General features: G+C 42.9%; 3 protein-coding genes across 3 annotated transcripts; 2 read left to right on the top strand and 1 right to left on the bottom strand.

The window, feature by feature from the left end:
• Positions 1 to 27,238: 27,238 nt before the first annotated feature.
• Positions 27,239 to 97,041, bottom strand: kdm6a (lysine (K)-specific demethylase 6A). The gene is made up of 30 exons (XM_083997036.1): positions 96,565 to 97,041; positions 96,315 to 96,378; positions 89,310 to 89,418; positions 88,987 to 89,036; positions 84,739 to 84,797; positions 77,415 to 77,535; positions 73,161 to 73,215; positions 72,595 to 72,629; positions 67,174 to 67,267; positions 63,364 to 63,490; positions 61,110 to 61,208; positions 59,938 to 60,157; positions 59,407 to 59,550; positions 55,667 to 55,756; positions 55,366 to 55,443; positions 54,240 to 54,350; positions 52,950 to 53,378; positions 51,181 to 52,079; positions 44,383 to 44,512; positions 43,579 to 43,684; positions 41,800 to 42,005; positions 39,828 to 39,880; positions 39,644 to 39,718; positions 38,932 to 39,080; positions 37,012 to 37,126; positions 36,157 to 36,344; positions 31,787 to 31,928; positions 31,530 to 31,656; positions 29,930 to 30,103; positions 27,239 to 27,681 (listed from the first exon to the last, which is right to left on the bottom strand). Exons 1-30 carry the CDS (start codon positions 96,750 to 96,752, stop codon positions 27,646 to 27,648), a joined length of 4,473 nt encoding a protein of 1,490 aa, XP_083853162.1. The 5' UTR covers positions 96,753 to 97,041; the 3' UTR covers positions 27,239 to 27,645.
• A 2,104-nt stretch (positions 97,042 to 99,145) lies between these two features.
• On the top strand, positions 99,146 to 102,332 carry fundc1 (FUN14 domain containing 1). The gene is made up of 5 exons (XM_083997071.1): positions 99,146 to 99,210; positions 99,718 to 99,871; positions 100,246 to 100,321; positions 100,426 to 100,554; positions 101,500 to 102,332. Exons 1-5 carry the CDS (start codon positions 99,192 to 99,194, stop codon positions 101,575 to 101,577), a joined length of 456 nt encoding a protein of 151 aa, XP_083853197.1. The 5' UTR covers positions 99,146 to 99,191; the 3' UTR covers positions 101,578 to 102,332.
• Positions 102,333 to 103,197: 865 nt separating this feature from the next.
• Positions 103,198 to 120,472, top strand: efhc2 (EF-hand domain (C-terminal) containing 2; the record flags this gene model as incomplete). Its single annotated transcript, XM_083996054.1, has 15 exons — positions 103,198 to 103,239; positions 104,606 to 104,794; positions 105,465 to 105,615; positions 105,824 to 106,047; positions 106,401 to 106,652; positions 107,728 to 107,835; positions 108,883 to 109,021; positions 110,712 to 110,877; positions 111,000 to 111,142; positions 111,606 to 111,802; positions 111,926 to 112,059; positions 113,775 to 113,972; positions 117,378 to 117,470; positions 117,696 to 117,795; positions 120,341 to 120,472. 15 exons carry the CDS (start codon positions 103,198 to 103,200, stop codon positions 120,470 to 120,472), a joined length of 2,268 nt encoding a protein of 755 aa, XP_083852180.1.
• Between the last annotated feature and the right edge of the window lie 23,707 nt (positions 120,473 to 144,179).

Below are 144,179 nucleotides of genomic sequence, written 5' to 3'. Positions count from 1 at the left end.
TGTGTTTGTGTGTGTGTGTGTAGGCTATGCATGCGCTCTTTGAGTTTGTTTGCAGTGTTTACACATAACACGGTGCAATCGTTAAGAGTGTGTGCATCACGCATCAGGGGGAATGCGCGCTAAAGAGGAGCCGGTGATGTCACTCAGTCATAACCAAGGAAAATGTTGCGCAATACCTGCGTCATCCTGCAGCCGGGACAACAGCAGGTCGAAGCCGCTCGACCTCTAAACAACATCTGTCATGTGGAGGTAAGAGCTGATGCTGCTGCTGCTGGTTTAGTCAAGTCAAGTCAAGGGCCAGTGAGTGACGCTACGTAGCTGCATCAGTTACTGTAGGTGGAAAGCACCGGACTATCCAGCAGAGCCAGATAATCTGATGACTGTTATAGTAGAGCCACTTCAGATGACCAAATATTGTGGTATGTTTGTAGAGGGAAGTAACACAACCCCAAATTCAGCTGGCTTTCCTGTATCTGCTTGTCACACTAACACACACTCACACACTCGTCCTACAGTACTTAGACGGAGACAATGCTCAGTCAGTTCTGTCCGGTCCAGTTGGAGTGGAAACAGTTCGGTGTCTCGTGAGTGAGTCACCGTCAGGACGACGAGGTGGAGACGGGGAGCGGACCGACCGACCTCAGGGTGTTGGACAGGTGACACCACGATGAGGACACTGCAAAAACTCAAAATCTGTCCAAGAATATTTGTCTTATTTCTTGTCAAAATGTCTCATTTCTAGTCAAAACTAAACTCTTTTCACTTAAAATAAGACTCTTCACCTAAAAATGAACTTGTTTACAGATAATTTTCATTTGTTTTAAACTAATTTTCACTTGAAATAAGTAGAAAAATCTGCCAGTGAAAGCAGGTTTTTGTGCTTGTAATAAGAAAGAAAAACTTGATCCACTGTCAGATTTTCTACTTATTTCAAGCTAAAATTAGCTTGAAAGAAGTAAAAAAAAAAAGTGTCTAAAAACAAGCTACTTTTAATGTGATGAGTCTTATTTTAAGTAGAATGAGACTTGTTTTGAATAGAAATTACATTTTTGACTAGAAATAAGACAAATATTCTCGGCAAGATTTTGAGTTTTTGCAGTGCAGGTCGTGTCAACACAAAGAGGTCTCACCTTGGAGTTCCCCCCCGGTTCACAGCAGCACCTGTCAGGAAGAACGTACGCCGCTTTACAACTTCAACAAACACAACTTCACCTGTTCATAAAACATAGGGGAGACCAGGGATGGTTGTTACACTTCTAACTTCTCCAATCAGGAAGGAAGTTCATCTGATTGACTCTGTATAGGCTCAGTTTAGTCCTTCACTGCAAAAACTCAAATATCTTACCAAGAACATTTGTCTTATTTCTAGTCAAAACAAATCTCATTACTTAAAATAACTCGTCACATTAAAAAGTAGCTTGTTTCTAGACACTTTTTAATTCTTTCAAGCATATATAAAAATCTGATAGTGGAGCAAGTTTTTCTTTTTTATTATAAGCACAAAAAACTTGCTTTCACTGGCAAATTTTTCTACTTATTTCAAGTGAAAATTAGTTTGAAATAAGTGAAAATGATCTAAAAACAAGTTCATTTTTAGGTGATGAGTCTTATTTTAAGTGGAAAGAGATTAGTTTTGACTAGAAATGAGACATTTTGACAAGAAATAAGACAAATATTCTTGGAAAGATTTTGAGTTTTTGCAGTGTTCTTCCATATGACAGTTTTAGAAGGAAAAAACAAATTTTGAGGCATGAAAGTATTTTATTCCCCTCCATTTCGCCTGCTTTGTCGTTAAACTCATCAAACTTACATCACGTTATTGTGTGTCCATGTCGATATCTTTCATGCAATTTGTTAGTGCTAATGTTTTAGTTTTTAGCTGCAAGGTAGGCAGGTTCATGGCTACTTTAGTATGTTAATCTACTCCAACCAAAATTTTAATTGCATTTATGTTTTAAGAAAAAAAGGAAAAAATCCAGAGTGCTCAGAAGGTTCAAAACATATGACGAAGGTGCTCTTTGGTGGGAACATTGGTCAAAAAAAGAAAATCCAAGGCACTCTTCTTCAATGAATATAAAAAGCCTTTATTTATACAATGGCTATATCGAATAAAAACATTTGAGTGGGTTGTTACAGCCCACGCCTTTCGGCAGAAGCCTTCTACTGGGTGTGCATTTATGTTTTCTTTGAATTTCAGTTTGTCTCGGTCTTGAAAGACAAAGACGAAAGGGTCAATCAATCAAGTTTACTTATAGAGCACATTAAAAACAACCCAAGTTGACCAAAGTGCTGTACAGTTAAAATAAAGGGATAATACAAAGAATTGTAGTGATTAGACAAAAGCAGCAACCAACAAAAAGATCAAAACAGTAAAAAAAAAAAAAAGATCAAGAGGACTTAAAAGCAAAGTAAAAAGGTGAGTTTTTAGCCTGGATTTAAAAGAGTCGATCGACAATAGGGTGAATTGTAACATTTCACTCCTTGTGTTTGAGACTAAACCATGCATTTTCTGGTTGTGCTGCAGAAATAACAGCTACAACGTTTAATAGAAGACACATGGAACTAGTTTGTCTCACATTTTGAACTTAAAAGATCTCCAAGATACAGACAGAAATGTCAAAAATGTTACGACCGTTTCTCTGAAGTGGTCATGACTCATCATGCATCACTTTCTTATGTGTTCAGTTTCCGTCACATATCCTCATGCCAACAAAATGTGACAGAAACCAGAGGAAGCCCGTCGTCGGTGGCCGTCGGTGGGTTCGACCTCTGAGCTGATGGATGGTCGACTCGTCAGAGGAGTCGCTCAGCAGAGACTCAAACACAACACCAGGAAGAATTTAAAGATTTTTTGGACGGTCGCCCAGAGTGCCAGTTGGGCGACCATCTGCATTTTGCAGAGACTTCTGGCGACATGAGAACAAATTCACAGCACTCACACACACACACACAGTCCTGTTAGTTGGGGAGGAGGGGGGAGGGGAGGTGAGGATAGAGAGAGGGAGGGGAGGGAGGGGGAGGGGGGTGAGTTACCTTGGATGTGGCAGCAGCGTCTTGTCATGTGGATGTGGAGGAGACGCTCTGACAGGATTTGTGGACACTGCCACCATGTGGCTCCACTCCAGCCTCAGCAGAGCAGGCTGCTTCTCACCATCACCTGATCAATAATCAATTAAACTGTATCTGGTGGAATTTAAATTAAAAAAAAAAATAAAAATCACAAATGATGAACTGAGATTAAGGTTTTAAATCAATCAAATATAAAACTGCATATATAGATGAGTCAGAGCTGTGACAGAAAACACACGGTGGATAAATTATGTTATGGCCAAAAACATGATATGGTTTCCTATGTGGCTCTACTATGGTATATACTATACTATGCTACTCTAGTATTAATACTATTGGATATTGTAGCTTGTTATGCAATGCTCTGTGATAGGCTACCATAGGACATGTTATGGTAAAGAATGATATCCTATCTTATAATATGACATGTAACAGTAAACTGTGGTAAACTGGTTTATGTTATGTTATGCTATTGGTATTTATGTTATGCTATGCTCTACTATGCTATACCGGACACTATACTATGCTACGATACACTATACCAGCTGTTCCCAACCTTTTCGGAGCAGTGGTCCGCCTGCATATATTTTTTAGCAACCCTGAGGACCCCCCCCCCCCCCCCCAAAAATAAAAAGTCCCAAACCCAATTTGGCAGGAATAGAAATAGCCTTTTTAATTGCATCATTGCATATTCATCAACGGTTCTGAAGGCAAATATGCAATTTCAAAAGCCGCTGCACCCTGAACATTGCACTTTTGTGAGTAATCTTCCTGTGCGATATTTCACAATAAAATTTCCCAATTAAGTCATTGATGGAGACCGTCCTGAAATGCTAGGGTAGGGATGTTTTATGACTTAAAAAGAACACAGGAAGTATGGCATAATGCAGTAAATTTGGCAAATGAGAGTGAATCAAAACCATCAAAATGTGACTTCCTTTTAAAATATGAGCAATATGACCCATTAAAATGTTTGGGATTGGGGAAAAACACCTGAACTTAGCTTCTGCAGTTTAAGGCAAAAGCTAATGATGGCGTCCGTCACTGTTTTAGTAAAATGATAAAATGTCTGTAAAGGTCACTCAGTAAAATGATATTTTATCGTTTTAATGTCTTGCAATTACACCAAATACTGTACCACTAGGGCTCCGAGTGCCCTGGTTGAGAAACACTGCGCTATAGGCTACTTTTCTATACTGTACTACGTTATGCTATGCTATACCACACTATACTATACTTTATTATATACTACAGTTTACTACACTTCACTATACTATTATATATTATACCATGCTAAGCTATGCCATGCTGCTCTCTATGGTAACACAAACCACATCTGTGTGTGAAGGAGCTGTTTCATAATTTCCCTCTGTACATTTTGTAGCTATGATTCAGCGCTGAGCTCCACACCCACTGATTCAACCTCCTGTTCTAATGGTTATTAATTTATAACAGGAAAAAACATCTTTTTTAAATAAAAGCACCATGCAGTAACATGATGAGGCGGAGTGGCACCGTCATGTCTGCCACCCAGCAGGATGACAAATCCTCTTCACTTCCTCTTCCTCTTATAAAAACACATGAATAATTAGTCTGTGTGAAACAAGTCGGAGGTGAAGCTGACATGGACAGGACGGGGTTAATAGTGCGAGTTTGTCTTCACGCCAGCACGACTGCAGCCGCCGTCTCACAGTAAAACATGAATTCATGTTTCAACTGGAATTGTTTGGATTTTTGAAGTAGGTGTTTCCCTGTCGGCAGATTAGAGGAAGCTCAGATCATCATATCGGTCTTTATTAACTATTAAACAACCTCAACTTCTTTGACATGGAGCGAGCTGCACCTTATTTTACATTTATAGTTTTATCGTTGAACTGTATGTTTGTATTTATGAATTAAAATATAAAGAAACTGTACAAAACTTTGTTGCTTCTGCTTCATTTTCTGCAGAAACGAATCAAAGACAAAAACTTGGATTTAAAGGTAATGATGATGTATGAACTAAAACACGAGACGCTCCTTTAAAATAAGCAAAGAAATGACAGTTTGTTTGCACCTTTGTATGGAGTAATGTCTGGATGCAGGTGATTAATCTCACATGCGTTTTTTAAAGGACACATTCACAGTTTTTCTGAGCGGTGAATAAACAGGTTCTTGTTTTTTTTCTAATGATTCACCTCGGAAAAGATTTATCCATCTTGTGTTTTCAGTGGAAGTGAGGAAACGTGTCATCTCCCTTCAATATCATTTTTATAACATGGACCTTTTCCTGTCGGGTCAGAGAGAAGCTCCGCTGATAAAACACAGTTCATCTACATCAGAAAAGTTGTGATTTAAAGGAACTTTTCTGTGATGATGAAGTTGATTTTTATGAATAAAATGTTCATATATCTCAGTACAGAGCATCTAGTGTGATGAAGCAGCACCTCAGGGTATGTGGAGCATATGATGCTTCATAACGAGCACTTGAATTTAACCCGATGCTTCCTGTGACTCACGGCTCCAGATCCCAGACACTCATCCCGGAGGAATGCAGGGGACTTCTGCACACCGAGACCTGAGAGGAGAGCTGCTCACACACACACACACACACACACCATGTGGATCAGTTGTTCACCTGTTGGTCTCCATGTGTGTGTGTGTGTGAGTGTGTTGTGCATGTGCTGCTGCTGCTCCACACGTTCACTCTGCAGCTTCTGCACGTTAACAACCAAACAATGTGACCGACTATGTGTCAGAATGAAACATGAAGATGCTGCTTTCACCAAATATTAACAACATGAATGAAGAGACTGATTTATATGAAGTTCATTCTGCAGATCATAGTTTTATATTCTGGTTCTCACAGAGGAACACTCTTCAGGACTCTGAGCGAGGTCCAGGTTCAGGTTTATTTAGCACAAAAAAAGCGTATAACGCTGCGCAAGGAGGGAACGAAGTCCTAGACGGACATGTTTCTGAGATGAATTTTGAATTTTGCACAAAGTTTGGGCTCCATCGTCTGATAGATGAGATATTACACTGATGTTAAGACCCACAGTGGGCTCAAATTCAATTTTCTTTTCTGTACGTCAGCTTTAAAGAAAGAGAGAAAATTTCTGCTGTGACAAAATGATTCAACTTGTTTATAATTGGTCACACACATACACATTAGATTTGGTTGGTTCTCTGCTCTGGTCTCAGGGTCACGGACAGTGGTTCTCTGTTTTCCCATCATGCACCACAGTTCTGTACTCCATCATGTCTCCCTAGTGTCAGTAGAGTGTGCATGTGGGTGTGTGTGTGTGTGTGTGTGTGTCTGTGTGTATGTGAGCGTGTGTGTGCGTATGCGTGTGTGTGCACGTGTGTAGTATGGAGGGGGTTTATTTGTAATTGTTTTTTCTATGTTTCTTCTTTCTCTTTTTCCTTTTTTTGCTGTGTGTAAAGCACTTTGTGTTACATGGCTATGTAGGAAAAGTGCTCTATAAATAAAGTTTTGATTTGATTTGATTTGATCATCCTTTGCTCTCATGGTTCTCGTCTCAGACCTTGGTCCTCTTCTCTTCTCTTATCTCTCTTCTTTCTCTGCAGGCTTCCTGTTCTCAGCCGCTCTCCTGGATTTAACTTTTAACTCTTGTTTCTTTCTCTCTTTCTCTCCATCTCTTTCTCTTTCTCTTTCTCTTTCTCTTTCTCTTTCCTCCACAGGATGTTACTCATTATTTTGGTTTGCTGGTAATGTGGGGACTTTTTCTTCCTCACTTTAATAATTTTATGAATGGAGCTTTGGACGTGAACACACACACACACACACACACAGGCATCCCTCTGTTTACATCAGCACTCCTTGTTTACGGTTACGTTTCCGCTGAACGTTTTTGCGGTTTTTTGATTCATTCATCCACCGACAATAAACTGCTGCAGACTGTTCTGTTCCCCTCGCGCCCCTCGCGATACGCACGCGACCCGCTGCTGAGTCGCGTCTGAGTCACCTGCTGCTGCTGCTGCTGCTGCTGCTGCTCGGACTATTATGGGCTGTGTATAAAAGCTGCGGAACAGAAGCAGAAAGTCGGAGGAGCGATGGTGCTGCTGCAGCTGCACGAGAAGGAGCATCAAAATAAAAACATTTATTCAGATTGTTCAATGATAATATGATGATATGCGAACTGGTCCATGTGCTGACACATTATGTTATGTAATAGGTTATGATTAAAAAATTACTTTATTAGAGAATTAAATGGAAATTAAAACAACATTTAATTGTTTCTTGCAACAAATCTCTTAAAGGCAGAGAAATGAAATTTGTAAAAGAATAAGGTGAATAAAATCTACAAAAGATAAGAAATTCACTGTAAGAATTTAAGATAACAACACAACTGTAGCATCATAAAAACAAAAACTTCAATAAAAAAGGAACTTAAATATTAAATAAAATACCTGTAAATGAAATATTGAAATGAATAAAGCCATGAAACTTAAAATACACGAGATGCCTTTTCATTATATTTACATTTTTATTCACAACTTTATTCTCTTCTCTTGATCTCAACAGTTTCATATCTTTTTTATTTCTTCTTTTCCCTTTCTTTAATAAAAAAAAAATGCCATCATGATTTCATTGACTGTTCCATTAATTTAACTAAATAACTTTTAACTGAATGCACAACTAGTGCATACTGTACTGTACACGCTGGTATGAATGGGTTCATGAACTGAATCAATGACTCGGTAGCTGCAAACTGAATTCCCCTCTGGGATAAATAAAGTTCTATTCTATTCTATTCTATTCTATTCTGTTCTGTTCTGTTCTGTTCTGTTCTGTTCTATTCTATTCTATTTCCCTTGTTTTAGTTAATTAAATCTGTGTTGTGATTTTGATTCATTTACTTTTTGATAAATATAAATAACCAAGTTTCTATTCAGGAGTTTAGGAGATAATATTCTGAACATGTGGAGATTTTGGGATGCAAACTAGAAATTTGCATTTTTTCTTTTAAATCAATAAATCAACAAATAGAAGAAAAAAAATCACAGAGTGAGGAAGCTGAACCTGAACCTGTAGGTCTGTCACTCGGCTCTGTGCATTAACTCTCACAGACACACATTCCTCTCAAACCCAGCACTTTACACAAATGACTATGATTTCCTCTTGGCCGCTGAAAGCACTCGAGCCTCGGCGGCGGCGGTGGTGCGCACGGTCCAAGAAATATAGTTCCTACCTCTTCTCTTCTGTACGTCGACTTCCTGCTCTAAAACACTTGCATATGTTTTGTGTGTCAGTTCTCAGCGGTGACTCACTGGGGTTAAGAGTAAAAACAAATAGGAGCGGAACAAATACAAGCTGAGTCACCAGTGACTAAGACATCTGGAATACACCTTCAGGATTTAGGAGCAGCTTTGATCCCATTTAATAGTGTGTGTGTGTGTGTCAGTCTGTGTGTGTGTGTGTGTGTGTGTGTCAGTGTGTGTGTGTGTTACAGATATAAGTTTGCATCCATCTCTTTCATAACTACAGTGACATCTGCTGGCTCCGAGGTTTCACTGTCTGTGTCAGTGTCTGTGAACGGAAACTTCTCAGACCGAGGTTTCGTGTTGTCGTTATTGAGCATGCATTGAACACACACACACACACACACACACACACACACACACTCATAGAGTCAGTGTAGGTCAGAGGTCAAAGGACACGAACTCTTGTCGCTGCTTCAGGTGAATAGACACTCACCAGTTTGTCTTGACACAGAGCTGCAGGTCAAAGCTTTAAATGTCTTCACACATGGCTCTGCAGAGAGAGGACACGAGGATGCTACGGTGGCCCTGAAGGCTCAAACCACTGCAGCTGAAGAAAAAAACATGAGCTGCAAAAACACTCTACACAACAGGAAGTGTTTCCAGGGACACAATAAAGCGAAGGACCAGTCACAATAAAGCAAGGGACCAGTCACAATAAAGCGAGGGACCAGTCTGGGGACACAATAAAGCGAGGGACCAGTCACAATAAAGCGAGGGACCAGTCACGATAAAGCGAGGGACCAGTCACGATAAAGTGAGGGACCGATCACGATAAAGTGAGGGGCCAGTCTGGGGACACAATAAAGTGAGGGACCGGTCACAATAAAGCAAAGGACCAGTCAGGGGACACAATAAAGTGAGGGACCAGTCACAATAAAGCGAGGGACCAGTCACAATAAAGCAAAGGACCAGTCAGGGGACACAATAAAGTGAGGGACCGGTCACAATAAAGCAAAGGACCAGTCAGGGGACACAATAAAGTGAGGGACCAGTCACAATAAAGCGAGGGACCAGTCTGGGGACACAATAAAGCGAGGGACCAGTCACAATAAAGCGAGGGACCAGTCTGGGGACACAATAAAGCGAGGGACCAGTCACAATAAAGCGAGGGACCGGTCACAATAAAGCGAGGGACCAGTCTGGGGACACAATAAAGCGAGGGACCAGTCACAATAAAGCGAGGGACCAGTCTGGGGACACAATAAAGCGAGGGACCAGTCTGGGGACACAATAAAGCGAGGGACCGGTCACAATAAAGCGAGGGACCAGTCACAATAAAGCGAAGGACCAGTCACAATAAAGCGAGGGACCAGTCACAATAAAGCGAAGGACCAGTCACAATAAAGCGAGGGACCAGTCACAATAAAGCGAGGGACCAGTCTGGGGACACAATAAAGTGAGGGACCGGTCACAATAAAGCGAGGGACCAGTCTGGGGACACAATAAAGCGAGGGTCCAGTCACAATAAAGCGAGGGACCAGTCTGGGGACACAATAAAGTGAGGGACCGGTCACAATAAAGCGAGGGACCAGTCTGGGGACACAATAAAGCGAGGGACCAGACCAGTCACAATAAAGCGAGGGACCAGTCACAATAAAGCGAAGGACCAGTCACAATAAAGCGAAGGACCAGTCACAATAAAGCAAGGGACCAGTCACAATAAAGCGAAGGACCAGTCACAATAAAGCGAAGGACCAGTCACAATAAAGCGAAGGACCAGTCACAATAAAGCGAGGGACCAGTCACAATAAAGCGAGGGACCAGTCACAATAAAGCGAGGGACCAGTCTGGGGACACAATAAAGCGAGGGTCCAGTCACAATAAAGCGAGGGACCAGTCACAATAAAGCGAGGGACCAGTCTGGGGACACAATAAAGCGAGGGACCAGACCAGTCACAATAAAGCGAGGGACCAGTCACAATAAAGCGAAGGACCAGTCACAATAAAGCGAGGGACCAGTCACGATAAAGCGAGGGACTGGGGACACAATAAAGTGAGGGACCAGTCACAATAAAGCGAGGGACCAGTCACAATAAAGTGAGGGACCAGGACACAATAAAGCGAGGGACCAGTCACAATAAAGCGAGGGACCAGTCACAATAAAGCGAGGGACCAGTCACAATAAAGCGAAGGACCGGTCACAATAAAGCGAAGGACCTGTCACAATAAAGCAAGGGACCAGTCACAATAAAGCGAAGGACCGGTCACAATAAAGCGAAGGACCAGTCACAATAAAGCAAGGGACCAGTCACAATAAAGCAAGGGACCAGTCACAATAAAGCAAGGGACCAGTCACAATAAAGCGAAGGACCGGTCACAATAAAGCGAAGGACCTGTCACAATAAAGCAAGGGACCAGTCACAATAAAGCAAGGGACCAGACACGATAAAGCGAGGGATCAGTCACAATAAAGCGAGGGACCAGTCACAATAAAGCGAGGGACCAGTCACAATAAAGCAAAGGACCAGTCACAATAAAGGGAGGGACCAGTCACAATAAGGGACCAGTCCAGGGACACAATAATGTGAGGGACCAGTCACGATTAAGCAAAGGACCGGTCACGATAAAGCGAGGGACTGGTCACAATAAAGCGAGGGACCGGTCACGATAAAGCGAGGGACCAGTCACAATAAAGCGAGGGACCGGTCACAATAAATTGAGTGTATTGGTCATATTGATCATGTTAGCTTAGCATTAGCTTTTTGCCTGGTCCCTCACTTTATTGTGTCCTCCAGAAACACTTCCTGTTGTGTTGGGAGTTTCTTTTGTATGCAGCTCCTGTTTTGTTGAACTGATCTGAATCTGTAGCATTTTTGTGTCTTTGTGTGTGTTTTCTCTTTAGCTGCAGTGCTTTGACCCTTTAGGGCCACCGTAGAAAAGCATATAATATATTAAACACATCGCAATTTGTTGTGTTGCACCTCACCTGTGTCAGGTGTTTCAACCTCTGGATACAGGAGGACAGATGTTTTCTATCCAGGACAACCTTCATCACGAACACTTAGCGAACAAAGTGTGAATATGTGAAAACTGAGCGGCTCTAACAATGGATCTCTCACCTAAACCTGAAGTGCAGGTGCGACGGCCAACGTTCATTGTTCTCTCTGGATGACATTCATTGTGCGACTGTAAAAAATAAACTGTGGGATCATTCGTCTGCAGCGAGGCCTGTGGGCTCTGAGCCTGACAGTTCATTCATTATCACAACCACAGGTGGCTGCGTTGGACCAATGGACTGACACCACTTCAATCACTGCACCTTTAATTTATTCATGATCCGGCCTCAATTTTGTATGTTTTTCTTTTTCCTTATTATATATTTTTTTCTTAACCGTGCTGACAGCCTGCATTTTTTTTTTCATTTTCCACTTAGCTTCAAAAGTGAGAACAGGGAGGTGGTGGTTGACATTTAGAAATTATCAAAGCTGAAACTAAAGCTTTCACTTTCTTTATTGTTTCCCCCCCTTTTTGACACGAGACAGTGATTTCTGTACAGTAAATTACAGGTGGACAAAGTCACATGATCCACCTCAACATTTACATATAATATATTCAGTATAAAGGTAGATGTTTGTATTAAAGCTCCATACGGTATAAAGGTAGATGTTTGTATTAAAGCTCCATACAGTATAAAGGTAGATGTTTGTGTTAAAGCTCCATACAGTATAAAGGTAGATGTTTGTGTTAAAGCTCCATACAGTATAAAGGTAGATGTTTGTATTAAAGCTCCATACAGTATAAAGGTAGATGTTTGTATTAAAGCTCCATACAGTATAAAGGTAGATGTAGTGTGATTATAAAGCAGCTCTAGGTTCTATATTAATACTGTGAAAGTATCAAAGCCTCAGTCCACAGAGAAATGCACACAGCCTGTATTCAGAAACTGAGCCTTAAAACCAGCCGTCAGGACTTCCTGTCACTTTGTGATGTCACAACTAAGCCCCGCCCCCTCACCACGTGGACCCAAACATCCAACAAGGATGCAGGATTTGGTTTCTCTGAGTGTTTTATTCTGAAATATGCTCTTTTTTTAAAAATGGGATCACTTTAGAAAACAATCAGACAATCAGAAGAGAGGCTCAGAGCCTCCTCCTCTCTTCTGATTGGCTGACACCGACCTGTTGTTACTAGAGCTCCAGAGAGAAGCTGAGAGAGGAGATGGAAAACTACACTGAGATGGTTTTTAGATCTTCTCATAGATCAACCCTTCAAAATAAAACAAAGGAAGAGAAGGGAATATGGAAATAAAAAATAAAATAAAACGCAGCTGCGATGGGATTAAATAAAATTACCTCTTGTTACTTGGATCAGTTAATTGTTTTAGCTCAAATGGAGCTGAATAAAAAAACTTAAAAAAGAAAAAAAAAGAAAAAGAAAAGAAAAAGAAAAAAGTGAAACTTCATCTGTAGAAAAAAAAAAACCTGTGGATGAAAAAACAAATAAATCAAGTTGACAGACGAGTGAGAATCAACATGTGAATACAAATGAACAGTCTGAGGTAAAAAACATCGACTTCCTGCTGTCAGGTGCTGGTTGATTGACAGCTGAGACACATTAATGGCTCTAATGGAAAAAACACAGACTTTACACATGTGGAGATAAATATGAGTCATTTAAATACTTTTCTCTGAGCTCAGTGTTTTAATGTTGAACAGGTGGAGAACATGTCGACACACCGAACCAAAACCTCCACAGGTACCAGACATTGTGGACGCAACTTCCTGTGTAAATCTCACCAAAATAAAAGTCTCAACAGGCTCAATAACGAAGCAGAAGGCTGAACGAGCTTTTACATTGTGATTTATTGTGCAGCTTTGTTAATTAGTAAACGCTAAACTGTGATTGGTGGCGTGGTGAACGCTGCTCGGCGTCTTACAGTGCACAGACATTTGGAAGATATTATTATTATATCAGGAATACGAGCTAAATCTTTATAAGGACAGAGAATCAGACAGGTCGGAAAACATTTTTAATCGAAGTAAGATATGTTTTTGAAATTCTTAATAACGTTTTTCTTGCACTTGTCTTTCTATGACTGAAAATAGATCTGTCCACTACACCATGCACCAAAGGATACACTCTACTAATTACACCTACGATGTATTGAGCCGACCTTTTTAGTGTGTTTTCTTTACATTTTGATAAAAATTTCAAGGGAATAGTTTAGTTAAACATCAATATTAAATAGTTTTAGTTAAATTTAACAATATATTTAGATGCTCATGACCTAAATAAAGACAGGTTGCTCTCGTGCTTGCTTCAGATTTAGTATTACATGTTTTTCTCTATTGTTGTTGTAATTAATAATAATAATACATTTTATTTGTAAGCGCTTTTACAAATGCTCAAAGACACTTTACACTTTAAAAATCATATTGACACTTTAAAAATCTTAAAATAAAGCAAAGTCAGAATGAAATACAATTAAAAACAGCAATAAAACTGTATAAAACACACAAAATTATATATTAAAAGCTAATTTAAAAAGGTTTTGAGCATGGTCTTGAATGTTGTGTTCATGTTGCACTATATTGAGTTTCATTAAAGTAACCTTTATGCCGTAAGTGCATGACAGATACACAACTCCTTCAAAACGACGTGTATTGAAAAAGAAAAAGAAATTGCCATGATGTTTTACTTGTTTTAAAGTAAGAACAAACATTTAAAAAGAAAAATATGACTTTGTTATTTCATTGACAAGACTTTTACCGAGTAGGTTTCTGTTTGAACTGTGTGATATATTTTATTTCCTTTCTTCTGGTTTCATTCACACATTTCCCGGCTGCTCCTGCTGTGAGGCGAGTTGTGCCGTTATGTAAAGTGCAGGTTACATCGGGGCAGCGTTGAGGAGTATTAGCAGTGATTAGAGACCAATCAGCAGAGCGCACACTGAGTCACCGTCGTTATATCAGTGCATTAGCACATCACGACGGGTGGGAGGTAAAGAACTGCAGGGCGCTGATAGAGCTGTTAAAATAACCTGTTTCAATTTGCATTAAGAGAAACGAGCTCCGGTCCCGCCGTCGTCTCTGAGGAACATGATTTATGTGACGCATGACACAGATAAAGCATCAAGAATGACAAAAAGTATATTTATATTTATAAAAAAAAAAACATCTGCACACTGACCAGAAAATGATCCAAAAAGATGTTTGGCTCTTCATCATCAGGATCAGTACAGACCAGTTATTATAAATGTGTTAATTTTATGGGAAAAATAAATGACTAATCTTTCCGTTAGAGATGTAAATGTATTGTACAAAAAAAAAAAGGACACATGGAAAAATCTAATTTTAAATGCAATATGGGACCTTTAAAGGAATCGTTTAACATTTTTGGGACACATGTAAGTAGCTGTTGGTCTGATGAGGAGTTTATCAGTGAAGTGAAACTGTAAAAACATTGGTGGTAATAAAATCTGAATATGGTGCAGAGAATAATAATGATGATCTAACTCAGTGGTTCCCAACCTTTTTCTTAAGGGACCCATATTTTTACCATTGTAAACGTTGGGGACCCCCCCACCCCCACCCCGATGAAAAATAAAATAAGGAACGTCATAACTTTTACTTGTACTTTTAAAAACACAATTGTGTAAAACACAATTGTGTTTTTAAAAGTACAAGTTCTGAAGAATATGTTGTCATTTTACACAGGTTTTTCTCATTGTTCCACACACGCTCTGTTCCTCGTGATATAGGCCTATAATTTATTTATCTATTTAAATACACGAATAAATGTTTAATGTGGCCCTTGAATTTAGTTGATTTTGTCACATATATGAATTAAATGCTTAGCCTACTCATTTATTTAACATTTTAATTACATTCAAATTATGAAACCCCTTAAAATCAAGAGGGCTTCGCGACCCCCCCTGGATCTTTGGCGCCCCCCTTGGGGGGTCGGGCCCCCCAGGTTGGGAACCACTGATCTAACTGATAACGATGATCTAACTATGATTTATAATTTATAATTTAATATCAGGTGTTTTTAACATTTATGGTAGAAACTGGCAGTGTTGGGCAAATTAAATTACTGATTACTCCTTTCAAAAGTAATCACATTACAGTTCTGATTACTTATGCTGAGACACTACAGGTGAATAGGGTAAAAAAAAAATTAACAGATATCACCATGAAACTTCCCAACTTTATCACTTACATTAAAACAAATATTTTTTGTATTACAAGTTTTGTCAAATTTTAGGTTTAAATATAAATGAGGCAATATCTAATGAAATATGCGCTAATTTTCATACATTTCCAGAACTGAAATCTGAACGATGGATAAAGCTACTTTCAAAATTTGTGTTTTATTTTGTTGACATATTAGAGTCAGAAGTTTTTACAGAGGAGGATTTTGGATATCTCTTTTTATCACTCTGCAAATGAGAAAATACTGTCACCAGCCCTAAAAAAAAAATCAAGTTTCTCCACGTTTTTAGGAATAAAATGTTGTATAAATCAGGCTGTGGATGATATATCAACAATCCCCTCTGTAAAAACCTTCAGAATATAGAAAGGGATCAAACTGGAAGGTTTGGTGTCTGTAAGTGCTGCTGAAGTGGAGATTTCTAGCTCAGAGTCTGAGAAAAAACTCATTTTGAGAAAACGGCCTTTAAAGACTTGTACTGTAAAATTCCATAGATTGTTAATGTAAATCATACTTTTACGATTGGTTGCGGATACGGAGGAAATGATAATTTTAGAGCCTACATCATTGTTCAGGAGAGAGAGAGCTTTACAATGATACCTGACATGACATGGGTCAGATAACAGGCACAGCACAGTAGCATGTTAAAGGGATAGTTCAACATTTTGGCAAACTGGCCCATATTGCCATAATCCCTATAGTCATAGCAGTAGGTTCGTTACCTTTAATTGTCGGTGCAAGCTATTTTTTAGAACGGCGGAGCAGAGCCGCGAGCTGCTCAGAGCTACGCTACGGAGGCCCATGGGATTTCTTGGTTTCCCTCATCAAACTCATCAAATACACAATCCAACAACTCCACAACGCTCTGGTGGACAAGTTGTGACCTGCACATTCACCACGCTATGAGATAATAACACAACGTTACCAGACAGAGTTGTTTTAGAGGGAAATACAGAGACTGCTCGATGAAAAACTGTCCCTGAAGGCAACGTGCATCAGCGGTTTTACATGAATTTACCTCTAAAACAACTCTGTCTGGTAACGTTGTGTTATTATCTCATAGCGTGGTGAATGTGCATCACCGTCATCCATCCATCCATGGAGGAAGAAAACAGCTTCACTTCCTCTTTTACAAACCAACGACTGTCGGACTTCCTCTTCTCGCCTCCTGTGAACCAGCTTCTTCTTTAGGAGGCAAACGATTTAATTACCACAACCTACTGGGGTCAGACGGGGGGAGACAGAAGAGAAACATCAGAGGACCTTTTGATTTCTCTACTGCTGCTTTGTTCACTTTCATTATTTTCTCCCTCTCAGATAAAAACCCAGTTCCCCGCCGTCGCCAGGCCGACTGGACGCGCCGCGGGGACATTTAATGAGGCTGCACGGCCCTGTGATGCTGCAGCGACGGCGGCCGAGGCCTGTGATTCGGTGCTGGGCTCAGGATGGACGCCAGAGGAAGAAGGAAGGAAGGAGACACCACCCAGAGTCTCAGCGTCCTTTGAATTCAAAACTACTCCTTAAAAGGGATAGTTCACCCAAAATTCAAATTTCAATTCTCATTATCTACTCACCCTCATGTCGACTAATATAAGAGCTGTGAGAATTTTCAGAGTCCTCCGTGGCTTCTCTGAGTTACGGGGGAGGGGTCCGCGCAGCAGTATTCGTCCATATAATGGTTGTGAATGGATACCAACTGTCTTTGTAACAAAAAGACACACCAAAAAACATCCAAATACCTCCATGCTGCTCGTATGTAATGTCCCTCTTGTATTGAAGCCCCGACATGAGAAATTGTTCTGCGGAAGAGCAGTGAACTGAGACACTGGGAGCTTCCGCTACAGACAAGCTTAAAATATAGACTTGTTTAATTTTTTTCGAAACAAATTTTCTCATGTCGGGGCTTCAATACCAGAGGGACATTACAGACGAGCACTATGATGTTTTTTTGGTGTGTCTTTTTGTTACGAAGAAAGTTGGTATCCATTGACAGCCATTATATGGACAAATACTGCTGCACGGAGCCCCGCTGTAACTCAGAGAAGGCACGGAGGACTCTGAAACTTCTCACAGCTCTTATATTAGTCGACATGAGGGTGAGTATAGATAATGAGTGAAATTTGAATTTTGGGTGAACTATCCCTTTAATATTCCTAACTAACACTGCTGCACATCCATGACAACGCTGTGTTTCTGCTGTTTATTATTAACTCCAAACCGGTCTCCAGCGACCACGTCTCTCTGCTTTGGACCTTGTATCGACCATCTGCATCGTTCTCACTCGCTCCGTCGCCCAGAACTGTTCTTCCATCAGCTGCTGGTTCTGCTCCAAAGCAGAGCAGCTTTCATTTTACACTTCTTTTTCTTTTTTTCTCCCCCTCCTTCTTTCTTTTTCTTCTTTGGCTTCAATCAAACAAACTCGCCTCGTTCTGGACCTGTCGTACAGTATGTGTCGTATGTTTAAGCTTCTACTTTACACTTTAGATATACAGTATATGTTGGCCAAGGCGTTCACTGTGGTTTAAGTGTTAATGGTTCTCCTGGTGATCCACTTGGCACAGTCTGACTCTTCTCCTGGCAGAACAAATGGCAGCTGTCGACTCGCCAGTGTCTCTAGCTCTGAATCTACTGTTGTAAATACACTAGAAATAAAAAAAAATGAAGAAACAAGTTTGTTTGATTCCTCTGGAACAAAATTTCATCACAATACATCCTGTGTTCTTTTTTTTTTTGGCATCTTAAAGAGCCAGTGAAATGATTTTTTCCCCCTGTACTATATATAATTAAACAAATTCATGTAAGAAAATTATAATTTGAGTATTTTTCTTTTAAATTTGATGCATTTTGTTTTGTGTTTGTTTCTTTCTCTTTCTTTCTTTTTGTAGTTGTCTTGAGATTTTTGTGGATTATTCTGTTATATGTATTTTAGTGATTATGTATGGGTTGGTAGATTTGTGTTTAATTTTTGTAATGTTGTTATTTATTTGAGTCTGATGTAAAGGATTTATATCCTGTATCAGATGTTTTTCATTAAATTTTCATTAAATACATTTTTCATTAAAAAAAATTCTGTTGCTGTAAAATGAATTCAGATGTGCACTGGTCCTAAATTTGCATCCTAATCATGGTTTGTTCCAGTTATGTTGAAGATCCGAGCTCAGAATGACGACACCTCCGAGTTGAGAGATTTCCAGTTGAAAAACAAACACGGAAGTCGGAAAACTGGACGAGTAATATGTAACAAAATGAAAATATAACGATTTCATATGTGTAGATATTTAGATTTCAATGCAAACAGTAAGAAGATCAATCAGAAATCAATCGTTCCTACTTGCCTCACTTTAGCGGCTGTTAAAAGCTGCAACATCCAACTTCCTGATCCGCTCGCTCTCATTGGCTGTTTCACGTGTTCTCCATGTGGAGACGGTCCGACCTGGACACCAGAACGAAGCGCGTTAGTAGTTGTACTTTATCTTTACAGAGAGATTATTCACCATCAGTCGTCATTTGTGTTTAATGGAACAGGTCTGACTCTTCTCCTGGCAGAACAAATGGCAGCTGTCGACTCGCCAGTGTCTCTAGCTCTAAATCTACTGTTGTTAATACACAAGAAATATATATAAAAAAAAATGAAGAAACAAGTTTGTTTGATTCCTCTGGAACAAAATTTCATCACAATACATCCTGTGTTCTTTTTTATTTTGGCATCTTAAAGAGCCAGCGAAATGATTTTTTTCTTCTCTGTACTATATATAATTAAAGGAGTATTATCGCAAAATTCGGCCACTAGATGGAGCCAGGCGGAGCTTATCAGATATAAACAAGTGGGCAGCTGTCAGAGAGAGAGAGCAGCCTCGTTTAGTCCCCCCCCCCGCCCCCCTCCTTCTCCCTCCCCCCTCCTCCTCCCTCACCAGGCCGAATGAACGTGCAATCGCGGGAAAAAGAAAACTCGCTAGTGGAAGCGGCAGCTCTACGTCGCGCACAACCACAACAACGACAACAACAGCAACTGAAACGTCCTCCTCCTTAAAACGCTGAGAGGACAGCTGAAGAAAGACACAGGGACGTGGAGACAAAGTGTTCTACCAGCGATTCAGTGACTGTAAGCAGCCTAACACTGCTACATTACTTACTGTTGCATATTTGTCCGGTTCGGAGGTCGGATTTGCGAGTTCCGAGTGCATTTTAACGCAGCAAGCGCCGGGCCGGCTTGGATCATAACAAAGACAAATGCTGCATTTGCCCCACGGACACTATACTGTTGGCGATTTTTTTTGTAAATTTAGTTATGGCTCCCCCCGACCCATCTTTTGCATATTTCAGCTTATTTTATGCTATTACTGCTGTATTTGCGATAATGCTCCTTTAAACAAATTCATGTAAGAAAATTATTATTTGTGTATTTTTCTTTTAAATTTGATGCATTTTGTTTTGTGTTTGTTTGTTTCTCTTTCTTGTTTTTCTTTTTCTTTTTCTTTCTTTCTTTTTGTAGTTTTCTTGAGATTTTTGGGGATTATTCTGTTATATGTATTTTAGTGATTATGTATGGGTTGGTAGATTTGTGTTTAATTTTTGTAATGTTGTTATTTATTTGAGTCTGATGTAAAGGATTTATATCCTGTATCAGATGTTTTTCATTCAATTTTCATTAAATAAATGTTTCATAAAAATAAAATTTCTGTTGCTGTAAAATGAATTCAGACGTGCACTCATCCTAAATTTGCATCCTAATCATGGTTTGTTCCAGTTATGTTGAAGATCCGAGCTCAGAATGACGACACCTCCGAGTTGAGAGATTTCCAGTTGGAAAACAAACACGGAAGTCGGAAAACTGGACGAGTTATATGTAACAAAATGAAAATATAACGATTTCATATATGTAGATAGATATTTAGATTCCAATGCAAACAGTAAGAAGATCGATCAGAAATCAATCGTTCCTACTTGCCTCACTTTAGCGGCTGTAAAAGCTGCAACATCCAACTTCCTGATCCGCTCGCTCTCATTGGCTGTTTCACGTGTTCTCCATGTGGAGACGGTCCGACCTGGACAACAAAGAGCGTTAGTAGTTGTACTTTATCTTTACAGAGAGATTATTCACCATCTGTCATCATTTGTGTTTAATAGAACAGGTCTTGGTGACTTTAATTAAAGGAATAGTTCACCAAAAAATGAAATTCAGTCATTATAGTGACTCACCCTCATGCTGATGAATACTCCGGAGTAGTTTTTTTATTCCTCAAAGTGCATCTGGAGACCTGGAAGGCCGGTTCAGCGTAGTCCAACCAAAACTTTATATGAGAGTAATAGGGCCTGACACAAAAACGTCCATAAAACTACACAAAAACCATTTAATATTCCTCCACACTGCTCGTCCACTGCAATCCAAGTGTCCTGAAGGGAGATAGTCCAGAGTTTACTGGAAACAACCTCATTTAGGCAAGTCCGGTCACATCCGCGTGCATCGCGTCAATGCGAGAGCTCGCCCCAGGTAAATTTAATCCAGGACTGTTTAAGCTGTAAAAATGTCCTAAATGAGGTAGTTTCCAGTAAACTCTGGACTATCTCCCTTCAGGACACTTGGATTGCAGTGGACGAGCAGTGTGGAGGAATTTTAAATGTTTTTTGTGTAGTTTTATGGACCAATTTGTGTCTGGCCCTATTACTCTCATATAAAGTTTTCGTTGGACTACGAACCGGAGTATCCATCAGCATGAGGGTGAGTCACTAATGACTGAATTTCATTAACTATTCCTTTAATGTTCATCGTTAAGTTTGTTCCGACTCTGACCCTGGATCCACATGAAGATCTGAAGCGTGAGAGGTTGAAAAAATGAAATGAAAGGAAGGAAAGTAAAGGGTTAATCCAGCTCTTACTTTAGCCTGTCGCGCTAATAGACGTGATTATAGAAAATTAAAACACATTTCCAATTAGGAGCAGGATGAAAAACAGTGAGATGATGATGATGATGATGATGATTGTGTCTGGTCCCAGCGTCGCAGCATCTGTGTTACTAAGCAACAGCATGAAGAGGCAGAGCAGAGCAGCTGCACCTGGATGAAGAGTCATCCACCAACCTGGGACAAAGTCAAGACGACACTTCAGGGCTGCAGACTGACCCAAAATGGAGGCTTTTCTTCCCTGAAAAGTGAGACAGAGCAAGTCATTTTTTTATCTACCTTGATGTGCAACCTGTAGATTAACTGTTTTTCTTTTCTTCTCTTTTTTTTTAACACTGGTGAACTGTGTCAGTGACTCAAAGAATAAGTGGTATCTGTCATTACATTACAGGTGACAGGTCAATGTTTCTGAGGATCAATGCATGAAAAGGAAATATGAATATTTGCTTTTCAACCCTCCTGTTGTCCTCCTGGGATGTTCAGGGACAGTCAGGACAGTCTGAGGTCAGACAGCTCTGAGGTTGAAGTTTATATTAATGCACCATGACACTGTGGCAGGTCTCTGTACTAGGGATGTGAATCTTTGGGTGGCTCACGATTTGATTCGATTCCGACTTTTAGGGTCACGATTCGATTCAAAATCGATTTTCGATTCAACCGATTCTTGATTTTCTTTTTGCGATTTTTAGTTTGCTTTATTAACACCAGACCATGTGAAAAAGTTGAATGATGATGATGTCTACAGACTATTATATCAGAAGCCATATTTCCCCCCAAAAAATGCACATCACATTTTTCAGATTTATTCAGCAGTAATATATTTGAACCATTTTAAAGTAAACTGCTACATGAAGCTGATTTTATAGGCTACTCTCTTTTCAAAAGCCTGGACTGAAGGATGTGAATATTTGGGTGTCTCTTTGATTCAAAGTCAGTTCTCATGTACATGCACATGGACATGTAGCCTATCACCTGTAACAAAGGCTGCTAAAAAAAAAACTAAAAAAAAAGATGGCACTCTGCTCTCATGCCAGCTCACCTGCAGCGCCACAGAGGAGCTGTCAGAGCTGCTGCTGCTGCTGGTCCTCTCTCTTCAGCCTGCTGTTTGGCTGCACTTTGTATGAGTTTAAAAAAGTGAAGATCTAACGTCACCTGAGCACCGATCAGCTGATCCAGAGCGCAGTGGATGTGGCTGCTCACACCGTGTCCTAACTGGATGTCCTCGCTGGATGAGCGTCCGAGCGTCCGACTCTCTGTCCACACTGAATCCGTGCGTCTGTTGGAGTGGAAGCACATCAGCTGTGCGCTCGCCCGCTCGACAAACTGGAGACGTAACTACCCGGTTAAAAGATGGGTGAATTGTGCCTTTTAAACAGAAAACAAGTTTCTTGAAATATAGAGCCAACAGCAAGTTGTCTCTATAGTGTAGGAACACGAGTTGTAAAAAACATAATGCAGGGTTTTCTGTAACATTATAAGACGGCGCACCGCCCCCCGCCCAAGATGAATGAAGGCTATGAGGCTATTAAAAAAAATAAAAGTCCGCTAGTCTCCTTGAAGCGGCACTTTTTTTTTCGAGACAACACTCATTCTCTCTCTCTCTTTTACCGGCGGTGTCAGCTGATGTGCACATCTGCAGCAACCCAAACAAATGCACATGTTACTGTTGACTGGCTCTATTCCAGCCACATGATTGGTTCGGCGCGGTGGAAATCTCATTATCATTGGTTATTTGTATTGTCTGCAAAAACATGGATGAATGAATGAAACCTATCGACCACGTGACGTCTCATATTTCTATCGAGGAAAAGTTATTTCACAATTTATAGACACAACACCGACAAGCACTGAGAGCCGCATGTTGCAGTGACGTTATATAGGCTATAAAAAAAATAATCCGCAAATAATAAGCCCACGAAAAGGTGCAACTTGCCACTTAACTTCTTGTCGATGTATTATTTGCGGGGGCTTTCGGGGGATCTGGTGACGGTGGAGGATCTGGGACTGATTGACTGTGGACCACCACCAGTCTGATCAGGTCCATCACAGCACAGCAGCTGCAGCACTGCCCCGCTGTCACATGACGCATATCAGCGCAATCTGTTTACATTAAACCGACATCAGGAGAATAATGAGAATTATGATTAAAAATATATATATTTGTTTCGAATTTTGGCCCCTGGATCATGATTTTTTTTGGGCGCATTCTTGGTTAAAAAAAAAAAAAAAAACTCTAAAAAAAAAGACAGTTGGGATGCATAATGTGTCTCATAACAGTATACTGTGCGTCACGTTATCGTCCCCCCCCTTCTGTACTGAGCTGGTCGGTACTGGGTATAGCGTCCTGCTGATCACCGCGCTGAGGCACCGGCCGGTCTGAGCTGCGTTCATGTGCCGACTTTAAAACTCTCCAGTCAGTGACCTGGTGGCGGCTGTTTTGGTCGTCAGCATTTTATCCACGCAGCGACCGTCCACGGCTTAGTGGTGTTTTATTCTAGGGGTCGGTGGTGTTTTATTCTAGGGGTCAGTGGTGTTTTATTCTATGGGTCAGTGGTGTTTTATTCTAGGGGTCGGTGGTGTTTTATTCTAGGGGTCAGTGGTGTTTTATTCTAGGGGTCGGTGGTGACTGTGAGACAGCAGCGGCTCCACGGTGAGGGAGGGGGGGCAGCTTCTGCTCACCTGACTCTGTGCAGCTTCTTCATTAAATCCAAACAGTCCGACACAGCGACGCTCTGCTCCTCTTTGACTAAAGTCTCTGTAGCTCATCAGCCCGGAACTCGCCGTCATTGACCAGAAACGACGGCGGCGTTTGGCCTCAGACGTGTCTCGGACTTCCAGAGCAGCTACAGCAGCGTTGTGACCTCAACCATGGTTGGTGAGAGCAGAAATGTTGTTGTAGGCCTGTGCATATTCTCATTTGTCCAGGTCATAGTATTTCAAAGGAGCTCAAATCGAAAGCAACTGGACTTATACTGAGTCTCCAGACCAGTTAGTTGGACCAGTCCCAGCCTGGTCAGATGCTACATGAACTGATGAAGCCTCTTGGATGAGAGGTGAAACGTCTTCCTAGACAAATAACTAAGTCCAGTTGAACCTCCTTTGAAAAAAAAAAAAAAAGTTGTTGGCGGGCTGGTGAATTTTTTTTTTGACGCGAGTCAGAAGGAGCGATAAATCGCGTATCTCGCGTATCTCGCGTTTGGTCGCGCGTATAAACTCGAGCGAAAAAAAATCGTTCCTCGTGTTTGGTGGGAAGCCCCTTGTGGGTCTTCCCACCAAACACGATGAAAAGGACGAAGACGCGAAGGTCCCGTCGCACAAAAAGAATCGCGTGTAGCGTCGCAAAAAAAAAAAAGTCGCGTATACCGCGTCTCGCGCCTAATCGCGTCTCGCGCCTAATCGCGTCTTTGCGTCACGGCCTTTTACACCGCGGACGTAACGAATAAACGGTGACGGTGTGAACGAACAACATAGAACAGGACCAGACGTGGCGTTGTTTCCTCTTTTCACCTACAGCTCCACTCTCCCTTACTTACACAAACTACTGTTATTGTTGAGGCCAGAGGATTGTGGGATTTGTAGTTTCTGACCAATCCCAGGTTGTGCTCTTTCTTTTTTGTGATTTTCCTGGTTCACACATGTATTTTTTTTTAGGGGCAAATGCAAGTGAAAGGAAGGAAAGATAGGAGGAGGGAGGGAACAGATTGGGTCAAAAAGGAAGGAAGAAGTAAGGACGAAGGGAAGGAAGGAATGGTGGGAAAAGGATTGTGGGAAAAAGGAAGGACAGAAAAATGGATGGAGGGAACAGATTCATTCAAGGAAGGAAGAAGGGAAAGAAGGGAGGAAAGAAGGAAGGGAAAAGGATGGAAATAAAGATGGAGGGAGCAGGTCAATTGGATCAAAAGAGGAAGGAAGAAGAAGTAAGGACAAAGGGAGGAAAGGAAGACCCAGAAGGACGACAGGAGGGTTAAGTCAATTTACTGTGTGTGCGCAACCAAAGTTTCTGCTTGCACTGCTAAAATTTAAAGTTCAGGATCATTGAGGATAGATAGATAGATAGATAGATATAGATAGATAGATAGATAGATAGATAGATAGATAGACATCTTTATTGGCAACATATAAAGATGTCTATAATGATGCTACAAAGCTTGAAAAATCACTTCCTGTCCGAAAAGTCATCAGGGAAGAACTGAAACATCTGGATCGATCAGCAGCTGAGGAAAAGAACATGTAACTTAGAAAAAGTTATGATCCGAAGCATCTGTCTGAACGTCACTGCTGCTGGGTCCATGACTTTTATTTTGAAGGTCCTTGTTGCCTAAGAGACAGTGAAGAGTGAGGATGAGACCTTGTTGTTGTTGCTGTCGAGTGTTTTCAGCTCCTGTTGTTAAACCGATGAAGATGTTTTTCTACATATCTTGTGTGTTTTTGCCTCATTTGCATGTGTGTTATTCAGCTGCAGTGTGTTGAGCCCTCAGGGCCACCGTACCGTAGCAGCCGCCCGGGTCTATGTGCACAAATAACAAATGATAGATAGATAAATACATAAATAAAAGCAGTGCAGAGGCTGCAGATGTAAATAAAGACAGTTTTTGTTTATTGACGCATAAAACATCCTTCAAACAATAAACCCATCTCAAGGTCTCTGTACAACGCTTACTAAGCAGTTTTTATTTATATAGAAAACGTATGAGGGGCCGAGTTTAAAATCACACGGCTCCTTCAAATTTAATGGCAGGTACTCTGGAAAAAAAAATTACAGCATTCCATCAACAAATATTTTCAAGCAATAAATATGCGTTTTTATAAATAGTGTAAATTTACATCAAAATAATAAAAAAGAAAGAAAAAAAAAAACACAAATTAAAGTTCACTCTTTTCGTCTATGTGCAACCCTTTTTCTCTGCGACTTGGCTGTTTGTCTACTACATTACTTCCTCCCTCAAAACGAACCAAAAAGACTCGTTGTTAAACATTAAATTGATTTAGAGAAAAAAAAGGAAAAAGGGGGAGAGTGGGGGGAGTCTTTCAAAAAAAAAAAAAAGAAAAGTGTCACTCAACTTTTTCACATTACAAAAAAACCAAAAACAAAACAGGTTTTCTGTGGTTTTTCCTGACTGAGGAGGAGGAAGAGGAGGCTAACGTACAAAAAGACGGGCTGGGCTAATGACTCATCGCATCTCATGGAGGAGGAGGAGGGAGGAAAGAGGGAGGTAAGGGTGAGGAAGAGGAGGAAGGTGAAGGTGTCAACCTACAAACAATAAAAAATAAAAAATAAAGGAAAAGAAAACCATCAAATCAGTAGTCTCTCTCTCTCGTACTCTCTCTGTGACGATGTCTGTTAAAACTTAGTATGTACAAAACTTTATTTCACCATTTCAATGTGTGGGAGGGAGGAGAGAGAGGGTGAAGGAGGGGGGGGGGGGGGGGGGATCTGTGCACACTGCAAAAACTCAAAATCTTTCCAAGAATATTTGTCTTATTTCTTGTCAAAATGTCTCATTTCTAGTCAAAACTAATCTCTTTCCACTTTAAATAAGACTCGTCACCTTAAAAATTAACTTGTTTTTAGATCATTTTCACTTGTTTCAAACTAATTTTCACTTGAAATAAGTAGAAAAATCTGCCAGTGGAAGGAAGTTTTTTGTGCTTGTAATAAGAAAGAAAAACTTTATCCACTATCAGATGATTTCAAGTGAAAATCTGCTTGAAAGAAGTAAAAAAAAGTGTCTAAAAACAAGCTACTTTTTAAATGTGATGAGTCTTATTTTAAGTAGAATTAGATTTGTTTTTACTAGAAATAAGACAAATATTCTTGGTAAGATATTTGAGTTTTTGCAGTGTGTTTGTTGTGTTTGTGTTTTCTAGTGAAGTCCAGCTGGGCCAGCAGTAGAACAGTCTGGTCATGATGATGATGATGAAGATGAAGACAGGAGGAGTCGCCCCGCCTGAGGGAGGGAGGGAGGGGTGAGGAGGGGGAGTTGGGGGAGGGGGGTAACAAACCAGTGTGGGCAGGTTGCATAGACACACACAGCTTGGAGGCAGCTGCCTTGTGGAGAGCTACAGCTTCACTTCCTGAATATCAGAAACTAAAGACACAACGACGACGACAACGACAACGGGTCTGGTTCTGGTTCTGGTTCTGTTTGAGTTCGTTCATGTTCGTGTTTGTGTTTGAATTCGAGTTCAAGTTCGAGTCCCGTCGTCGTGGTTCCAGCCGGACCGTCCTCAGAACGAACGGAGCGTCGATCGGCATCAGGAGGAGGAGGAGGAGGAGGGGAGAGGACTCGCCTGAGGAGGAGGAGGAGGAGGAGAGAGATTTCACAATAAGAGTCTTTTATTGATAAATGATTAAAACCCTCCTGTTGTCGTCCTCCTGGGTCAAGGAAGAAAGGAGAGATAGAAAGATGGAGGAAGGGAACAGATTGGATCAGGGAAGGAAGAAGAACGAAGGGAAAGAAGGGAGGAAGGAAGTGAAAGAAGGATGGTGGGAAGAAGGAAGGGAGAAAGGAAGGAAAGAAGGATGGGCAAAGGGAACAGATTGGGTCAAGGAAGAAAGAAGAAGGAAGGATGGAGGGAAAGAAGGGAGGGAAGAAAGGAAGAAAGAAAGAAAGAAAGAAAGGGAACAGAAGGATGGAGGAAGAGAAAAAGAAAGGAAAGGAGTGGAGGAAGGAGGGATGGAGAGACAGAAGGAAGGGAGGAAAGAAGGACCATTCGAAACAGATTGGGTCAGTTTGACCCAGGAAGACAACAGAAGGGTTAAATTGGTTCATTCATTAGATTATTTACAGTTTATAAATCATTTATAATCTGATTAACACATTGTTTCCTGCCAAATAGTGAGCCTACACATACAGTATATCTGTACTGTTCAGCCAAATGCCTCCATGTTTTTTTTCTATCCATTATTATCATATAAATGTGTCAAAATATGAGGATTTAACCAAAATCAACACTTAATAATTAACATGTTCACAACGTTTCATTAGTTTTAATTAGGTCGTCATATCAACAGGTTTCTCCTCTGAGGCTGTGATGTGGAGCTAAAAATAAAATCAGATTTTTTCACATCAAACTCAATTTACAATTAAAAAGTTATTTCTATTCTCTCTTTTTTTTTTAAATCGACCAGAACACAAATATGAGTTCATCATAATATCATGTATTTCGTCTTATCATATACTATTTATAATGTAACCTCTGCCAGAATCATGTTTTGCCTAGAAACATGTATCTCGCCTTACTTAAGTAATTATAATATAACCAGTCAGAGAGAAAGCTGTTGATTGCTTGGGTCCCCTATTTATAAGCAGTTTCTGCTTCTTTGGGGTTCCCTTTCATGTACATCTGTTGCAACTGCTCATCTCAAGACATTTACAGTACATGAATAAAATATCTGAATATCTAAAACCTGCAGAGCTTCTTTCTATCTTTATTCTATTCTTTTTTATTCTATTGTGTATATGAATCCTAAATTGTAAATAGTACATGCATATTTCTTGCACTAGAGTATTTTTAATCTATTTTATTTTTTTATTTTCGATGCTCTTGGCAGTAAAAACTTTTCTGATTCTGATTATTTTTCTTCTTCCTCATTTTTATCCCTCAGTTATTTCTATAACGACGTCATTCCCTCGTTCTCTTTCATCTTTTTTTTGGTTTGTGTAATCTGTGTTGTGTTCACCAACTACTTCAGAGTTATTTGTGTGTAAATTTGTGTGTATTTATCTCAGCAGCCTCCTGCTCATGATCACAGCTGCTGATCAGACTGTTGTAACCGTGGAGACGAACACTGTTGTCTCCATCTACTGTAACTTAGATCCAGTGTTGATCATCAGTGGAGCTGCATCCATGAAGGAAAACAACGGCTCTAACACGTTTATTCATGAATTAAAGGGTAAATACAGGAATCTTGAAGTTAATTTTAATACCTTTTTAAGACTTTTTCAAGACCTTCTCAATATTTTTTAACACCTCACCGCCACTTCAAGCTGTAACCATTTACATCAGTGACACTTTTAACTGAACAGCTTTAGTTTTTGTGATAAAGACTATAGACCACTATGATACAACAGAATTCAAAATAGGCCTGGGATAATAAATCACAGGCAAAGTTTATAAAAAAAACCCCCCAAAAAACCCCCACATTGCTCCACTCTCAAAAAACAACAATCTTCTTTTCTTTTTTATGTACCGGTTCATCTTTGTTTTTTAATAAAATGCATAAATTCACACACTTTCATAATGTTTTTTAGGACTCAAACTCTTGGACAGCTAATTCAGAAAAAATACCTTCAAAATGTAAGACTTTATAAAGTTGTGAAAAGACTTTTTAATACTTTTTAAGGGTCTTAATTTTCCCAAAATTGATTTATCACCTTTTAATACTTTTCAAGATCCCGCGGATACCCTGAATTATAAAAGGTCTTATCGATCAGTGGTTCTGTTTTGCTCAGGTGGTGTGTGTGTGTTTTCTGTGTGTGTGTGTGTGTGTGTGTGTGTGTGTGTGTGTGTGTGTGTGTGTGTGTGTGATACTCACGAGTGTGAACAGGTCGTAGACCTGCGTGAGGTCGTCGACCTTGTACTGCTCCAGCACCACGAAGTTGTCCAGGTCGGCGCTGCTCCCCCGGCGGGCGCAGTCCTGACAGTGCACCACGTACGTCTTCCTGCTGTTGCTCTCGCTCGTCACAAACAGCAGGTCGAACACCTCCACCTGGTGATGATGTCATGATGATGATGATGTCACACAGAGGTCAAACACACACACACAGACACACACACAGTCTGTCTTTACACTACAGGTCTTGATGATCAGTTCTGATTTATTACCTACATCTGATTTTTTTATCCGTCTGTTTATATGTTCTACTAAAGTGACCCATATCCAGTGTTGGGCACGTTATTTTGAAAAGTAATTATTTAGTAGTTACTTTCTCCAAAAAGTAACCGAGTTACTACATGATAAAAGTAATTATTTTCCAAGGTAAGTAACTATTGTGTTACTTTTTTAAATAAAATGCTCAAATATGTCAAATGACTTGGACTTTCCCTCCCTAACCCCCGTTTATCTGGAACTAACCAACTCACTCTGTATTCCTCCGCTGAGTGAGTTGGTTTGTTCCAGATTAACAGCTTTTTCCGACCAGTTGATGAACTTAATAACATGTATATAACATCTTTCACTTCAACAGGTGTATTATTATTATTTTCTGACAGGACTTCTTGAGTCAAGTAATGATGCATTTTATTGTCAGTAATGGTAACAGCATTGTAACAGTGGAAACAGTAACTGTTTTGATTACTGTTACTGAAAAAAGTAGCGCCGTTAGTAACGCTGTCATGTTATAACGCTGTTATTCCCATCACTGCCCATAACTGATATCTGCATTTAAAGCTGCCTTTGCTTGACCCGCATGCGTAGACGCGGTTGGCTGCCAAAGTGGAAGAGGAAGTCAGCTGCAGGTAAACGACACACACTGTCATCAATATGCGCTATCGACACATTATTGATGACGTACAACTCACATTACCAGGGAATATCCGATCTATATAATCAGAATATCCGACAGGACGGAGCAGTTACTGCCACATTGCACATGTTTTAACCTTTTATTTGTTATTTGCACATTGTAAGTTTTTTTTTTTTTTTGCTGCAGGACCATATTGACGCTCATGTTTGACATTTGACACAATTTTTTAGTTGGAATTGAACTGTGTTGTGTTTTTCTGTTTGTGCGTATTCTTTCCTTCTTTTCTCTTATCTTATCACAATGGCGCTGCAAAGGGAACTTCCCAAAGGGTTCAATAAAGTTTTTTTTTAATCTTTCTTTCTTTCTATCTATCTATCTATCTATCTATCTATCTATCTATCTATCTATCTATCTATCTATCTATCTATCTATCTATCTATCTATCTATCTATCTATCTATCTATCTATCGAATATCTGATTTGTATCCGATTTATTTCCACACATGACGGTCTGAATCTGATATAATATATCCGATTTAATGTGTTTTTCTTCCCCGTTTACACGTTCATGCTACAGATCCGATCTGTGCCACTTGAACCCTGCAGTGTAAAGATGGTTTAGATTCATACAGATGTTCCAGCTGCAGGTCTGGTGTCCTGTGTCCTCACCTCACAGATGCTGCAGTAGTGCGCCGGCTCGTTCTGCGTCCTCCCGTGCCAAACCAGCTCCTTCCCTGCAGCCTGCAGCAGCTCCCTCTGCATCTGACACTGCTTCAGAGTGCGCAACAAGCAGTACCTGACACACACACACACACACACACACACACACACACAGAGATACACAATGAGTCCAGAGTAACACACAACATCCACGTCTCTGTCTCTGCTCTCTGCTCTCTGCTCCCTGAGGATCTACGAGTTCTCACTTGATCATCTCAAAGAGCCGGTGGTCCGACACCTTGATGTTCCGGGCCATGTTCCAGGAGAGGTGGATCATGGGAACGATGGACTTGACGCTCTGCAGCTTGTTCCACTCGTAGCGCTCCACGGCCAGTTTGTACTGATGAGCTGGAGATGCAAACACACACACACACACACAGCTGAATGCATCTGTATCACCACAGCAGAGGACGACGTTATTTTGTGAAAACTAACAGAGAAGAGTCGATCGTGTGTCTCTGTGTTTACGGCTCCAGTTGAGCTAATAATCTATCAAACTGACATAAAACTAAATAAACCATGGAAGTGATCAGAATAATAATCTGCTGCTCCTTTACAAACAGGTGGAGCTGCTCTTTACTCCTCAGGATCGAATGGACACAATATTTTATTTTCATTTTTCACAAGATCATCCTCACTGCTCAACGACCTGTGTCTCCTTTTGCGAATTTTGGAACAGTGTGTAAAGTGTCTGTGCGTAATGATTTGTGTCAGATGACAGATTAGAAAAACACATACGTAAAAAAAAAAGGATTTGGTGTGCAAGTAAAAACAAATACTGCTGCTGTAATGTGTCTTTATACGTCCTACACTGTAAGTGACGGCGCAGTGTGGATATCTTTTGTTTCATGCTCATATAAACAGGGTTCCTACCATGGCCGTAGCCAGCTATGAGGTCACCGAGGTCCGGACCTCGGTAAAAATTTCTGAGAGAAAAAAATAAAAGAAGCCCCGAACAGCGTGGCAACATGTTATTGTAACACATCGGACTTTTATTTTGAAACCGCACGCAAGCAGGAAGTGGAAAACGCGGGACATTTTCAGTTAACAGGAGGAAGATAACTGCGAGCTGAGGTGAGTGACAACTTTATTATTATTATTTTACGACCAAGCAGCCCGCTATAAATTAAGCCGATGACCGACGCAATCCTCCAACAGTAGGTTAACTTGCATGTAGTCAGATCCGCTATTTTCGGTCCTAGTCGACACAGGTGTAATTAAAAAAGAGGATGAGGGAGACGGGGGTTGAATAGCCAGGCCCGTCCCGTCCCGCCCCATTTTAGTCCGAGCCAGTGGCATATTTCAGGAATAAATGAACAACATTACGGTTTGAGCCAGACTGGGTAGCCTTAGCCTATAAGCCAATGTCAAAACGGATAAAAACATTCCGGTAAAACCATAGATATAGATCAATTAACTACCTAGGTCGACGCTCGAGTTCGTTACCATGGCAACAGAGACTCAGCACGAGTTTTTTCTTTACACACACGCACGCACGCACGCACACACACACACACACACACACACACACACACACACACACACACACACACACACACACACACACACACACACACACACACACACACACACACACACACACACAGCACAGGCTATAAACTACCAGCAGAACTAAGATCAGCTCCAACTGTGAGCACTTTTAAATCCAGGTTAAAAACATTTCTCTTTTCATGTGCCTATGGCTAAATTCCTTTTAAGAATTTTAAACCTATCTATCTTCTTTTATTTTACTTTTATTTGCTCTTGTTTTTAACTCTGTTTTAAGTGTTTGTTTTTATTATTTTTTATGCTTCTCTTTTATTTCATTTTATTCTTTAAATGTTCTGTCTTTATGTAAAGCACATTGAGTTGCCTTGGTATGAAATGCGCTATATAAATAAAGATGCCTTGCCTTGTCTATGTATGATGATAAATATACCTAATTCAACCAAGGTCTAATCAACCTCTTTAATGTCCCCCTACAGAAAAAAACAAGTCAGAAAGTGAAGAACAATGTCAAAAAGAAAAAAACTTCTGCAGAATACATTGGATTCATTTGTTTAAAAAAAACCAAGGCCATGTGACAATGAGGACGGAGACAGACCAGAACAGAGCAGACCAGGACAGAGCAGACCAGGAGCAGTGAGGAGCACACAGAAGACTGACTGGACACTGGAGCAGTGAGGAGCACACAGAAGACTGACTGGACAGAGGAGCAGTGAGGAGCACACAGAAGACTGACTGGACACTGGAGCAGTGAGGAGCACACAGAAGACTGGCTGGACAGAGGAGCAGTGAGGAGCACACAGAAGACTGGCTGGACAGAGGAGCAGTGAGGAGCACACAGAAGACTGGCTGGACAGAGGAGCAGTGAGGAGCACACAGAAGACTGACTGGACACTGGAGCAGTGAGGAGCACACAGAAGACTGACTGGACAGAGGAGCAGTGAGGAGCACACAGAAGACTGACTGGACACTGGAGCAGTGAGGAGCACACAGAAGACTGGCTGGACAGAGGAGCAGTGAGGAGCACACAGAAGACTGACTGGACACTGGAGCAGTGAGGAGCACACAGAAGACTGGTTGGACAGAGGAGCAGTGAGGAGCACACAGAAGACTGACTGGACACTGGAGCAGTGAGGAGCACACAGAAGACTGGCTGGACAGAGGAGCAGTGAGGAGCACACAGAAGACTGGTTGGACACTGGAGCAGTGAGGAGCACACAGAAGACTGGCTGACTGGACAGAGGAGCAGTGAGGAGCACACAGAAGACTGACTGGACAGAGGAGCAGTGAGGAGCACACAGAAGACTGGTTGGACACTGGAGCAGTGAGGAGCACACAGAAGACTGGCTGACTGGACAGAGGAGCAGTGAGGAGCACACAGAAGACTGGCTGGACAGAGGAGCAGTGAGGAGCACACAGAAGACTGGTTGGACACTGGAGCAGTGAGGAGCACACAGAAGACTGGCTGACTGGACAGAGGAGCAGTGAGGAGCACACAGAAGACTGGCTGGACACTGGAGCAGTGAGGAGCACACAGAAGACTGGCTGGACAGAGGAGCAGTGAGGAGCACACAGAAGACTGACTGGACACTGGAGCAGTGAGGAGCACACAGAAGACTGGCTGGACAGAGGAGCAGTGAGGAGCACACAGAAGACTGGTTGGACACTGGAGCAGTGAGGAGCACACAGAAGACTGGCTGACTGGACAGAGGAGCAGTGAGGAGCACACAGAAGACTGGCTGGACACTGGAGCAGTGAGGAGCACACAGAAGACTGGTTGGACAGAGGAGCAGTGAGGAGCACACAGAAGACTGGTTGGACACTGGAGCAGTGAGGAGCACACAGAAGACTGGCTGACTGGACAGAGGAGCAGTGAGGAGCACACAGAAGACTGACTGACTGGACAGAGGAGCAGTGAGGAGCACACAGAAGACTGGCTGACTGGACAGAGGAGCAGTGAGGAGCACACAGAAGACTGACTGGACACTGGAGCAGTGAGGAGCACACAGAAGACTGACTGGACACTGGAGCAGTGAGGAGCACACAGAAGACTGGCTGGACACTGGAGCAGTGAGGAGCACACAGAAGACTGACTGGACAGAGGAGCAGTGAGGAGCACACAGAAGACTGGCTGGACAGAGGAGCAGTGAGGAACACACACACACACACACACACACACACACACACACACACACACACACACACACACACACACACACACACACACTTTTATTAGCCTAATAAAAACCCTTTTCTTGGTCAACAGATCCCTCTGTGTGTTCTTTAAATTACAACACTACCATGGGCAGTGTACTTGTTTTTGTAGGTAACATTTTGGTATGATTTGTGCAAAAAATGCAAAAAGGGGTCTCTATTTTGTCCTTACTAGACCAGCACAAAGTAACCTACCATCACTTCACTGTCTGATTATGTACAGTATATAAACGTTTACTTAACTATACTTACTTAACTATAAAGCTTGTGTGTGTGCGTGCGTGCGCGTGTGTGGGCTCGTGGGGGGGGTCTAGGGACATTGTCAAATTCTGGACCTCACTAATTTTGAAATCCTGGCTACAGCCCTGGTTCCTACACATTTGAAATTTCAAACTTCCACACTTTTTCCAGACCCTAATTTCCAGACTTCTCAGAAAAAAACATTCAAATATTTGAGTATTTAGATGTGTATCATGTAAATAAATGATGCAATTAATCGTTTGTTTTCATTATTCTGAATTTGCATGCCATGATGTCACCAAATAATTTCCAGGAGACTGTAGCTCATACAAAATAATTAACCCAAATAACTTCAGATATATTTCCATACAATAGTTTCCATTTTTCATACTTTTCCAGACCTGGAAATGTATAAAATCAATATCCATATGTTTCCACACTTGCATAGGAACCCTGTTAAATGCACAATTTATAACTTAAACATTAAGTGCTATTGAAAATGTGTCTAATAACATTATAAAATGAAAGACAACAAAACAGTCTAGTTCCTGCAGCAGAGCTGGATGCAGTGTCATCACGACTTCATCTCACTGTCCGACTCGACCCGTGGTCTCACCTGTGAGCGGCCCGACGTTCCAGGCGATGTTGTTGCACCAGCCGATGGCCTGGACCCAGTGGATGGTGCCGGTGTTGAGCCACACCAGGTCTCCGGGCCGCTGGATGAAGCGGTAGACGGGAACGTTGGTCTCGTACAGGTCCTCCAGGTTGGGCCACCACGAGCCCATCAGGAAGTTGATGTTGTTCCTGCAGAGAAACAGACAGAGAAGAAGCCGTAAGAATCCTACACTACGCCCAGTACAGAGCACAACACACAAACCAGTTGTTCATCAATGCAAAAATCCTCAAACTACACAACTTCATCAACTACAAAACTCTGCAGATTATGTACAGGGCCGCAAACAGAGACCTTCCGCATAACTTGCAAGGTTTTTTCATAGACAGAGAAGTGACACACAATCTGAGAGGAAACATGTTATTTAGGCAGAGGAGAGTGAGAACTACTAAAGCTAAAATCCTTTTCTATCTCAGTCACTGGCGTCAAACAGTGGAACAAACTAGAGGATGAGGTTTAAAAAAATCAAGAAACTTGTGGGTTTTTAAAAAAGAAATACGAAACTCTATTCTAGACAATTATAAATTGATTTAAACCCAGAGAAAGGAGAAAAATTGTGATGAAATTAATGTTTTCTGAATGGTAATCGGGGCGGGACCTGATAAGCTTTATGCTTCTCCCGTTTTCCCTTTCTGTCATATTGCTTGTATTGTGCAAATGAAATTGAAGTCTGATTCAATTAACATGTCCAAAAAAAAAAAAAAAGTTTAAAAAAAGAAGCTGCGTCGGCGCTGAAGATCAAATCAGATGAGATCAGCTGACTGAACTTCACTCAGGACTTGTTTTGTGGCGACTCACCTTTCACAGAAGTCGTTGATGACGCCCCAGTACGGCTCCGGCACCGCGAACCACTCGCAGTCGCCGGGGCCGATGTTGATGTTGACGGAGCAGAAGTTGTTGTTCTCCTGATGACCTGCAGGAGAAACAAACAAAAACAACATGTTGGTTACTAACACAGAGAGAGGGAACTAGAGCCTCCTCCTCCTCGTGGTCGTATCCCTCCGCCACACAGACTAGTTCCCCTTTACATCCTGTTGATCCAGAGTCAGAGAGACTTTATTCTCCTGGATAATTAACAGAGTTGGCTACAGGGACCATAGACGTCTATTGTTTCTACAGTCAAGGACACTAAATCATGTTCAAAGGAAAAAATAATCAATTACCAGGAAACACTCAGAGCACGTTTAGCCAGAGGGAAGGGAAATATGATCTAAGGGGATTGTTTTACTTCATGAAAGCAAAAGTGAGAACTACAGGGAAAAGTTTTTGCGTGTCTATATGTGGTGTGAAACTATGGAAAAGTCCAAACAACGAATTAAAGCAAAGTCCAAACATGGAGCAAAATCAACATCAAGAACAAAATCATGACTCTTGGTGTAAACAATAAGTACTTACTTTTTAAAAATATTTTCATAACACAAACAATGTAATGAAGGGAAATTAAGTAAGTGGGACAAGTGATTTATTCATGATTTGTGGAGAAGGGGTGAGATTCAATAAGCACAGCTTCGTCTCACTCCTTCTTGAATATGTATGATTATGCTTTTGTGTTTTTGGAAAACAAAACTGAAATTGTGCCTAATTTTGTTTCACATGTTTGAAATAAATATTAAAAGTGTGAGGTGTGGACTGGTGTGTGTTGTGATGTGGAGTGGAAATAATCAATAAAGTTTACTATTCTAATGTGTGAATTATTGATCAGTGGTTAAAAAGTGTTTTCTGAGTCTCATCAGTTCATTTTGAGTCCAAATTTCTGTTTTTACTAAATTCTCTCTTTGAGTTTCTAAGGCCATCATGAACCTTGACCTTTGGACATAAATAAATCCAGTCGGTTCGTCCTCTGGGAACAGGGGAATGTTTTTTATTACGTCTGAAGAAGGTCCCTCAAGGTGACACAGAGATTTCACATTCATAAGGTAAAAGCTGTGTTTTGTGATGTCACACTGGAGAGGAGACTCAGTGTCGGCTTTTAAACCACTTCTTAAAACCCGTTTTTATGTGAACGAAATTGGTCGCAATCCCAGGTGCAAATGTATAAATACAGCAGCAATAGACAATACATTAAAAACTCTAAAAAATTTATCCCACACACACCAACACACCATACATATTGCACATTTACTTAGGCATTTAGGGCAGCAACGGCTGAAAGTCAGCTGTAACGGCTTGTTCGCTCCGTAGTCCTGGCTTAAGGAGCTCGTACCGGTCATAGATGTTGTACGCCTGGCAAAACGTGCATTTAAAGAGCAACAACTCCAATACAAACAGCAACTTATCTTATTGTATCTCATCTTATCTATTTTTTCTATCATCTATATGCCCCTTTTTATTTATTTTATCCAATTAACTGCAACCTGCATTTTCATTTGAGTCTGCCTGGTCTCACTTTGTTTTTGGGTTCTTGTGTTTCAGACTGTGTTGCTGCATCGCTTGGTCGCTCCGTCTCTTATGGTTTTATGGCATTTGTGACTTTTCTCATATATGTTGTTTTGTGAAGCACTTTGTAAACTTGTGTTTTTAAAGGTGCTATATAAATAAAAGTCATTATTTCTATCATAATTATTATTGAGCTTGACCTGTGACCACTGAACTCTACTCAGTTCATCAGTGTTTTTCGTGCCAAGTCCTGATACTGAGATGTTGCATCCACGAGAATGAGACAACATGACGTCAGTGGTGTGTGAACCCAGGTGTGTGTGTGTGTGTGTGTGTGCTCACCTGGCGTCCTGCTGCCTGGCACCTTCATGTAGAGCTGCACCGTGTTCATGCCCAGGATGGTGTGACCCACGTGGCTCAGCAGGTTCCCGGCCGACACCACGCGAGCGAACGCCGGCAGCTTGGCCAGTTCCTGCAGCTGCTGCTTCCACCTGAGGCAGAAAGACAAAAGGTCAGAGAGGAAACGCACAACAAGGAGGAGGAGGAGGAGAAGACAGATCTATTAGGGGTGTGCCAAAACATCGATTCACATAAGAATCGCAATTCTCATTTAATACGATTCAGAATGGATATAAAATGTCCCAAAAAATGAACAAATCTGCCGGCTGTCGGCCTCCATCTCCTTAGAATTTAAAAGGCAGCATGTTTAACTGCACTATTTTTTAAAAATAAAGAGACACTTTTAATTTTGTTACTTATAATATGTGATATTGCTTTTATGCAACAGTTTCCACAATTCCATCTCAGCATGGATAAATGTTTAAAACTCAATAAATGTGAAAAAGACACTGTAGTCATTCTGTCTTGCAAAGCAGACTGGAGTAGATCATGAGGATCCTTTGCACCGACAGACTGAAGCAGAAATCATTAGGAATCAAATCGTTTTGAATCGAAAATCCATTTTGAATCGAATCGTAGCCACAAAAATCAAGAAGAATCTAATCTAATCATGAGATAGTAAAAGATTCCCACCCCTAAGATCTTATTCACTCACTTCTTTTCATCAGAGAGGTCGATGTTGGTGCCGAACTTGAGGTGTTTGAAAGGTCCTTTCCGCCGCCGCATCGCGCTAACGAGGAAACAAGGAGGAAGTCGTTAGTGACAGAAAAGAAAAGAAAAAACACGAGGTGAAACAAACTTGAAGATACAAAGAGAAAAAGAAGAGTCGTCGTCGTCACCTGTCTGAGGAACTCGCCTCCGCCTCCATCTCCTTCTTCTTCTCGTTCTCCTCCTGCCACAGAAACCACAAACAACTCAACTTCATGTCTACGGCTTATTACACAAAAACTAAATGTTAACAAAGTTTTTTGGTTTTCTTGAAATCATTTTCCCCATTCATGCTTTGGAGAAGTTTTCTTTTTTCCACAGTTTCCACAGTCATCTAACCAGTTCTTTTCTATGTTTATTCCTCTCTCAGCCCCAGAAGTCTGATCTAAAGATGTGCAGTCTGTGGCTCTTTAACTTATCTATGAAATAATCTCTGACATGCTTAGAAATTGTGACAGATTTATCGTACAATAACACAAACATGGAGAGAAAACCTTCATGCTCGTGGTCCAACACTGGAAACACTCTAGTTTCCTCACACTTCTTTGGAAAACAAATCCTTTGGGGTCTGATTGAAAAAGTCAAATAAAAGCTCCGCTAGATCATTTTCCAGAACATTTGACTTGTTTTTTTCTTTTCTTCTCATTTCTATGTGTTTTCCATGACTGGAACATTGGTCAACCGTTTTTTAAAGGTTTTGCGATGGATGCGTGAAAGACTCATTTGTTCTATTGGTGAAAGGTCAGAGCTCCAGATTGACTTTTTTCTTTTAATACCCCAGTTCACAGCTAGAAGCAGCTCATAAAAGTAAATCGAATCTTTTTCCACTGTCAGTCGAGGACACACACAACTGCAGGGAGTGATGTCATCAGGTACACCTCCAGAGCACACACACAGATACAGAGATGGAGGAAGAGGAAGCTGTTTGCTGCAGATCTTCTCACTCTTTTATTTTTATTTATTTAACCTTTATTTAACCAGGCAGAATCAATTAATAACAAGTTCTCTTTCCTTCCACAGTGTCTCTGGTGCAGCTGACTCAGGCTTCAAGACTTTCACTCCTTTTATTTTGTAAGGTCAAAAACACTGGCGACACCTTTAGAAAACGATGACATCGACGATCATGGCTGCTCCTGATTGGTTCTGATCAGCCTCGACCACCAGTGATGAAACTAAGCATCATGGGTAATTGATCATTACTATGTGTCCCTGACGTTATCGTCTGAGCTGCAGCTGCTGTTCATTCATTAAATTCTGCGTTTAAACGCTACAAAATCATTGTTGATCCTCATCATGAACATTTTTGCTCCAAATATTTCTATAATATTTTATTCATTTTGTATATTTTTTAATATTATAATTATTATGAAGCATCAACGGTAAACCTTTAATTTACAGGCCGTTAATCAATGATAATGTCAAGAAATAGCCAAGAATTAACGGTCAGTTTCATAGTAATGTTGTGTTTTTCATAAAAGGCAAAAGATTACACATGCTTTTCATGCTTTTAATTTTTCTCCACCAATTCCTCTGCAATTGCCAATTACAATAAATTATATCTGGGCTATTTCTGCACAATCAATCGTTATTTCTTGGCTATATTTTTAGACATCACTAAGAAATTAAACGTTATTTCTTATTAAACATTATGACGTAATTAGCAGCCTGTAAATTAAAGGGTTACAGCATCAACTAGTGACTCGGTTCTTTTTCTGCATCATCACAGAATAACTTCCAAACCTATTAAACACATCTGTATTTCACATTAATTAAACCATTCTTGATCTTTTTTTTTTTTTTTTTTTTACAACTAATCAGCTGCAGAAGAACATCTACTTCCTGTTTACATCAGCTCACACATGTCCAGTGAGTGTTGTCATGTATGTTTTTTGTTTGAAAAACAGCATTTTAAAATGTGAACACAGTCTTATGAACGCAGCCTGGTTTGACCCGGTCTGATGTCAGCGGGTTTGAGCGACAGATTCTGGTCCAGCTCCAGATTGTCAAGTTGTACATATCAGTTTCCCCAGCAGCTGGTGTCAGAGTGTGTGTGTGTATAAGTGTGTGTGTGTTAGTGTGTTAGTGTGTGTGTGTCCCACTGACCCTCAGCGACTCCTGGAAGGACGAGGCCTGGTACTGGGCGTACTTGGCGATGGTTGTGTGCGATCGGCTGCTCTCACAGCGCCACATCTTCCTGCTGCCGCTCGGGTCCCAGTTCTCGTCGGTGGGCTGAGCCAGCTGCGTCCGCACCTCCACCAGGTGGTCGGGGTTCGCCTCCACCAGCGTCTTCGTGGAGAACAGCCCCAAGTCTGCAATAGCGTGCGGTGGAAAAAAAAAAAAAAAGAAGCAGAGGAGCCAAGTAATAAGATCAGTGAGTGGAAAATAAAATGACATTTAACTGAAACGAGATACACAATCGATTTTTTCCATGTTTCCCCTCAGAGGTCGGAGCAGTGGGCGGAGGATTTATTTATTTAGCACGAACAATGTCATTTAAAACAACATGGACAATCATCATAACTGGGATGTGCAAAGGGGGAGGTATAAAACCCAAAAGGGCTTATATGAAAACCTCACCTACATATTCAAAAACCAAATTTGTTAACAATTTAAAAACAATAGACATAGGAAATAATTAAACAATAACGAAAAATGAATAGAAAAGTTAAGTGATTAAACAGTAAATATTAGGAAATAAGGAAAAATACATACATAAATGAATAATGCAAAACAATAATAATGAATGAGATAATGAGAAAAAGAAGAAGAGGGAGAGATAGAGAGAAAAAAAGAAAAACAGACAATAATGTCTTATGTTGATGATCTGCATCAACTCTACATCATTTACAGCTCTGGAACAAATGAAGAGACCACTTCAAAACGATCAGTTCCTCTGTTTTTAATATTCATAGCTATGTGTTTGAGTAAAATGAACACTTTTGTTTCCTTCTATAACCTACTGACAAAATTTCTCCCAAATTGGAAATAAAAATATTGTCATTTAGATCTTTTATTTATTTGCAGAAAATGGCAACATTCTGGTGTTTTCAGACCTTGTATAATGCAAAGAAAACAAGTTCATATTCATTTTAAAACAACACAACACTACTTTTTAATTAATTAGGAAGAGTTTAGAAATCAACATTGGTGGAATAATCCCAATGTTTAATCGCAGCAGTGTTTATTTTATTTATTTATAATCTTTCTTCCTCATTAAATATGATTTGGTTCAGTAGAGTGAGGTGCTTGTGTTGGAGTTCAATAGACACTGGAATCGATGGCTGCCATTAATACATGTAGAGATAAGGCTGATTTATTAAGAAGATTTTGGAGTAGTGGTCTCTTTATTGTTTGCAGAGCTGTAATAAAATAATTTAAAGTTGATAAGAAACGAGCTGCGAACCGTCTCTCAGATTAGACGGTTGCATAACGGGAGCAGAGGGTCATCGAAATACAAGAGCAGATGTTTGTGGAGTTCTTGGCAGCGGACGAGCAGCAGCAGCTGCAGTAACGCTCGCCACTGGCAGGTGGTGCTGTTGTCACACGTGTCAGAGCCTCACACACACACAAACACACATATATACACATGTACACACACACACTGATGACAGAGACACACCCACAGAGCCACGTGAGACTGGAGAGACAGAAACATCCAGCTGCTCCTGAGCACGAGCTCGTCTGGTCCCAGTAAACAGCTGGATGAAACTCATTCACACAATAGAAAACAGTAGAAAACTGATAGAAACAATGGAAACTGATAGAAACAGTAGAAAACTGATAGAAACAATGGAAACTGATAGAAACAGTAGAGATGGATATAATCTAATAGAAACTAATAGAAACTAAATCTAGTGGGTGAAGCAGGTTTCAGCCTCTCACCGAGTTTGAGCGCTCCGGCCAGTCCTCTGATGACGGTGACCGGGTTCGTCGCGTTGGTGCAGAACTGATGCAGAGGAGGGAAGAAGGCGTCTCTCTTGTTCTCAAGCTGTGGAGACAGAAGAGGAGGAGGAGGAGGAGGAGGAAGTAGAGAAGGAGGGAAAGGAAGAGGAGGAGGAGAGGAAGAGGAGGAGGAGGACGAAGTAGAAACAGAGGAGGAAGAAGAGGAGGTGGAAGAGAGGAAGAATTGGAGGAAGAAGAAGAGGACAAGGAGGAGAGGAAAGGGGAGGAAGAGGAGGAGAGGAGAGGAAGAAGAGGAGGAGAGGAAGAGGAGGCAGTGGAGAGGAGAGGAAGAAGAAGAGGACAAGGAGGAGAGGATGAGAGGAGAGGAAGAGGAGGAGAAGGAGAGGAGAGGAGGCAGAGGAGAGGAGAGGAAGAGGAGGAGAGAATGAGAGGAAAGGAAGAGGCGGAGGAGAGAAGGAAGTAGAGAAGGAGGGAAAGGAAGAGGAGGAGGAGGAAGAAGTAGAAAGAGAAGGAGGAAGAGGGATAGGAGGTGGAGGGAGATGAAGTGGTAGAAGAAGAAGTAAGAGGTAGAAGAAGAAGAAGAAGAAGGAGGAGGAGGAAGAGAAGGGAGAAGAGGAGGAAGACGAAGAAGAGGAGGAGGAAGAAGGGAGGAGGAGAGGAAGAGGAGGAGAGAAAGAGGAGGAGGAGGAAGATGAAGAAGAAGAGGAGGAAGAGAGGAGGAGGTTTAGATCCAGTGGCTGTGACATCACTGTGACATCATCACCGTGACAACATGGTACCTACATAGATACTGGGCGTCGGGGGGTTGAGCTTGTCCTTGGGCAGCGTGGGGGAGGGGGTGCGGGGCGGCCGAGGGGGGGGACACTTGTCCAGGAGGACGCTGCTGGTCGACAGGCCGTTCTTCCCCAGGCTCCTGCAGAGGGGGGGGGGGAACATGACATCATCATCCAGAGCAGCAGCGTGTGAACCTGATCAATCAATACTCTGATCGGTCGTCTCAGTCTCAGCGATCAGAGTCGATGTTCAGACTGTTTTTTGTCCAGGTGAACTAACTCCAACCTGTCTCTGACCGAGGGTTGCAAAATTCCTGGAATTTTCAAAGTTGGAAACTTTCCATGGGAATAAACGGGAATAAATCCGAAATTTACAAAATTGAAGGTAACATTTTACTCAACATTCATGTTTTTGTTGTTCAGTAAAAGAATTGATTGTTCATACAAGAATTAAAACTTGTTTTTCTTTTATTTCTTTACCTGACATTGTATCATTGTATCTTTTTGCGGAAGGACCCCCTCGAAAATGAGATGATTCATCTCAAGGGGCTATCCTAAATAAATTAATTCAAATAAATTCAAATTCAAAAATAATTGTATTATTTTGCATGGATGTCTGCTGATGACGAAACAAAACATTTACATTTATGTTTGGATATGATACAGTTTGTTTAAATTACCCCTCATTTCCAGTTAATTCCCAATAATTCCCAATAATGGAAAGTTTCCAATTTGGAGTATTTCCAAAATTCCCCATCTGGACTTCCAATGGAAAGTTTCTGGAAATTTATCGGAAATTTACTGGAAATTTTCCGCCCCTTTGCAACCTTACTCTGACCTCGTGTAGGAATGCTGTCCTGTGATTGGTCGATCCACTACAGAGAGAAATAATATCCATGTTGTGTTCACGACCCACTACACTGTAAGAAAACAGAGCACTTTCCCCTGTTTCTAGTGATTCACACCGAGTTTATTCCGAGTTTCCTCCACAGCTGCACTGAGGACATTATTACTAATCAAAGTTATTGATTGTTAAACAGTTACATGTTGAACCTCCAGTACAGATTAGTCACATTATGTTTTAAACCACATTTTTGCCAAAATGTGTCGTTACGTAAACATGAGAAATAACAGTCGATCAATCAGTAAGTAAAATGTTTTTACGCCTCTAAAAATCACATGTATGGATCAGTTGGATCAAACATTAAAATGTTTCCACCGTCAAAGCTGCTGAATATAAAGTTTAAATAACATCCAAACAACTTCATGACTTCATGTCACAAAGATTAAAACCAAACAGGATCAAACTAAACAGCCACTGATCAAAGTTATCAATGAAAATGTGGATTAATTCATTTACAAAGTGCAATCTTCCTTTCCATATTCCATTTTTCCTCCTACGTTATAATGTAAGGACATTGATTTTTACATTAATATAATTACACAGGGTCTCTGCAGGCTTCACCAGCTCAAATTTAAGACTTTTTAAGACCTTTTTAAGACCATTATGGATGAAATTTAAGACCTATCATGACAAATAAAAAACGTACAAAAGAAATGCGGAGTCACAAAATTAAAAATTGATTATTTGCAATATATAAGTTGCGTGTTAGGCTTGTTTGTAGTTGAAAATACATTCAATAAAGCACAATGAAGTGTCGGGAGCATTTTATTGAGCATTTGCGGTAGCGAGGGCTCTACCATAACATTTTCCCCAAGGAGCACGCCTAAAGTGAACTATTTGGGGGCACAAAAAGAAATTGGGGAGCGAAATTAAAAATGTTTATGGAACATATTATTTATTTAATTAATTGGCAACCAACAGGCAGATGGCTTTAAGCCGTGAATAATATTAAGGGTCAAACGTGAGCCATTTTTACACTGGAGAACAGTAAAAACACCAACACTTCACCTTTGGCCTGAAATGTGATGACTTCTAATGTGACCCAGAATAGACAAACATGAAAGAGGGTTCCTACAGCTTAAGCCAACTTAAATTTAAGACTTTGTAAGACGTTTTTAATGCCACTTGAAATGAAATTTAACAAAAAAAACGTCATCAACAGACACGAGCCACAACCTGTTCTGTATTATTATGACCAACACAATATTTGACACATGAAGTAAACACATTGGCCTTTGGTCACCCCTATATATTATGGTATTAAATAATGCTTGAACAAATGTAAACTACATCTTTTTATTTAACTAGGCTAGTTAAATCACAGTAGCATACTGATGTGTTGAACTTACAGGCTTGTTACTAAGTATGTATTAATGATCATGATAAATAAAACTCAACCTGTCACACAGCTCCATGTTGTCTCTGTGTGGTGTTCAGGGACAGGTCAGGTCTCATTTATAAAACTGTGCGTGGGATCGTTACTAAAAGGGTACGCACGCCCAAAAGCCAAGTTTTGCGTGCGGCAAAAAATATTAAGACTTATAAAACCCTGCGTACACACACTTGCAAGCAAACTTCCCTTTATAGATCACAGAGTTCCTACAAGTGTGCGCAAATGTGCCCATTTCTGTGTGACTGACTGGCAGAGATGAGAGGTGGTGAAACGCTGTTTAAAAATTATTATTATTATTATTTTGTGAGAGTCTGTTGGGAACCACTGCCTCTGGTCAGTTCAATCTTGATTTTTCTGTCTGAACTTTTTTTGTTTAACAAAATTATCAAATGATGCAGGTTTCATTAACGGCAAAAATTCATTTTTATATTTTACTTTTACTTTGAAAGTACATTTCAGAGCCTGTACTTTCTTACTTTTACTTGAGGAGTTGAATCAGTACTTCCACTTTTACCAGAGTATTTTTTTTACACATGTATCTGTACTTCTACTTAAGTACAGAATATGAGTACTTTTGCCACCTCTGGTCGCTGTTGTGAATTAGCTGCAGGTGTGAACTTGGCAACGTGACGTGTTGCTGCAGCTGTTAACGGCGTCAGCGGCTCAGAGCGCACGCGGTGTTGTTTTGGTGCGCTGCCTCTCACATGCTGGACCCGGTTCGGCACATGGTTACAACAATGACAACAGTTGTAGTGAATCTGAAACAAGTTATGAACCAGTCACCATCATGGGCCAGGCCGTCGTTGGTCCCTGAAGACCCTCTCCCTCCTTATTCTCCTCCAGCGGTGCCGCGGTGCAGCATTACGCATGGGGCTCACCGCTGTATTTATATATTTACAGTAATTAGACTGATCGATAAAAAATGTTGAGTCAGTTGGTGGTTTCCTCCATCCTGAAATATATTCTGAAGAATTAACGAACATGACGCTTTTCTTTATGCCGATTTTCTCTCGGTTTTTGTGATGAACAGCATTAAGTAGGACTGATAACAAGAAAACAGAGCGTAACGATTGTGATTAGTGGCTTCTTCCCAGTCTTTGATATTTAATTGACTCTCGATATGACCGGATGCTTTATCCCATGCAGCCGCGCCGTCCTCTCCTCCTCCTGCGCTCCGGGAGTGGACAATATGACGGAGAGACGGTGGTGATTAAATATAGAGAGGGAATTTTGATTTTGAATTTTAAGTAAGATTCTAAGAAGATGTTTCTGAAACACCAGTCCGATGCAAAATAAGGGCACTGTTGAATTAAATCACCGTGGCAACATGAATCTAACGCATACGGGTTGAAATTAAATGTGTGACGGCCGATAATAAAACATAATCGTTCTTCTCACTTACATTTCCTGAGTCTGGCTTCAGTTCAATTCCCCTTTTCCTCCAAACCATGCGTAGCCTACACATGGGTCAGAGTTTGCTTAGGGCTGCGCACATTCTCCCGTCAAGTTTGTTCCACAGCGACGTGCGCCTGGCGTTTGTTTGTTTTTTTCCATATGAAGCTCCGGTAGCGACCCAGGTAAAATACGGGAGGACACCGTGCTGAGGCACCGGCCGGTCTGAGCTGCGTCCATGTGCCTACTTTAAAACTCTCCAGTCAGTGACCTGGTGGCGGCTGTTTTAGCCGTCGGCATTTCAGCCACGCAGCGACCGTCCACGGCTTAGTGGTGTTTTATTCTAGGGGTCGGTGGTGGCTGTGAGACAGCAGCGGCTCCACGGTGAGGGGAGGGGAGGGGAGGGGAGGGGGGCGGGGGGCAGCTTCTGCTCACTTGACTCTGTGCAGCTTCTTCATTAAATCCAAACAAACAGTCCGACACAGCGACGCGCTGCTCCTCTTTGACTCTAAAGTCTCTGTAGCTCATCAGCTGGAACTCTTCCAGAGCAGCTACAGCAGCGTTGTGACCTCAACCATGGTTGGTGAGAGCAGAAATGTTGTTGTCGTAGTGAAAATGGGCGGGCTCGTGAAGACGCGTATTTACGCAAAATGGTCACGAGTCAAAACGAGCGGTAATTCGCTAATTCGCGTATCTCGCGTTTGGTTGCGCGTAAAAGCTCGCGCGAAAAAAAAGCGTTCCTCGTGTTTGAGTGGGAAGCCCCTATGGGTCTTCCCACCAAACACGATGAAATAGACGAAGACGCGAGGGTCCCGTCGCCATAAAAGAATCGGGTGTATTGCGTCGCAAAAAAAAAAAGTCGCGTATACCGCGTCTCGCGCCTAATCGCGTCTTTGCGTTACGGCCTTTTACACCGCGGACGTAACGAATAAACAGTGACGGTGTGAACCAACAACATAGAACAGGACCAGACGTGGCGTTGTTTCCTCTTTTCACCGACAGCTCCACTCTCCCTTACTTACACTAACTACTGTTATTGTTGAGGCCAGAGAATTGTGGGATTTGTAGTTTTTGACCAATCGTTTTAGGGGCAAATGCGAGTGAAATGCTCGCCCATGGTGGGCATAAGAAAATTTAAGACCTGTCTAAAATTATTTGAAGACTTGAACACAATAATTCAACAAATTTAAGACATTTTAAGGCCTAAAATTTAGATTTTCAAATTTTAGACTTTTTAAGACCCCGCGGATACCCTGTTACATATATCTAAATGTTGTCTATATTTATATATTCAACCTACGGTCCTTGTTCCTCTCTGTTTTACTGAGGCAGTGAGGCTGTAACTGGACCTGAGCCGAGGATCAATAAAGTATCTGATGCAGAATCAATGAGGGCGACAAGGTGCAGGATTCTTTACTGCGTCTGTCACAACTTCCTGTCGGCGGGAAACGATAACTCCTCCTCATATTATTATTACTAATCAATACTGAACCACGTTAACCTGAACCCAGATCAGCAACAGAAAATGAACTCATGAGCAACAGATTCGTAGATTAAAGATCCTCAGATTAAATAATTTCAGAGCAGCTGAAGTTTCTCAGACAGTTTAGATTCAAACCACATAAATAATCAATCAAAATAATTATAATTAGTATGTATTATCATTTAAGAAAACTGCAGCGGTTCACTGCTCTAAGAACCTGTCGGTGTCTCTGACCGATGAAACAGCAGCAAACCAACTCACTCACTCACTCACTCACTCACTCACTCACTCACTCACTCACTCACTCACTCACTCACTCCAGTCGAGAGCAGCAGTAAGCGATCTACAGACCTTCAGTTCATCCACTAACAATCTGACAACATGGTACCTGGACAGTCTAAAGTGGATCCAGACATGTGATCCATGTGACCTGTGCAGTTCACTGAGCACTTTAAAACTCCATGGCAACCAGCACGTTAATATCTGACTAACTTCTTGTCACTGGGGAAGATTTCTCATCTGTGATCAACAATTTTATCAATATTGCCTGATTATGTTTCCTCTATCTGTGTTTTTTTTATTTTTAATCTTCAGTTTTAATATTTCTTTTGATGTTGCCTAGTTTTTTTTTCTTCCTATGTTTGACACCAACCTACGACGGAGTATTAGGGCCACATTGAGAAAAACAAAAACACAGACTTCGAGAATAAAGTCGTAAATTTCCTAAGAGAAAAAAGTCCTAACATTACGAGAATGGTAACACCACCACGTAAATTTACGACTTTATTCTCAAAGTTTGTGATTTTTTTATTTGTCAATAATACTGGCCCTAATACTTTTAACGTTAGGCTGTAATGTTAAACATATTTACATGAGAATGTTCATTAATATGTTTTTAAAAAAAAATCTCAAATGATGATGAGGAGCACAGCCAGCCTTCAGCTCAGGGTCAAAGAGTCAACACATTTTCCAAAAGCACCAAAGACTCAAAACACACGAGTCACGTCTGAATGTTTCTGCTGCTTCACTACACTACACACACACACAAACACACACAGCTGTAGTGTATCTACAGGGTTCCTACACATTTGAAACTCCACACTTTTTCCAGACTTCTCAGTAAAAAAAAAAAAATCAAATAATTTGTGGCATTTGAGTAAATAGATGTTTATCATGTAAATAAATTATGCAAATAATCGTTTGTTTTCGTTATTCTGAATGTTTATGTCATTATGTCACCAGATAATTGAAATTGAGAAAATCAAGATTGTAGCCCGGTACGACAGCACATACAGAATAATTAACCCAGATGAATATTAGGTTATATATTGTTGTTATAATAAATAATCCAGTTTTTGCTATCAAAATTTCTTCTTTTTTTAACCTTAATAAAATTCGAATTGAATCAAATCGTGTATCGAACCGTGGGTCAGAAATCGAGATACGAATCGAATCGTGACTTTGGTGTATTGTTACAGGCCTATTCATCATGTAAATAAATTATGCAATTAATCATTTGTTTTCGTTTTTCTGAATGTGTATGTCATTATGTCACCAGATAACTTCCAGGAGATTGTAGCCCGGTACGACAACACATACAGAATAATTAACCCAGATGACTTCAGATGGCTCCTACCTGCAGGCCTTGAGGACGTCAGTGGAGCTGGGGTAGATGGAGACCGAGGACCAGGGCGCCAGGCCGGCCGCGGTCAGGCCCGTGGCGTTGTGTTTGTGGACGTCTGCAGGCGGCTCCACCTTGACGGGGCTCTGTGCGTGGTCGGGCCCCTTCCCGTTGAGCGTGGGCGCCATGACGACGCCGCTGCTGCTGCTGCTGCTGCTGCTGCTGCTGCTGCTGGACGGGCTGTTAAGGCAGGAGAGGCTGTTGGCGGCGGCGGCGTGCGGCGAGGAGGAGGAGGAGGACGCGGCGGCGGTGTTGTTGTGGAGACCCGGGTGGACGTTGTTGATTTTCTCTGAGGGAGGCGGCCCCCCTCCGTGGTTGCCGTGGTTACTGTGGTTGTTGTTGTTGTCGTTACCGGTGGCGTTATTGGCTTTTCCCTTTAGCAAGGCTGAGAGCTGAGGATTGTCTGAACTGAGCACAACGCCGGCGGCGGTGGGGGAGCCGGGCCGGGACGAGCTCGCCGCCGAGCCGTCCGTCACCCGCGGCTGGACGTGATTAGTCAATCCCGGCGCGGCGGCAGCGTTGGCGGCCCCCGGACCTGATGGCAGAGCGGCGGCGATGGCGGCGGCGGCGGTGGCGATGGGGCCGTTGCTGCCGTTGCCCCCTGAAGGCGTGGTGTCTTTGGTGTTGTGGACCCCTGAGGTAGTAGCGGAGCAGTGGGGCGGCGAGGACAGGTGGTTGGGCGTGGTCTGGGGCGAGGTGGGCGACAGCGAGGAGGCGGAGGACGAGGCAGTGCAGGAATGTCCGACCTGATTCAGAGAGGAAGAGAAGGAGGTCTGAGGGGACGAGGAGGAGGAGGAGAGAGGAGGTTCTCCATTGGGACCCGCCGAATGGGAACCTGGACCTTTGAGAAGCCCCTGGACAGAGAGAGAGGAGGACACGATCGATTACTGATCATCAATATAATCATCTTCTTTAACTAAGACTTGACACTTTAATACTTTTAATAAGTATCTGGTTATGCCTCTCTTGTGCCGTCCTTTCATTTATTTATTTTACAGACTTGCTTTTATGTGATGTCATCGTCATCATCATCATCATCATCATCATCACATCTATTTTATCTCACAGTTTTACTTTACACATTCTTCAGTTTTAACTCTTTTATCCCATCTTTTCTTATCTTATTGTAACTCATTTTATTTGTTTTTTATCATCTATACCCCCCTTTTTATGTATTTATGTGATGAAATCAATAATCCTCCAGACATCCCATCTATTGACGAATTATATGATGTAATTTATGATGAAAATAATTAGTTTCTCAATGAGGCTTCAGCAATCTAAAGTCAAAGACATCCGGAAATGTATATTTCCCTGAAACATCCTTCTGTTTTTTCACACTTTCTTTTCTGAGATTTATTTCCTTGTATCACTATAATGGAAGACACCCCATGTGTTATTTTATAAATAAAGCTTTGTTAAAAGGGAAAAAAAAAGAAATTGATTATGTATATATGAAATATTTAGAGTGGCTCTTCATGTGGAGATTACATGTTTTTGACATGTTTTTTTTTCTTTTTCTTTTTAAAATGACACACGCACAAACGGTGACACATTATTTTGCAGCTCAACTTATTGTCTGGATCTATTTTTGCTGATATTAGTAAAAAAAAAACAGAAGACGACACATGTTCTGTGCTGTTCTGGTCACACCGACCAGACACAGAGATAAAAACTATTAGAACAGATCATGGCAACACATCATCCTCCTCATCGTGTGGTACCTGAGTGGTAGTGTTGCGTTGTTGGCTCCTCCAGGTGTCGTCGCTGTGGCTGGGGCTGCTGGTGGTGCTGCTGGTGGGGGGGCGGCCGGCGGCTGTGCAGGTGTGAGGTAGAGAGTTCTGCTGCGGGTAAAAAGGCACGTTTCCGTTGCTCGCGGTGCCGCCGCCGCCCAGTCCCAGAGCGTGATTCTTGTCCAGGTGTCCCGGCGGCCCCGTCGACGGACTGGAGGAGCAGGAGGAGCCGTTGGTCGTGGGCGGGGCCGCCGGGCACGGGGGCGGGGCCGTCGACGCCGCCGTGTGGTTGAGGGAGGAGGAGGAGGAGGCGCAGGAGGAGGAGAGGCCTCCCACCTGGTGGGGGAGGGAGGGGAGGAGGTGGTCGGCCACAGGACCGTTGGGACGCTGCGGACCCCCGGCTGCTGCCTGCTGCCTCATCTGATACAGGAGGAGGAGGAGAAGATTTTTTTTAGTTTTTCAAACACACTTTATTTACATGTCAGATACGTTGCTGCAGTGGTCAAAGACAGTGCTAGTTTACATACACATAAATAAAACTGATATAGGGGCCGTGTCCACCAGACGCGTTTTCAGCCTCTGGGCGTCTATTTTACATTCAAACCCTATTGAGTCGGCGCTCACAGCGCTCAGCGCCCTCAGCGGTAAAACGCCCTGGGCGCTTGCTTCTTTTTGTCGCGGCGCTCAGAGCGCTTCGAGTTGAAATCTGTTCAACTTTTAGAACAGCGCCGTGCTCGTCAATGTCACTTTTCCCCGCACTGACCAATCAGAATCAAGAAGGGGCGGGACTTACGTTACCGACAGCAACACAACCGGAGACGTGGCTCGGTTTATATCATGACCCACACTTGTATTGAAGGTAGGCCGACTTCAGGGTCCATGTCAAAAGCTGCCGCTAATGCTATTGTGTATTTCTGACACTCGTTGTAGTGTTTACATTAAACAAGGCCGGAACACTGACTTGTTTTGTAACCTAGCAACAGCGGCATTCTGACGAGGGAGAGAGAGAGAGAGCGCTGGGAAAGCAGCGCTGTCAGCGCTAAAACGCGTCTGGTGGACACAGCCCCATATACTGTATAAATATATAAATCATAAGGCTAGGGAGGAGGAGAAGACGAAGAAGCAGAACAAGAAGAAGCAGCAGATGAAGAAGCAGGAGGAGACGAAAAAGAAGAAGATGAAAAGGCAGAAAAAAGCAGGAGAAGGAGAAGAAGAGTCGGTGAGCACTCGGCTGTTCCTGGATCAGCTGCTGTGAACCCGTCGGTACAGAAACTAACGAACCTGCTGCTGCTGATGTTGCTGCATGAGAGAGAACTGGTTCTCCAGCTGCTCCAACATCTGCACCTGTGGAGGCTTGAGGTTTCCTCGGTTGGTCCGCAGCTGTTCCAGGTGCTGCACAGGGACAGACACGATGACACCACAACATGTTATCATGGTGCACGAAGCTCAGACACAACTTTATCAGCTTTAACAGCTACTTTTCAACACACGTTTAATTTCTTATGTTTATAATCCACTTCCAACATGTTTATTCAAAGACGAATAAAAAACTCCTGTGTTTGACCTTAAATCATCACACGAATCACATCCGAGGCTCCTACCGTCACTCTGGTCTAGAAACATGAGATCATCTAAACTCTTGAGTTGCACTGAAACAATAATAATTCAGGCTGGGAACTTGACTCCACCCCTGATGACGCAAAGCCCACGCAAACCACCCGATCGCTAATGGTATTTGTTACGACGGAGTATTAGGGCCACATTAAGGGGGGAAAAAAATACAGACTTTGAGAATAAAGTCATAAATTTACAAGAATAAAGTTGTACATTTACGAGAATAAAGTCGTACATTTCCTATGAGAAAAACGTCATAAATTTACGAGAATTCGTAAATTTATGAGATTAAAGTCGTAAATTTATGAGAATAAAGTCGTACATTTCCTACGAGAAAAAAATCATAACATTACGAGGATAAAGTCGTACATTTATGAGAATAAAGCTGTATATTTCCTACGAGAAAAAAGTCATAACATTGACACAAGTTTGTGATCTTTTTATTTGTCAATGTGGCCCTAATACTCCGTCGTAATTTGTTGATGTAACAGGTACCAGACTATTTATAGGGTTATAATACTGATACTGATATTTGGGTCAAACCAAGTTTGTGATCAAAGAAACCTCATAAACTCAGATGAAAACACTAAATGTACGAGTTAAAACTAAAAGAACTCTCAGCCTACGTGTTTTTCAAAGATTCAGAGTTGCAAGTTTTAAGAACAGAGAAAAATTAAAAATCTGAAAATCTGATGTGATTTGCAATAGTTTCTGTGTATAATCTATTTTCCCCGACGACCATTAAAACACATCACACACACATATTAAACTACAGACGGAGACGTTTTCCCACCTGAATCTTCTGTGGCGTCAGGTACCAGCTGGGGATCGGCTGCTGACTGGTGCTGTTGGCCCACGAGTCTGAGACGCTCTGTGAGCCAGGCGGAGATGAGAGATGAGAGAGAGAGAGAGGACAAACTGTGATGAAAGTATAGAAAAAGCACGCACATCCCAAAAACCTAACGCTGCAGGGTGCTGGACAAAAAAAGGTCAATGATGAAAAAGGAAAAATCCGCACACTGGCAAAAAGCTCCAGAGCAATAAATAATTTATTATGTGTGTGTGTGTGTGTGTGTGTGTGTGTGTGTTGGTACCTTAGCTGGGCTGGCAGTGCGTTTCCTCTTGGCCGGACTGGCCTGTGGGTCGGTATGGTTACTGGACTGAGCTCCCTCCCCCTTGCAGGCCTAACAAACCCAGCACACACACACACACAGTGTCAATAACTAGAAGCTGATCATCACTTATCAATTAAAACTAAACCAGAGATCTAATGAGATGTGTCAACACAACACAACATTTACATGCACAACAGTTTAACACTGGTCTGTGTGTGTGAGAGCCCATTAATCCACCTGACAAGAGGTCGGATTAAGGTCAGAGTCAGTTTTCATGCTGTGGACAGGAAGTGAGATGATCGCAGGTTTGATCCACATGCAGAAGTTTTAGTTTTTACAAATTAAGATAAATTAAACATAAAAAACACGGTAACCTCTTAATTTACAGGCCACTAATTACATGATAATTAGGGATGCAAATTATCGAGTAATTCATTAATCGATAGTTGATAGACCTTATCGATCGATGATCGATTAATTGATAAGCGGCGATTTCCCTGAGAACCTAAATTTAAGGGGAAAATTTAAGATCAACATTCCTTATGGACTTTACACTAGTATTTGTTAATTTATTTTAAGAGCACAGCACAATGAAAATGTTTAAGTAGCACGTTATTGGGACAGAGAGCTCTGAGGTTGAAGTCCTATCATAATGAGATGAGATGAGAGACACCGCTGCGTTTCCATTACAGATTTTCGCAAAATAAAAGCGATATTTCTGAAACTTCGAAAAAGTGCAATTGCCATTTGCGGGTGTTTCCATTGAAAGGTATTTTGCGAATGAGCCGTAATGCGTCTTGCGTTTCTATGGTGACGGCACAGCGATCTCAGCTGCCGACAGCTGTTGCTGTTATTGTTTTTAACAAAGACAAAAACAGCGCTTGATTGCTGAAAGGCAAAGCCCGTGTGGCGCTGCAGCGGCCACAGATAAGGACGCACTCACACTAGGGCCAGTTGTTCTGTACCGCGCTGAAGCCCGAATGCCCCCCCCCCCCCCCCTCTCCCCCGCTGGCCCGGACTCACACCACCTCAAACCCAAGCTGCTCAAGCACGGTTTCCTCCGTTGATACAGAGGGATTATTTGTTTACCAACACGGCGGATGTGCGCTTTAACCTGACTGCAGAAAGAACGGAGCCTTTTAAACACCAGCGGTGATGAGGCGCTGACAACAATATAGGTGGTTGTGTCCACACACCCGTACTGGTTTATGTGACTTAAGGTGACATTTCGGCGCAGGAGGAAGTGGGAGTGTGGATGCGAGCCAGTCTCCTTCAACCATGCACGGAAAAGGGGAATGATAGGAAAGGTTTTTCTAATTTAATGAGAAACAATGCCCAGGTCAGCAATGCATGACAATAAACATGTGGTTCATTTGTCCCCTCAAGTTACATAAACCAACACACGCGCTGTTCTCCGCGGCACCGCAACGAGCGCTTTTTTTTCTTTTTCTTTTTTTTAATTAAGCTCCGGTACCGACCGGCTAAACTACGGAAGGATACTGTAAACCAGCGCGGATCCGGTGTGTTTATCAAAGCTTGTTCGCCGTGCTGAGGCACCGGGTCGGTTTGAGCTGCGTTCAGGCTGCATTACAACTCCTCAGGCAGCTCCGTGTCGGCGGCTTTTTGACTCGTTACTCACTGGTCGTCTGTGTGTTTGGTACAGCCTGAGTCCCGTAAAGCTACAACAGGTAACAGTGTTGTCTCTTTTCACCTCCTCTCCCTCTCTCCCTTGTGTGCTGCGGTGCTGCACACACGTTTACACAGAGATCCGCTACATTATGTCGGCTTTGCTTGTTTACATTTCACAGTAAAACTCCCATTGAAAAGGAACGATTAATTGCAAGTAATTTAATTTAATCGATTAAATTCTTATCGACAATTAATCGATAGTCGATTAATTGTTTGCATCCCTAATGATAATGTCAAGAAATAGCCAAGAAATAACAATATTTGCGTCATAATGTCTAGAAATAGCCTAGAAATAACGGTCAATTTCATAGGCTAGAAATATAACCAAGAAAAAACTATTGATTGTTTAGAAATAGCCCAGAAATAACTGATCGTAATTGACAATTGTAAAGAACTTGGTGGAGAAAAATTCTGGCCTTTCCAAAAAAAAATTCAAAGCATGAAAAGCATGTGTAACCTTTTGCCTTTATGCACTTACTTGTTATTTCTAGTCTATTTCTAGACATTACTACACAATTACTTGTTATTTCTAGGCTATTTCTAGACATTACTTCACAATTAATTGTTATTTCTTGGCTATTTCTTGACATTATGACTTGAAATTAAAGGGTTACCAAAAAAAGAAACTCAATTTCAACTTCAATTCAGACACATTTAACCAATCACATGTGAAATCACTCGTTAGTGTTCGATGATGATCCAACAAGTGCTGATGATGGACGTGATGTTAATTGAGGCCAAACAGAGGATGATGTCACTGTTAATAACTATAATTAATAAAACTACATAAAAAAACAGCGATGTGTTGATGATGGAGGAGGTGGAGGAGTGGGCGCAGCCTGCAGCCGAGGTTTAAACCGTTAACACCAAACATAGTATAAGTGAGTGAGTGAGAGAGGTGAGAGGAGAAACACATGCACTGGTTCGGGTTCATATACATCAACACATGCACGTTGAGCCGGTCGCTGAAGCACGACGCTGCTGCTGCTGCTGCTGCTGCAAACCACTGCACCAGGATTTATGCATCTTTGCATTAAAGGAGATGAGTGGTGGGGACGTAACGAGGTCCCTGCAGCGTCGCTTCATCATCTCAACACAGAGCGAGCGGCACTATGAAGGTCAACTACGCTCTAGTAATTAGATTAGTGCAATATAGGCCTCGCTCCAATTCCCTCAGATCGAGTCCAGCTTTATTTTTGGAGCTGAATTTTCTTTCTTTTTTTCCAGGAACATTAATAATATTTTTGGTGAATCTGAAAGCATCAGAGTGAGGCCTCGGCGTTAATGTGAATTTTTACTCCTTGTTAAAGGACAATTCCGGGCAAATTCAACTCAGGGCTGTATTTTCCTAACATTTTAGGCCTAAAAGAAGGAATCTGAAGATTTTCAATTTAATTGCTCCTGTTTTGCGGTAGTTGTGTCTGTCCCCGCATCGCCACGGCAGCAATGAACGGGAGTGGATGCAAGTTCCGCTGCTTAGGCTGTTTCCATCCCTCAAAGCCGCAATGTTTTTCCCACAGACAGCGTCAGATGGCGACTCAAACATGCACCCAGAAGTTTATTTACTTCAAGCAAGTCGACATGTTTGTAAAACTAGATCTAATTCAAAGTCTCGCGCGAGTTGACGCTCGGTGTGTTCAGGTGCAGTCGGAAGCTCCCGTTTGTGTCATAAACACAGGAATATCAACTCTTGACTTGCTTTAAGTAAATAAACTTCTCGGTGCATGTTTGAGTCGCCACCTGACGCTGTCTGTGGAAAAAATTGCGGTTTTGAGGGATGTTAACAGCCTAAGCAGCGGAAATTGCATCCGCTCCCATTCATGGCTGCCGTGGCGATGCGGGGACAGACACACTACTACCGCAAAACAGGAGCAATTTAACTGAAAATCTTCAGATTCCTTCTTTTAGACCTAAAATGTTAGGAAAATACAGCCACGAGTTGAATTTGCCCGGAATTGTCCTTTAATTAGTTTATAGTGGGAATAAGTTCTCCAAGAGGCCGGAGCGTTCTGGTATAAGCTGGATCTCACCTGCTGCTGTGCCTGTGCAGTGTTCAGGGCCCCCTGCCTGGACGTGAGCTCAGCAGGAATGGGAAGGCTCCACGCCTCCTCAATACTAGGAAGCATTTTACTCTTATTCTGCAGACTACCTGGCTGTAGGTTACACAACTGAGCCTATAGGAGAAATTGTGTAAGACACAAGACTTTTTTAGTGCGTTGAGAGCGTTGGTTTGACAGTTTGAGTTTGAGCTTTATAGGTAACTGTACACAGTAATAACACCAACACCAACTACAACAACAGGAATGTTCAATGCAAATGAAGGTATGCTTTACAGTTACACGTGAGAGAAATGTGTCTAAACACATCAATATGAATCTGTGTTATTCATATCTCTGTGGTCAGAAATCAAAATGACAAAAAAAAAAGCACAATCTGCATTTTTTTTTTTTTAAAGCTTAAAAAAAACACAGCACACACCAAAAATACTGCACAACAACACCTAACGACCACGGGCTGAGTGTGTGTGTGTGTGGGTCATCCGAGCAGCGGCGGCGGCCTACCTGCAGCAGTTTGATGCGTTGTGTGAGTGCGGCGGTGTTGAGGCAGGCCCGGCTGCGCGTGGCGTTGATGTAGCACTTGATGGCGTCGTGCGGCTGCCCGCAGGACTCGTAGAGCGTGCCCAGGTCCATCCAGGCGGCCGCGTGGCTGTGGTCCAGCTGCACGGCGCAGATGTAGGCCTGCAGCGCGTCCATAGGCTGGTTCTGCTGCTGGTAGAGCACCCTGAGGGGGGGGGGGGGGGGGGGGGGGAGAGAAGGGGTGAGTCTGCTGCCAACACCTCAGGATTAACACTGTAGGTCCATCCCAACATAACAGAACCCCCTCCTCATATGTCTCTCTATAGAACGAATCGCCTTGTTGTTTACAGCTACTTCCGGGTAGAAAACCAGCATGAGAACAATAGTGACGGATGAGAGTTTCACTATATATATCTCATTTTCCATGTCACTATATTGCCGTTTAGACTAATCTGATGTTTGTAAAGTCTATAAAACCAATGATTGGACAAACATTACTATTTACGTGTGCACATTTTTGTAATTAGTCATGGTTATCATAGATTAGCCGGGCTAACGGTTAGCTACCTCTTGAACTTTAATAACTCAGTGACTCAATAAACGCTCCATGAAAAAATATTTTCTCCAGCGGATATCTGAGTTCCAACATGACTGAGCTAACTGGAGTAGTTTCATGTCGTGTCCCACAACGGGAGGGTTTTAACAGCTGACGTCCTGGTGTTAGCTTAGCTACCGCCGTTAGCTTAGCTACCGCTTTTAGTTTAGCTACCGCCGTTAGCTTGGCTACCGCCGTTAGCTGTTCCTGTCAGCTGCAGCCACTGATGCTTTCTAGACACTGTGATTACCTAAAACTGAATAAATACAACACATAGCAACACAAAACACACACACAGAAATAGTAATGTTTCTTCAATCATTTCAGATTTGTCTAAACGGTGATAGTGGCGTGAAAAATATGATATATAGCTAAACTCTCATCGTTACTACTGTTCTCATTCAAATTACGTGCTGGTTTTCCACCCGGAAGTAGAATGTAAACAACAAGGAGATTTGGTCTATAGATTCTCCTCTGTCGCACTGCAGCTGCTCCACACCAGCTCCTTCCCCCTCCCCTCCCCCCTCCCTCCAGATGTGACCCTCTGCTCCTCTGTTCTTACCCTATGGAGCACCAGGTGTCGGCGCTGGCCTCCGACTTGTCGATGGACTGGCGGTAAGAGATGAAGGCATCCTGCACCTTCCCAATACTGGAGTAGCACCTGAGAGGAGAGACGAGAACAAGGAGTTCACAATAGGTTTGAAACCATACCAGAATGTCAGTAGTCGATACCAATACCTGTAAATTTCCACAATTATCAATACTTATTTGATACCACGATTAAAAACACAACAAAAAAACACAACAGAACCCATGTGCTTCTAAATTCACTAGGCTGATTTAATGGGTGCTTTCACACCTGGATCGATTGGACCAGTTCGGGTCGAGGATCACTCCGGTCTTTTCTTTTTCTTTCTTTTTTTGCCGTGTTCGGGTCGGTTAGGGCCGAAAATATAGGTGTCACAAAAAACTCAGATTGGATCAGGTCTGGGCTTCAACTGCGGTTCAGACCGAGTCGGATTTTAATTTTCAGCCCCGTTGAGACCTCTCCTCCACGGATTTTATTTTTTAAATTTCTGACCAATAAGAGAAGAGTTACAGCCCCCAAAAAAGACTGCAACAATTGTATCGGTTTAGTTGCTGAAGAAAATCAGTTTCCGATCGCATCATCTGGGTGTTTTAGTTGGATCTGGACTGAAACGTTTACGTGCACTTTAGTCGTCCAGTTACAGACGGATTAAGACCAAGATTAGTTTTTATAACTGTCATGTAAACATAATGACTGGTGGCCTCAGCACTCGCCTACAACCGTCCTCACACCAACACTGGTGCCTGTTAAAGCCTCGTGTCAGGCCGACAGACACGGCTGTCAACAACACACGAGGCTGCGACACACAGTTGGTTGTGAGTTTGAGCAGCTCGCTGGAGAAAAATCAAACAAACTCCCTCATGTCAGGTAAAATCCACCCAAAAAGCAGTGAACCTTGAGCCTCAGGCCTCACTGCTCCTGTTCCTGAGTTTAAAATACCAACTTCTGGAAACACTGGATCCATTTTTGAAACTTTCAGACTCAAACTGTAACCTTAAAGGGATATTCAAGCGTAAGTTTAACCCATGGTCTAACACACTGTGACACAGAGTACGAGCCCCCCTCAAGAGATCAAGTTTGCCGACCACCATCTTCTCTAGTTGTAGCGACTTCAGCAAAGGCTGCACGATAACAATACACTGCTGTCGATTCCTCCACCAGCAAACCGCCATCAAAAAAGCCACTCATAGCCACAAATAATGTTCAGAACAGCACCAAACTTCAGCAACAGTACAAATAGTGTCCCAGCGCATAATACGAGGCATCAAACACCCGCTGCTAGCTTTGCCTGGTTTCTATTGAAAAGAGACGCTTCCTAACTGTGAGAAAGCCCTGACAAGTCGATTACTGTATGCATCAGTGTTTCTATCTGTCTTCCCTCTCTGTTTCTAACAATAACACAGCAAGTTGTTGACAGGGAAATGAACAGAGTTGAGACATAATATACATTGACGCCTCATGAGATGCTGAATATCTCTTTAACACCACCTCATACGATCTACACACTGTTTGTGCACCACACCACGGCTGCTGCACACACACATCACATCACAACACAACAACTGATGCTAATTTATGCTGCAGATCAGGTGGGACCACCGGGTTAGCACCAGAGCTAACCACACGGGAATAATGGGAACGCTTCAGAGGGAATAACAAGTGTTGTTCACTTCTCTGATCGTCTTTATTAGTCTGAATGTGACCAGGGGACATTTCAACATTTTTGCCAAATTCATCTATCACCATAATCCCTATAGTGATAGCAGTAGGTTCATTACCTTTAATTGTCGGTGCATGTTGTTTTGAGATCTGTGGAGCAGAGACGATAATTAAAGGTAATGAACCTGCTGCTATGACTATAGGGGTTATGGTGAGAGGAGGATCTGACTAAATGTTGAAATATCCCTTTAAACCATCCTGGTCTGAAGGTGCACATCATTTCAATTCCTGCGCATCAGTGTGTTAAGGCTGCAGTAACAGGTTTATAACATGTTTCATAGGATACAGCAGGTAGTAGTGACCTCCAGGAGAAAAGAGCCAGCAGAGCGATAATCACCGCCAACGTAAATAAACCAAATAAAAAACTATTATCCAAAGCAGCTTCTGGGTCAAACCAACATGCTAATCAGGAGACCAACCCTGTAAAACACACACATACACACACAAACACACACACACACACGCACACACACACACACACACACACACCTCTGTTTGTTTGACTTACCTGCCCAGAAAGTACCAGGACTGGCCCGAGTTGGGGTCTGCTTCTAGAGACTTCTGCAGACACTGGATGGCATAGCTGTCCTTGGTGCCTTTATCCCCGAGCTGCTCCACCGTGTGATGCATCCAGCCTGGAGGAGGGGGGAGGGAGGGGGAGGAGGGGGGAGACAGAGCACAGCAGCAGTCAGAAGTTAGAGTGGGGGCGTGGGTGAGGGGGGGAGGGTGGAGAGCTGGACACATAAACTGAGTCCAAGTCGAGTACCTGTGAGTCCAAAGGACACGGTGCAATCAGAAAGTGAGACCAGTGTGTGATGTGCAAATGGACCAGACTCATAAACAAAACAAATGGCTCTCTGAGGGGGAGAGAGAGAGGGAGGGAGAGAGGGGGGAGAGACAGAGGGGGAGGGAGGAAGAGGAGGAGGAGGAGAGGGGAGGAGGAGGAGGGGGGAGGCAGACAAAGAGGAGGGAGGGAGGGAGAGAGTAATCTTCACAGAGACACTTCAGACCGTCTCAGATGAAGCAGCCTTTACAAACAACTCCTCCCTGCTCACAAAGCACTCCCACCTCCAAGTGCACACACACACACACACTTACACACACATGCACACACCTACACACACGAACACAAACGCACTCTCTCTCTCTGCGTCTATAAATGGGCCATTTACAACAAATAAACAATCTCAGAGGAGAATGCAGGCGGCTGCAGGCGATCACAGCCCCGTCTCCTCCTCCTCCCTCCTCCTCCCTCCTCCTCCTCCTCCTCCTCTCTCTCTGTTATACACCTGTGGCAAGCTCCACAGGTCGCCATGACAACGCCAGCAGACGTTTTACAACTGGGTTGAGCGTAGAGAGAGAGGATGGGGTGGTGGGGGTTGGTGGTGGATAGTCAGGACGGACGGTGGGTGGGCCGTCTACTAAATGGAAATCTCTTAGAAAAAAAGACGTTTGTTGATTCAGGAAACAGATTTAAAAAATGTTTTTGCTCAAATTCTCTTTTCATTTCATGACTTGGCACAAAAAAATATATAGTTTGGTCTTTTTCTTACACCACAGAGACACCGAGTCAAACACAGCTGGACACTCGTGTGTGTGTGTGTGTCTTTGATTCGGTGCCTCTGCAGCAGGAGTCACGTGATGATCGCACTTTGATGTTGGCTGATTGTAGTTTATATAAAGGAAGCAGTAAAGTTAAAAAGACATGGGAATTATTTTCATGACCAGGAAGACATGAAGACATGGCGGTCACGGCCGCCTCAGGGAGGAAACGGGAGACGGTGAAGTAGCTACATCACTGAAAAACCACAACACAGCCTGAAACTGGAGGAAGTGTGGGATATTTAAGATCTTGTTTTAAAGGGATAGTTCAACATTTTGGCAAATTGGCCCATCACCATAATCCCTATAGTCATAGCAGTAGGTTTGTTACCTTTAATTGTCGGTGCAAGCTATTTTTAGAACGGCGGAGCAGAGCCGTGAGCTGTTCAGAGCTACACTACGGAGGCTCATGGGATTTCTTAGTTTCCCTCATCAAACTCATCAAATACACAATCCAACAACTCCACAACGCTCTGGTGGACAAGTTGTGACCTGCACATTCACCACGCTATGAGATAATAACACAACGTTACCAGACAGAGTTGTTTTAGAGGGAAATTCATGCAAAACCGCTGATGCACGTTGCCTTCAGGGACAGTTTTTCATCAAGCAGTCTCTGTATTTCCCTCTAAAACAACTCTGTGTGGTAACGTTGTGTTATTATCTCATAGCGTGGTGAATGTGCAGGTCACAACTTGTCCACCAGAGCGTTGTGGAGTTGTTGGATTGTGTATTTGATGAGTTTGATGAGGGAAACCAAGAAATCCCATGAGCCTCCGTAGCGTAGCTCTGAGCAGCTCACGGCTCTGCTCCGCCGTTCTAAAAATAGCTTGCACCGACAATTAAAGGTAACGAACCTACTGCTATGACTATAGGGATTATGGCAATGGGCCAATTTGCCAAAATGTTGAACTATCCCTTTGAGTTTAATTTCATATTGGATAGAGAAACCTAGAACACCGATGAATATTCCTGCTTATTCACGCTTTCTCTGCACTTGTCACCACTCATCTCTGTTACTCCAGTTATTAACAGTCGTCTTGTGTTGCAGCTGCAGCTGGAAACACTTTTCTACATGAGTGAACCACCGACGTCGTCGTTGTGGAGCAGCTGAGCTCTGAGCCGACTGGTGACAACAACACAACAGACTAAAACAAAACCTTCTTGTTGTGTTTCTTGACCGTTACAGATTTATTTATCTGCATAATTAACTGGATAACTCGTTGCAGATAAACATGGAGGGACAAACACTTTCATGCTCCATCACATCTGTCCATCATCAACACATCGTTTCAGAGATGCTTTTAATTCGCTGTAAAACTTCTTCAGCTTGTGTGTAATGGAAAACAACAAAAATACCTCTCAAATTCCCTCTAGTGCAACAATTACATCACATTTCTGTTGTGTGAGGTTTTATTTATTAGCACATGAGTTTTCTCAATTAACTCTAAATCCTCACAAACACACACAAGTCAACTCCATGCAACATTGTGTGTGCACGTGCTCGCAACCGATCCAGAGCCGGGGCCGGATGGACGGGGGAGGGGGGAAGGAAAACAATGCAACACGTCCAGGCAGCGGGTAGAGGAACAGGTAGAACAGAAGCAGCTTACAGCATCTCTACTGGTACAGAGAGGATCATGATGCAGATCGCTGCTCACAACAACTGTGACACTGTTAGGGTGGTCGTCAACACTACCTGCAAGCAACTCATGGTTTGCAAAGACCAGCTGTTTAAAAAAACAACCTAAAATCTGGATTAAACCTAGAGGAACAAGCTCACTCTCGATTGGCCAAAGTAGAGTTTTTTATGTCTGTTATAGACAATGCAAAAGGAAATAGTAAATTAATTTGGAAAAATATCAATAAATGTGGTGTCTGAACCTCGGATGATTATATTTTACATTCAGTTTTCAGTTTTCCTTCCTAAATCATTGTGCTACTCAGCAAAAATCTACTTTGATTTATGTTTAACGGATGAACGTGCATTAACCTCACCTCTGCTCCTCCCACTTTGTAAACTCTGTAAACTCTGTAGACCCTGGTCCGTCCATACTTCAACTTACCACAACTGCACTGACACTTTATCACTGGGCACTTTCTAAATAGTGCACACTAGTAGCAGACTACCAGTAGTTCAGTTTTTATATCATCTATTGTCTGATTCTTCTCTGCCGTCTTGTTTAGAGCTGCAACAATAATCGATTATTTAATTATTGTCAACTATTTTGATAATCAAACAATCAGTTTGAGTAGTTTTTTTTAAGATAAAAAGTCCAAATTGTCTGATTTCAGCTTCTTAAATGTGAATATTTCTGGTTTCTTTGATTTTTTATGACAATAAACAGAGTCTCTCTTTGGTTTGTGGACAAAACGAGACATTTGAGGACGTCATCTTGTGGTTTGGGAAACACCGATTGACATTTTTCAACATTATTTGAACAATTAATCGTTTAAATCGATGATTGATAATGAAAATAATAAATGAATGAAAAGTTGCAGCCCTAGTCTTGTTGTTAATGTTTTAACTTTCTGAACGTCTCCTCCTCTCTAAAAACATCAACCTGCTAAAGGACAACAACAGCGTGGGGCTACAATCTGGCGTATTTACATTCAACGGCCCATAAATACACATTGTCCCTTCTTTTCTAAATAAAAACAACTGAAATCGAACTGATAACTGCTGCGGCGGAGAGCAGGAGCAGGAGGAACTCACCTAGTTGTTGCAGTGTGGTGGCCTTCACCTGTGCAGGAAGATTCTCCGTCTGCAGCAGAGTCTCATACGCTTCTTTAGCCGCTCTGTGTTTCTTCTGCAGCCGCAACGAGACACAGAGAGAAACAGAGAGAAACAGAGAGAGGTGGTGTCAGACAGACAGACTGAGGGTCAGTGTGTGTTTTATGGTTCAATCTGAACAGACACAAAGAGTCTAAAGAGTCTGAAGAAACTCCTCACACTCGTAATGACCAACACACCGACACACACACACACACACACACACACGGGGGAGGGTCAATGTGGGAGAGGACGGGCCAGACTCAACACGTCTGGAAGCTTTAAGTGTGTCTGCACTTTAGGTAAGACTCTGTGTGTGTGTGTGCGTGCGTGCGTGCGTGCGTGCGTGCGTGCGTGCGTGCGTGCGTGCGTGCGTGCGTGCGTGCGTGTGTGCGTGTGTGTGTGTGTGGCTCAGGATTTTGGGGAAACCTGAGCTGGCTGGTCTGAGCTGAGCCTGATGTTTGTTTTAACTTGGCGACCTTATTGACCTTGAGTCTGAACCGGTACGACGATAGGAAGGTGCGTGTATGTGTGTGTGTGTATGTGTGTGTGTGTGTGTGTTTCCTTATCAGCACAGTCTTCTCATGAGAAACCAACCCCCATCTCTACACACACACACACACACATACACCCTGAAGCTACAAACTCCAATAAGTGTGTTTGGGTGCAGACACACACACACAGTCTGGTGGTGGACTTCCTGTCTGCACACAATAAAGACACCTCTGGTCAAACTCTGACACTTGGGTCACATAAAGGAGAGAAGCTCTGAGTGGCTCCTTCCTGCTCACACTGATCTTTATCATACAGCCAGAAATGAGCCGGACCTGAGTCAGACCTGAGCCAGAACTGAGCCAGAAATGAGCTTGACAACAACAAACACTGATATCTGAACTGACTCCATGATTATTAGAGCAGTAAATCATCCGTTAGATGTGTTTTGTGTTTTAACTTTAGTTAAACAGGTGAAACTATCACATCTATATATGTTATATTAATATAAATACACAAGGTGTATGTAGACTGGTGTGTCAGCTGTCAGTCAGGTGGGTGATGTCACAGCCCTGTGCAGAATCGTGTCCTTAGAAACCACAGTGTTGTTGCTATGGTGATCTGTTGTTAGGTACGATTCACTGTCAAAGCTCCTTGTTTTCTTCCTCTTCTAGTTTTCCCATCTCCTCTCTCTCTCTCAGCTTCTCTCTGCTTCTCTCTGGAGCTCTAGTAACAACAGGTCGGTGTCAGCCAATCAGAAGAGAGGAGGAGGAGGAGGCTCTGAGCCTCTCTTCTGATTGGCTGACAGGTTTCTGTGAGAGATGCAATAAAAATAGAGCAGATTTCAGAATGAAACACTCAGAGAAACAATAAATCCTGCAAAGTGTTGGTTGGATGGTGGGTCCGGGTGGTGAGGGGGCGGGGCTTAGTTGTGACATCACAAAGTGACAGGAAGTCCTGACGGCTGGTTTTAAAGCAGAACTATGCAAGTCGGCCGGAAATAGCTCGCTCCTTCGCTGGTTTCTCTTTTTTTCCCTCTCCGGAGCTCCCCCACAGTTCTGGGAGGCACATGTCACTGTCGTAAAAAAAAAAAAAAAAAAAAACTGGCCGCCCCCACCTCCTCCACCCCCTCCCTACACGTGCTTGTGTTTACATTGGAAGCTGCTGAAGGTAGAGAGCGGTGTTTGCTAAGCCCTGCTAACACGGAGCTAACGCTAACACGGAGCTAACGCTAACACGGCCACACACAGACAAAAAGACACAGACATACACACACAGGAATAAAGGTTCCAAAACGTGAAGGTGTGTGTGTGTGTGTGTGTCATGATGTATTACATTATCTTATAAAAGATCCATGGTGTGTGTGTGTCTGTGTTAGCATTAGCTCTGTGTAGTCACAAGTCGAACTTCCATCAGTACAAACATTTCATGTTTCCATGGTTTCCTCCGACTTTCCCAACTCAAACCAATCACGATTCGTGACATGCATGACGTCATCTGCGTTCTTATCTCGTACTGCCGTAAGGCAGTTTCTCGCGATAGTTCTATCCATTGATGAGATTTGTGACACCGAGACGGACGACTGATCTTGCAAGTGCGGTTTTCAGCCAGTGGGGGGGGGGTGAGCGCATTGGCCTAGACCCCATTCACCTCATAACAGGTCACTCTACCATCACAGTGACTCTGAGCCACAATAATTACAGCCGAAATCCTGCATAGTTCTGTTTTAAGGCTCAGTTTCTGAATACAGGCTGTGTGCATTTCTCTGTGGACTGAGGCTTTGATACTTTCACAGTATTAATATAGAACCTAGAGCTGCTTTATAATCACACTACACATGGACATCTACCTTTATACTGTATGGAGCTTTAATACAAACATCTACCTTTATACTGTATGGAGCTTTAACTAGGGATGTGCACGGTTACCCGGGTACTCGAGTACTCGAGTAGCAGATCTGCTACTCGGTTATGAATTTATTACTCGGGTACCCGAGGATTAAAAAAAACGGCACGTCAGAGCGCAATCTAGTGTCGGATCAGAGTACATTATCATGCCCTGGTTCGGCTTTTTGTAGTGTTTAACAGTTTCGGATCAAGCAACGTGATTTTCTGCTGTGTAAAAGCGTTTTTGGATCGAGCCTCGGACTTTCAAACCTTTTACAATAATTCTCCCTCCCTCCCTCGGCGACGTACGCCGTCGGGAGGGAGACGACAGGTCTCAAGTCTGGTAGAAAATATACTTTCACTTTACAAACACTCTGAAACCTTCCCTGTTATTTCCTGAAACGATGCGGGGCAGAGAGGACCGAAGGCACCAACATGTGTAGTGTGGACTAATAAATAAGCACCGCTAATGATTTAAAAAAGAAAAGAAAAAAAAAGTTTTCTCCTCCGTGGCAGCCGCGGCATAAATGCGCTGCACTCAGCGCTCAGAGCGCATGCAGCGCATTTATTCCCCGGCATAAAGATGCACATCTGCCTCGTATGTGCATCTTAAACTCCAGTCTCTACTCTTATTATCCACCTGACATTGTGTGTGACGACGCTGTGTGTCAGTAATGTGGACTGTCTGACGGACAGAGCGCATTTATGCACCGGCTGCGCTCTGTCCGTCAGACATGACGTCATTTTATTTTTTATTACAGTACTCGATTACCCGATTAGTACCAGCTTCGGTTACACGATTAGTAAATTAGTCGAAATGCCCATCCCTAGCTTTAACACAAACATCTACCTTTATACTGTATGGAGCTTTAACACAAACATCTACCTTTATACTGTATGGAGCTTTAATACAAACATCTACCTTTATACTGTATGGAGCTTTAACACAAACATCTACCTTTATACTGTATGGAGCTTTAACACAAACATCTACCTTTATACTGTATGGAGCTTTAATACAAACATCTACCTTTATACTGTATGGAGCTTTAACACAAACATCTACCTTTATACTGTATGGAGCTTTAATACAAACATCTACCTTTATACTGTATGGAGCTTTAATACAAACATCTACCTTTATACTGTATGGAGCTTTAACACAAACATCTACCTTTATACTGTATGAAGCTTTAACACAAACATCTACCTTTATATATAGCTTTTAAAGTGACACCAACTTCTGCTTGGTCACAGATCAGCAGTTAAAACGACACCAGAGCAGCAGAAGTGAAGTATGTGATGCAGAAACATGTATCTAAGCTTTGCCACCACAACACTGCTGCTTCCGCTGCAGCTCCGTAGCTCCAGTAATTCCCTCTCTGACAGGTGGACGTAGTAACATCACACACCAGCACGCTCATTCTTAACAAAGCTATTATTAGTCTGTGACATGAAAAAACCAAACACAGCTTGAAAACATGGACTGACCATTAGTCAACCAGAAAGTAAACACATATCAGCACTGGGGGAGTCAAAGCAGCAAACACACATGTGCAGAACATTAAGCCTTTATGAATGATGTCAACTCTTTGTACTCTGAAGTGTTAAATTCATTAAAAACCCAAGCAGAGCTGAACATATTTAAAGGAATATATCACTACAGAAACACACATACAGTCCCAGCTCATGCATGACTGTGTGAATTCAACACACATCATGTTTCTTGGTTAAGTGCTGCTGACGCTCTTATTTTCTCCGACATTTGACCACAAGCCCTAGAAAGACACCGTGAGAACTCAGAGGGGAACACCCTTTCTGCTCTGGTGGTTAATACCGAAGCAAAAAGTGTGAAGCCTTTCAGATAAGAAGTCTAAGGCTGTGTCTCCATTTGAATACTTCCATACTTCAACTAAGTATTTTGTCAAAATGCAGTGAACTGTAAGAACTCGGATGGTTTCACTCAAAACAGTCCAACAGTTGAGTGCAGAACGATGCACACTTCACACCCTCAATGATCAAGTATAATATGTAAATCAACAGACCAGTAGGCCAATGTTTTCCACCAGTAAGAGGAGCCGGCTAATGCAGCGGCGGCGTAATCTCCACCTCGCATTAAACAGGTGGTGCACACAAGCAAAAAGCAGAAAAAGAAAGAAAGAAAGAAAAAAAAATAGAGGAGTAAGGCGTTCATTATCACCAATAGAGAGCCTAAGCAGAAGCAGGAAGTAACGTCGCCATGGGACCTCAATTCGGAAAAAATCTCCATGTAAGAGAACGGGAGTCAAAATGTTATTCCGTGATCCGATTGAATTGTGTCATGAGAAAAATGTCGCGTTTCATCCCGAGAAATCAGCAGTTTGTTGTAAAACTATTATAATATAAAATTCCGAAAATCCGTCACCAGAAAGACTCCAGGTGGCGTAGGTGACGTCACACACCATGTCTGCTGGTGGTGGTGTATCTTTTGTGGGACACCCGATCTTGTACTGTAGTCCGTAGAGCGGTCTTCACACAAAATAAATTCTTCCATTTCCATTTTACGACAAACTGCTGATTTTTTTTGGCATGAAACGCGATGTTTTAACTTAAGTTACTAAATTTGGACTGAGTTGAGGTCCCATTGCAAGCTTCTTTTCCGCTTCTGCTTCTGCTTAAGGCTCTCTATTGAAATAACAAACAAAACATGCTGGTTGATGTGTTGACGGGCGATAACGGTCCAAAAAAAAAAAGAAAAAGAAAAGAAAACATTGGCAACCGTTGCTATCGTTACTTCCGGTAAGTGTGCAACAGCAGTACTCGATTTGAGACAACACTAACCGTCAAAATGTGTACTGCATGACATTGTACTCATGGAAGTATTCGAATTGAGACGCAGCATAAGTCTCCACCTCCAGATCTGTACACTACTACTACAGCATCATGAGTCTGGTCTACGACACCGAAGCAGCAGCAGAGTTACAGTCGTAATAAATCAGCTTCTTACCTGGATCTCATACAAATGAGCGATGTGAAACTGAACTGTGGGAGAAGGAGGAAGAAAGAAAGAAAGAATAATTAGTTTACCTTCTATATTACACACTCAGTCACCCTGTGGACCTGCATGTGTGTGCGTGTTTGTGTGTGTGTGTACAGATTGCAAACAGTATGGAGCACAGATGGGGAGGGGGTGAGGGTGGGTGCGTTGTGGAGGGAGTGGGACATGTAATCTGAAATCACAGTGTGTACGTGCAATGTGCATGCAAGCACTTCCATCCCTCTCTCTCTCTCTCTCTCTCTCTCTCTCTCTCTCTCTCTCTCTCTCTCTCTGCTGTCTCCTAGGCAACCCCCAGAGTCAGCAGGGAAAATGGCAGCAGAGAGGAAAAAAAAAAAAAACTGCTCGGTAGAAATATTCCTCCTGTGCCCTTTCAATATGTGCAGCAAAGCGCTCTCTGTCACCGGCAAGCTGCTGCATCCAGGCTAATACTGCATCACAACACACACAGTAACACACACACACTAACATACACACACGTCACTGTTGTAATAGAAGTAGCTAGCAACACTACTTACTTTCAGCTTTGGACAAAGTGCAGAGATTGGAGTCGATCAAAGCCAGCTGAAAATGCTGCAGAGAGAAAAAACAAGAAGAAAAAGAAGAAGCATTTTATTATAAAGGGAGATACCGTACATATAATACATTTAATAGAAGAAAAAATACAAAAAGACACAACCCCAGTGTCTGATCCTCATGTTATACTGACACACAGAGTGATTTACAGGCTGAGGATCAATCACGAACTCTGGACAGAAAGTAACTGGATCAGTTTTAAGTTAAACTGGGCAGAGCATGTGTGCGTGTGTTTGAGTGTGTGTGAGAGAGTGTGTGAATCTGCTCCGTCCCATCTGCGTTCATAAAACAAAACCACAAAAAAAAGAAAAACGAGAGAGAGCGAGCTGCTACGGATCCACGGCGAACCATGAATGAACCTCAGTGACCGTAACATGAGAGGAGGAGGAGGAGGAGGAGGAGGAGGAGGGTGGGAATGAACTGAGGATATTCTTGTCTCTGGGATCACACACACACACACACACACACACACACACACACACACACAGACACACACTCCTCCTCCTCCTCCTCCTCCAACCAGACGACTAAATCACCCCAGAAACAAAAAGCAGTGACACTGATCTCCAGCAGCTTCCTGTCCCGTCCTGCAGAGGCGTGGCTCACTACCAACACCAACCAACACCAACATCCATCCCATCATCATCATCATCATCCAGGGTCACTGCACAGATTAGACACACACACAGCCCTCCTTTGACTCCAAACACTACTTTGCTCTCATGCATTTATTAATTAAAGCAGTGAGTTTTCTGCTGCTTCAAGGTGACAGGTGCACCGCTACTGAAGCTGCTGCACCTTGACCCTGCACACACACACACACACACACACACACACAGGTTTGAGAGAGTGAGTTCAGTCTTATGTGGGTCAGTGAAGCAGCTCAGAGCTCCAGAGATCCTCCTGAAACCAGGTACCGAGCAACACGAGGAGGAAACGGAGCGAATGAGGAGGAGGAGGAACTGAGAAAAGACTGAATCCTTTAAGAACATAAATAAATAAATGAATGAATGAATAAAAAAGGCACAAATGTCTTAAAGGAGCTGTGGTACAGAGATACAAACTACACACACACAGAGAGAGAGTCAATATGAGACAGATAACAATCAAGAAGCAACCGGCTGCTGCACGCTGCTTCACCCAAGGCCACACACACACACACACACACACACACACACACACACACACACACACACACACACACACACACACACACACACACACACACACACACACACACACACACACACACACACACACACACACACACACACACACACACACACACACACACACACACACACACACACACACACACACACACACACACACACACACACACACACACGCTCTCTCATGGTGGCCAGATGTCCTGACGTAGTGAAACAGCAGCGTTACCTAGACGGCCGGCCGGCGGACCTCACTCCTCCTCCTCCTCCTGCAGCAGCAGCTCCTCTGCATCTTCCTCCTCTTCCTTCCTTCTTTCCTTCCTGTCGCTCTCTTCTCTTCTCTGCCTCCCTCTCCTTCTCCTTCCTTCTTTCTCTTCTCCTCTCCTCTCTTCTCTTCTCTTTCACACTTGCTCTAGCAGCAGGCAGATAATGCAGCAGGATTGTCAGCTTGGCATTCCACCTCCCTCCCCATGTCTCGCCTTCCTCTCTCTCTCTCTCTCTCTCTGTCTCTCTGTGTGAGTCTCTCTCTCTCTCTCTCTCCCCCCTCCTTCCTTCCTTCCTTCCCCCTCTTCTCTTCTATCCTGGTGTCACTGATTACTATTCAGCAGACGGCTGCAGTGGAGAGTGCAGAGAGATGACACACAATACCTCAAAGCTGGAACAGGCACACACACACATACACACACACAGTCACATACACCTCCTCTCCCTGTCGTCTCACCCCCTCCTTCCCTCCCTCTATCTCACCTCCTTTCTCAGCTCTCTCTCTCTCTCTCTCTCTCTCTAAATCCTCTCAGACGGCCAGCTCATCACTCGGTGCATGAACACACACTCTCGCCCTCTGATTGGCTGAAATCAGCAGCTGCTAATGGAGAGAAGTTAATATAATAACGAGTCTGGGTGAAGATGTTCTCCCCTCCATCACCTGACGCCTCCTCCTCCTCTTCCTCCTCTTCTTCTTCCTCCCTAAAGCATTTTATAACAATTTCCTGTTTGTCTCTTTCTATTTCCCTTCTCCCTCTTCTCTTCTCTCGCTCTCCTACCTTTATTCAATCTCTGCTCCTCTAAACGTGTGCCCATCCCTCCCTGTAGATAACTGGAGCAGCGTTAGTGCGTGTGTGTGTAGATGTGTGTGTGTGTGTGTGTGTGTGTTTCACTCTGGAAATGAGCCAGGACTACAGAGGGAGGGGAGCATCTAAGACGGAGTGAGGACGTGCAGCACGTGCAGTCTGACTCTGCACAGCTCTGTGGTGTTTCCACCTCCAGCATCAACACACACACACACACACACACACACACACACACACACACACACACACACACACACACACACACACACACACACACACACACACACACACACACACACACACACACACACACACACACACACACACACACACACACACACACACACACACACACACACACACACACACACACACACACACACACACAGATGTGCATCATCTCCTACACAAACACTAAATTTAATTAAACCACAAACAGAGCAGGACCCGTCATAAAGACTGGTTATGGAGCTGGTCATGTTCTCAGAGCATCAGAGCAGCCGGAATATCAACAATAATAATAATAATAAGAAGAGATATATAAATAAGGAAAGAGCAGCTCCACTTGCAAAGCCTTTTTTACGTCAGTCTCTACAGAAAAACGAGATTATTCAATCACATCATTCAATGCATAATAGGGCTGTAGCCGATGTCCGAGTACTACTCGTTGCAGCCCTAATGCATAATTACATTTTTTTCCAAAAACGCTGCACTTTTGCGGCATAAATCGCAATTTCCAGACAAAATGCACAAAATACGAAGAGCATGGATGATTTCCAGCATTTCTGTTGCATTAAAGTCACATACTAAATCTTCAGAGAGAATTGAAAAATGTTGCATGTTTACTTCACACAGGACAGGAGGGAGCAGCCATCGACGTAACGAAGTGACGTAATCACACGGTGTGAAACGTTTTAGATAAAAACTGAGAACAGGGTGTTAAAGGGAATCCAATTTTTTTTCCCAGCTCCTGCCGTTTTTGCAAGTTCACACAATTTCATCACATAAAAAGGTGCAGAAATCCACAAAATATTCCATCACTTTTTTTTTTTTTAGGAAAACCCGCCACAATCACCCAAAAAACCTCTCAGGCCTCATCCGCACAGAAACACAGCTTCAGTTTAGAAAGCTGGACCTGTCTCCAAAAACTACAGTTCTCACCTGCATCCGTGTGGACGACGGGCTCTAAACGTAAAACCAGCCTCCATCGTTATTTGCTCCTGCATTAAAATGCATGATGCCGGCCCAGTGACAGAACGTCTGGAGCAGGACAAAGCACCGGGATCAGATAGCGGTCTGTCCCCGAAGGGAACCAGGACTCTGAGAACAATAGATCCATAGGTCTGCAGCCAGTCAGTCACAGGTGTCAGAGGACAGAGCAGCTCTGAGTTCTGCAGCTCAGACGGACGGGACAGACAGACACACAATCCACCGGCCTTTTGTTCATCTGACGAGCAGAGGAGCTGGAGGACGGCTCGACTGGAAAATGAGTCCATCGGTGGCCTGATTATTATCATTATTGTCACTGTAATGTTGTTATTTTATCCGTTTCAACCTGGTTTCATGCGTTTCCTGTAAGAAACGGTGCTACAGGAATAAAGTCACCGTTGCTGATGAACTCTCTCTCATTATTTCCTACATCATAATGTGACGTCTTCAGCTGTGAGTCCAGCTGTGTTTCTGTCCTACTGGACCTGAACCAAAGCAAACACTGTGACCCAGAACTAAGGCTGCAGCATATGGAAAACACATCATATTATGACCATATTGGTCGATAATGACACTGTTATTCCAGTCTGAAAGGTCATTTATGTCCAAATAACAATGCACGACAAGATGACACACGTTACTCACACATCGTATGTTGCTCTCGACCGTACTGTGGTTTCGATTTCTTGCCGATTAATCAATGCTATGACTGAACCCAGAACCATAAAGATTATTATTTTGTTTTTACCTTTAAGCTCGACTCGTAGTCTGTGTTGACTTTAAACATGAGTCCCAGCCTCAGATGAATCTCTTTAGCTCTGGAGAAGCCGGGGTCGATGTAGAGCACCTCCTGGAACGCCTTGATTGCCCTGGAGGGAGAAAAACAAACAAACACAAGAACAACAGGAAGTTCAATGCAAATGTCAACAGAAACAAACCGTGTTACAATAATCTCATTCAACTGCAGCTGGTTTCAATGACTTTTTAAAACCAGAGCAGAGTGACACTGACAAACTGACCAGCACAGGTGTGACTGTTCCTGCATCAGATCAGAGATGTTTCTGAAGACTTGAAAAGCTTTCAAGCCAAATGCCGTTTGTTGTTACTATGGCAACAGGTGCAAACACAGCTTCAATAGGGGGGAAAAAAACAAGTGAAGAGTCTCACTACTCAGACATCAGGGACTGGACTCAAAATGACACGTTTACACAGAGACAGTTACTGGATTTAAAAACTGTATCATTGGGTTCATCATTGACACTTTCTAAAAGACAGATCATCGGTTTGGCTCATTAATAAATCATCATGGTAGCAACCATCCACTTTGTGCATCTACTGATTAAAACATGATGATATGATTGTAAAAACAGCTTGGAGTGACAATTAAAGGAGAATTTTGGTCATTTTCTAAATAAGGCTCTGCAGCTCTAGATCCCCAAGTGCTGCAGAAAAAGGAAAAGACCCGAGAAAAATATGTGCAGCCCGGACCGAGCTCTCCTCCTGCTAGCTGAGCTACACTGCAGTTAAACAGTGAAGTAATGGAGGCAGAACTTTAAAACCGTGACCTTGGCCTCTATGATGCTCGAAATACACTGGTGGATGTGGCAAAGCATGTGTAGTGATATTTTGAGCATCATAGAGGCCAAAGTCACAGTTTTAAAGATCTGCCCCAATTACTTCACTGTATAATCCCTATAATCATAGCAGTAGGTTTGTTACCTTTAATTGTCGGTGCAAGCTGTTTTTAGAACGGCGGAGCAGAGCCGCGAGCTGCTCAGAGCTACGCTACGGAGGCTCATTATGGGATTTCTTGGTTTCCCCTCATCAAACACGTCAACGCTCTCGGGGAACAAGTTGTGACCTGCACATTCACCACGCTATGAGATAATAACAGAACGTTACCAGACAGAGTTGGTAAATGCAGAGACTGCTTGATGAAAAACTGTCCCTGAACGCAACGCGCATCAGCGGTTTTGCATGAATTTCCCTCTAAAACAACTCTGTGTGGTAACGTTGTGTTATTATCTCATAGCGTGGTGAATGTGCAGGTCACAACTTGTCCACCAGAGCGTTGTGGAGTTGTTGGATTGTGTATTTGATGAGTTTGATGAGGGAAACCAAGAAATCCCATGAGCCTCCGTAGCGTAACTCTGAGCAGCTCACGGCTCTGCTCCGCCGTTCTAAAAACAGCTTGCACCGACAATTAAAGGTAACGAACCTACTGCTATGACTATAGGGATTATGGCAATGGGCCAATTTGCTAAAATGTTGAACTATCCCTTTAATGAGGCAGGATTCAGGATCTCTGTGTCATTTGACTGACACTGTCCTTTCTCCTGTTAGCAGCTAACATTAGCTTCCTCCTTCTTCCACCTCAGCTCCAAATCCCTGAGGTCTTGATTCAGAGCTTTTGAAGATAATAAGCTTTTAACAAAACTAATTCTGATGAGCTTAGAAGTTTAACTGGAAGATCTGACATCCCGTTCCCCTGACGACCAGCTGTCCGTCATCCACACACACTGAGGCTAACCAGCTCCCTCTCTCTGTTATAACCCAGTCTGACACAAAGTGGTGTTTGTGTTTTAATAAAACCGCGGCTGCTCCATTATAAACACACAGAAGCCAAGAGGGATGACTACACTACAGCTGACTCAGAGCGTGTGTGTGTGTGTGTGTGTGGGTGAGAAAATAAAGTCACCGAATGATTTCACCTCTTACAGCTCGTTAAACAGTTAATAACGTCTGTCACGGCCTAATTAAAGCGGCCGCTCTGGCGACCCCGGACGCCTCAGAAGCAAAACGTGGAGGAAGGAGAAAAATGAGCAGTGACGTTTCAGCAAAAGAGCGAATTTGTCTTCAATTTGTTGAAGCTAATGATCCAATCTGTGTGTGTTTAAGTGTGTGTGAGAGGGTATTTAGAGCTGGTGGCTGCACTTCATCTGCTAACGCCTCCGTCTTCAGATCGTTCTGCAGAACATGTTCAGGGATGATGTCACAAACACGACCACGACACCCGACACGTCACAGAGACCGTTTGAAACCCATGACCTCTAATAAAATCATTCTGCTTTGTGGAGGAACTACAGGTCACAAGTTATGACCGATTGGAAGCACACTACACAAGTTTAAAGAGGAACTATGCAGGATTTTTACCTTAAAAGGGATAGTTCCAACATTTAGTCAGATCCTCCTCTCACCATAGTCCCTATAGTCACAGCAGTAGGTTCATCACCTTTAATTATCGGTGCATGTTGTTTTGAGATCGGCGGGGCAGAGACGTGAGCTGCTCAGTGAACACATGGAGGTGAACGGTACAGGTCAACCTGTCCCCCATCAAACTCATCAAATACACAATCCAACAACTCCACAACGCTCTGGTGGACAAGTTGTGACCTGCACATTCACCACGCTAGGAAATAATCATGTAACGTTACGAGACAGAGTTGTTTTAGAGGCAAATGCAGCCGGAACTACATTCCAGACACGGATGCTGGGCGGAGGGATTTCAAAAGTATCAAAAGGGATTTCAAAAATTTCGTAGCAGTCGTAGCAGAAATAATGAAAGTAGTGGCAAACAAACACTGCATATCTCCAAAATCAGGCAGGTTTCCAGGATGCCAAGTAGCCTACTCATTTTAATGTAACAATTGCCGATGAGAACCGGTGTCAAAAAGGAAAAAGGGAACAAAATAAAACAAAAAAAATCGATCACGGACTTTCATGATCGATTACCATGGCAACGAACGAAGCTTCGAAGCTTCAAATTTTTTGGGTCAGCCCTACTGCTATGACTATGATTATGGTGAGAGGAGGATCTGACTAAATGTTGAACTATCCCTTTAATGAACCAGCTCCAGAGTCGTAGTTCTGGTTAAATCAATGACTAGTAACTAGTTCCAGGGAGAATGGAGCGTCTCTTGGCTGAAAACCAACCTTGTAAGATCAGAGCCTCCGACCCGGTGTCCCAGCTCTCGTCTCCATGGCGACACCGCCACACAAACGTAACGCGCTAACCCGTAACCCGTAACCTCTTGTTGATGACAGATAAGACTACACACATATACACATGGTAACATGGTAGATGATAAATAACCTTATCCACCGCTCCATGGATTGATTTCTCACCGGCTTCGTTGTTGGAAACAAATTAATGCACATGGAGGAGAGGAGGGTTAGAGACACAGAGGAGGAGAGTTCAGCTTTTAAAACATGTCATGTCATATTATGGTCTGTTTTACCTAAGCAGCAGCAACAGCAATCTGAACCTGAACCTTTTTGTTTTTCCCTTTTTCCTCTGATCTTCCGTGTGTTTGTGTTTTTTATCCACGACTGGAAACCTAATGAACCGATTTCCAGGTTTTCCAGGATGCAGAGGAACACAACACCTCCTCTTCCTCCTCTTCCTCCTCCCCCTCCGGACTAAAACACTGGGCTCCCGTCCTTCACAACATTAAAGAGGCACAGAGACCAAATTAACTCTAAAACAAACACAACTTTTCCAATTGAACTCCCTCTCTGTGTAGCTATGACAACAATGGCAACTGCATGTCAGCATGAAGCCTCTCTCTCTCTCTCTCTCTCTCTCTCTCTCTCTCTCTCTCTGCTGCATGAACCAGCACAGCTCTGAGCTCACTGCTGACTGGGAGCCACACACACACACACACTCACACACACACACACACACACAGCGGACTGAACTCATTGCCCCCTCTCCCTCCTCATTTATCCGGCCCCTCCTCCCCCTCCTCCCTCTCCGGCTCCGTTCACAGTGAAAACTTGCAGCTCTTCTGCAGAACAGGTTGTGACAGACAGCGTAAGGCCGACGGACGAGTCTCTGCTGTGGGAAAAGGCACCGGCAAGAACCTGCACTGTTTTATTTATTTATTTATTTGCATTGGTCAAATAACACAGTTTGGCTTCGTGATGTTGCACGTTAGTGGCGCCGAAAATACTCGTTTCAAAGATGCATCAAGATTTTTTTTTAATGGGACGATTCTGAATTGATGCAGTTATGTCACATCATCGATTTTTCAATTCAAATAGTTCATTCAAGTTTGATGATGTCGCTCACACACAGAGACAGTGATTTATTTTATTTTATTTTAAAGCACAATGCCAAGATTTAAGTTGTGTTTTTGGGAAATTAACAAGTGCACCTTTAAGTAGACGATCTGCCTTTTCTTTTTCTTTGTGTGTTCAGACTCCAAGGAAGCAGCTTTTTTAAATTTTATTTTATGTAAATAAAAAGTTATGATATTTATCTGACTATTTATGTTAGGATGTGATGCATTGAAATGCATCGCATAATCGAACCGAACCGTAGACCGGTGAATCGTAGTCGAATTGAATCGTGTAGCCAGTGAAGATGCACGCCACTATTGCACGATGTGAGATTGGTCGTTTTTTTCAGGTCTACGTGGATTTTGTGAGGCCACAGAACAGAACTGGATCGTTGGACCGTCAGCTGCACCGCTGCTGCTGCTGCTTCAGCGCTGTGAAGTAACGCTCACAGTTTGACAGCTCAGCATTCCTCTGGGCCCTCGGCTCAGGGTGACGTAATCCATCCTCCAGAGCCCAGCATGACACACACACACACACACACACACCTCCCCCTCTCTCCTCCTCCTCCTCCCTCTCGCTGTCACATTTCCCAGGCCTCGGAGATGGAGGTGGAGGTGGTGGGCTGACATGCAAACTTGGCAGAGGAACAAAATCCTGGAATCCCTCAAGGCCGCGGAGGAGGAGGAGGAGGAGGAGGAGGAGGAGGAAGAGGAAGAGGAAGCAGTGCATCATGTACAGAGACTCAGGTGTAAACTGCGTGGAGCACCTGAGTCTCCTGGGATCGTACGAGCGGCCAGAGGAACGAGACCTGACCTGTGAACCTGTGAAACGGAGCTCACGCAGCAACTTCAGCTCTGATCCGCCTCAAACAGCCGGAAACACAACAACAACACAACACGACAAGGAGCCAATCAGAGAAGAGAGACGTCACAGCTCCGGTGTGAAGAGCCAATCAGACACACGTTAAGGCTACGTACGACGGCTACGACCACATTGATCTGTCTTCAGACTAGCATTTAAACCACAACAACAAAGACAAAGCAGACACATTTACTGATGAGGCCGATCTCATGGCCCCATGAAATTATCTTTATTTACTTTTATCTTGAAATGCCAACTGTACTTCCTCCTGTCACATGTGATTGAAACGATGGGATTATTATTATCATTATAATAATAATAATAATAGCCTAATATTACATATCTGTGTATTAATGTAATAATTGTTTTAATAAGATGCTGTTTGGAGTTATTTTTGATAGAAGGAGGAAGAGGAGGAGGAGAAGGAGAAGGAGGAGAAGAAGAAGAAGAAGAAGAAGAAGAAGAAGAAGAAGAAGAAGAAGAAGAAGAAGAAGAAGAAGAAGAAGAAGAAGAAGAAGAAGAAGAAGAAGAAGAAGAAGAAGAAGAAGAAGAAGAAGAAGAAGAAGAAGAAGAAGAAGAAAGAGGAGGAGATTGGGTTTCCAAAAGTCTCTCTGTCTGAAGTCGTGTGGATGCTGGCATGAACGAAGCAAAAGTGATTTATTCTAAAACCAAAACGTACTAAAATGTTTTTATTAGTAGCTGTAAATTCACTGGCAGCCATTCAAAAAGGAGGAGGAGGAGGAGGAGGAGGAAGAGGAGGAGGAGGAGGAGAAACTCCTGCCAGTTTCAGAGACTCAGCGCTAATGGACCCAACGACCAGTCAAAGGTCTTCGCAGCATTAAGACACAAACAGACTCAGGTCGTGCAGCGGTTGGAAAAACGTTAAAATAAACGTTGTGGTTTTAAAATCTTGAAAGCGCTCGGCTCAGACCTCAGACCTGTTTTGTTGTGGTCGCTCACTAAAGGGACTAAAACCATGTTGTATAGGCTGAAAGAAGGAGGAGGAGGAAGAAGAGGAGGAGGAAGAGGCTGGTAATGACACAGCAGCTGCTACAGCTTCACATGAAGGAACGTCATGTTTTCTATCAGCAGAGTTCAGCTGAGGACACGTCAGCATGTGCAGTGTTTACTATAAGATCTGCTCTTATCAGACTCCATGAGCAAAGACACACTCAACACACACACACAGAGTTATTGTGCAATGGGATGTCAAAGCTCCTCATTCAGACTCTACACTGCAATAGACCCAACAAATATGGACACAAGTTGTGTTTCCATTAACACCTAGAAATGCACAAAACCTAAATACATATCACAATAAAAAACAGGTAATGGAAACACCTACGTTTCAAAAAACCTCTGAAATGTTATGGAAACACTTCTTTCGCATTTACACACTGCTCCAGGTCTGATCAGATCTGATCCCGTTAGTAGGGCTGGGTATCAATCACAGTTGATAAATCACTAAATGCAAAATGTTTTGATTGTCCATCTTCCTTAAAATTGAGTCTTAAGAGTCGTGATTTTATAAGAAGTTTGGGATGTTGTTGTTAAAAGTCTGTACTTCATTCTCAACCGGATTATTTTAATAAAGGTACAATCATTTAACTAAGTCTGGTAACTCAGGTGGTGTCACATAGTAACATGTCCCTATGAACAGAGCAACCAAACAATAGTTCCTTCCTTCTATTACAGTCATGAGACATTTAGACTTTATCAGAATTATGGCTCATTCGTTAAAAACACCTTTCAATGGAAACACCTTAAAATAGCGATTGTACTTTTTTTGAAATTTTTAGAAATATTGCTTTTATTGTGAAAACCTGTGATGGAAACCCAACTAGTGACAGATCATAAAGATATCCAGGTGGAGAAAGCTCAACATTTACCGTAGTTTAAACCAATAGGAAATAATCAGTCAAACTACAGAATAACCAACGACACCACACCATGATGACGGCCAACCAACACTCCCAGCTATGGGCTAACACACACACTCACAATATAAAAGCAAGATGTCAGCGTGGTTCAGAAGAAGCAGCAGAGCTGTGTTTAACCGAGGCGTTTCCACGCCGACCACAAAAATGACAATCATCATGAAAGCAGACGACGACACACGGTGCATGTGATGTGTTGGAGGAGACACTTACCACTGAAATGCGTTGTGATGGAAGTAAACCATGCCGAGGCCGTATAAAAAGGCAGCATTCTGGGGAGAGAGGGGTTAAAACTGGTTAGAAACAGAAACATACAGTAACATGATCATCAACACGTTGTAACGACGGGTCAGAAGCTAAACCTCACACACACCGTGTTTATAATACGTGATGTTAAACGTCTCTTCACCAGTGTAAAGTTGTGTTTGTTGATCTTTCCATTCATTTACAACACTTCTGTTTTGAAAACAGTCTGAGTTCCCTTTGAATAAGAATAACTTTATTAATCCCTGGAGGGAAATTCATCCATCTGGAAGCTCATCTACTACACTATTTGCAGAAAAATTAAAAAGCCTGATGTCTGCAGATACAAAGGATCTTCTTTATCTCTCCGTCCTGCAGCGAACATGTGCAAAATACAAATTACATAATAATTATATTAAAAAACAATGACACTGATGTGGAAATTAACTCTTAAACTCCACTGATACATGAATTACTGTTGTAAACTCGCTGTAGTGTGGGAGAACAACAGTGAGGCCGATGCAGGCAACGAACGGTATTGATCTTTAACATAACAAAACAAAGACACGAGGCTGATCAATAGACATGCATCAGAATCACATTACGCTCCAGTGATGACTGAGAAGGAGCTAGGAGACTACACCTCAATCAATCGCTGCATCCTTTCCAATCAACACACACACACACACACACACACACACACACACACACACACACCGAGTGGATAAAAACAACATCTGAATGAAGAGAAACTTTTCCTCCACAGTTTCCGTCCGTCACAGACTCAACTCGTCCTACAGAGGCAACAGAGAGCAGAGCAACAACGACTCTCTGGACAGAAATCGATGGATTTCCATCACCGACGTGTCAATGCATATTTTCTCCTGCTCTAAAAGTCGAGGAAGAGTCCGTTTACATCACCACGGATACCAGGAGACGTCTGCTTTCCTCGCGCCATCATCATCACACACACACACACACGGACACACACCCCACTGTGGAGATGTGTCACACCGAGGAGCCCGGAGCTGTCAGGTCCGATCACGCTCAGGCTCTCAGCACCTCTGCTTAATGGGCTTTCCAAACAGTGAAACACCAAACCAAACAGGCCCATTCATCCACACACTGACAGGACGGGGGGGGGGGCTGCTGCTGGACGCCATCACATCACATCACAGCTGATTGGACAATTTAACTCCAGGCCGTGGGTTAGGGACGGTGGGCGAGCAGCTAAACCGAGGAGAACACGTCTGGTAATTATAATAAAATACTGTTTCATTCAACAGGAGAAGATCTCGTCCTCGTAAAAAATGACAGTTTGCCCCTAAAACTGTTGGAACGACTGACGTAGCATCAGAGGAGTTTAAGGTTTGGACTCTTCCTCTTCTTCTAACAACAGGTCGGTGTCAGCCAATTAGAAGAGAGGAGGAGGCTCTCTTCTGATTGGCCGACTGTTTTCCGAGTGATCCAACAAAAAATGGAGCAGATTTCAGAATAAAACACTCAGAGAAACCAAGTCCTGTAAAGTTGTTGGATGGTGGGTCCAGGTGGTGAGGGGGTGGGGCTGCTTTGTTGTGACATCACAAAGTCACAGGAAGTCCTAACGGCTGGTTTTAAAGAGGAACTCTGCAGAATTTTTAGCTTAACTATGCTACATTTTTACCTTAATTAAACAGCTTTGGAGTCATTTTGTCGGTTAATTCAATGACTAGTAACTAGTTCCAGAGAGAATGGAGGCTCTCGTCTCAGCTCTCGTCTCTGCGGCACCGCCACACAAACGTAACGCGCCCCGTAACCCGTAATCTCTTGTTTATGACAGATAAGACTACACAGATACACACATGGTAACATGGTAGATGATAAATAATAAAGTTATCCACCGCTCCATGGATTGATTCCTCACCGGCTTCATTGGAAACAAATGCACATGGGGGAGAGGAGGGTTAGCAAAACAGCGGAAAAGCGACTGGACTGGTCTCAAACTGGGAAAACAAGGTTTTCTATTGCTATTTGTTAATAAAAACGTTATACAAGTTATTCCACAAGTCCACAACGTGAAGTTTCTGTGCTGCAGTGTAGCTCTTTCTTGTTATTTTAATAAAAACATTAAAAAAACAGATTGCGGGGTAGTTTCAACACTGTACACTTAGTGCGATATAGTGCATTTTGCGTTTATTAGCGTTCCAGCGCAACCTGTCCATGAGCATGTACGTTTGTGCCCACATGCGAGAGAGAGACTGAGTCCAGCAGGAGGATCAGCTTCAGCGAAGAAAATATCACTTCACTTTTTCTGCAACACGTCTTTTAGAGCTTTGCTGCTTTTTAAATGTGTGTTTGAACTTCGTGCTTTCGTGTGAAGAGGTCACCTAAATACAGAGACCAGGCAATGGCACAAACCCCCCCCCCAAAAAAACGGACTCTAAGATAACATCAGTCTTCCGTGTTCGCTTCATGTCACGCACTGTGGCAGATAGGGCTAATAAAATCTTTGTGGTAATCAGTCAGGCTGTCAAGACTTTCAGAGAACATACGTATATTTTGAGGCGAGACAAATTGTGCAATAAATGTCTGATAAAATCATAGGGATTCAAAAGAGAAAAAAAAGCTTAGGCGCCGCATCAACAAATCAGCAAAATTCATGTTTTGCAGATGTAGATGTAGAAAATCTCCAAACAAGACAAAGATGAGTCTGGGGACTTTTGCACCATATCATGTTAGTTATTCTATGTCTATCCTCACCTGTCTGTTCAATAACATCACTGTGTAAATGACATTTTTTGTGCTTTCACGTTTCCTACAAAAATTCCCAGCACACCAACGGTCACCACAACGAGAATCTGGATTAATCAAACGGCTAAAACTGGGGGAAAACCCAGCTGGATCCCCATTAGACTGTGACCACAGTCTGATAGATCAACAATCAACTGTCAGACAAGCTGTTAACTTACAACCAGAAGTTGCTGCTCTGCATTAACATATTTCACTGTTTCTCTAGATCTGCATCACTGAACTGTACAGTACTTCCACATGTTGCATGGAAATCTAACACACACACAACAAACTGTCAACATTAAGCATTGCACTGCAGCTCAAACTTGTCTACTAAAGCACTGCCCTAATTGTAAAAGTTGATACATCCGTAGAGGGATGTATTTGTTAAAGCAGATATCAGCTTCACGGCCGTTTCGGCTAATGCTGCGTTCAAGGCAGGCTTTTGAAACCGTAAGTTACAGCTTCAAGTCACAACTACGACTTGGTAGCGTTCCAGGTAACCCGTAGCTCGTGTTTTTACCATCCTGTTGTCTGTGAAAGTTCCCTATAACGGCCACTCGTAACTTCCGACCCGTGAACTCGTACCAGATCGAACTGGTATGACTTCACAGGAAGGAAAAACACAAAGTACGAGTTTCTTTGAACGCACCATGAGTTAGCAGCCCCCGCCCTTGTCAGGCATCAATTGGTCCTCGTGCTACGTCACCACATTCACGCGCATCCCTTGGCTGCACACACAGCCCTTCATGCCGTTCTCTCTCCTCATTGGATAACACTTGTATCCCACAAGGAAAATTTTCTCCTCGGGTTACAGCAGAGCAGAGTGACGGAGAGACTCGTGTTTAGGCTGAAATACTTCATGTAAGTGATTGCTGATGGAAAATAGGACTATTTAGGACTTATATTAACAAAAACATTCCACTGATATCTGCTTTAAGTATGATACATTTAAAGGCATTAAAACTGTGCAACTGAAAGCCTTTTCCATGCAACTGAATGAGAAAGTGCAACTAGTGTAAACAGTAGGTCTGGAGCCATGCTTTCTTTGTTTGGCTCTACAGATCAACACAATGGGTGTGTGAAATCAAACAACTCTAGGGTTACAGTGGCGAGTTTCAGTTTCAGAGTGTCTGAGGACGTCTGACATTCATACTGGCGGAAGACGGCATCACAAAGTCTTCGGTAAGTCGGACAAAGTGGGCAACGCAGCAGAACGCAGATCCTGTTTCATTTGCTGAAGACCAGACGTAAATCAAAACTTCCCGAAATAAAAGTAAGAAGTCAAGTCAGAGCGAGAATAATCTGAGAGGAAACCGACGACGTGTTTGACGGAGCAAACAACACGTACAACCGTTTACAAGGGTCAGAAAATAGAGATGGGTCAAAAGGTGCCACATTAGAGGAATTAGTGCTGGTTGTGTTACATGTGTGTAGTGTTTCACTCACCTTCCAGTAGTCCGACTGTAAACTGAAGTACCTCTGGTATGCAGATAATGCTGTTGAAACGGACACAAGAATCAAAGAAGGAGAGGGAGACAGAGAAGGAGTGAATGTTAATGGCAATGTTTGAACCTCAACATGTTCAATTCAGCTGTTTTGTAATATGTAATATCCTCCAAGTAGAAACTATCATGTATGGACAGAAAAGGAAAAGACTAATCTTGGAGAAAACAACAATCAGTGGACTGAGATGCAGATTTGGGTGGAGGAGGGAGGGAGGGAGAGAGACGATGTAACAGGCAGGAAGATTCGAACACTGGGCCTCTCACCTTTCTGATAGTCCTCCAGCAGAAGGTTGTAGTGACCCAGCTGACAGAAAACATCAGGGTCCACCTTCCCCTCCGCTTTCAGGATGAGGGCGTCGTAGCAGCTAACGGCCTGGAAGAAGGAACAACAACAACGGTGTAGAGTTAGGAGGAGTGGTGCTGCACAGCTGCAAGTTATAAAACCTCTATATAAATGTGTGTGTGTGTTTATATATATATATAAAAAGGCCAGTATAATTATAACTTGACCTTAGTGCTCAGGCCAGTAGTTGAGGTTTATTAGGTGGTGATCAGACACCGCTGCTGACTGATGCGCCACAGACGCCGTGTGTTTTTTCAAAAGGCTTCCACGGCTGCTTTGCATAGTACCAGCTGTAGGCCCAAATATGGACTTGTCATTCAGTATTTAAACAACCAAACGGCTAAACAAATGACTCTCAATCAGCTCATACAGCAGCCACAGAGGGTATGACTGTGTGTGTGTGTATGTGCAATAAAACAATTATGTTGGCTGCAATTTTATTATAGAAAAAATATTTAAATGACTCAATATGTAGGCTACTAATCTGGTTGACCGTTACAGACACAAAAAATAAAATAAAATGAGCTATAACCGTCTAAAATGACTGGATATACAACACAGGGATGCAAACGGGTCAGGACCAAAAAAGAGAGGAATTGTCGTGGGGGGGGGGGGATATTAACAATATCACAGAAAAGTCAACAATATCACAGAAAAGTCTATTTCCAGTAGTTCAACCCCAACCAAGTATTGAGTGCATATAGATGGACAGTTTTCAGAAGGTCAACATTTCTATATTAAAAATGCTTTAAAAAAATAAAAACCATTGCAATATTTCAATTTTGGAGATACTGATTTTTAGGTCTTCACTGAATGTTAGTCATAATTATTACTATTAAAATAAACTGAAGAAATAAAGACATGGGATTTAACATCCCATTCAGTGTGTAATGGACATATAGGCCTATATAATGTGTTAGTTTCACTTTAATTGAACACATTCTACATCGCAGAGGCGACGTCTCTCCTTCACCTCTGAAACGGGGCAGAGCTCCGTGGGAGACACCTGCCTGACACAGCAACGGACATGCACGGGGGGGAAAACGGCGGCGCCGTCGCACCGAATGCACGCGGATACGCGCCGCTTTGGGTAACGAGCGCGCACGTCGCGTCTACATTGGAGGTGAATAGGAAGGCTCTGGGACTGATTGACTGTGGACCACCACCAGTCTGATCAGGTCCATCACAGCACAGCAGCTGCAGCTCTGCCCCGCTGTCACATGATGCATATCAGCGCAATCTGTTTACATTAAACCGACATCAGGAGAATAATGAGAATTATGATTAAAAAATATATATATTTGTTTCGAATTTTGGCCCCTGGATCATGATTTTTTTGGGCGCATTCTTGGTAAAAAAAAAAAAATCCTCTAAAAAAAAAGACAGTTGGGATGCATAATGTGTCTCATAACAGTATACTGTGCGTCACGTTATCGCCCCCCCCCCCCCCCCCCCCCCCCCCCCCCCCCCCCCCCTCTGTACTGAGCTGGCCGGTACTGGGTATAGCGTCCTGCTGATCACCGCGCTGAGGCACCGGTGTTATGCCGAGAAATGCCTGCTTGCCGAGATCTGCATGCCGCACAACAAACGTGGAACTGGATCATTCATTACGGGGACGGGGATGCAGTTTTCGGCACAGCAGTTTATTGGCCCTGCCGAGATTTGCATCCCCTGGCATTCCACGAGCGACATGCAGATCTCGGCAAGCAGGCACTTTTCAACACATGCCGAGAAGTGCCTGCTCTGCTGGGGTTACGCACAATACGGTTTAGGTGTTTATACAAAAGAACATGCATTTCATACATGTAGCAAGTAGTGTATTTGGCTAAAACAGCCAGGGGATGCAAATCTCGGCAGGTCCAAAAACTGCTGTGCCGAATACTGCATCCCCGTCCCCGTAATGAATGAATGATCCAGGTCCACATTTGTTGTGCATGCAGATTTCGGCAAGCAGGCACTTCTCGGCATAACACCGGCCGGTCTGAGCTGCGTTCATGTGCCGACTTTAAAACTCTCCAGTCAGTGACCTGGTGGCGGCTGTTTTGGTCGTCAGCATTTTATCCACGCAGCGACCGTCCACGGCTTAGTGGTGTTTTATTCTAGGGGTCGGTGGTGGCTGTGAGACAGCAGCGGCTCCACGGTGAGGGGGGGGCAGCTTCTGCTCACCTGACTCTGTGCAGCTTCTTCATTAAATCCAAACAGTCCGACACAGCGACGCTCTGCTCCTCTTTGACTCTAAAGTCTCTGTAGCTCATCAGCCCGGAACTCGCCTCATGGACCAGAAGCGACGGCGGCGTTTGGCCTCAGACGTCTCGGACTTCCAGAGCAGCTACAGCGCAGCGTTGTGACCTCAACCATGGTTGGTGAGAGCAGAAATGTTGTTGTAGGCCTGTGCATATTCTCATTTGTCCAGGTCATAGTATTTCAAAGGAGGTTAAATCGAAAGCAACTGGACTTATACTGAGTCTCCACACCAGATAGTTGGACCAGTCCCAGCCTGGTCAGATGCTACATGAACTGATGAAGCCTCTTGGATGAGAGGTGAAACGTCTTCCTAGACTTTTTTTTCAAAGGAGGTTAAATCGAAAGCAACTGGACTTAGTTATAATAAGTAAATAACTAAGTCCAGTTGCTTTCGATTTAACCTCCTTTGAAAAAAAAAAAAAAAAAATGTTGTAGTGAAAATAGGCGGGCTCGTGAATTTTTTTTTGAAACGAGTGAAAACGAGCGCTAATTCGCGTATCTCGCGTATCTCGCGTTTGGTTGCGCGTAAAAGCTCGCGCGAAAAAAAAGCGTTCCTCGTGTTTGAGTGGGAAGCCCCTTTGGGTCTTCCCACCAAACACGATGAAATAGACGAAGACGCGAGGGTCCCGTCGCCATAAAAGAATCGGGTGTATTGCGTCGCAAAAAAAAAAAGTCGCGTCTACCGCGTCTCGCGCCTAATCGCGTCTTTGCGTCACGGCCTTTTACACCGCGGACGTAACGAATAAACGGTGACGGTGTGAACGAACAACATAGAACAGGACCAGACGTGGCGTTGTTTCCTCCTTTCACCTACAGCTCCACTCTCCCTTACTTACACTAACTACTGTTATTGTTGAGGCCAGAGGATTGTGGGATTTGTAGTTTTTGACCAATCGCAGGTTGTGCTCTTTCTTTTTTGTGATTTTCCTGGTTCACACATGTTTTTTTTTTTTTTAGGGGCAAATGCGAGCGAAATGCTCGCCCATGGTGGGCATACGAAAATTTAAGAGCTGTCTTATTTAAGTCTTGAACACAATAATTCAACAAATTTAAGACATTTTAAGGCCTAAAAGTGTGTAATGGACATATAGGCCTATATAATGTGCTATAACCAGAGACAACCATGAATGAGTTCGCCTCAGTTTCACGTGATTGTCACTGTCAGCCTGTTAGAAAAACATTTTACTGACCCCAGCTGAGACCCCCCCCCCTCCCAAAAACAAAAACTCTTCGGATCTGAACGATTCACACAAGTCACCTAATTGGTCATGAAAAAAGCGAGTTTCGCTTTTCGGCGCGCTGTTTGCATCCCTGACAACAAAGGACTGGGTGAAATGAAACTGGTCTGAAGTGACTTCCAGTAACAAACACATCTAGTGCCATTCTGTCTGTTTTTACTTCACATTCCTGCAGAGTTCATTCTGGTGTTACCGAGACCTTTTTGTCAGCGTGTGCCGTTAAGGATGTCAGTCACGTTTGTGTTAGTAACGTGGTGGGTGATGCAATCAGCTGGAGTATTTTTTTTTTTTACAAAGGAAGATAAATGTCTTTCCCACACATGTGAAACTGTAAACACTGCAGCCACGTTCAGCTGTGCGGTTACAGTGAGTCAACAGCGTTCATTCATGAAGTGGAAATCAGTCTTGCAGGAGCAGGTCGTACAGAACACGGCTTGTATTTGCATCGCTGTTTTGAGGAACTTGCAGGTGGATTAAGCTGGTAGAAAGAGCAGTTCACTTGCAGCATAGTTGCAAATATTTTGATATAGGACTCTAGCTCTTCCTGAGCAAAACTCTGGACAAACCCACCGTTTATTTTTTTTGGTAAATGTGCTAAAGAGCTAATTCTGCTAGCAATCTGAAGTGACAATGACACTAGTATGGTTCGATACAACAGGGGAAAAAACCTCAAATGCACGAGGCCATCTATTCTAATCAAACAGTAGTGCAACCTGCAGTTTGTACGTGCTCAAATTAATAGTTCAGCAATATTGGAATAACACAACAACTTAACCTCACACTTCTCAGCTACAGTTTCCTCACGTCCACATTAAAACACATGCACAGAACCACCATGCATCATCAAGACACATTCTGGCAGTGTTAGCCTACTGCTATGCTGCTCTTCTACTTATGCATGTGTATGTGCCACAGGGGTTATCTAAGGACTAAGACTGTGATTCAGCAAACAATGCATGTACAGTCACATGCATTCTCCAAATCTAAACAATAAAAACCTACATTAGGACACGGTACCACAGTGAATATGTATTTTCCTCCTGATAATGTATGCTGGATTTACACTGGTTTAATACAGAACCTAATGCTGGACTAATACTGGCCCTTCCCCCCACAGTCTCACATGGTGGAGAGGATGTAAAGGGACCCACACACACACACACACACATTTAGTGTGACATAAGGGAGACCCCCCACTACGACCAGACCTTATAGGATTAACCATACACAGAGGATCATGGTCCTCCCTCTCTGTCTGGCCAGGTATCAAGCAAACAGCTACAGCCACAACAACAAAAAGAGGAAGCATGGTTGGCTGGTTGGGCCTAATGTTAAAGGGATAGTTCTACATTTTGGCAAATTCGCCTATTGCCATAATCCCTATAGGACCCTATAGGAGTAGGTTCATCCCCTGCCCATCATCAAATACACAATCCAACAACTCCACAACGTTCTGGTGGACAAGTTGTAACCTGCACATTCACCACGCTATGAAATAATCATGTAACATTACGAGACAGAGTTGTTTTAGAGGCTGCTGGACGGAGGGATTTCAAGTAGCAAGTAGTTCAGAGTATTTGCTTCATGTGCCGTTATGTTAGATAATGATTATTTGATAGCGTGGTGAGTGTGCAGGTCACAACTTGTCCACGAGAGCGTTTTAGCGTTGTTGAACTGTGTATTTGATGAGTTTGATGAGGGACAGGGGACCTGTACCGTTCACCTCCATTGTGTTCACTGAGCAGCAGCTGCCCCGTGGATCTCAAAACAACATGCACTGGTAATTAAAGGTAATTAACCTACTGCTATGACAATAGGGATTATGGTGAGAGGAGGATCTGACTAAATGTTGAACTATCCCTTTAACCATACACAGAGGATCATGGACCTCCCTCTCTGGCCAGATATCAAGCAAACATCTACAGCCCCCACAACAACAACAACAAACAATGGCAACAATAAGAGGGTGCATGGCTGGTTGATTGGGCCTAAAGTGAAAGTACACCCTAACAAACCAGTGCTCCCAGCTCATCCTACAACAAGCAACCCAGCAGCAGCAGCAGCAGCAGCCACATGTTGAAGACACACACATACACACCAGGCAAAGAGGGCAGTTTAACATGGACGGCTGCTGTGTGTCCAGCAAGCACCGTGCAGTTATCCAAGTGGTTTAATGAATCATCCCTGCTACAAACACTGAACGCTTTTTTTTTTTTTTTACCCTTCCTGCAAATGGTGATTGGCCTAGCCTAGCCACTGTTAGCTACCTAGCTAGCTAGCTATCAAAACGTTAGCTGGGGTATTTTCTTCCAATCCCCGCCATCTTGGGGCCAAATCAAGCAGCCAGTCATTATTATTTATGCATGCAACCTTTTTTTAAAAACACTACCACAGTGCCATGTGTTTGTTTCCCCCCTCTTATTCACTTATACTGTCAGTTACGTGCTGTCGGAGCAGCGATGTGTGCGACGGAGAGAGGTAGAAAACCGCTGGACAGTTGGTTAGCTGCTACATTAGCCGCTACATGCTAACAGAGCTAGCTAGCTGACGCACAACACAAACTCAACTCTCGCTGGCCGTTAGCCGTTACCGGGAGACGATGGTGGGGGGGACGGACGGTTGAGTGGGATACCAACGTTTATGTCAACCTTTTCTCTATTAAACATAAAACAAATGTATTTATTTATGTACAACCTTTCAATGGGCATACAATTGTTCGACTTTAAAGCGAGTGATGCACAACAATAGCAAGGTAGCAAGGTGTTAGGATGAGTTAATCCCACTGTCCCGTAGTTTATAACGGCTGCTGAAAAAAAAGAAAATCCAACGGCTGTTTGTATTCGACATAACACAGCCGATATTGTCGTGCAAAACCTCTCCATATGTGACATTATAATGTAAATATATGTGTGTGTAGCCTACGTACAATACCAAACAATCAGCACCGATGCTATTCTCTCTCAACCAACCGATAGCAGGGTGGAGATTTGTATCCTGCAATTCATTTTTACTCTAACACAACGTTGTGTGTGGTGTGTGTTACTATGGGCCTGTTTGATAACTGAAACACGTTACATTTTATGTACCATTACCAGGCTGGCTTGTTTTTGCCTTTTGCTTTGCCTTTTTATGATGTGAGTCAGTGAGTGCGGACGTTGCATGATGCATGATGGTGTTTGGAGTGAGTGACGATAATAATAATAATAACGTCCCTAACTGGAAAAGCTGCTTGCAATAAATAGTCAGTCAGTGGTTCAGCTTCAAAGTTTTTTTTGTGGGAGGCTTGTGTGTGTGTGTATGTCACGGCCAGCCTGGCTGGTGGTGTCGTTGGGACTGGAGGAGGTCTGTACCACTTATTTCAGGTGGGATATGCAGTAATCATCAGAGGAGGAAGATAACGGAGAGAGAGGCGACAGTTTGACTGTGTTTTTTCCTGCTCCATACCTTTAACAGCAAGGCCTTCGTTCTGGCGCCATCTTCTTGAAGCCCATGAAATCCAAACAGTGAACTGCAAAGTAGAGGACAGAGAGAGACAAACACACATACACAGTGGTTCCGTATTATTACTTGGTAGTGGTAGTGGTAGTGGTGGTGGTGGTGGGGAGGGGGGTATTGGTCATTTGTTGTTTTTAAACTGCGAGAAGGAAAATTAAAATTGAAAAAAAAAAGGAAGCAAAACAAATCGTCGTCTAACCTGTCAAGTCCGACCAGGCTCTCTTTCTCTTGCGCCGTTAGCTTCGGAAAGTCCTCTTCGATTTCAGTCGCTTTTCCCGACGCCATTTTCTCCTCGTCATTACCGAGAGTCCGGGCAGCAGCGGCAGCAGCAGCAGGGGCAGCGGCGGCGGCGGCGGTGGTGGTGAGCGACACTCCGCACGATTTCATGGGAAAGAGACGGAGGAGATCAACGGGACCGAGCAACTCCGGCAAAAAACGCAATAACAACGAAAGTGTTGCACACCTATCCAGGACTAAAAAACGGGGCGTAGCGTAATATCTTGCCAAATCCTCAAGGAAATGATCCCTTCAAATTACCTTCTACACTCCTCATTGTACATCGAAACACAGCGTGTATTCCAGTGCCAATTTATGCATGAAGTTGATGTAAATGTTGGGATTTTAGGAGTGAGTGTTATTTGGTAATATCGCAAACTTCCCCAACCATCGGCTCAAAGTTGTTGTAATTGTGTCACAGAGAGGCAAACGCACGCCGCCGCCGCCGCCACCGCCGTCGGGCACGCCCTCTGGTCGCCGCCGACCAATCAGCGGCCAGAGTCCGCGGCCACGTGACTGTCTCCAGCGCACACACGGACGAACACGCGCACGCACACGCCGAACGGGCTTCCAAGTCCCGCCTCAAGTCGCGCGATAGGTTGCTGGCGCTATATTATGATTACGTAACTGTATTCTAAGGCACGCCATTGGTCAAAATAGCCGTCACACTTTTCTATGAGGGGGGGCGGCTGTCAAGGATGTTTGTTGCAACGTTGCACAAATATAGTTTATCATAGATAGATAGATAGATAGATAGATAGATAGATAGATAGATAGATAGATAGATAGATAGATAGATAGATCTAACATTGATGTGATTTTATAAAATGTTACCCTCAACTACAAAACTGACAATCACTAGTACAATAGGCTGTCTGTCAGTAAAAGTGAAGGTATTTCTATACTCTACATATGCATCAATATGTCTGCTGAAAATATCAACAACAAAACACTGGTTCTCTGACTCTTCACCACTGTCTCATACCTGCCTTTACAGTTTATATATTAAAAAATACAGTCATTTAACATGTGTATGTGTGTACATGTTGACTTGTCATTTACACAAATCCCCATCCACCTTTACACAAATATACAAAAAAATAAGGAAGAACAACAAATGCAAAAGAAAGAGGGGAAGGAGGTGATGTCAATGTTTACTAAACAACTATGTATTTTTGCACCACACGAGTTTACTGCAGATCACCTAACACTTGATATTATTTGCTCACTTTTAATTCAATTCAATAAAACTTTATTTGTCCATCAGGGGCAATTAAACACACACAGTTATGTATAGTGGCATATACAACTAAAATAAGATAGGAATAGATACCTTTATAGTAACAGAAATAGTGATAACTTTGCATTTCAGGACACTTTGGAGCTATGTATATCACCTTTTTACTCTTTTACTCTTTTGCTATGCTATTTATTATGTGTTATTGTATTGTATTTTATGTGGTTTTATGCGTACTGTAAGTGGTGAAGCCAAAGACAAATTTCCACATTGTGGACAATAAAGATATTGAATTTAATTGAATTGAATTTATTTGCTGTACAATGTAGCCTACATGGACTAGTTTTCATGCATGTATTGCAGCATGTCTGCTATACAAATGAACATAACAATACAATATTTATATTTATAAACTGCTGCACCTGTTCAATTATTGTTCTCGTTGACACTGGTTCTTCTTCTTGTTATCATATTAATAATCATTATTTGTTTTATTATTATGACTATTATTATATGCTTCATACTTTATTCTTTATTTATACAGTCTATGCTTCATACCTGCTCACCTTTTAGTTTCCTTTTTTTTTTTTAAACCAATCTTTATTGATAACTGCATCAAAGTACAAGAGTAGTTATTATTACACAATGCACATAATTAAACAGGAGTCAGGGGGAGTTTTCAAATAAAGATATTAGATATGAGCACAAGTGAAAAGTTCTAGCAGCTTTTTTGTCGTGAGAGTCAGATATACCTTGAATGTACTGTTCAGTTTCCTTTCCAAAAGCTATAAATAAGGTTGTTCTTTTTTCTTTTCTTTTTTTGTGGAAACCACCTTTCCAGCATAGAGAAAAATCATAGTCAATGTACCGGGACATTTCAGTCCAGCATGTGACAGTGAAGTTGCTTTCTCTTTTACTTTTTATTTTATTTTATTTTATTCAAAACTTTGTTTCACAATACAAAAACAGTTTTTCATGGTACAATGCAATTAATAAAGCACATTTATATTATACGCCAGGGGGGATTTATCAGTTTACAAAAAAATGTTCAAGTTTTCATATATTATAGTCTTAATCGCTTTCTGGTTGTTTGAAAAGCTTGAGCTCACCGTTAAAAGCAGTAAAGGAAGGGTTTTTTTTAATGAACTTACATTTGTGAATATGAAATTTTGCCATTAAAATAATAAGGTTGATAATAAAAGTTTTGTTGGCTTTTTCCTTGTTTTTGCTTTCTCTTTTACTTTGACCGTTAAAATTATGCAAATGACGTCAGACGCGCAGGCAGCTGAGGGGAAAGACCGACGTGCTCCAAAATGGCGAACCGCAAAAAGGGTAAGCAGGCCTACAAAACTAATTACATCTCTGTCTAAAAAACCGGTTCACGGACTGATTCTCTTCGCACGAATCACCCACCGGACGTGTTTGGTAACTTTTAGCCTGACAGTTGTGTGTGTTTGGAGCAGAGTGTGTGTGTGTCCAGAGTATAGACGCAGCGTGTTGTTGCTAACTTTTCCTCTGTCCCTTTAGCTTCACTTGTCTGCAGCTAACTTACTGTCGGGCCTCTCAACTTTGACAACTTCCGATCACATACATACGACAGCGAAGTTATCGTTAGCAACCTCTGCTGTGTTTAAACTCGTCTACAGTCAACATTTGGACTGATATGTGATGTTATGTAGTTATAATATAACACCTGTCCATGTCCAGTGACGATGCTGTGTTAAGTTTGTTAACAGTTGTCGCACTATGGCAGATAAACCTAATATGGTCGTGTTGCCTTTTATAGACAGTCTGTTGGATGTTGAATGTTTTTTGTTTTTTCTGTGCATGTAAAAATAGAAGTGGAGGAGGAGATTTACGACAAAGTGGTAGATCTGACAGAATATGCCAAACGCCAGAGATGGTGGAACCGCGTCTTCGGCAGCAACTCTGGGCCGGTGGCGGAGAAATACTCGGTGGCCACACAGATAGCCATAGGAGGAGCGAGTGGATGGTAGGTATTCTGACCCTCTAATGCATCATGCTGCCTTCAGGTGCCCCTCGTTAACTCCACTACTTTGTTATCTGCCTATGAATGTCATATATAAGAAACACAGAAGCTTTCGAATGACTCAGGAACAGCCCAGTGCTGATTAAGTAAATCAAATATGGCTCCTGTGACCTTGATTTGTCTCATGTCTCTTCTCTACCCAGTGTGTTTCTTGTTATGTAATGAAATGTATACAAAACTCCCTATTCAATCTGTATTGAAAACAAATCCCATAGTCTTTAGTTGTAGCAATGCAAACCTTATATCGGACATTATAAAAGCAGATGAAGTCATCCCAGATCAGCCTCTATATTACTCCATCTCCTTTCCATTTGTAGGTGTGCAGGGTATCTCTTCCAGAAGGTTGGAAAGGTTGCTGCTACAGCTGTAGGGGGAGGCCTTCTGCTGCTGCAGGTATTTTTGTGCATCATGATGAGGCATAAACACAACACATGTTCAGAATAACAGTACAAAACATTTTTTTTATCTATTCCTCATTTGTGTGATTCCTTCCCCAGATAGCTAACAACAGTGGGTACATCCAAGTGGACTGGAAGAGAGTAGAGAAGGATGTCAACAAAGCAAAGAAGCAGTTAAAGAAGAGCACCCATCAGGCCGGCCCAGAGCTGAACACATTTGTTGAGAAGGTGAGACCTCAAAAATGTTTTGATTGTGATTTAAAAAACAGCTTTCAGTCTTGTATGAATATATTTTCTGTGTAGGCTGCTGCACAAATGACTCTATCATGTCTTTAAACTTATAATGAGTTAAAGCAGAAGTAAGTGATATATTTGTGTTAATACAAGTCTTAAATAGTTATATCTTCCGACAGCAATCACTTACATAGAGTGTTTGGACCGAAACACGTGTCTCTCAGTCCCTCTGCTCTGCGCCGAGGAGAAAACTTTTCTCGTATACTACAAGTTTTATCCAATGAGGAGAGAGAACGACATAAAGGGGCAGTCCTCTCTGTGTGTGCAGCCAAGGGATGCGCCTGAATGTGGTGACGTAGGGACGAGGACCAATAGATCCATGACGAGGGTGGGGGCTGCTAACTCCATCGGCTGACAAGACGTTATGGTGCGTTCAAGGCAACCCGTAACTCGTGTTTTTCCGACCTGTGAAGTCGTACCAGTTCAATCTGGTACGAGTTCACGGGTCGGAAGTTACGAGTGGCTGTTATAGTGACTTTCACAGGTAAAACAGGTCGGAAAAACACGAGTGGGTTGCCTGAAACGCTACAAAGTCCTAAGTCGTGACTTGAAGCTGTAATTTACGGTTTCAAAAGCCTGCCTGGAACGCAGCATTAGCCAAAACGACCGGATCGCTTACTTCTGCTTTAAGGTATTTTTTTCAAAGATTAAATCAGTGGTCCAGTGACCGTACTCGGTATCTTTTCTTTTCACAGGGACAAAGCATATTAAAAACAAACATTTATGCAAAAGGCTAGTTTCCGTCTGTTGTGCCAAGACACGCAGGCAGCAGTCACATGCGACACATTCACCTTGAAGCCAGGCGTCTATAGAAAATGCATTTGAACGTGAGTTATCGACGTGGCATTGGAGCTCAACCTGGTTTTCTGTCTTTTTCAGTCCACAGAGTTTGTGAAGAAAAACATTGTTGTCACAAGTGGATTCATCGGAGGGTTCCTGCTTGGCCTGGCGTCTTAGGGCCTGTCACAGAAGAAGCGTCTCTTTATTCTTTGATGTCATGAGCTGTAGGTAAAAAAAAAAAAAAGTATAAATCATTGCTGGATGGTTTTAAGTGTTTTGACAGCAGGAAACCTATTTCAGATTAGCTTGTGGCCATGTGTCTTGACATAAGCTGCACATCTACTTCGTCAATACTGTACCTCCATGTGACAAATATGAGCATGGGATGTCTTGGTTTGACCTGAATGGCCTTTGTAAACCACTCCATTTTCCAGGCCAAATACTGACACATATGATGCAAAATTAATTAAGTTTATCAGAGTGTTGTAATTTCTTTGTACCGTATTTATTTCTACCACACCAACATTGCACTAGACGGGGGGGAAAAGGGTGAGATGAAATGTAATAAAAACGAAGCCAAACACAGTGCAGCCAAGTGCAAGAAGATATAAATTCACCTTCACATGGCAGATGGTGTCGCAAAGGAAAATTATCGATGCCAGTGAGTGTTGTAGTTTTCAATTCCAGACTTCATAATCAATCATGTTCAGGGTTAAAACTTGAATTTCATTCAGAAGTGCTGATAGATTGATGATGAGATTGTTATGCCTTTTTAGAGGTGCTCCATGTTTGATGGGTTATGTTAGCCTCCCCTGCATCTCTGTTTTTTAAATATATATTTTTGTTTAGCCATTATCTTGAGCTTTAGATTCTGAAGGCTGTGGTTTGTCTACTATGTATATGTTTGATGAACTAAATAAAAAATATATAAAAATAAATTGATTTATTCACATTTATTTTATTACAGAAATGATGTAAACATATCTTTACCACATTTTATGTGTTAACTAACTTAATTTTATTCTACTTTAATTCAGTGTCTCTGTGCCCATAATTAAAAACTAAATCCAAGTATATGTGGGTCAGTGACAAATAAGGGTTGGAAAAGAAATTCAGAAATATCTTAAATTGTTTCAAAAGCTTGCATCCGATCTATGTAAATGTACATTTTGTATTCATGTTGGTTTTACGTCATTTGAAATGACATTTGAGCCTTTTTTTAAAAATAAGTCTGAACTCCTTGAAAATGTCAAATTGTGTAACCACAAAAGAATGATAAATATTACATTTTATATACACCTACAGTGGATTTAAGTGTACTTATAAAAAAGTATACTTTCTTCTGAAGACATTAAATTGAAATAGATTTTTTGCTGTATTTCTATAATTAAATTTTAATGCATTTCAGCAACACTGGGCAGGACATATCCTAAAAACACATCTTTTTTTTCTAAATAATGTAAAATTTGTCAAGAAACATGGTGCTGCACTGCAAATGTGAATGGCATTTACTCCACATTGGAGTTCAGATTTATTTTCCTTTATAGTCAGATTTTTATGGAAAAAAAAATACACCACTTGACATTGGGTTGCATATGGTACTAGAAATACAGAGAGGACAGGTTTCTGTGGGCCAGATTCACATTTACTGACCGTAGTTCACCTTCTGTTGGGAGCGTTGCTAGGAGACGACCACCTCAAAGCTCAAACGGAACGCTTCCATGGCAACCGATAACTAGACAGTTTCAGGCAGCAGAGCAGAGTTGTAAGTTACTCGGAGAAAATACTCGACTTGTCATGGCCTTACCGTTTCTACCCGGGAATTCACCCAACAAACACGTAAGTTTTCTATTTTTTAATTTTATTTCCCACAAATTCCCTTTACTTACATGACTTCACCGTCGGTTTATCTTGAAGTTAGAGCTCCTGCTGTTAGCTAACTGCTAACTGACTGTAGCATCCTAACGAGCTGTGCTACTACAGACAGTTTGAACTGACCGATATGTCCCTTTGATAAAGATAATAGTTAACCAGAGTTAACCTCGTAACCACCTTGTGTTAACGTTACAGCCACATGACAGTAGTTAAACCATAAAACAACCTGTAAGTTAATCAGTGGTTTGTCTGTAGTGGAGATAACGTTAACTCTGAGAGGTTCTTAGAAGTTTTTATGAGCTTCATAATACTGAAAGTAAATCAGCGTAAATGTGACTTAGTATAGTATTGTATTGTGTAATTCCACTTAGACTTTGCAGGTGTCCAGACTGCCACTAAATGGAGGCATTTCAGTGCAGTGTGAATGTTTCATCTACTTGCACATGTGCGACCAGTTACATTTGCTGTTTTTGTTTTGTTTTGTTTTTTAACACTCAAAAGAATCTGGAATCTGTCGTTACAGTTGGCAGGCCAAGGTGTATGAGGATTATGAATGAAAAGGAAATGTGAATATTTGCTTTGCAAGTCGATTTTCGCCCCCAAATTTTCTGTTTGTGCTCCTAAATTTTTATGCTAGGGGCCCACTGCATGTGCTCCCTGTAAACTGCACTGCTGTGCCTACTTGTTGCTTGGTTTAACTGTGTGTCTATTTTTATTGATTCTTTTAGGTTACCTTGTTTATTTATAATAATGATTATTATTAAAGGGTCAAGTTTTAAATGTTACTATATCCTGTTCCCTGCTGAATCCGAGTAATGTGTATATAACATTACTCAGGTTCAGCAGTAATGTTAGTCTAGGTTCTTCATGTTTTTATTAACATGAACACGGCCCAGTTATTTACATTTACACAGTCAGCAGTCATAATTTCAGATGAGGAAGCTAAACACCCACATTTAATTTTTTTTTCATTTATTAGTTTATTTCATAGGGACAGTGCACCACTAATCAACAGAGTTATCAACAAGGCTAGTTTTCGTCCGTTGTCCCTATAAATACCTTCCTTAAAAACTCAAGGCAGGACAAACAAAATAATGTTTTTTTTTTACTCCAAATATATAAAATCATCACAAATTTTGTTGTTAACAATGCTTGTTTGAGATGGTGAGTAATAAAGAGCAAGACTGCACAAAACAGCACAGCCATCTAACTTTAAATGCTGCTATATTACATTGTTGTGTGTTATGATGATCTTTACTCAGGTGAAATATAGAGCATCATACTCATCACAGTAAAGTTTTACAGATGTTTTCTCTCCTCTGTTCCACAGCTGGGGAAGGAGAGATTCCACAAGTCCCAACACTTTGACTATACCAATGGAGTGGCTGTGATGGTGGGATCTGAGAAGCCAGGCATTGGAGGAGAGCTTTTACCTGGCCAGAGGATGAAATCCAGATACTCCATCTACCCTAAAGGACAAGGCCATGATGTGCCCTTGTGGGTCGCCTTTGACAAACAGGTGACATGTCTTGATATGGATCAGTGGTTATAAAACACTGTCATCTGGAATGGACTGAGAAAACACTTTGTTTACGATGTGCTGTGCTGTGCAACATGTCCGACTGATTGAATTAGGTTGTATTTTACCAACCCTACCCTAACAGCTGATAACCCTAACCTAATATAGTTATAATCAATCAGACTTCATTTATAGAGCACTTTTCATACAAATGAAATGTAGCTCAAAGTGCTTTACACCATAAAAGCAGACAAAACAAAGCAAAAATAAAACCCAGAGTCACGCAACTACACACACACAAACTCATTTAGCTTGAAAGAAGGAAACTGAAGCGCTATCTTACTCTCAACAATTTGCCGTGAGGAAACACCAGAGACTGGATAAAAAACCAAATAAATAAAAGGAACTAAAAGTTAGCATAAGTGCAAGGACATGATAAAAATAACTAAAATTATACAATAAATGGGCCAAGACTAAAAAGACTAAAAAATAAAGGATAAATAAAAGGATAGGAAAATAGTCAAACCTAAAATCTAATCAAAAGCCAGGCTAAAAAGGTGTGTCTTAAGTTTGTTCTTAAAAATGTCCACATTCGTAGCTGCCCTCAGGTCTTCAGGATGGCTGAATGAACAGGGGACTTTGTTCATCCTCTCCCTCTTCTTCCCTCCAGGCGTTGTGTTTTGATGCCTACTTCCAGGAAGCTGTGCCTCAGGCTCGGGCTGAGACGTACAGAATCAGAAAGTGTCAGATCCACTTCTTCCCAGAGGACGACACCATACAGGTCGTAGAGCCAGAGTTCAAGAACAGCGGCATCCCTCAAGGTGAGACGGGGGATTCATCTGTTTGTGATAAAACAGGAAATGTTTTGTGAAAGCAAAAATGTTTTATTGTTCTTTCTCTTTTTCCTGCATTCAAGATTCCAGCTGACCAAAGTTAATAGATAGAGTAGAGAATCCACTTCACATCCACTGGACATGATAACTATTCTAATACCTGTCACCACTGCTGTGCTGATTTTCTTTGTGGCAGGAACATTCATCCGTCGGCAGCGCATCCACCTGCCTGCCCCAAACGATGGCCAGTTCTACAGCGTCCTCCATTTCAACATCAACCAACAGATGGTGCTGTACTCTCGCACGTTCACTCTGACCGACTGTGACTCCTTCACAAGGAACTTCCTCACAAAGCTCGGGGTGCGTCTGAACGAGCCCACAACTGTACCCGACGACCCCTACAGCAGCCTCCGGGAGCAGGTACACACAAACCCATGTCTTTGTCCTCTTTAGACGTCGTCACAGCAGAGTCAAGGGCACAGTAAGAAGAAAAATATTATAAATGATGATAATCACATCAGGAAGGAATGAGGAGTTGAGGAGAAAAACCTTTCACCTAAATCTTTCAGGTTCTTTTATAAAATCCAGTTTGATTGATTCATTATTTAGTCTGTTAACATCTACAATAATAGCATTTCATTCACTGTAACAAATCAAGTTGTTCTCAGATAGTTTGTTTATTTAATTCTGCTCATATTTTATCTATAATAAAAAAAAATGAATTGATAACATTAACAGATTCTCATTCTTGCACTTGGCCTTCTCTTGTCCAGGCCGACAAAAACATGAAGCCCCTCCGACCGTACGAGAGGCGCGACACGCTGAAGCAGTTCCTGGACTACGACAGGAAAGTCCTGCGCTTCTACTGCTTCTGGGAGGACGCGGAGAACCCATACGGCGACCCGCGGGAGCTCACGCTGCACTACTTCCTGGCTGATGACACCATAGAGATCCTGGAGGACATCCCCCCGAACTCCGGGAGAGACCACGTGTCCAAGTTCCTGCACCGCATCAAACTACCGAAGGTGAGGCGAGGCCAGGTCAGGGGGCTGTTTGTCACGGTGCCGTGGGCCGTGGGAGAGGAAAGAGAACCGAGGAATATTCATTTTCAAGGAGAGGAAGGAATAAAACACGGATCTGAAAGGTTCCGGAAATTCCTGAATATTTTTTCTGAAAAGTCAGAAAATGGGATGAATTCCTGAAAGGTTTATGGAGAGCATGAATTTTGCATTTGTGGATGGTTCTTCCAAACCTGGCGAGTCCCTCTCTCTTTCTGGTTGGATGACTTCTTTTAATCTTTCTCCCACCATCCCTCCCTTCAGCGAGACCTCATTCAGTCTGACAGGAGCGCTGCAGCATCCAGTCTCCCTCAAGCCTTTTGGCTTTCTCCTCCAGTTACTGACTGAAGTCTAATTCATCTTGAAAGACAGCCAGGCCTCAACCGTGTGTGTGTGTGTGTGTTTTCAGTCCAGTAATTTTGTTTGTTCTGATGCCTTTTATTAAATGTCAGCCCTAAAGGTTGACCGGGATCCACCGTCCAATGGGGAGAAACCACGTTCTTAATGACAGATCACGTCTTTGCTCTGCCTCTTTATTCTGTCAGCATCTCTCTCTCTCTTTCTCAATTCAGTTCAATTAAATCCTACTCAATCCTGTATGTTTTAATGCCACGGATGTCATTGTCAGCGGGTTCAGAGGAGTTTGAGATTAACCCTGCAGTGTCCTCTCTGTTTGGTCGGTATCTGACTCCGCTTTGTGTCTGACAGGAAGGAGATCCTCTGCCAGTTTATATTTGGAGCCAGATACCAATTAAGTTTGCTTTGATTTGTCCAGTGTTCCAGATAGGCATCTTTTCTTAATTAAATCATTCGGTTGTTTCTGATTAGCGGGCGGAGCGTTGGGCTGGTTTGTTATTCACCAGCTGACAGAAAAGAATCTTCCGGAGGTTCAGTTCTTGGGTTTTTAAATCTTCAGTTTGTCTTCAGGGCTTGAATTTGAGATGTAACCACAGTGTGTTTTGAATGTTGATAATCGGGTAACACCCTCTCTCCCTCTCCATCTCTCTCCCTCTCTCTATGATTGTTTGTTGTCTCTCTGCAGGATCTGGCGGCCCAGGTCAAGCAGCCCGGGCAGGTCACAGACCGCACGGTGCTCAATGTCTTCGCCTCCCAGACTCAAGGCAAACGCTACCTACTGGACAGCCTCAAAGTACGTCCTGTCTCAGCCACACACATGCTGCCGCCACAAGTGAAATATAAAAATCAACAGGGGTCAAAACGAGAGGGAGACAGTTGTGTAACCCAGAGGTTGTTGTTGTTGTACTGATGGGAAACCTAAGACAAGCTGCACTGGGGACACCCAGGTAATATTTATTTATAGTTTCAGTTTAGTTACCGGTAATATTAATTTCAATGCCACAGCATAATGTGTTAAAGTAGACAACAGTGTGTGTGTGTGTGATACAGCAGTTTGAGAGACCATACACCAAACCAGGAAACTATAAACGAGTGTTTTTTCTGAGTTTGGTGTGGAAGGAGTTGACGTGGCTGCACGGAGCTCTGACCTCACCCCCATGAACTGACTGTGAGCCAGACCTCAACAATGCAGCTGTTGGGGATGAATCAGATGAACTCCCTGCAACCAAGTTACCAAAACCTTTCCCAGAAGAGCAGAGGATCATACAGCAACAGAATAACACCCACAGTTTTCAAATAACTAGATAAACACTCACATATAATTATAATAATGATGATGATGAACTTAATTCATATAGCAGCGTGACAAAGTGATTCACCACAAGGATATGAAAACACAAATATAAAATAGAGCAGGCAAAGAGAATAAAGATTGAAAAGACAAAACACAAAGACCCCAAACCATAAGTAAACTACAACAAAATAGTAACACAAGGGATACATCAAGACCAAGAGAGAGCAATGTCAAAGTACAAGGTCACAACGATGCAGAGAAACTCAAACTGACAAGAATCAATACAAGAATAGGAGGAATAAAAATAGATTTAAAGAATATCCTCTTAGAAGTTGTTATAAAAAGCCTTTAAATGAAACTGTGGCTCAGTGCTGCTGAACCTGTGTCCAGAGTTGAGCTTCTACCTCAACACACAGAAATCAATCAGTCACACATTTGACCCCTCATGGATAATTATATACACAGCAAAACATACACAACCTCTCTGATTGTTCCCTCACTCTGTCACTCCTCCTCCTCCTCCTCCTCCTCCTCTTCCTCCCACAGACTGGAGCCGTCCAGGACCAGTTTTATAAAGACAGTGATCTGACTCTGGGAGCTGAGTTGAAAGTGTTTGGCAGGACAGTCCTCGTCTCAGACTGTGACGACTTCACCAGAGACTACTACCGCACCAAATACGGCATAGGTAACGTTACCAATACAATATAATATTACTGTCAAAGAAATGACTGATCAAAAAGCACGAACTGATTCACAGCAAAGTGATTTTAAAAAAAAAAGAATACCAGCAGCAGTTTGACATTTTATTTCGTCTCACTTCTGTATGCGTTTGCATCTTCAGGCATCTGTTGTTTACCCCTGTATTGTAATAAAGTGAACACTTGGGGGCAGTAAGAGCAAACACAAGCAAGAGCTCTCACACTCTAACAAGACTAATCTGAGACCGGTGGTCCAGGAGGATGATCAAGTGTTTGTTTTGAACTTTCATTCAAAATCATAGATACAGAATCAGGTTCATCACATTATCTGCTGTTTTCTCAAATTTTCAGTACAACGTTGTGCTTATAGCGAAACAACAACGGAAACAGAGACTGTAATATCAGAAAGATAAAACAAAATATAATAAAAAGATAAGATTCATTATAAAGAATGGATTCAAAATGTATATATGGGCTCCTCACTGCACGCACACCTTTAAATTAATATGTCTTTCTGAAGTCTCAGGGAGCAAGTTATTTGTTCCATTTGATATATTTCCTTTATTTTTTTAGTCCACATGTTGTATGTAGGAGGGTCGGCCTCGAACCGCCTTACTGTAAGACATTTTATTGCTGTTGTTCGTCGTATTTGTAAAAGATGTTTATTGGCTCTTCCTTCAATGCCTTTTGGTGATGGACCTAGTGGAGCCACCGTTGGGTCCATTGTTATATTTTCACTAAATACTTCATTAAAGGTCCAGTGTGTAATAATTGTCAAGGTTTTACCCCTATTTTACACACTGGACCTTTAAAGCAGAAGTAAGCGGAATATTTGTGTTAATATAAGTCTTAAATAGTTATATCTTCCGACAGCAATCACTTATATAGAGTGTTTGGTCTGAAACACGGGTCTGTCAGTCACTCTGCTCTGCTGTAAGCTGAGGAGAAAACTTTCCTACAACCTTTATCCAATTATGAGGAGAGAGAACGGCATAAAGGGGCGGTCCTCTCTGTGTGTGCAGCCAAAGGATGCGCGTGAATGTGGTGACGTAGGGACGAGGGCGGGGACTGCTAACTCCATCGGCTGACAAGAAGTTAGCCGAAACCACCGGATCGCTTACTTCTGCTTTTAAGTGTTTCGAAAAACACAATGTTTTCAGTTTCTGTCATAACCAAAATAAGAATGAAGGGTTTTAAACTAGAAATGACCTCAGCAATAGTTGTTTTTATTCTTTATAAAACTGGACTGAGCTCTGTCTGATATCCTGGTCCTCTCAGTCGAAGGGCATTTGACCTATTACTAAATACTCAGCCCCCCCCCCCAGTTAAAGACAGCGGGGGCCACGGGAGGCACATTGCTCCCCAGCAGCGGGAAACTCAAGCCGGTTCGTGGTCGTGTGCTCCACCCTGGGCCGGCCTCGGGGCTGCAGCATTAGTCACAGTGGGTGAAGCAGCGACGGGCCACTGTAATGGAGGGGGCTTTCTGGCTCTGGGCAGTCAGAGGTCAGCTCAGGGTGGGGGTGGGGGGGTCGGAGAGGAGGGGGGGGGGGTTACAGTGGGCTGCTGCTCTTCCTCCTGCACAGAAGGATTACCTGCTGCCCGCTGACGGCTCCAGCTCCGTCCCGCCGCCAGCTCTCTTTCCTCCTCTTGACTGTTTTGTCTCCTCCTTCCTCTCAGAGGACTTCACCCCGGCGCAGTACAAAGCCCCCGCGTCCCCCAGACCCCCCAGGGCCGTGCCCCCCTACAACGGCTTCGGCTCGGAGGAGGACTCGCTGAGCAACTGCAAGCGTCTGCTGCTCAAGCCTCCACAGAAAGACTTCCTGAAATTCATGGAGAAAGACAGGTTGGAGGAGTTGTAGTCACAGTTTCATCAAGTTACACACTGAAGTATTTGTGTCTGTGTGAGGGAGACCCCAACCCCGGTGTGTGTGTGTGTGTTGTGTGTCCCTGTGTGCGTCCCTCTAGATGTGGCCTAGAGAGCAACGTGCTGAATTTCCGAGCCAAGATGGTGACCACGGATCCGGTTGACAGAGGGAGGGTGTTCATCATCTCCTTCTTCCTCTGCGATGACTCCATCAGTGTGTTTGAACGGCCGCAGAAGAACTCAGGTAAAAAAAAAAGTAAAAAATAAAATAAAATAAAAAAAACCTTTGGATCAAAGCCGGCCCAACCAGAACCGCTCCCCGGACATGAGATACAGATCTATGACTCTCATGGTAAACGTTAGGTTTGTCAGATTCACTTCCCACGTCCAGAATCTTTTGAAATCAGATGAAAGAGATGACATTAGGTGCGTGGATCTACTTTTTCACGGATGAAGACGTTCCCATCAATGTAAATCAATATGTGGTAGGTTCAGGAAACCTCAGCGTTGGCTCCGAAACGAGATATCCAAACATTGGACTCGATGTAAAACACATTTAAAGTCAGTTTATATTGAAATGTGAGATTAATAATCTTGTCAAAAATATAAATGTTATATTATTTTCTGTGCAAATAAACAAATAACACACACACACACACAGTAGATAATAACTGGCTTTCATCTCCCTCTCCCTCGCTGTGCACCAGGTGTGCTCAGTGGTAAGTTCCTGGAGCGCGGCCGTGTGAGGAAGCCGGGCCAGGAGCTGTACAAGAGCGAGCTGTCCGAGTACTTTAAAGCCCAGGATCTACACGTGGGAGCTGCTCTCTGCCTCAACAAGACCAACTTCCAACTGGTGGATGCTGATGAATACACCCTCAACTACATGGAGAAACATGCTGAGGAGGTACGAAGGGATCTGAAGGTCCTTAACCTTCAAACTGTCACCTGTTGGCTGCGTATACTGCCATGTTATGTTTGTTTTCCTCTGGTAAAGAGTTTGTGTTTGTTGTTGTGTGATTGTCTGAAGTTTCCCAAATCCAACGTGGGAAACATCTTCAGTAAACTACGCTGCATCCCGGAGGAGAAACAGAGAGAGATCAGGAAGTTTCTGGCTCTCAGTGACCCCAGCCACACCGGCTTCATCCCCTATGAGTCTTTCAGGTACAGTAAAGCCACTGCTTCAACACACACTGAAGAAGAGTAGTCTGCACAGCTAGGGCAAGATCTTCAGTTTAAGTTCTTCTGATAAGACCTTTCTGGCTTCTGGATGTGATTCTTCCAAATCATACACAGCAGATCCAGAATATCTGACATGAGGTTAGAAATATGCGGCACACACAGTGAAGATCACCTGGTACAGGTTGTATCATCTGGAGTCTGTTTCAGAGATCTGAAGCTCCGCGAGAAACCTTAGTGCAGATGTGATAATAGGATAACCGTCTAAATATATATATATATATATGTTTTATTTGCTCAGGGTTCCCATTCATCCTGGAAAACTGGTGGACCAATTTTTACAGTCATGGAAAACGCATGAAAATGAGGGGAAAAAAAAGTTGAAAGAAGAGTTGTCCTGGAAAATTATTTATCACGACATCAGCTACCAGAGCGAGAGTTTGACTTTTTCAGACCCCGAAAAAGTTTTATTTTCCAAAGAAGTGCCTCGTGAGAAAACTAGAGACTTTGAGTTGATGAGTGTTTCTAGTATTGCCTGCCTCTACCTGCTGAGTGACAGGTAGAGGAGCAGCACAGAGCTGGAGTGGGCCTGGTTTAAAAACAAAGACAACATGTTTGCGTTATTCTATAATAAGCATGTAAAAAATTAAGTTAGAGCCACAGACTGCACATCTGAGAGAGGAATAAACATAGAAACAAACTGGTTAAATGTACAAAATAAGGTACAACTGTGGAAAAGAAGACTCTAAATCATGAATGGGATGGGGGATGTGTTAGTGTTTGGTGTGATAACATGTCTGTCAGACTGTAGCAGCTGGAAAATTATTTCAAGAAAAAGTGGTAACCCTGTCTCTGCATTCTTATTTTTTTATCCACCTGCGTTGATCATCATTTTAAAAAATGTTCTAAAAAGAGATTAAAAAGGAACGTATAATGGTATTTATCAACCAGAGTTCTGTTTGACTTTTTCAGACCCCGAAAATTATTATTTTCCAAAGAAGTGCCAAGTGAGAAAACTAGAGACTTTGAGTTGATGAGTGTTTCTAGTATTGCCTGCTGAGTGACACGTAGAGGAGCAGCACAGAGCTGTAATAGATTTGGTTTAAAAACAAAAACATGTTTGCGCCGTTATTCTATAATAAGCATGTACAAGATTACTTCATAGATAAGTCATAGCCACAAACTGCACATCTTTGGATCAGACTTCTGGGGCTGAGAGAGGAAGAAACATAGAAACAAACTGGTTGAATGTACAAAATAAGGTACAACTGTGGAAAAGAAGACTTCTCTAAATCATGAATGGGACGGGGCGGGGGATGTGTTAGTGTTTGGTGTGATAACATGTCTGTCAGACTGTAGCAGCTGAAAATGTCCTGGAGAATGATTTTAAGAAATGAGTGGGAACCCTGTTGCTGTATTCTTATTTATTTATTCACCTGCGTTGCCCATCATTTAAAAAAAACTCTACTAAAAAGAGATTAAAAAGCAACGTATAATGGTATACACCCAGGAAAATCAAGCGAAACAGTAGATAGATAGAGACTTAATACTTTTTCAACATACAAACAGTATCAGGTAATTACAACCCAATTCAAAGGAAAGTGAGAAAATAAATCAAAGAGATCTCCTCCACACTCTGACTCTGTGAGACGTGGTCATGTGATGTGTGTTGTGTTGTGTGTGTGTGTGTGTCACCACAGGGGTCTGCTGACGGGCCTGGGCTGCAGTCTGTCGGAGCACGAGGTTCTGGTTCTGGGCCGCAGCTTCTCGCGGCGGGAGCAGCCCGCCGAGGTGGACGCCGGCCTGATGCTGGCCGCCGCCCAGGACCTGCTCAAGAAGAAGCAGTTTGAAGACTTCCCTGACATGGCCAGGGCCTGCGTTTATCACGACCAACACAAGTGGGCAACACACACACACACACACACACACACACACACACACACACACACACACACACACATATACACACACACATACAGATGTTAGCCAAAGAGCAAATAGTGTTGTTGTTGCAGAACACACACACACACAGGCAGAAAGCGTCACAACAAGACATCAATCGTGCAGCCAGTGGCCCCATATCTCAGAGCAGCGATTAGTTCCAGCAGTGTGAGAGTGGAGCATTGGAACCAGATGAACCCTACAGACCTGGATGTACGGTGGCCTGGAGGTGCAAACCAACATTACTAAATCCAGAACACTTTTTTACAAAGCTTGAGACAAATTCACATTTTAGAAAACATTTTTACATATCATAAAACAAAATTACATCACCATAACACATTTACAAGTCCTGAAACAAATTTACATTTCAGAAAACAAATTAACAAGAAAAAAAAAACACTTTTACAAACACAGAGACAAAATTACAAGTCCCAAAACAATAACATCAACCGGAAAAGGAATGTACCAACTCTGGGGATGAACCGGAAGTGATAACGGGAGGAGTTCATGGCGACCCAAGATGGACAGTGATCGGTGCCGTCGCCAGCAATAGCGCCGGCAGTAGACGATGTGAATTTGCCGAATTCCCGTAGCCGATGCCGGTAATGACGGGGGACCGCCATCTCTGTGTTTGTAAAAGTGTTTTTTTTTTCTTGTTAAAGGGACAACGAGGAGTTTCTATTTGGTTATAAACAAGGTCTTGCGTTAATGTGGATGAATCTACGCTACCCACACTTGTTAATGGGTCCATTTTCCATAAATATATCGTTTTGTCTCTATCGTTATTTTGTTATTATTAGTGGTGGCGGAAATGCTGGGCGAGCCGACCAGGATTTCTTTACTTTCGGTTTCGTGGCGAGTCATGAGAATAACGCCGCCGTATCGCCGTTTATGGTCGGAACTACGACGGTATGTGATCGTCTTCCAACCTCTGACTTTAATTCTTGATGAATGAAAACATGAGTCTGTCTTGCGCCGGTCAAAGAATTTCACGGTGCAGAGGCTCATAAATGTAGTGTGAAAACGCTTTGCTTTTCCAAAACTCCTCGTTGTCCCTTTAATTCGTTTTCTGAAATGTAAATTTGTTTCAGGACTTGTAAATGTGTTATGGTAATGTAATTTTGTTTTATGATATGTAAAAATGTTTTCTAAAATGTAAATTTGTATCAGATTTTGTAATGTTGGTTTGCACCTCCAGGCCACCGTATGTATGGCATGTTGCTGTGCAGCCAGAGGACACACACACAGACACACACACACACTGCTGCTGTCTGTGTGTTCCCTTCTGTCTGTCTGTCTGCTCCTCTCCTTCATGTTACATAAAATCACATGTGGGATGCCTGTTCTCTGCATGTCGGGGCCGGTCCCTCCCGTCAGATGAAGACATTTTGGTAAACGGGTCGTCGCCCCCACCGCTGCCGGTGCCACAAGGTCAAGCTGACTTGGTCTGTTTATTATAGCCGTGTTGACACCCTCAGTTAGCGTCAGATTGCTCATCAACATCCCTGTAATGAAGGTGGCATGACAGGAATGAGCCTCTGAACCGTCTGGCATCGCTGTGGAAAACAACTGTGGCCTGAGACGACAAACATCCCTCTGTTTCACACGCACACATTGTCTTCACACAAATTCGATTCGAGGCGTTTTTTTTTTGTTTTTTTTCTGTAAATAATACAATAATGTTAAGAGTGGCAGCTTTTTCCTGCTATGCTAATTTCCAGCTCTTGTATTTTGATTCTGGAGCTGCTTTGCGTGATTCACAGATTCAAAAGAAAGTCCTGAACTGAACTGAGACCAGCAGTATTAGCTCGGGTTTCTTTACGAGGCCTCCTTAAGAAAAAACCCTCTTTCTTTCTGCTGTTTGGCTGAACTTCTGGATGCCACATTTTTATGCTTCTGCAGTATTGGATGCTGCACTTTGAGCACCGCGGTTATACGGCTGCATTTCTTAGGCCTTGGGGTTTTTTTTTTACTACTGCTCCACCAAGCAAATTGGTTCTAGGCACATTTAGAGCAACATGAGTTTCCTGTACGGAGGCAGCGTCACAAAAAACGTAAACTCTGGAAGCTGCTTCTCACGCCATCAGGCAGCACACACATTGTCTGTGAGGATCCTATCTCCTCTTGACATTTTGAAAGCAAATTTAAAGGGGAACTATGCAAGATTTCTACCTTAACTCAGCTCCCTTAGCTCCAGCTCCAGAGTCCTAGTTCTGGTTAAGTCAATGACTTGTAACTAGTTCCAGGGAGAATGGAGGCTCTCTGCCTTCCACCTAGCGTCTCTTGGCTGAAAACCAACCTTATAAGATCGCCGTAACCCGTAATCTCTTGTTTATGACAGATAAGACTACACAGATATACACATGGTAACATGGTAGATGATAAATAACGTTATCCACCGCTCCATGGATTGATTTCTCACCGGCTTCGCTGTTGGAAACAAATGCACATGGAGGAGAGGAGGGTTAGAGACACAGAGGAGGAGACACCAGACCTGGAGAGTTCATCTTTAAAATACATAACCGGTAATTCATACTGATTGGAAACAGCAACGTCTCAAATCCGTCTATTTAAGATCGAGTATCACAATCTAATCCAGAATATGAGTCATATGACGCAAACACCAAAGAATATTACAGAGGCATTTCTCTGTTCAGTAAATATTACACCCATTACCTTAGTCTCTGAGTCACAATCCTGCATATAAAACTTTTTTATACAGCATATGTCCCTTTTTGTTTATACACTTCTGAAAGAGCTGAAACTATGAATTAGAGAGGAAATGGTCTCCTGTCAGGAAACATCAGAGCTAACACGGCACCTTTGTTTATCTCAATACTGGAAAACATTAAACGCTCCTGCTACAACTCAACTGACTCTTTCAGGGAGAATGAGCCGTAGTTTGACTGATGATTGTATAAAGAGGTCCAAGAACTCTCTGATGCCTGAGCCTCCGTCTCTCGTACATTTATATTATCATTTCAAACGGGCCACATGTAATACAGATATGTGACTTTGTTACGTGACAGAAAACAAAGAAAAGCACAACAACAATAAGCTGCTTCACCCATAAACAGAGAACAGCTCATGCTGCTCAGGGCATACAGTATATTCTCCTTCATCTGACGTGTCCAAGTTTTGACTAATGATGAGAAACCTGCTCAGTGTTTATACAAACATCCTGAGGTATGGATTATTTTCACTTTAGACTGGATTCTGGCCTCCGAGGAGCTCTAACTCAAAGCTCTAACTCAAAACGCTAAAGTTTTTCTGATGTCGGTCCAGACTCACAGCGCCACGACTGGAGCTTTGTGGCTTTTTAAAAACACTCTTTAACGTTTTTCTACCTGTGTCTCCAGAGTCGGCCGTCTCTCCACCACAGAGCTGCGGACCATCTGTAGAGCTTTCCGACTCCCTCTGCCCGAGGACCTGCTCGGAGGTCTGCTCGCCAAGTAAGAAACCCACTGATCACCGTACTGTTTATCAGAAAATGTTTTTTTTTTTTTTTTGAATGATTTGTTTTCACTTGATTGTAAAGTCTGGCTCAGGTTCTTTTGGCATCGTTATAAAAATATGTTGAACCAGTATTTGGACGAAGTAGAGCAGATCAGATCAGATCCACATCCATCACACGGGAGCACGTACCTGTTTCTGATTGAAATGTGTGTCTGCTGCAGGTTTGCAGATGGAGAGCAGATTGACTACCACGCCTTCCTGGCTGGCATCGACTGGGTGGAGCACCCCGCCCCCCCGGCCCTGGTCGAGGACGTCTTAAAGGTGGGAGACGAGTCATTTATTATTTTATACAACTCCCCAACTTTGTTCTTTTAGAGGAGACTGACTCAGGGAAAGTACAGTCAGTGCATTCGCAGTGCAGTGTGTGTATGTGTGTGTGTGTGTGTGAGTGTGCACAGATTTTTAAATAGTTGTAATTGAAAATCAATCCACATTTCACCCCCCTCCCCCCCACCACCACCACCTGTGATGACTCAGTGGAGGAACGAGCCAAAAGCAGAACGAAGTGTGTGGGAAGGAATGGTCAAACAGGCACGACGACAATTTATTGTGCACAGGAAATGACTTAGGAGAGGAGGAACACACACACACACACACACACACACACACACACACACACACACACACACACACACACACACACACACACACACCGATTCGGTCCACTAGCCCCCCCCCCTCTGTTGTCGTGCCACGGTGTGTATCTCAGCTGCTCACCTGGTTCTGCTTAGATTTGGCTGCAGTGAAGCATGTTAAATCAGCATTACATAGAAAAAGATACAAACGCAAGAGGGAAGAACAAAGGAGCCACTTCCTTCCTGTTTGACCACCTCTGTGTGTGCGTGTATGTGTGTGTGTGTGTGTACATGTCTATTATTATTCTGTGGTTGTGTTGACAAATTCTCATTATTGTGGCGACATTTTGGGTCCTTACGACTTCAAAGGGACGTTTGATGTGTTTGATTTGGTTTCATGGTTCAGGTTAGACCCAGGTCAGGATTCAACATTAGTTTGTTATGGTTAGTTAGTGTAATAATTATAATATTAGACTTTATTTATATTATATACTGTACATAATGTGCTTTACAGACATAAAGCACCAATTAAAAAGCTTGTGGTGGATCAGAAGTAAGTCTGAATCATGGGAAAATGACAACATACACAACATTAACACTGAGGGGTCTGTTAAACATGACCATGCTTGGTATCTTTCTTTTCAGCATCTATAATAAGATCTGGTAGTTATTTCCGATCCACGTCAGACGTCTCTGGTATATTCATCAGCTGATTCGACCACTTTTTCCCAACTATATGGGAAAAAAATGCAAATGTTGTTGCGCTATCAAATTAAAACTATCATATATTATCTCCAGTTTCACGTGGTCAATCAAAGTCAGATAAAAACTGGGAGAGAGTTTCAGAATCACACTTTTGACTGAAGTTGACGGCAGCGCTCCAGGTGACCGACCAAGTGTCTTTTTTACGGTGTTTTGAAGACGTCATATGATCTGATGACGCAGGTGTGATCATTAGTGTCTTAAAAGTCTAAAATTTGAAAATCAAACTTTTAGGCCTTAAAAAGTTTTATTGTTTTTAAATTTGTGTTTAAGTCTTAAATCATTTAGACAGGTCTTAATTTTCTCATGCCCATGTAACGCTACCTGTTTAATAAAATGCTCCAGCGTCACTTCATTGTGCTCAATATATTTACAACTACAAACGAGCCCAACACGCAACTTACAGTATATCCTGCAGCCAGTTTACTTTGCAAGTAATTTTGTGAAATTTCATTCATGATGGTCTTAAAAACCCTGGATCATAGACCCCCAGAGGGTTAATTAAAGATATGCTGAGTCCTGTCTGAGGTAGAGAAGTAGAGAAGTAGAGGAGTAGAGATGTAGACGCTCCACAGCAAAAGGTCCAGTCACCTTTAGTCCCCGGGCCGAGACCTGGGATTAACCAGCTGGTCGGGGTTAAGGGAGAGTGTTATGTCAGTGAAATGTCCTCACAACTGTAGAAAGACCGACACGTGTGTGTGTGTGTGTGTGTGTGTGAGAGTGTGTTTACTTACTTCAGTCTCCATTTTCCTCTGTCAGTTTCCAGCTGTTTCTCGTCTGAGCCCAAACTAGTCACTCAGTCTTTACTTTCTCCCTCCTCCCCTCCTTACAAATCTCAAAGGTGACCCCCCTCCCTCCCTTCTCTTCCTCCCTCCTCCTCCTCCTCCTCCTCCTCCTCCTCCTCCTCCTCCTCCTCCTCTTCTTCCTCCTCTTCCTCCTCCTCCTCCTCTGAGCTTTATGCATCTTTGAAGGTGTCACGTATTGTGTCTGATGGTGAGAGAACAACAAGCAGCGTCACGTCCACCGACCCCGACGGACCGACTCGTTCCGAGAAGAAGTCTGGGTCGAGTTGCCAAATTTCTCATTGCCTCCATTATTTTCTCTCTCTCCGTCTCTCCCTCTCTCTCTCTCTCTCTCTTCATTATATTTAACAATCTTGGGACCAGTTCCTGCTTCCTGCTTTCAAGAAATGGCTAAATTACATTTGGCCTCCAGTGTTGAAAAGAAGTTCTTTTGTTTTCCGTGTGAGGTTTAATCAGACTAATGGAGGTTAAAGGCAAGCCATCATTTCTGAAACTTTAAACAAGCCCGTGGTGTTTACCCGGCACATCAAGAGAAGTAGACTGGTGCAGAGTAAACACAGCAGAGTAACACAGAGGTTTGAATATTAAAAAAGAGCAAAGTAAAGCAGCAAAACAAAGACTGATGTTGTGCGGCGGTGACTTTGTGTTTTTTCTGTCGTTTTCCAGTTTGTCGTCAACGTGCGCCTGGACGCCGGCGAGGCTGCGGTGAAAAACGTCAACTACTCTGCTCTGCTGGAGGAAGTCTTCAGCTTTCCCCCCGACCACGGCGACCCAACAACCGCCGCCGCCTCGACGTAGACGCACGGTGGGAGGTTGAACCCACACTGCAAACACTGCTCGTTCCCTTTCAATTAAAGAACACGACACATCCATCAGCAGAACCTCCACGTGTGTGTGTGTGTGTGTGTTTTCGTGATGTGTGTGTGACGTGTGAAAACTAAAACGCATGTGAATGATTAGGGAAGTTTGTTTTCTTGCGTATGAATAATTTGGCAGCGACAGCGATTGTCGGCGAAAGCACGAGAACACAGATGCTTTTTAGATGTGGAGCTGCTTGTGTGTGTTTACACGAGTTGGTGGGAAATCCTTTCGGAGACAGCAGGCAGCAAAGCAGAACCACATTGTCTCAGGTCCGGCCGGCCTCAGAGAGCTCACACAGTCTCACACACTCACTCACACACTCACACGTAATGATCACAGGGCACATCGCACCATGGACGATGATGAACGAGATGTGAGTCGTCCTTGGTTTTATATCGACTGCATCCACCAACAACACAGAAGCCGTCAGTGTTGTCAATACACAGAGCTGTGAAAAAGTATTTGCTCTCTTCCTGATTTTGTATGTTTTTGCATATTTGTCACACTTAAATGTTTAAGATCATCAAACAAATTTTTATATGAGATCAAGATAACCCAAGTAAATATAAAATGCAGTTTTTAAATGATTATTATCAAAAAATAGCTACCCAGACCTACCTGGCCCTATGTGAAGTAATTGCCCTCATTGTTAAGGGGGGACACTACAGGTGAATAGGGTAAAAACAGATATCACCATGAAACTTCCCAAGTTTATCACTTACTTACATTAGGACAAATATGTTTTGTATTACAAGTTTTGTCAAATTTGATCTTTAAATGTGTAAATGAGGCAATATATGTAATGAAATATGCGCTAATTTTCATACATTTCCAGGACTGAAATCTGAACAATGGATAAAGCCCCTTTCAAAATTCTTGTTTTATTTTGTTGACATATTAGAGTCAGAAGTTTTTACAGAGGGGATTTTGGATATCTCTTTTTATCACTTTGTAAATGAGAAAATACTGTCACCAGCCCTAAAAAAAATTCCACATTTTGCCATGTTTTTAGGAATAAAATGTTGTATAAATCAGGCTGTGAATGATATATCAACAAACCCCTCTGTAGAAACCTTCAGAATATAGAAAGGGATCAAACTGGAAGGTTTGGTGTCTGTAGAATCAAGAAATCACTTCAATAGAACCTGTTTGAATGAAGGGAAGGAGGCAAAAATATCTCAAAAACCAAAACATCATGCTGTGATCTGAAGAAAATTCAAGAAAAAATGAAAAGTTAGCAGTTAGTTCATGATTTAACAGCTAACCCAGGTAGGTATCATTTAAAAACTGCATTTTATTTATATTTACTTGGGTTATCTCTGTCTAATATTAAGATTAGTTTGATGATCTGGAACATGACAGTTATGCAAAAACATATTAAATCAGGAAGGCAAATACTTTTTCATGCCACTGCAGATGAGCTATAAACAAGTGTGTGTGTGTGTTTATGTCTCATGTGTTTATCATCAGGACTCGTTCTCACATTTAGAGCTGAAATGTAAAAAGAGGACAGAGTGGATTTATTTCCTGTCCTCTTTGGTTTCCATCACGACTCGTCCTCGGCACCTGTTTCACATCCAGCATCATTGTCTTGGTGTTGATGGTAGTTATTACCGTCTGTTTGTTTGTCAGCGGGATATCGCTCTCAAAGCACTGAACTGATTTGCGCTGAACTTGGCGGAGGAGGCTGGGACCCGGGCCAGGGAGGAACCCATTAACTTTAAGGGGGAGAGATCTGGATCTGGATCATTAATTACACTGAGTTTAAAAACGCTTTTCCCCTCTGAAGTCTGGAGTGTGGTGCTTCAGAGACGTCGGCCTTGGCTCAGGTCTCCTCGCTCGTAGTTATGGGGTTTCTGCTTCTCTTACATTAGGCCAGACACTACAGGCAAAAACACTGTTCTTTCATGCAATGGTCAATTTTGAGATTTTGGGATTTTTTTCCTTAACATGTATTCTTTCATAAAAGTCCAAATAAATGGTAGAACATCCACATTAATCTTTTTATTTTACTTCATTTGTCTCTTTCGTCAAAAGTTAACATGCTACTGTGACATACTGTGCTGTGCTTGTTGTCTGACCTGATGTCAGGTGTCATTGTAAAGCTCTCTCTCCTGAACAATGATGTCGGCTCCAAAAATGATCATCTCCTCCGTATCCGCAACCAATCGTAAAAGTACGATTTACATTAACAATCTATGGAATTTTACAGTACAAGTCTTTAAAGGCCGTTTTCTCAAAATTAGTTTTTCCTCAGACTCTGAGCTAGAAATCTCCACTTCAGCAGCACTTACAGACACCAAACCTTCCAGTTTGATCCCTGTCTATATTCTGAAGGATTTTACAGAGGGGATTGTTGATATATCATTCACAGCTTGATTTATACAACGTTTTATTCCTAAAAACATGGCGAAATTTGATTTTTTTGGGCTGATGACAGTATTTTCTAATTTACAGAGTGATAAAAAGAGATATCCAAAATCCCTTCAGTAAAAACTTCTGACTCTAATATGTCAACAAAATAAAACAAGAATTTTGAAAGTAGCTTTATCCATTGTTCAGATTTCAGTTCTGGAAATGTATGCAAATTAGCGCATATTTCATCAGATATTGCCTCATTTACATATTTAAACATAAAATTTGACAACATGTAATACAAAAAATATTTGTCTTAATGTAAGTGATAAACTTGGGAAGTTTCATGGTGATATCTGTTATTTAAATTTTTTTCCCCTATTCACCTGTAGTGTCTCCCCTTAACACACGTGGAGGAGAACATTGCGAGAGTTTAATTTACAGCAAACTACACTCTCATTATGAGTTTGGCTCTGTGTGTGTGTGTATGTGTGTGTGCGGCAGTGTTAAGACTATAAAAAGGCACAGGTTGTTCAAGCCGAGGCGCCACTGTAATCAGAGCCCGCGTTGCAAATTCTAGTAAGGGGATAAGTCAAACATTAGGTAATCAACCACCCAATCCCCTGCATGTAGCCGACACACACACACACACACAACCCCCTTCACACTGAGCACAGAAACAGTGCATTACATCAGCCCAGGCATTATCAGGTCCTCTCTGTCTACTTTCACACATACTAAAATATTAGCCCCCCCCCCCCCCTCCCCTCCCCTCCGCCTTGTCCCCGACCACCAAAACACAAAAGCTGACGTCGGTGCGGTCAGCAGTGGCCGGGAGCTTCCTGAGCGCATAACTTGGCCTTTTTTTGGCCTCCGTGAAAGCGCGACGTCAGAAACAGTCAGAGAGGAAACTATAACTCCCTCTCCCCTCCCTCCTTCCCTCCCTGCCTCCAATCCTCGTCCACCGCTCCGTGTCCTCCTGTCGCTCTCCGTCTCTTTTTGCAGCCGCGCTCATCTCGTTTTCTGCCTTGTCATGCTCTGTGACTCAGCAACAGCAAACTGAATGAGCCGCATCCCCATCATCATTGTCCGGTCGAAGCACGGAACATCCTGTAGATGATGAGACGAATGGATGTCGATTTTTATGTGTAATGTTAATTAAAGGAAAAGGCTGAGACTGAATATTATTAGAAGTATTATTCATCATCGGTCAATGATTATTATGAGCGTTAGGACGTGTTCTAGTACTCTCCCGTCTCCTGTGCAGCGATGACTCACGGATGTGTGTTTTAATACTCTTTATACAGTGGATGGAGGCCTGTGACACAGAGGATAACACACAGATGTTAATACTAAAGCTGCTTACAGTATAAAGGTAGATGTTTGTGTTAAAGCTCCATACAGTATAAAGGTAGATGTTTGTATTAAAGCTCCATACAGTATAAAGGTAGATGTTTGTGTTAAAGCTCCATACAGTATAAAGGTAGATGTTTGTGTTAAAGCTCCATACAGTATAAAGGTAGATGTTTGTGTTAAAGCTCCATACAGTATAAAGGTAGATGTTTGTGTTAAAGCTCCATACAGTATAAAGGTAGATGTTTGTATTAAAGCTCCATACAGTATAAAGGTAGATGTCCATGTGTAGTGTGATTATAAGGCAGCTCTAGGTTCTATATTAATACTGTGAAAGTATCAAAGCCTCAGTCCACAGAGAAATGCACACAGCCTGTATTCAGAAACTGAGCCTTAAAACCAGCCGTCAGGACTTCCTGTCACTTTGTGATGTCACAACTAAGCCCCGCCCCCTCACCACCTGGACCCACCATCCAACAACTTTGCAGGATTTTTATTCTGAAATCTGCTCTGTTTTTTTTATTGGCTCAGTAAGAAAACAGTCAGCCAATCAGAAGAGAGGCCCAGAACCTCCTCTCTTCTGATTGGCTGACATCGACCTCTTGTTTCTAGAAGAGAGAAGCTGAGAGAGAGGAGATGGAAAACTACACGGACATGGTTTTTGGTTCTTAAAACCACAAATCTATATTTTAATGGATAAAAACTTCAAATAAAACACAGTAGAAGAGAAAAATATGGAGCTTTTAATATAAAATTCTGTATTGAATATAGTGGATAGAGTGGCTGATACGATAACTGTGACATTCCCACTTAAAATCTAGCCAGGGAATATTTTTTTAAGGCCAAAGTGCCATAAAAATATGTAACATTTTATGTGGTTTCATAAATTTGCGTGACAGTTTTATCGACTTTATTGGATTTACTGGCGAGCATTGATATTTTGAGCTACATGTTTGTATAAAACGTTGCTGTATAAATAAAGCTGATTTGATTTGACCCGAGCTGAGCTGAGATGTGATGTCGGCTTATCGTACACGCCGTTAGGAGCGGCCGTTGGCTCGTCGTACCGCGCCAGAAGACTCCTGGAGAAACCGCTTTGTCAAAACGTTTAAAAACCACCACGTTGACGAACATGTGCGTCAAACTTTTTTTTTTTTTTTTTTTGCAACCAAACACAGGAGGATAAGGCCGAGCATGAATCACCCGCTCTCCCCCGACGACGACGATGACGATGATGTGTCCTCTCAGCACGCCATGTTTTGTTGATGGTGGTTTGGGTGTTGATGTGGCTCTGTTGTCTCTCTGCCTCCGCTCGGCAGCAGCAGCAGCAGAAGAGGAAAAAGAACGAGAACACGAAGCCTCTCGTTTTTGTCCTCGTTCCACTTTACTGCTGTTCTGCTCGGGATCGCCGGCCGCACTGTAAAAAATTGATATACGGGAAGGTCATAAAAGTCTCCTGGGTTAGGAGGATCCGTGTGTGCGTGTGCGTGTTCGTGTTCCTGTGCGTGATGATGGGCTTAGTGCGAGTCTGATGGAGTCATGGCTAATCTATGAAGTCTAAACAGATATCTGAGAACAAGGGGGGGAAAAAGATTTCTGTTTACTGGCCGCGTGCCTTTCTTTTCTCATGACAACAAATCCTAAACCTGGAAGCACACGAAAACACACACACACACACACATAAACACACACACACACACACGTTACAGAGCACCTGCGTTCAGATGTTGTTTTTCTCAGAAGCGTTTCCCCCCAGAGCTGCAGTTTCTTTGGCCCCACAGCTCACTCTGAATAAACTTCTAGTAACTGATACCACCGCAGAAGTCTCGGGTTTTAATTTCACCGCTGCAAACTGATTTTTCAAAACAATCTGAATCTGAATCCTTCGTTTGGAAACAACGTCTTTGAGCACAGTGGTTTTTCCTGTATTTATACACATACAAAATCTAAAACACTTTATGGATAAATTGTCTATGTTAATGCTGCGTTCACATGCTCCTGTGGGTGGTCCCGTCTTCCTGAGGTGGGACTGTCCGCCTGCTGAGTTCACTGTGTCCATCTGCATTACATCCCAATGTGGAAACAACATGTAGCATGTATTTAAAAAACACATTGTTAGAAGAGTGAACAACCTCTGTAACTAATCTGCATGGACAACAACAAGCACTTACAGTGCAAAAGTGTGTTATAAATGAAATGTAAAAAAAAAAAATATTACACCATTTATCAAACAAACACCAACTGTTCAACAAGTTGCTCTGATTTCATGTGAATTTTTCCTGTTGGAAACATATTTTTCTGATTCAGGCAACACGTGAGAGTGATTCACAGGAGCAAATCACTTCCTTTTAATGTGAAATGTTAAAAAAAGAAGAAGAAATCTTACACCATTTATCAAACTTTTGCCAACTGTTCAACAAGTTGCTCTAATTTCATGTGAATTTTTCCTGTCCAACACGTGAATGCTCCAGCTTTGCTCCAAGCTAAATGCTAACATTACCATTAGTATGATCAGAATATCATGTTCAGTATGATGTTTAGCGAGTTAATAGTGGATAATTAGCATAGATAGATAGATAGATAGATAGATAGATAGATAGATAGATAGATAGATAGATAGATAGATAGATAGATAGATAGATAGATAGATAGATAGATAGTCTTTAATGTCATTCAGACATTACAACAAAATGTACTGCAGAACAAAATAACATTTGCATTAGGCCACCATATAAACAAATACATAAAAATACTATAATAAAACTAACCAGATTTTCTTTTTTTTAAAGGCTGTAGAAGAATATATAAATATCACAAATACAAATGCAGGTACGGCATGCTAACATTGTCTAATTAGCATTAAAACCCCAAATTGCACCTTAAAGTAAAAATAAATATCCACCTCCTCCCGGTTCCTGTTGCCAGAGGAGACGTCACCAAAAAGAGAGAGAGTGAGTGATTCACCGTCTAAGAATAATAAACGTCTGAACAAATTTACATGTCAATCCGTCTGATGGATGTTGAGATATTTTACAGACTTTCCTCTTTTGGCAATCGCAACCGAGAACACAAACTTTTTCAAATGATGCCGTCAGTGTAGAAACAACTTCCTGATTACTTCCTTGGCAGGCAGCGGTGCAGCAGCCGGTGTCTTCCTACCTGCTGGCTCCCCATCAGACAAAAAAAAGAAAAAAAAGAAAAGGGTCGGCGATCACTGGAGCCTGTCGCTGCCTCGGGAGGGTTCGCGGGAAAAAAGTGTGTCGCCCCCCCCCCATCCTTACCTCCGTCTGGGCCGCAGTGGAGGCCCATCGGTAACAACGGCACTTGTATGAAGATGAAGGGAGTTTAGCAGACTGCTGTTGGCCGCTCTCCCCTCATTCCAGTGATTCCTCGGTGCCTATGGGCATTGGCACGGGGAGCGGGGTTGAGGGAGCGAGGGCGAAGGCTTTAGACCCCACTTTACAGGGTCAGCCGCCGCCCCGGGTTGCACATGGGGAAACACTTAGAGCCGCTCTGCTCTCTCATTGTTCCATATCTGCCTCTATCTCCTCTCAGTTTTTCACTTTCTCTCTCTTTCATCCCTTTTCCGTCTCCATAAACCTCCCCCCTCCTCCTCTTCCCCCCTCCTCCTCCTCCTCCTCTTCTATCCAGCGGCTGCTCTTCTCATTCCTCATGCAGTATCACGCTCACGACCGTGTGTGTTTATGTGTAAATGTAAACGTGTGTTAAGATCATTAAACTCAGAGATCGCCATCTGAGAAGCTCGGCGTCTCTTTGATACCGCCGTATTATTAGACGTCGTGAGCTCTTGTAGCTGTAGCTGCTGAACCCCCCCTCCACCACCACCACCCCCCAACCACCACCAGCCCCCAAGCCTCCTTGAAAAACCCAGACCTGGTTCGCTCATCACAGGTCGGTTGTCTTTGGCAGCTGCTGCGACATTGTTTTACCTGGTCAAGAAAAAGAGAAAGTTATTCTACACCGGTTGTAAATTATAACTATGGGACTATTTTTGTTAGACTCTTGGCTCCCAGCAGAGCCTATATTTGAGGCAAACATGCCTGTTTTTCTGTTGCACACTGGTTTCCACATAAATCTCTCAAAATTATAACCCCCCAACCCAACCAACTCCACCCTCCTCCGTTTTTTTTTTTTCACGTTGCTTAGAATAAGGCTGGAAATCAATCTCCCAAATGAAGACTGAAAATGTCTGCGCGCCATCCATCAGTCCACAGCTTTGTGCCTGTCACACATAATACGAACCGGCTTGAAACAGGCTTTCCTGCACCGTGAGGAAAGAACAGAGAGATTTAAGATGAGAGCTGACACACAGAAAGAGAAAGAGAGAGAGATTTAACTCTTCAGGTCGAGGACCAGAGCGTCAGGGAGTCGGGGACGCCACGCCCATAGGTGTGACCGAGGGTTAAAGGTTAAAGGGTTGGAGATCTTATTCTGGAGCATTGTTTTTACTGAAATGCTTGAAATCCTCTTCGCACTCTGATTGCAACCAATTAATTTTATGCTTTTTCAGTCCTGTGGGACGGACAGTCCTGTAAAAAACAGCATCCAATCATCTTCAACGCCACGTTAAAGTTAGTTGGATCGTGACGTGTCAGTCAAGCTGCCGTCTCCCTCCTCTGCGTGGACCGCTCTTCGTTCACTAATCATGTGTGTGATCAGAGTCTTCAACGTGCTACGACGCTGAAAAGACAGTAACCCAATGTACCACACTCCAGTCCGGTATATGTGATAATCTACCTCTAAACTGGATGGTGGATGGTTTATTATGATGTTAGGTGTTTTCTGACCTGTGAATGAGCCACGACAAAAAGCCTGGTGGACAGTTAGCGATGCTGCACAGTGACACGTTAACAGTATTGCGGAAAGCTGCGTCGCTCACATTGGGATTACATTGCGTCGCACATTGGGACACCTTCACTGAACAAGCGTTGGGAGTTCCTGAGCTCTGGAGGCTTCAGAGAGAAGACTGAGGAAGTCAATACAGAATAACTTTCTGTCAAAGTAAAAAAAACTTTGACAGGGTTCCTACGCAAGTATGGAAAAGTATGGAATTAGATTTTATACATTTCCAGGTCTGGAAAAGTATGGAAAATGGAAATTATTGTATGGAAATATATTTATCTTAATACTCATCTGGGTTTGGTCTTATCTGAAGTTATCTGGGTTGATTATATTTGTATGCGCTATTGTACCTATAGCTACAATCTCCTGGAAACTATTTGGTTACATAATGGCATACACATTCAGAATAATGAAAACAAATGATTAAATGCATGATTTTTTTTAATATAATGCACAACTATTTACTCAAATACCACAAAGTATTTGAATTGAGAAGTCTGGAAATTAGGGTCTGGAAAAAGTATGGAATTTGGACATTTCAAATGTGTAGGAACCCTGTTTTGACATTGTAATAACCAGTCATTGCATAACATTTTCAATGGGTTTTTAATACTAGGCCAATAATGTAATAAGTTATTACGTTATTGACTCAATAATTGTATTACGTTATTGGCTTTATTACATTTAAAATGGTCAAAATTATTACATTATTAGCAGTTGTTATGTTTTCGGTTGCTACAGGGGGTTATATTGGCAGGATTTTATTTTTTTGGGGGGGTGGGTGGGTTATAGCCCCCTGAACCTCCCCCCATAAGTTACGCCCATGGGTGTGACCCTGCTAATCCCCGTCCTGATAAAGATGATAAGGAGGAGGAGGAGGCGACTCATCTCATCCCACATTAGGTCCATCAGGTCACATCTCGAGCTGGACCAGCCTGCAGCCAGGGTGGGAGGGGGGGTCGGGGTGTGGTGGTGGGGTTGGGGGGGCACCACAGCCGCCACATCGCCCCCTTTGATAGTGATTGGCTTATACGCTGATGTAACCGGGGGCGCAACCCGACCTGCAGCCTTTAATCACCGTCCTCCAGCAGCACGAAGCAGCAGCAGCAGGTCTGGTGTCCTGCAGGCTGGCGGGAGGAAGGAAGGAAAATAAAATTTAAAAAAAGACGAGTTTATTATCGTAACCTGAAGGAGCCGTCACACTGGAACAATATTATCTTTCTGTTTTACTGCCGGCCGTTTACCGACGATTGTTATAGGAAGGGAAAAGCTAGTTCTTATTTTATTTTACAAGTTGTCAGAAAGCTGCGGTTTTTTTTTTTTTGTGGCCGTGTGTCATCCTGACATCTCCTCCTCCCCTCCTGCAGCTCCATATATCTTCCATCCTCTGGCCTTCTTCTTCCTCTTCGTCTTCACCCTCCTCCTCCTCCTCCTCCTCCTCCTCCTCCTCCTCCTCCTCCTTCTCCACATATGGGATTCACATTTGGCTTCGGCGAAACATTTTCTTAATGTGATATTATGATACATTATCTGAAGCCATTTACTCCCTGTCACCACCTCTCATGTGGACGCAAGCTGAGCAAAGCCAAAGGAGACGAGGTCAGATTCTGTCCAGGTGAGTTATGGCCGTTTAATTTGACACTGTTCGCAGCGGTGATCATTTACAAGGCCTGAAAGTGTAATCAAAACACAAACTGCTGCTTACGTGGGTCTCTCTCCCTCTCTCTCACTCTCTAGGAGCCTGTTGGTGGTGGATAAGTTTTCACCCTCCTCCTCCTCCTCCTCCTCCTGCTGCTGCTGCTGCTGCTGCTGCCGGGCTGTAAATCGCCTCTGTCGAAGGTGTGTGTGTGTGTGTGTGTGTGTGTGTGTGTGTGTGTGTGTGTGTGTGTGAGGGGAACAGAAGGTGAGAAATTTGGGGGTCAGCCGAGGTCTTTCAGGTAATTGTGCTTCTTAAACTTTTGACCCACTAAGTCCTACTTAGTGTGGCGCAGCCTGCTCCCCTTATTTCCCCCGAGAGTTTTCACTCTGCATACCAGGACTTGTGTGTGTCTGTGTGTCTGTGTGTGTGTTTAAATGTGTGTAAATGTGTGTTTAAATGTGTGTATACGTGGTACAATGAGTATCTGAACATATGCTGTCAGCCTCACACACACACACACACACACACACAGCTCATGTTATTCCTTTTCACCTATTCTGGCATCGTCCTTGTTGTTATTCCCACACTGTCTGACCACCCTCCTGCTCTTATTTAATCAGCCTATGAAAAATCCATTAGTTTGTTATGCTCGGCACCCCCGACCCCCACCCCCCACCCCCTCCAATCCAGTCCAACCCACCCACCCTCCCCCCTCTCTCTCCCACTCTGTATGAAACATGTTGAAAGAATTCATCCTGATACACTTGTGCGTGTGTGACTTATTTGTCAGGCTTGTCTCGTTTTTGCTCATTTAAAGGTACATTGTGTAGGAATTCCTCCCATCTAGCGTTGTGGTTGTATATCACAAGCAACTCAATCGTATTTTTCATGCTGCATTCACCTGAAATTGGGCGGACGGCAGACGGACGACAGCCGCTGCACGTAACGGCATAAACAAGCCTCTATGTAAACAAGTGGTCCGCCAGCACGAGGCAAAACAATACACGTGACGATATGTTGTCATGGCGATGTCGTATTGTTTTACCTGACCCACGTTTTACCGTCTTTCTCTGGACTTCTGTGACTAAAATGACATCTGGTTTGTTAGCGACGGCCGTCTGCCCGACTGCAGGTGAATGCAGCATCAGTGTAAAGCTCCATTCCTCCTCACTGCGTTACCGCTGCGTTTCCGTGGTTTCCTACCGTCACGCTGCCACTGAACGTAACAACATGGCGACACCACATGGCAGCAGCACCGAGCTTACCCGCTCCATGGAGATATGAATGACGGCTCATTCAGAGCTGAAAGGAACACTTCACTTTGTTGATGGGGGGGATTACTGGTTAATGAAAAACAGACTGAAGAACCAAATAATCGATTTTCCTGAATAGATAACAGGAGAAGTTACACAATGTCCCTTTAAAGGTGAATTAGGAGTCAGTACATATGTATGAAGCCGTCAGATTGATTGATCTCACGACTAAACGATCAGCTGATTGATGCATTGATTCTTTATTTCTGATTCAGTGATGCAGCTGCAACAGAGACGTTCCCACCAGGAGGCTGACGGCTGTGAAGGCGAGCGACTTAACCTCCTGTTTAACCCCCTCCTCTCCTTTTCCACACCCCCCCACCTGCACACACACACACACTCATGTGATGGGCAGGAGAAAGCGCGTGAAGCAGGAAAAGGCCACGGGGGCCAGTTGTTTTTAAATAAACTAAATCTGCTAACAGTTTTATAACCCTGACCTCGTAAAACCGGCTGCAGCGTTTGGTCAGCTCACTCTCTCTCTCTCTCCCTCTCTCTGATGGGGCGAGCGGAGCCGTCCGGGGCTGGAATTCCCATTTGCCACTGTGGAGCGTGTCGGTGCGTCAGCTGGTGTGTGTGTGAGAGAGAGAGGGAGAGGGAGAGGGAGAGAGAGGGAGTATGATATACGATTGCTGTGTCACGATCCACATGTGACGAGCGTCCTCACAGACGGAGCATCCAGGCTGCTGCCGCTCACTCTGCTGGCTCCCCCCGGCTCCAGGGAGGGAAAGTGGGAGAGACAGAGGGAAAGAGAGAGAGACAGAGGGAGGAGAGAGCAGCTCAGACAATCGGTGAGTGTGAGAGAAAGAGAGAAGGAGAGAAGGAGAGGGAGGAACAGGAGGAACAGGAGGAGAGAGGAGCTGGACGGGAAACAACAGTTGAACAACAGATCCCAGCGTTGTGTTCAGTTCAGGATCTCTGGATAACTCAACCTCCACCCGCTGTCGTTGTCCTCCTGCTGCTCCGTGGTGAGTCCACACACACACACTCTCTGTCTCTGTACAGATCTGTCGTAGCTCCAGAGAAAGAAAGAGGTTGTGATTTTATTTTTATTTTTATTTTTATTTGGAGAGGACAGTGCACATTAATTAACATTTCTGTAAAAGTGCCAGTGTTAGCTAGAGGCTAGTTTTCAACTGCAAGATGTTAAAAAGCCATTAAAATCATATACAACAGGAGCACAAGGATCATACTGTGATACATAAAAGCAGGGACACAAAAGACGTAAAAATTAGCGCAAGAATAGAACATATCCAAACAGAAACCAGCAGACAATGACACTAAATTAGAGACGATTAATATGATACTACTAAAAACTAATAGACAGTAATACACAACAAAAAAACCAGGATGTATAGTGCAATTAAATAAATTTGGGGGCGAGATGAACTGTCAGGGATGGATAAAGGATAAAGGAGACGGAGGTGCAGCAATGCAAAGACCTAGAGCAGCGTTTCTTGATGGAGTTAAATGCTAAAATGGATCGAGAAACACAACAAAACCAAACAACGGGACGGTGAAGATGCATGTTCGTTCTGCGTCTGCATGTCGTTGCCTTTTCTCTTTCTCTTTCTTTCTCTTTCTCTTTGGCGCTCTCGAGTCGAAGAGTTCAACTTCTCCTCACTTGGTCTGGACCCAGATCGAGCCCCTCCGCTCCGCTCGGCTCAGCTCGGCTCGGCTCGGCTCAGCTTTGCTCAGGTGCACATTCCTGTTTTATTGCAGGTATTTTCTGCTCCTCGCGCGCCCAGAAACCGCAAGTGGTTGTGATTAGGACGCTGCGTGACATGATGTGTAATCGGAGGAAACATGTTTGTGTTGGCGCTGGCGGACATGCTAATCAGGCACTGACAGCGAGGCTGGAGGGATAGTGGAGCAGCTACAGTGTGTGTGTGTGTTTCTGAATGTGTGTGTGCAGGAGCAGGAGGTTAATAGCAGCGTGGATACGTTTGGATATGTGTGTGTGTGTGTGTGTGTGTGTGTGTGTGTGTGTGTGTGTGTGTGTGTGTGTGTGTGTGTGTTCGTATGATATGTGTTTTACAGGTGCATGCGTTTACGTCTGTAAGTGTGTGATTGACTCGGCCGAGTGTGTTGAACCCTCAGGCTGCTGGAGACGATGACAGATATAATAGACTCTGTGGTAGGTAGAGAAGAGGAGGAGGAGGAGGAGGAGGAGGAGGAGGAGGAGGAGAGGAGCTACCAGGACGAGAGAGAGAGAGAGGAGGTGTTTAAATGAAAAATGAAGTGGTGAGACCGGAGGATAATGAGAGAGAGAGAGAGAGAGAGAGAGAAGAGGAAAAACATCTGAGAGCGGTGAAGCCACAATAAATAGGAGAAACAGAATGAAACTGAGATGTGTGAGAGAGAGAGAGAGAGGGAGAGGTGGAGGAGGTGAGAGTGAGCGAGAGGCAAAAGGAGGGAAAAACAGAAAGAGAGAGAGAAGGAGAGAAGGAGAGATTGAGCCGGTGATGCAGACTTCCCTCCAGACGTCCTCTCTCCTCCTCCAGTGACACCAGATGAGAAACCGTTTGCACAGGAGGAAAATCTCTCTCTCCCTCTCCGAGCCGTCGCCTCAGACTGAAGCTCACCTCTGAACTGCTGGAGAAGAAGAAGAGGAAGAAGAGGAGAAGGAGGAAGAAGAAGAGGAAGAGGAAGAAGAGGAGGAGGAGGAGGAGGAGGAGGAGGAGGAGGTGGAGGTGTGTTTGAAACGTTGCACATGCAGCCAGGTGCATGCAGACAGCAGCAGCAGCAGCTCCGGTTGGTTTTGTGTCTGAGCGTCATGTTTCATATCCTCACACATGCACCATGCAAACACACACTCATCATTATTATTAGTTTATTAAAGGGACATTGTGTAACTTCTCCTGTTCTCTATTCACGAAAATTGATTATTTGGTTCTTCAGTCTGTTTTTCATTAACCAGTAATCCCCCCCATCAACAAAGTGAAGTGTTCCTTTCAGCTCTGAATGAGCCGTTCATATCATTCATATCTCCATGGAGCGGGTAAGCTCGGTGCTGCTGCCATGTGGTGTCGCCATGTTTTTATACGTTCAGTGGCAGCGTGACGGTAGGAAACCACGGAAACTCAGCGGAGACACCGGAGCTGTCGGCTCAGGTGGAGGTGGCGTCTGTGAAAAGTCACCGCGGTAACGCAGTGAGGAGGAATGGAGCGTTACACTGATGCTGCATTCACCTGCAGTCGGGCAGACGGCCGTCGCCAACAAACCAGATGTCATTTTAGTCACAGAAGTCCAGAGAAAGCCGGTAAAACGTGAGTCAGGTAAACAATACGACGTGATTAGGCCATGACAACATATTGTCAGGTGTATTGTTTTGCCTCGTGCTGACGGACCACTTGTTTACATAGAGGCTTGTTTATGCCGTTACGTGCAGCGGCTGTCGTCCGTCTGCCGTCTGCCCGATTTCACGTGAATGCAGCATGAAAAATACAACTGAGTTGCTTGCGATATACAACCACAACGCTAGATGGGAGGAATTCCTACACAATGTACCTTTAAGGGACAGTGTGCAATGACATTAATCATTTGCAGAAAATGAATGGAAAGAAAAGCTAAGTCATACATGATACAAAATACGATAAAACATTTAAAAATTCCCCAATTCCTATTTCACAAGATTTTAAGATAATTGCATAGATTGAATGCGTTAAGAGGAACTAAAATACATTTTTTAAAAGACTAACTGAGTAACAAGTGCCTTGCTTTTAAGCGTGCTGGCAACTTCGGTTATCCAGCAGCCATTGTTTTAAATTATGAGAGAAATTTTAAAAAGTTTGTTCTGCTTTTCAGGGTTTCATACACACACTCTCTCACACACACACTCACCCGCGCACACACACACACACACAAACACACAGGGGCCCATTGTGGTTGTGTTTATGTGGAGTGTGTTGAGGCTCTGATCGGCAGCAGCTCAGTGTCTCAGTCAGCGCTGCAGGAATGTGCTTCTGACAAATGGATGCTCCGCACGAAGCCGCGGCGAGGCCGTCGACACCAACCTGAACCAACCAGACATGTGACACATCTCTGCTGCTGCTGCTGCTGCTGAAACCTGCTGCTCCAGTGTGATAAAACAAACTCGCCCACCACCACCACCACCACCATGACTCCTTCCTTCTCTCTCTGTTTCTCTGGTTCTTGTTTCATCTTCCTCCTCGGGCTCGGAGCTGAACAGAGGATTGATCTGGTTTCATGTCGCCTGCAGCGGCTGCTCACTGATGTTAGAGGATGGAGAGAACGGAGGAGGATGTAAAAGGTTCAACACACAACAACACAGAAGGAATCCCATAATATTCATCATCATCATCACACACGTCCTCTGTGTCTCTGCAACGTTTTTTTTTCTGAGAAGCCAAATTGTAAAAGCCAACACAAGCTGAGCTGCGGCTCAGATGTTCGGCGCTCAGATCCGCTGTGTTTGTCTTATCTTTACTGGGGGGGATATATTTAGTGAGGAGCTTAGCTTTTAGGAGGCTGGCGCGTGGGGAGGGGGGGGGGGGAGTGTGTGTGTGTGTGTGTGTGTGTGAGAGTGTGTGTGTGTGTGTGAGAGAGAGGAAGAGTAAGTTGGTGTGTGTGTGTTTCGGGAGCTGGCGTCAGTAGACAGTGGAAGAGCTTGGCACGCTGCATGCCAAACTCTCTGTGTGTGTTCGTGTGTGTGTGTGTGTGTGTGTGTGTGTGTGTGTGTGTGTGTGGGTGTGTGTGTGTGTGTGTGTGTGTGTGGCTGGAGGACAGGTCTGTGGGTCTGCCCCCCCTGCCCCCCCCCCCCCCTCCCTTCTTGCTCCAGTCAGGAATCTGCCCTTTAGTTTATTAAAAGCTGGTGAAACAATGGAGGGAGGTGAGGTCGCAGAGGAGGAGGAGGAGGTGGAGGTGTGTGTCTCTGTGTCTCTGTGTGTGTGTGTGTGTGTGTGTGTGTGTGTGTGTGTGTGTGTGTGTGTGTGTGTGTGTGTGTGTGTGTGTGTGTGTGTGTGTGTGTGTGTGTGTGTGGATGTACAATCATGACATAAACTCTGGGCTCGGAGCAGCAGGAGCGAATCAGAGAGGAGAGTGATGATGTAGTTGGAAAGACGGGGGGGGGGGGGGGGGGGGGGGTATTCATGACGGCTTAAAAAATTACTTCCCCCATTCTACCTGTCACTTCTCCCAGAAACCCCCCCCCACACACACACACACACACACACACACACACACACACACACACACACACACACACCGACATCCTTTGATGCACCTGTTTTCTATGCATGGCAGCGAGGAGTGGGGGGTTTATAACCAAGCTGCCCGCTGCCAGCACCCCCTCACCCCCCCACCCTCCGATCCCTGGACAGCAACTGTGTACACATACACATACATGTTCACTACCAGTCAGAAGTTTGGACAAACCTTCTCATTCAGTGTTTTTTCTTCACTTGACGTCACTTTCTACCTTGTAGATTCAAAGTGAAGACATTAAACTATGAAGGCAGGCCATCATCGTAAATAAGAACTCGTTCTTAATTATTCTGCCTGGTTAAATAAAGGTTAAATTAAAAAAAAAAATGGAACTCATGTTGAGTTATATTGTACAGTAAACACAAAAGTGTTAAACCGGGGGTGTCAAACTCATTTTAGTTCAGGGGCCACATACGGTGTAATTTGAACTCAAGTGGGCCGGACCAGTAAAATAACACGTTATAACTTATAATTATGTTTTATCCCTTTGTTTTAGTGCAAAGAAGTGCAGGTTCATTATTAAGTTGGTTTGATCTAATTAAGTTTCCTTCTTACAAAACATTATGAACAAGCTGAAACTTCTCAAGAAAACTACCTGCAGTTTCAACAATATTAAGCCTCTTCGTCTATGTAACTTTCACACTTGGCAAATTCATCCCGTTGGCCGTACGTTTGACCCCCCTGTGTTAAACAAAGCAGAATGTGGTTTAGATTTCAGATTTTTCAAAGTATCCTCCGTTTGCTTTGATGACAGCTCTTCACACACTTTTGATTCAGTCGTCAGCTTCATGAGGTCGAATCGTCACCTGAATGGTTTTTGTTTCTCTAGGAGTTCCCAGAGGCGCTGAGCTCTTGTTGCTGTTTTACCTTCAGCAACTCAGTTGGGTTTAGGTCAGGTGACAGAAAACACTTTTGTTTTAAAGGGGACATATTGTGGAAATATCACTTTCTGAAGGCTCTTTAACATGCAGTATATTAAGGTGTTTGTCTTGCCTTGTGGCCCCCAAAATATGAGAACTGACAAAAAAATCTATAATTTTGAGGCTCCCTAGATTGAAATCCATTTGGTTTTACGAGCTGTTCCCTCAGTTTGTCTTCCAGTGATGTAGCTAGCTTTCGAATTTGCATAATACCACCCCTACCTAGTACCTGTAAAAGGGGCGTGGCCTGGTGAGCAGTGGCTCATTTGCATTTAAAGGGACAGACACTGAAACCAGCCGTTCTGAACAGGGCTGTTTAGAGAGAATGAGAGGAGCTGTGATGTTTGATCCTTGGGGGATTTTGACCAAACCATGTCACAGATATGTCTTTAAGACACCTGTGAACTATTTTCATTTGTGGAATAACTCCATATGCGTTCCTTCATAGTTTTGATGTCTTCAGTTTGAATCTACAATGTAACATACAACTGAATGAGAAGACGTGTCCAAGCTTTTGCCTGGTACTGTGTGTGTGTGTGTGCTGGTTTGCATGTGTGAGAAGAACAAAGGCTCATGAGCGAGGTGTGTGTGTGTCTGTGTGTGTGTATTTATACATCACAGCGCTCCCCACCGCTGAGAAACCAACTGTGGTGACGTGGAGCTTCGGTCGCTCCGACACAGAAAGCAACATATGGTGGGAACAGTTGGAGCGGCTCCGTGAGACAATGTCATTGTTTCACTTTTACCTCTCAGTGGGACGTCTAGTTGGCACCTCCAGTCCTGCAGGGCGTCAGCGTGAGTGGAGCCGCTGCTGCTCCGTTTGAATGAATTATTGATTAATATGGGATGGATTTTTTTGAGTTTTGTAGAGTTTGTGCCAGGAAACGATGACGAATGCTCAGCACGACCGTCCAGAACCTGATTAACAGAGCGAATCCTGAAGGTCCCGAGGGTAAATCAAATCGACCAACGTCCTGAGAAAAATAGGATTAAAATTAAAGTTGAATTACTCAAGTAAATGACACATAATTCAATCGTAATCAATGTCAAACATAATTTTATACTAAATTGAGATGAAACTCAAAACTTTTGCAAATAAAAATAATCGACAACAAACACAACAGAACTACAAGTTTAGTTTATTTAGTTTATTAAGGGACAGTTGTGCAATGACATTAATCATTTGCAGAAAATGAAGAGATGGTTGCACCAGATTTAGCTCACAGCTAATTTCCATCTTCAGTCCCAACATATAACATATAAAAAATACACAGAAAACACAGACCACAAACTACTATACAAGGGTGATACATAGAATGACACAAATAGACAATACAGAAACACATCTAAAAAGACCGGGTCAAGTCACGGCAATACATTTGAGAAAGGTGTACCCTATCCTATATGGTCAATGGAAAGAAAAGCTAAGTCATACATGATACAAAACACGATAAAACATTTTAAAATTCCCAAATTCCTATTTCACCAGATTTTAAAATAATTCAATAGATTGAATGCGTTAAGAGGAACTAAAATAAATTTTTTAAGAGACTAACTTTGAGTAACAAGTGCCTTGCTTTTAAGCATGCTGGCAACTTTGGTTATCCAGTAGCCATTGTTTAAAAAATTATGAGAGAAATTTAGAAAGTTTGTTCTGCACGAAACGTAAGAATCAAAGACTTGAATAAAACTTTAACAACAGATATAAAATACATCAAATAATAAAGATCTAAAACATCAGAGTCTGGTTTGAAGATCACTGGGATTTAAACGATGCAACGCGGCGAGGAACACGGAGGGTTAAGTCAAGATACTAGACCAGATCTTATTTACGCTCCACTGCTGAATATCATAGGTAGGTCAGTCCGTGTGTGTGTGTGTGGGAATGCGTATCCACCTGGGAGGCGTCTTCTTCCTGCCTGCAGCCTCTAACTGAGACATCACAGTCTCCTCACTCACTGGCTTCGAGCTGGAATCACCGTCTCATAACTCCCAGAGTCCTAAAAAGCCTCAGACCGGAGGGATTGTGGGATTGCGGCGCTGTGGTTCTGTGGTTTTGGCTCCACACAGATGCTGGATTTTTATTTTACTTTTGTGTGTGAGTGTGTGTGTGTAGCCTATGTGTGTGTGTCTTGCTGATACTCTGATACCGGACCACTCCGACTTAAATGATCTGCCTCCCTCTGGGGCGACGCTGCTTCGACTCCGATCTTTATACAGAAACGAGGTGGAATTGTACAAAATTTGATTTTTTTTGCTCCATGACACACGATCTGTGTTTTTAATAAAGCAGTAAATGCAGATGCTGAGATACGTCTGCACGCTTTAATGAGTGTGTAGTTACATATAATACCTGCTGTTTCATTCCTGCAGCCCGAGGGCCCGCTCTGATTAACTTTCTCCACACCGCCGCAGTTAAAGACGGAGGGGGAGAATACTTCAGATTTTTTTGTGGCGGTGGGGGGGCTGAATTATTAAGAATATGACTTGTCTCTGAGCCAGTGGAGGTGGAGAGGGGGGTGGATGTGGAACTCAGGTTCCCTCAGATGTTGTGAGCTTTCAGGACCTTGGTGCTTTCTGTTCAACCAGCAGCATTGACACCAGTTCAAGAAGTGGAACCAAAGTCGGCGTACGTTATTCTGTGTTACTCAGGAGGAAGTAAACACACAACAGTGGCAACATTTTAGCTGTCTCTGTAATCCTTCTTCAGTTTTTTAAGCTTATTAAAGGGACAGTATGTTACTTATTTGGCTTTTTATTGGCAAAAATCAAATATTGCTTTCTTAAATGCGTATTTACTGAAGTCTAATCACAATCACATACAAATGAAAGCTGTCGCGTAGCTTAGAATGAGTTGTGCACCCAACTGAAGCTGCCATGTGACATCGCCATCTTTGAATACGGCAGCCAAAAGGGGACAAACTTGGTTCGCGTTTTACCTTTAAATCCCTGTGTGTTGTCAGGGGCGGTGAGGGAGGCACAACAGAAAAATAACAGATATAAATGTAGGAATAAATAATTGGTTTTAAAAATGGCCTAAGTGCAGCTACAGTGTGTGTTTTCACAGATAGTGTTGGTATACAGTGATACATAGTTTAATTCTTGTGTTGTTTGTTTTCACTCGATGCACAGTTGGCAGAGCGTCATGTTTCCATGGCAACTGACCGGAAAAAGACGCACGTGACGTCATGACACATGATTCCAGATTGTAAAAATGAGTCTCTAAAGTATTGAGACACACGTAGGCAGCACACAGGTACGCGGGTTATTTGTAGCGCCGCTCATTTCGTTTAATAAACAGACCGCTCCAGATCGACTGTAGCCGCTAACGGCGCTGACGGAGCTAATGGCGCTAACGGCTTAACCAAAGATACTCTAACTGTCTTTGGCTTAACGGAGCTAACAGGTACTCGCCGATACCTCCATTTCCACATAAGTTTTTTGGTCCTCGGAGGCCACCGTCACTTTGCCGACGGGAGGGGTGAGCAAGTAGCCGCTGCAATCTAGATTCTGAACGCTAAATCTCACGGTTCCCTTCCCATTTCACACACTGGACCTTTAATTATTTGGTCTGGTGTTGGAGTGAACTCAGCCTCGACCATCTTTTCCCAGAATTCAAAGATGAGAATTACTTTACTTCATTAAGCCCTGAAGGGAAATTCACACAACTTCTTGTTCTGCTTTCTAGCTTTCTAGCATTTCACAAATCGCCACCAAACATTTAGTTTCTTCAGCTTCAGACCACGACAAATTACTTTTCTCCATGTCGTTAGTCGCTGCCTTCTCCTCCTCCTTCCTGCTCGTCTTCATAACCTTCACAGGAAAGAACCAACTATCTCTTGGTTCCCTTGAGAACAAACGTTTCAGGTTCCAACCTTTTTGTTTCTTTTGGTCTGAACGCGCCGGCCGATTCAAAGTTGTGTTTGTGAAACTGGAACGAGCTAACTGGCCGTTTCTATGGTGAACAGTTGGATTTACAAGACAGAGTCGTGTTCGTCCTCGTCCTAACTTCAGGACCGAACGCCGGCGACGTTATGTTTCGTGTCTCTGATGAGTCCCATCTTCTTCACAGCGTTGACCTTTTCGCCCGCAACCTGCAGTTTTAGCTCCTTTACAAGATTCTTGTTTTTAAAGCAGGTCAGCTGGCTCGAGACATTAAAACCCGTCAGCTGGAGAGTCAGTTGTCACGTCGGCGGGTGGAGTCGACCGCCATCGCCCAGTAAACGACAAGTTTTCTCTTCTCTTCTGTTCTGTTTTGTTTTGTTTTCACGTCTCCCTCTGAAAAACTTTAGAGTGTATATATAAATATATATATATGTAAAGTGAATGAAGCCCATGAATCTCCTGCCTTGGCCCCTGTGTCTGTGTTATTTATGGGCTGTTTGCAGAAGAATCTGAGGAGAACTATCACCTCCATTATTTCCACTTCCAATAATGAAGCCGCTGCTCCAGACTACTTGTTTTGGACGCTCTTCAAACTTGGCGAAGGTTGCGATAACTAATTCTGGACATCACATCTCCTCTCTCCCCTCTCCCCCCCCCCTCTCTTGGGCAGAATCGAACCCGCTCTCCCCTCCTTTCTCTTGTCAGAACCAAATATCTCTTCACCCACTTGAGGCAGGAACAGTGTGGCCTCTGTTTCCTCCTCCTCCTCCTCCCACGTCCTCCTCCTCCTACGCCGAACACGGGTCGCTGTTCGCTGATGGCTTCAGGATGATGGAGCTGGATGCACGTAAAAAAAAATAAATAAATAAAAAACCTTGAACATGACCTCACCCGGTGTCTGGTCCCAGACTGCATACTATTCCTCACACTCACATGCATCTGAAGGCGTTTTTAACCAAGATAAGGCCGACTTTGGCTTCCAGAAACATCCACTCACTTGTTAGTCGAATGGAAAATTTGACTTTTTGCCGGTGGAGGTTTTACTGGACGGACGGACGGATGCTGGCCTCGAACGGGGTTTCTCCTCCAGCAGCCGTCAAGCGTTTAGAGCTGTTTACTTTAATTGAGGTGAATTTTCATGGGTAATTCGGAGCGAACGACTCGTTGTAACTCGTTGTGGAGCTGCGCTGCCAACAGAGCTCGGCTTCTTTCTTTTTTTATTTCAATCATGAAAACATCAAAATGACAGAAGGAAGTCGTCTTGATCCAACTCCACTGAAGGATGGACGGAGGTGAAGGCTTTCGCTCAGGAAGTTGATAAGGGGAAATAGTAGAAGCCAAGGAGGAAAGGAAACCAATAGAAGAATAATGGCATTATTCTTCAAAGTGGAGGACAATGTTGGATTTGTTTTTGTAATTATAGCTCAGTTTGAGTGGACGATGGGGTCGAGTCCAAACAATAGATCCAGGAAAGATACGGAGCGTAACGGTTTTGGGTTTGTCCGCCGGTCATTATACTTGGACGAGATGGGGGGGGCGGGGGCGGAGGATCCAGCTGCTGTTTGTGAACACCCAGGGCACTATAAATCTGAGTCCAGGGCAGGTGTGGGTGAAGAGGGGGAAGAGGAGGCCACGCCGCGGCCCCTCGACGGTGCAGCAGCAGACAGTCAGTGAAGGCCAGGGTTGGGGAGTAACGGATTACATGTTACTTGGATTACTTTAGCCTACCGCATTACACTGACTGTGTGGACGCCAGTGGTGGAACAGTAACGGAGTAAACTGTACTTATTAGTCCATGAGCCAGACCACCAATCGCAATCGAAAGGGTGGGCAAATTCTTGTTGCTATTTTATTATTCATATATATGTCCAGATTATTAATTGGTATGATAACCTTCGCACAAGAGTAGCTTAACAATATTTATCATGCATTCACTATTTTGACCATAAAAATGCCATATACACCAATTATGGCCATTCTCCGATGTTGCACATTTCATAATTTGTGTGCCACTACTGATGATTTAGAGCGCCTTTGCAGTTGCAGAAAGGCCCTGCAGATAATATTTGTTTGCACCACTAGTTGGCGCT

This window comes from Trachurus trachurus (assembly GCF_905171665.1).
Source record: "Trachurus trachurus genome assembly, chromosome: 21".
In the NCBI taxonomy this organism is placed as follows: Eukaryota; Metazoa; Chordata; class Actinopteri; order Carangiformes; family Carangidae; genus Trachurus; species Trachurus trachurus.
This window is presented reverse-complemented; position numbering and strand designations above follow the sequence as displayed.

Coding starts and splice junctions, on each gene's coding strand:
- kdm6a (XM_083997036.1), bottom strand. CDS start 96,752: ATGAAATCGTGCGGAGTGTCGCTCACCACCACCGCCGCCGCCGCCGCT. Junction 61,209..63,363: donor TCCTGGTACTTTCTGGGCAG/GTAAGTCAAACA, acceptor CTCTCCTCTCAG/GTGCTACTCCAGTATTGGGA. Junction 59,551..59,937: donor AACGCATCAAACTGCTGCAG/GTAGGCCGCCGC, acceptor TTTCTCCTATAG/GCTCAGTTGTGTAACCTACA.
- fundc1 (XM_083997071.1), top strand. Junction 99,872..100,245: donor ATAGGAGGAGCGAGTGGATG/GTAGGTATTCTG, acceptor TTCCATTTGTAG/GTGTGCAGGGTATCTCTTCC. Junction 100,555..101,499: donor TGAACACATTTGTTGAGAAG/GTGAGACCTCAA, acceptor TGTCTTTTTCAG/TCCACAGAGTTTGTGAAGAA.